At 43.9% G+C, this 136,939-nt stretch overlaps 4 protein-coding genes across 5 annotated transcripts; 2 read left to right on the forward strand and 2 right to left on the reverse strand.

Annotated features, from left to right (window-relative positions):
* The first annotated feature begins 5,860 nt into the window (after positions 1-5,860).
* Positions 5,861-31,471, forward strand: YBX3 (Y-box binding protein 3). 2 transcript variants are annotated; one of them, XM_082005324.1, is made up of 9 exons: positions 5,861-6,170; positions 9,951-10,014; positions 11,723-11,756; positions 16,717-16,806; positions 17,475-17,597; positions 24,140-24,234; positions 29,605-29,776; positions 30,410-30,510; positions 30,939-31,471. In XM_082005324.1, exons 1-8 carry the CDS (start codon positions 5,933-5,935, stop codon positions 30,473-30,475), a joined length of 882 nt encoding a protein of 293 aa, XP_081861450.1. In that variant the 5' UTR covers positions 5,861-5,932; the 3' UTR covers positions 30,476-30,510; positions 30,939-31,471. The 2 variants fall into 2 exon arrangements, with proteins under 2 accessions (XP_081861450.1, XP_081861449.1); XM_082005323.1 differs by having other exon boundaries at positions 30,410-31,471.
* An 8,485-nt stretch (positions 31,472-39,956) lies between these two features.
* Positions 39,957-41,292, reverse strand: SYCE3 (synaptonemal complex central element protein 3; the record flags this gene model as incomplete). The annotated part of the gene is made up of 2 exons (XM_082005614.1): positions 39,957-40,126; positions 41,184-41,292. The coding sequence occupies 2 exons, from the start codon at positions 41,290-41,292 to the stop codon at positions 39,957-39,959; spliced, it is 279 nt and encodes a 92-aa protein (XP_081861740.1).
* A 16,855-nt stretch (positions 41,293-58,147) lies between these two features.
* On the forward strand, positions 58,148-64,419 carry STYK1 (serine/threonine/tyrosine kinase 1; the record flags this gene model as incomplete). The annotated part of the gene is made up of 9 exons (XM_081999140.1): positions 58,148-58,214; positions 59,121-59,264; positions 60,263-60,511; positions 60,793-60,974; positions 62,302-62,385; positions 62,635-62,843; positions 63,083-63,123; positions 63,392-63,488; positions 64,215-64,419. 9 exons carry the CDS (start codon positions 58,148-58,150, stop codon positions 64,417-64,419), a joined length of 1,278 nt encoding a protein of 425 aa, XP_081855266.1.
* A 57,260-nt stretch (positions 64,420-121,679) lies between these two features.
* On the reverse strand, positions 121,680-128,900 carry LOC309404770 (gamma-aminobutyric acid receptor-associated protein-like 1; the record flags this gene model as incomplete). Its single annotated transcript, XM_081999348.1, has 4 exons — positions 128,066-128,900; positions 124,276-124,354; positions 123,184-123,302; positions 121,680-121,745 (listed from the first exon to the last, which is right to left on the reverse strand). Exons 1-4 carry the CDS (start codon positions 128,423-128,425, stop codon positions 121,680-121,682), a joined length of 624 nt encoding a protein of 207 aa, XP_081855474.1. The 5' UTR covers positions 128,426-128,900.
* Between the last annotated feature and the right edge of the window lie 8,039 nt (positions 128,901-136,939).

Raw genomic sequence — 136,939 nt, forward strand, 5'->3', positions numbered from 1 at the left:
TGAGTATCTTTTGCTGAACTTTTCAAATGAGAAGTACAAATTTCAGGCCAAGCCATCACGGTTTGGCCCAGTTATGAGCAACTTAAACAGTGTGTTAGATTGGTAATTCCACCACCTGCAATGTCAGAAGGATGTTGTTGATGTGCTACGGATCTATTAATTAGGAAAGAGACGCATGAAAATAATTTTCAGAAATGTCTAGAAATTTTTAGATACTTTTAAAAAAAATTAATCTTCTGCAAACAGTGTTCCTTCTGGGGGTGATAGTCAGGGCATGGGGGCCCAGAGGGTGTTCTCCTCAACCCTTCTGGTGAGGGGAAAGGATGCAAGAAGGAAGAGGAGACAACTGTGTGTCAACTGGTTGAGGAGCTGGTGTCACCGACAAGGTTTTGGTTTCTATGACCATGGGACCTTTTTTGAGGTCTGCTTGGGAGAGATGGGAGCCACCTCACTAAGCAGGACAAAGGCATCCTTGCCAGCAGGATGGCTGACCTGGTAGGAAGGGCTTTAAACTAGGAATGATGCGGGAGGGAGAATCACCAGCAGCCCTGTGAGGGAGTGACACACCAGGCTGATGAGCAGAGGCACAGGGGAGATGTGAACAAAAGGGAAGACAAAATCAACAAATCATGGCTGATGCCAAACTCAAGCATTTGCATGTAAGCAAGGAAGTGCTGACAAGGCAACAGTATGGAACAAAAACAAAGCATTTTTCTCTCATCTCGTCGTCAGGACTGAGTATCTTTTGCTGAACTTTTCAAATGAGAAGTACAAATTTCAGTCCAATTTATCACAGTTTGGCCAATTCATGAGTAACTTAAAGAGCATATTAGATTCATAATTCCACCACTTTTGCTGAACCTTTTTCGAGGAACTTAACATGCCAGGGTGCCTCTCTGAAGTGCCTGTGCACCGGTGCACACAGCGTGGGAAATAAACGTGGTGAGTTAGAGATGTGTGTGCAGTTGCAGGGCTACAGTCTCACAGAGATCACAGAGGTGTGCTGGGATGGCTCCCATGACTGGAGTGTTGCAATGGAGCCACACAGGCTCTTTAGGAAAGGCAGGCTGAGAAGACCTGGAGTTGCCTGTTACTGCGAGAGAGCAGCTGGAGTGCCTGCAGCTCCACCTGGGGATGGATGATGAGCCAACACAAGGATGCGAGGAACACAAGGATTAAAGAGCAGACCAGTATGGGTGACATTGTAATGGGTGTCTGCTATAGACTACCTGACCAGGAAGATCAAGCAGATGGGGCCCTGTACAGATAGAAGCAGCTTCATGTTCCCAGGCCCTGTCCTCATGGAGGACTTTAGTCCTGGAGAGCACTTCCTGACCCAAGTGACAGAGAAGCCACTGAGGACAGATGCTCTGCTGGACTGCATACTCACAGACAAGGAAGGGCTCACTGGGGACGTGAAGGTTGAAGGCAGCCTTTGCTGCACTGACCATGAGATGGTGGAGATGCTGAGAGGAGGGAGCAGGGCAAAATGCAAGCTCAACAAGCAGACTTTGGTCTCTTCAAAGATTTGCTCAGAAGAGTCCCATGGGATAAAGCTCTGGAGGTAAGATGGGCCCAAGAAACCTAGTCAATACTCAGCAATCACCTCCTCCAAGCTCAAAAGTTGTCCATCCTGATGAGTGTAGATGAACAGGGGCTCCTTGGCCCACAAAGAGGAAGCCCACTCAAACTTACAAAGGAAGCATACAGAAGGTGGAAGCAAGGATGTATAACTTGGGAGGAATAGAAAGACACTGTTCAAGCATGCAGGGATAAGGTTAGGAAAGCCAAAGCCCAACTGGAATTGGGAGAGGTGTCAAAGGAAACAAGGAGGGCTTCTACAAGTACTTGGGTGACAAAAAGAATACTAGGGAAAATGTGGGCCCACTGCTGAATGAGACCAGGGACTTGGTGACATGGGACATGGAAAAAGCTGAGGTACTGAATCCACCTTTGCCTCTTTACTAGCAAGAGCAGCCTTCAGGAACCCCAGGTCCCAGAGACCAGAGGGAAAGGCTGGAGCAAGGAAGATGTACCCTTGGTGTAAGAGGATTAGGTCAGGGAATACTTAGGCACACTGGACATGAATAGGTCCATGGGCCCTGATGGGATGCACCCACGAGTGCTGAGGGAGCTGGCAAATGTCACTGTGGGGCAATTCTCAATACTCTTTGATTGATCATGGCAACTGGGAGAAGTGCCTGACGGCTTGGAGGAAAGCAAAAGTCACTCCTAACTTCAATAAGGGCAGGAAGGAGGAACCAGGGAATTACAGGTTGGTCAGCCTCACCTTGATCCATGGGAAAGTGATGGAGCAACCAATCCTGGAAACCATTTCCCGGCACATGAAGGACAAGAAGGTGACTGGGAGTATCCAGCATGGATTCACCAAGGGGAAATCATGCTCGACCAACCTGGTAAACTTCTGTGATGAAATGACTAGCTGGGTAGACAAGGGCAAAACAGTGGATATTGTCTACCTGACCATCAGTAAGGTTTTCAACACTATCTCCTGTAAGATCCTCATAGACAAGCTGTTGAAGTGTGGGCTGGATGTGGACAGTGACGTGGATTGAAAACTGGCTGAATAGCTGGACCCAGAGGGTGGTGACCAGCGGCACAAAGTCTCATTGGAGAGCAGTAACTAGTGCTCTACCTCAGAGGTCAATACTGGGTCCAATCCTGTCCAACATCTTCATTAATGACCTGGATGATAGGGCAGAGTGTACCCTCAGCAAGTCTGCTGATGACACAAAACCGGGAGGAGTGGCTGGTATGCCAGAGGGTTGTGCTGCCATCCAGAGGGACCTTGACAAGCTGAAGAAATGGGATGACTGGAACCTCGTAAAGTTCAATACGGAGTGCGAAGTCCTGCACCTGGGGAGGAACAACCTCAGACACTAGTACACGCTGGGGGCCACCCTCTTGGAAGGCAGCTTTGCCGAAAAGGACCTGAGGGCCCTGGCAGACACCAAGTTGAACATGAGCTAGCAGTGTTCCCTTGTTGCAAAGACTACTAACGGTATCTTGGGCTGCATTAGGAGGAGTGTTGCCAGCAGGTTAACTGCTCCACACTGGTGAGGCCTTACCTGGAGTACCGTGTCCAGTGCTAGGCTCCCCAGTACAAGAGAGACATGGACATACTGGAGACGGTGAAACAAACGGTCAAGAAGATGATGGACTGGAGCATTTCTCCTAGGAGGAAAGGCTGAGAGCACTGGGACTGTTGAGAAGAGAAGGCTCAGGGGGATCTTATCAATGTGTAAGTACCTGATGGGAGGATGCAAAGAGGATGGAGACAGGCACCACCAAATGGTGCCCTATGACAGGACCAGAGGCAATGGGCACAAACCTGAAACATAGAAGGTTCCCTCTGAACATCTGGAACCACTTTTTTATGGTGAGGCTGACTCACAGTAAAGAGAGAGAGGCTGTGTGGTCTCCATCTTTGGAGATACTCAAAAGCCATCCGGATATTGTCCTGGGCAACCGGCTCTCAGTGGCCCTGCTTGAGCAGGGGGGGTTGGACCAGATGACCTCCAGAGGTCCCTGTCAATCTCAATCAATCTGTGATTCTGTACTGTTCTAAATTTTATGAAAGATATTCACAATTAGTTGATAGGAAGTATTGAGAAAAATGTAAAGATGCAGAAATTAGTCTCCACATGCAACAGTTATAGTTTTTTATTACCCAGGTTGGTGGAACATATTTGTTCCAACATAATTTTTGAAGAGATTTAATACTGAAGCAGAAGAAATGTATTACCAAATGTCAGGAAGAAAAGGAAAAATTAGACTACTCTATGATTTTTACATTTTCTCATTATTAAAATTGTTGAAAAAAACAGATGAAAACATTGCCAATTTTCTACAAAGGAATAGAATAAAGCACAGTACATTTCCACAGCTTGTATCTGCATTTTTTTGTTGAATGGTTTTTTCAATAAAACTCTGAAATTAACTTGAGGAAGAAAAATTAATTAACAATTTGATTGAAAATAAATTTGATGTCTCAAGTGCGTGTCAGTGTCTGAATTTTGATAACACATTTGACTGAGCATAAGCCTTCCCCTCAAAATTCATTCAAGTGAGCATCCTCTTGGAAATTTTCACGTACCCTGAAAATGTGAAAGGACACAAAGTGACACAAACTTAAAATAATGAAATTAACATAAAGTGGAGGATTAAAAACCGTGGGACAAAAATTATTTTTGTGTTTCCTATATGTACAGTGGAGTGCAATGGGGAGGACTTTAATAATAATTTCCATTCAGGATTTAGAAAATGATGTAAGTAATTGAATTGGGATCAGTGACGTCTGTGTTGGGTGGAAATACCTCTGAATGCTCCAAAAGCATTTTGAATTTCAAAACAGCTTTCTGGTTCATTATCAGTCTCTAGAGTAGTTAAGCCATGCCCGGTTTGCAGCTGTGTGAAGGTCCACATCGCAGCAGTGCAGCATCTTTTTCTTTCGGATCTGCCATTTGTCAAACCCTGCGTCAAGGTTCTTGAGGAGCTGCAGTAGGTGAGACCTCATGCAGTGTAAACCATACCCTAAGGCGTTGCCTTCCCAGTGAACACTTCATCTGAGACTGCTTTGGAGCTGGTCTTGGCGTTGCTACTCGAAGGATGTGCATCAAGGGATGCCCTCCGAAGACCTTCATTCTTGCTGTGAGAACTATCAAGGAACTGCCGAGAAGTGGAGATCAGGAGGGGGTACAAAGCGAAAAAGAATCAGGATCTGACACTCTTTGGCTGTTCAGGTATGCAGAAACGTTTTAAGACAGAGAAGGCCAGGTGGACAAAGCTTCAGTTCAGCCATCCGTCTCACAGGCGAAGGATGGGCACCAGGCAGGGGCAATTGAGAAAAGCGATGTGGTGGGAGCGCAGACGGGGTCTTAACGCTGCAAAAGAGAGCAGAAACATGACCGAAAGGACACGCTCGGGGCGGCTGTGCGAAATTTGGGGCAAGGACGGGGGAACAAAGTAGAGGTGGGAGGGCAGGCACGGAGATGTATGGGCAGCGGCAAGGAAATGAGGCAGTGGCGGGACAGCAGGGCTGAAAACCTGACGTCATGGGGGTGGGTGTGCAAACCAGAGGACACCACGGGAGAAAAAGTGCCAACGTGGAAAAGGTGAGAAGGAAAGAAACAGGAGTGCCAATACATCCACGGTCACCAACACGGCTGTGCCCCCCCACCCCAGCCCCACGTGTGTGTGGGGCACGCTGATGCCTCCCACAACATGCACGGTCCCCTCCAAAGAACACGCAACAGCCGCCCCCACACCTTCCACCGCCCCAGCCGCGCAGGCACCCGTGCAGGCTGCAGGCATACGAAGCACTGCGTGTGCAGCGCGGGCCCAGGCTCACACGCGCGGGTACTGATGAACAGCTCGGGCTCCCACGCACCGCTGCCTCCGTGTGTACGTATATATCTATACGTACCCGCAGCTGCGCGCCCCTGCGTAGGGGTACGCCAGCGTGTACCCACAGACACGAATGTGCGTGCACACGCGGCGCTCAGCTCCACGCCGCCCCCGTGGACACGCGCACGACCCACGCACGTACACACACTCCTGTACACACACGCGGCCACATATATCCGCACAGACGCGCACGCACAAAACGCCAGAGTGCATCCGCGCATCCACTCACTCGCATGCCATGCCATGCCATGCCATGCCATGCCATGCCGGGCGCCTCGACACGGGAGGGCGCCTGCCCACTCCGCGCCGGCCGCTCAATGTCGGCGCGGCCCCTTTAAATGCTAGTGAGGCGGTGCGAGTCCCGGCGCCGGCCCCCGCTGACTGTGTTAAAACTTCGGCGGGGCCATTTTGGGGGCAGTAAGACCCAGCGCGGGCCCGAGGGACACCCGCCGCCGAGCGCCGCGCACCCGCCTGCCACCCACCACCCTCCCTCCCGCCAGGCACCATGAGCGAGGCGGCGGAGACCAGCACCGCCAGCCCGGCGCCCGCCACGGCCGCCGCCGCCCCGGCCGGAGCCCCTGCGCCGCCGTCGCCCGCTGCACCGGACGCCAAGCCCAAGAGCCCCGTCAGCGCCGCCGCGCCGGGCGCGGCTGTTGGTGAGGCGGCTCCCGGTGCCGCCGCCGCCGCCGCCACCGCCACCACCACGACAACAGCCGCGGCCGAGACGGAGAAGAAAGTGCTGGGTGAGTACCGGTCCCCCTCCCAACTTCCCCGGGACCGGGGCACCTGCGGCGGGAGCGCAGCGGAGGCGGAGCAGGGGGGATGGGGGGGGCAGCACATGGCCGCCGCCCGGGGCCCAACCCTGTTCTTCCCCCCCCGCATCTGTGTGTCAGGCTGTGCTCGAGGGAGGCGGCCGTGCCTCCTCCTCCTCCTCCTTCCCCGGCCCGAGGGGAGCCGAGCGGCGCCTGGCCGGGACGCCAACTCGGAGTTGGGCGGGAGTACCTGTGTGTGGCGGCGGCGTCCCCTACCCCGCCCGGCCCCAGAGGAGCTCGGGGGCCGGGCGGGGATAGTGACTGGAAGCGCAGCCATGTTGATGGGCTTCCCGGCACCTGCCGCCGGCCCCGTGCCCTGCTGGAGCATCTCCTCTTGAAAGGGGTTACTGGTAAACCGTGTGTGCCCCCCTTTAATCCTAAGGTCTTTACACAACTTTTCTATCTATAGAGAATACTGCTTTAATAATGTTTGTAGAATCAGTGCCTTTTTTTTTAGTTTATACGTTTATCGATAAAAAGGCACGCGAAATGCCAAGTTGCCCTCTCTGTATTCAAGCCTAGTGCGTTTGTTTTTTTTTTTTTATGGTGATTAAACAGGATCAACCTGTTGAAAAGGACAAGTCTTCAATCTGCAGTGGAGCTAGGGATCTGCTGTTTGTAACTGCATAACTTTAAGAGGTTAGTAAGGCAAAGCTGAGGCTGACCACTACTGTAGAGTCCTGAACTTCAGTAAGGAAAGACAGCATCTTCCCTTCTGAAAGGAAAGACTGAGGTCTTACTGCAGCAGATAGAGGAACCAGGTGAAGGATTTCTCTGGAGCTGAGGTAGGAATGATTCTTAGCAAAACAGAAATTGGAGGAGCAGTTTGTGCTGCTTTTTTTTTTTCCTGTTCTGTTATCTGATTTGTCAGTAATTGATCAAGGCGCATCCATATCTGTTGGTATGTCTGGTTGCTTCTTGCCTTACCATGGTTTATTTCATTCTTGGTCATGTTTTTATCTTGTTCACCTATTGCTTGGGGGGGTGGTGGAGGGGAAAGTGAAAGCACAAGTGCCTTTCCTGCTCTAGTAGGAAAGAATAAAACCACCGTGGTGATGGTTTTGTGCACTGGCCTTACCGTTAGGCAAGCTTTTTAGCAGGAGTTGTAAGGAAAATGATCATTGCTATTGCTAATTGAAATGGACTTATGTCCAAGTCCACCTCAAGTGTCCCTACTAATGGTCTTGTAATTATGTTCACTTAAGTCTCCTCTTACAAAGATCTCATTAGAAGTAAGGTCTGATGCTTGCCCAGGGCATCCAAATGGTTGACTTCTAGGAATAAGGATAAAGGTTAGTCAACTTTCTCTTCTCTCTTGGTTGCAGGAAGCTTTGACTTTCCTTGTTAAAACTAATGAAAAGGCTATTTTGGCATGGGTAGGAGTGGCTGATGACTGTTTCCTCTGATAGCATCAACGTACAGCATCTTCTAGAAGTATGTGGACTTTCACTTGCTAGTGGGATGGGCATCATCACATCAACTGCCTTCTCTGACTCGTCAGTAAAACTGGTTATGGGTTCCTGTGGGCTTGTCCTTCTACTTGCCTGATTTCCCCGCTATGACAGCTCGGGCTTAACAATGGCTGTGCCACAGCCACGTGGATGTTCAGAGTCATGCTATTGTGTCTGATCTTCTCCACCGCAGTAATACTTACGGGAACTGTAACTAGTGCAGGTAGAGAATAGTATTTCCCCAGTATACTGTTTTAGGGAATATATTGGAGACTAACCCCTGATCTCTCACAGCTTGTGCAAAAGGAGCAATGTTGCTCTGAAGCAGTGTGTGTACTTCCATTTATCAACAGCTAGAGTAAGTTTTGAGGACCTCTCCTTCCACCAGCTTTCTGACTCCTCTGAAGGTGTTCATCAGGCTTCTTAGGTTTCTTGCCCTCTTCCTTATCTGACTGAAATAGGCCAACAGATTCAATAGCCATTTTGCAGGAGAGGGAAAGGATGATGGTGGGGGAATTGGTGGTATTAGCCTTGTTGCTTAAAGCAGGCTAAAACCTGCCTGTGCCATTGGCACCTGTTTCTGTGCCTTCCCCCTGCCTCTTCTTTCCTTGTTGACTTCTCTTAATGCAGCAGGCTCTTGCATGTAGCCAGTGCCTTTGTGGTAGCAGTAAGTGCATGTATCTAGTGATGTCCCCCATGAAACGAAACCTAAAAGCCTAACTATAAATGTTGATGTCAGACTGTTTCTGAATCAGTGCTAAGCAGTGAAATTTAGGGTTTTTATCTCTATAAATAAGTCTTGGGAATGGATGCTGTACAATGTGGTGCCGTTTTCTCTAATAACCGTTTTGGTCTTAACACGGTTTTGCTTCTAAGTATGAACATTTGCTGCTAAAAATTGTATTAAGGCCAAAATCTTCACTTCTATAAGTGCAATAAGAAGTGACCTGTTACTACTCTCAGTAATAGCAACAGTACTACAATGGACTGCTATCAGCAAGTGTTCTTACTTTAGCCCTGTTCAGGGGAGGGGGAACAGGTTGTTCTTTTTTTGTCTGTGGGAGTGGTATATAAGAATGGCAAGACTATGTGAGACCAAAGGTCTGTCTAGCCCTGTCATCTCCCAGTGGATGTTTAGGGAAGAATGCAGGTGTAGAGCAGATGAAGGTAATGATTTGCAGTGTGTTCTTGCCTCTAGCAGACTGGCTTGGACTTCTGAACTGGAGACCGACTCTAGACTATTTTTCTTTTAATTGCCTCTTGGGTCCCTCCCACCCCCCAAACATATGTAAGGTTTTTAACAAGCAGTCGTCTGTAGGTGACTAGACCCTTTTCAAATACGTACTACATAGATTGCTTAGATAGTTGTGGTCATGCTGTGTAATAAGTAACATGTATTAGAGTCTAGAGCCCAAAATTCTCCCTTTCCTACAGGTTTGAGAAGTACAAGCTTGTGGCCTCCACCCAGTTGCTGAGAGGGAAGGAGAGGTTGCACTACTTCCATTGCTGTTAAGTTCCTCCCACACGTACCTATATGTTGGAGGAACAGGTTTCGCCAGGTCCTATAAGACACTGCAGTATGGCTTCTAAGGAAGATGCTGTTTTGGTGTTGAGACAGGAGCTTGTCTTGATCCTAGAAGTCTCAGAACATAAAGTTGGTCAGTTTATATCTGGTAAATCACTACCAGTAGGAATATTAAAAAAAAAATAAATCTTGTGGGGCCTCGTTTGGTTAGAGGGATGTTAACAATGCAAGAAAGCACTTGATCAAAGTAAGGATGTGCTGCCTCTCAACTTGAGAGTTGCATCGTGCTTGATATGGTTTCTTTTGGCCAGTTCTGGCTTCCAAGAAAGAAAGGAAGGGTAACTGAGTGAAAGAGAGGACTTTCTAAACAGTTTCCTTCAGCCATGTTTCCTGTCTAGCTACTAAGCTAAAGAACTGATGAATGGCAATGGGACTTTTGGCTTCACTTCCCATTTCTGGGATAAGAAATAAAAAGAAGGGATAGATGGCCAATTCTGAAAATAAGAGCTGGAGTTCATTCTACATGCTGTGTGGTAGACCCTTGGCTGAAGAACAGTAAGTGAAAGCACTGCTTCCTGCTACTGCATTAGTGTAAACTGAAGTGGGAGATGAAGGTATGCTTTGAGTGGTAAAGGAGAAGAATAGGCCTGGTTGTGACTTCATGTGAAGGTATGAAAGTATTTTTATAACATTCTTGTACCATTATGTTTTAGAGCAACTTCTTTTTCTTTCCAGCCACCAAAGTTCTTGGCACAGTCAAGTGGTTCAATGTCAGAAATGGATATGGCTTTATCAACAGGTATGTTTAAATTACGAAAGTCACATTTATATTGTACTAAGACTCCTGGTACAGATAATATACCATGTGTTGGTGATTTCAGCAGAGACCCGAGGACCTGACTACAGGTTCATGCAGTTGATAGCCAAATTTGGCCAGGCATTCAGCAAATTCGGCTATCATCTCAGGGGACCATCAAAGGTTGTGTGTATGGGGAGAAAACAGAAAGGGTCAAACTCACTACAAGTTTGGTCTGTTACTACTTTCTCATGTTTACTTTACTACCCCTTTAATGAACTGTATGTTCTTTCCTGACTACCTGGGGTTTTTTTAAAGGTGCAAGTAAAGTTGGAGGATGAAGGGAAAGATTTTTGGATGGAAATTCAAGTGTTAACTGAGTGGTCGTATCCCTACTCTAAATACACATTAAGATTCTCTGATACCATCTAACTGAAGATATTCCAGGCCTGGGTTCACAGAAATTCTTTCTAGCTTTTTTTTCTTTTCCTCTGAACACTAACAAACTTCTGAGTTGCATTGATAATACAAATAGCTGTAAGTGATACTGATCACACTCCAAACCTAGCTGCCCAAGGCCCACAGTTCTAAGTTACTGGAGGAAACTCTGGCTTTTAAGACTGCAATATCTGTGGTGTTGAGTGGCTTAAATGTCCTGTGCCTTATGAAAAACAAAGCATGGTGAACACTTGTCATGCAAAAGGTGTACCTGGCAAGTTATTTCGTCCTGCAAGTCCTTGAACTGTTACACAGCAGTTAAGTTGGACACTTAGAAAGGGGTAGAAGAGCCCTGTTTCATGGATCTGAAGCCAGGTACAGTCTCTGGAGGCTACTATCCAGTGTTATGTAAGCTTAGAAGAAAAGCTTGAATTAGGCAGTGCTCTTAAAGTCTTTCATAGCAGTTGATGTTGGAGCCTTCAGCTGGATATCATGTAATAGCTTTTTAGCTTTCTTCCTAAAATGAAGTCTGCTATTACTTCAGTCCAGCACAAGTTTTCTATTATGCATTATCTTCACAAACTTTGACCCACCTGTTCCCTCTGAAGAGAAGGAATTGATCAGATGGCTGTGTCTAGGCTCTTTCTGATGTATGGGGACACAGAGTCAAGGTCTCAGACCTGTCTTCATATTTTGCATGCAGAAGCCTGAACTGGCTGGCCTAATCCAGACAACCTCATGTTCATGTCTGGGTCCCCCTCCAATGTACTCTCGTAACACCCCTTGTGCATGGTTGCTTTGAGTTTCACTGAAAGGAGAGCTCTGTTAACAGCTGTGGCCAGTCCTGTTGATAGTCTTGCTTGACCTCTGGAATAACAGCTCAGGTTGCATCCCATGTGGAAGTGTGGTTTTTTTTTTGGGGGGGGGGGGGGGGGGGGGGGCGGGAGGGAAGGGAGTGGAATAGTGAAAGGCAAGCAGTCCAGTCATAAACTCTGCCCTGTGTCAAAACAAAATATTGAACAATTGCCAGAAGATTACAGAGAACCTCCCCCTGTTCCCTCACTCTTCTGAAGGGTGGAGAGTCCTTTCTGCTGTCAAGCATATGACCCTGGAAATTCAGAGCAGGGCCTTGGTAGCATAAACTTACATGGAATGTATGGAATCCAGGGGATGTACTACATGCTGGAGGAAGGAGGGTTTCACTTGTGAAGTCAGGGGTTTCTATTTAAGTCTTAGTCTAAACTCTTAACAACTTCTCATTTTCTTTTTGCAGAAATGACACCAAAGAAGATGTATTTGTTCATCAGGTAAGACAGCAGTAATTGTACTTAAAGATGTGCAGTATGATAGGTTTCTAATGCAACTTCCTGAAACAGCCACACAACTTTGTCCTGGCTTCTTAGAAAATTTACCGCAAATACCTTGATTGGACACGTATGTTGAAATTTTCAGGGAGGAATATTAGGGTATGTTTTCCTTCTCTTTGGAGTTCTAACTGAAGGAGTAAGTATTATAACCCGTCATGCTTTCTTTTGTCTGCTCTGATTTGAACACTAAAGGTTTTTTGATCTGTTCTTGTTTTGTTTGGTTGTACCTTCCCTGAGGGGATGACTCCTCTGTTTAGTAAATACTTTGCTACTTGTTGTCTGTTCTTCTTCCCCATTTCCTCATGCTCCTTGTGTCTTCTGTTTCTTTCTACCCTCTTCATTTGCCATTCTGTTCTGTCTGCCCTCCCTGGTATTGGGGAGAAAGTGATCTAGTCTGGCTTTTGACCAGCCTGGGTTGCCATCAGCTGTTGCTGCATGAGGCAGCTGCTCTTAGGAAGAAGAGGAGGAAGGCTGTGTGCCAAGTGTGCCCAAGCAGAGACAGGTTGCCCAGCGGCTTGTCATTGGTTAACTTTTCTTGAACTGTCAGTAGACTGTTCTAAGTTTATACTGTGACTCTCAGGTCACAGGCAACTAATAGGAAGACAGAGGATTCTGTCTCCATGCTGATATAAACTGATTAGTTGGCTTAGATCTGGTTTTGCATTATCTGAGATTACTTCACCAGAAAATGAAATATTGCCCCTGGAACTTGTCCCATATGAAATGTCTGCAGGCCTATGTGATTCTTAAAAGCATGAGATTTCTCTCTAGTATAAGTGGCAGTATTTCCATCAAATATAACAAGGAAAATTGCACTTGGAGTTGGTCACAGAGGATGAGGATATGTACATATGTAGTTGTGTTAAATATGCTGGTCAATGTGGAGAGTTAGTTTTGGTTTTGTGGCTTCATGACTAAATAGCCTATGATAACAGTTTCTCTGGATCAAGGGGTTTACACCTGTTACCTCTAAAACAGATGAAGCTGGGAGAAGGTAAGCCTATGCCTCTGACAAGTGAAGATGTCAGGAGGTGTTCACAGTACACATTCCCAGTTCAGCTGGATGGGGAGCAAGAGCTCTCAATGCATGTACCAATTTCTAATGGTCACCCTCCTTCCTTAATGACCGTGTGCACACTGATACAAATGCTGCATCTGTGGCCTAATGCAACACACTCAGAGGAAGGTGGGAAGAGTTCTAGTAGCAGAAACAAGTTCTGGATAGGCAGCACTGTAAAACTACCTTGAAGACAATGAGGTCTCCCTGAGACCTGTGAGAAAATATCCTGGGAAACGGTTGTTGTGCAGATGACAGAGGATCAGTTGTCGTTCTTGGGAAGGCTGCCTGCACAGACCCCAAACAGTGAAGGCCCACAGCAAGCTAGTATTATCTGTGCTGTTTTTGTCTCCTTCACCTGTGGAGATTATTCACCTAAATGTAAACTGGGGTGTGTGTGTGTGTAATTTACTTCTCATCTCCTGTTGCTGAAATTTTTTCGTAGTGAGCTCTGAGCAAAACTGGCTTGATGTTTCAGAAATACCATGTCTGCAAGTTTGCATCTGATTAACCCTGTTGGTGGGCTGTGCATGGCAGAGCAGATGCTTCCAGCTCTGGTTTGGGTCGGCTGCAATCAGTGTTCCTCAGCTCTTCCATCTCAAGCTGTTCCTGTATGTGAATGTGCTCACTACCAGCACCTGGGACTTTCTGTGTGGAGTTCCTGCCCGAGTGCTTGGCTCTGTACAGCCAGCGGATGGGGCCTGCCCAGTGAAGGGAGGCAAATCCACTGTGTGAGCAAACATCCTGCTGTGAGCTCCCTCTTGATGGTTTGTGCCAGTTCTGCCCCTCCTCCCTGCGTGTGTCCCGGGAGGGGCTGGATTACATGCCTAATCCCATCAGAATAAGGCTGACCTAGTTGAATAGATACAGCCTCCTCCCTGCCCTCCCCAGCATGCATCCGCAGCAGGCAGGGAACAGGCCGATCTCATGATTGGAATGGGGGTTAATGCTTGGTGTCTGGTGATTGGATGCTATTTATAAACCTAGTACAGATTAAAATGCTTTTCTCTTTAGGGCATGCATGGTTTGCTTTGAATTAACCCTTTGTCATGCAGGGGACCCAAGCAGTGTTATGGGGAAGGGCAATTCTTCACCTGCTTTGTCTTGCTTACATCCTTGTCAGGTTGGTTCATGCAAGGTGCTGTCTAGGGCACTGTGTCAGTTAGAGCTGGTGTGAGCAATAGGGATCGGTCTGCCTTGTGAGGTGGAGTGTGTCTGGGGGGAAGAGGGTCTTGCAATTTAACACCATTAAAAGTGTCAGAAGTCCAATTTAATTAGGCATAGTTTAAATTGGCAAGCAGAGAGGAGGAGTTAAGCTCTTCTGCTGCCCAGATCTTTCTTTTTCTTCACTGAATTATATTTATTGTGCACAGCCTTGTGTACATGCACCAGTAACTGGTGTAACAAATTTTGGCTATTGCTGTGACAGTGCTGGATGTGCACATGATGTGATATCATGAGGATATGGAAAGAACTTTTCCAAACAATACTGAACTAGCTGTGAAGACTCTTGCAGCTGTCTGTTCATCAGTGTCCCCTTGGGAAAGGAAAGGCTCTGTTTTAATTGTTGAGTGCTGTCTGTGTTAACACAAAACATCTGTCTTCTGAATTGAAGCTGAAGCCTGCAGGATGCTGGTGAACAGTAACAGGGAGAATAGTGCTCTCTCCCCTCTGGATATACAGAGCAAAAGTATTTCATCAAGCTTAGAGCTTAAGCTTGTTTAGAGGCTTATTTCAGCAATGTTTACCTGCAGCTGAAGTAAGTAGTAAAGCCATATAATTTCTGCTCTGAATTACAGGACTTACCTGAAATTGTTCCTGGTTGCCTTTATAAACAAACCCCAGCCTGCTATGTGGCAGCGTCTGTCTCCTGTTGGCAAGTTATTCAATTGCAAATCTGCTTTGTGAAGTTTCTGCTCCTAAAGCTGGAACAGAACATGTGGAATCCTATCGAATTTATCTTCCATTACCATTCTTGGAGGATGTTTGAGGAGCTTGATTAATCAGTACACCTGCTGAAAAGAAATCTGGTAGTCCTTTCTTCCTCTGCACTTACAAGGAAGTGGAAGGAGTTTGAAATAGAGCTTGTTGATGTCTCCATCGTATGCAGAGCACAAGTTTTCAAAGTTTGAGTTACTTGTCTCAGTACAAGTGGTGGTGAAAGAATTACACCCTTAATCTGCAATGAAGATAATATTAGTATATAGCATTTATGGAAAAGCTAGCACTTCCATCTGATTTTAGAAATGGGGCAGTTACACTAATAGGTCAACAGAAAGCAAAGCTGTCTCAGCTGATGGTGGGAGTCTCTGCTTTGTAAAGTAATTCCCGAAAGAATTCGCTTGAGCAGCTCATTCTCTTCCTGTATTAAAAAAAAAAAAACAACAAAACAAGACTCTTGGGTTGTTTTTGGTTTTGGTAGCAATAATATGTACACTCTTGCATTCTTCCATGAGCTGTTCAGGGACACTGCAGGGTACAGGGAAAGGTGTGGCTGGATATAGGGCTAAAAGGACGTACTTGCCTGTTTGCCTAAAACACAAAGGGGACTGTATTCAGCAACAATGAAAATACTTTTCCTAAACTGGTCAAGCTCAACTTTAAACTGATTAGAACTTTCCTTCAGTGGGAAATATTTCTGGGCTATTGTTGACTGAATGACTATAGTTGCCATGCATGGGCAACAACTCAACTGATCTTCATTCTGTTTGTTTTTCTTGAACTGCAGACAGATATGACAACTGTCTTTTCTGTTCCTGCCCTGCATCCCATTTCTTAAGCCGGATTTGTGCTGTGTATTTCCATGCATACTTCTGTCCACTGGACTTGCACCTGCCTCCTTCATGCTAACAAAAGATGCCCTATCAGAAAACTTTAAGTGGATTGGTCCTTCTAAGGAGAAGAACTACCAAGTTCTACTTAGTAGAACTAAGAGAACTTCAGTAAAAAGCTGGCTCCTAGATTGGCTTGTACGATATGTGTGTTGTTTTTTGCTTGGTGTTGTGGTTGGTTTTTTTTCTCCCATGGCCTCTTCCAGTTTGTGAACTCTTACTTAATGACCAGATAGGCTTGTCTTGCTAACTGCCTTCTGTGGAATCCCAGAAATACTCCATGGATTGAAAGGCACCTGTAGCTGACAGGCTGGAAAATGGCTCCAGGAGTCTCGAGTGTTCCTGTGAGTCTGAGGAGGTTTTCAACCAGTTTTGATCCAAAGCCACATTAATAGTATTTTGAGGTTTCTGTCTAGAAAAGATGACTGAGATTGTCTGTTCTGGTGCTATTCCTGTGTTCCCTAGGGACTTGCCTAATTTTTGTGAGTCTCCCTTATGGTGTATAGGTAACATGTTTATTTATGTTACACCAGAGTTCTAGTAATTCTTGTCTAGTTACTATCAGTTGCCATGATACCTTATAGTTAATGTCATCTTCTACAAAATTGCTCCTGGTATTAAGTTCTCTGTAAATGGTCTATAGGTTTCCTAATGACTGAAGGCATGGGTCACTTGCTGCGGGAGCTGACTTGATATGGCTTACAGGAGATCAAACACTGTGTGAACTCTGTTCCTACAGAAATATGTAGTGATCTGGATATTTAGTAGGCTTGACAGAGGGGATCCTGGAGCAACAGCTGATTTGTGAACTCATGAGTATTGAGAAAGGAGTAAAACATGACTGAGTGTTGGAGGGCCTATGGAATAAGAATATTGAAAGATCTTTGTGTGGTGACTGATCTGGTATGCAGACTTGGGATCGTAGCAGAAGAATACTCTCCTTCCCTTATCTACAGGGCAATGAATGTGTAAGATAAACCAATATATCTTTCTGTATCTTCTTTCTTTAAAGACGGCGATAAAGAAAAACAACCCACGGAAATATCTGCGCAGTGTTGGTGATGGAGAGACTGTAGAATTTGATGTGGTCGAGGGAGAGAAGGTGAGACATTATGGAGATCTAGGGGTGTGGTCCAACAGAGTTAACATCACTGTAGTGGGGAGTAACACAGAGCCTTATCTGTGTATCTGGTGGTTTTGTCTAATGTGTTAATCCCTGGGGTGGGTGGCATTCATAAAGCTTTTCTGTGGAAGATGGGGTTTTTAAAGGCTTCATTAAGAAGTTTTTCTAGATGCATATCAAAACTCTACTGTAACTACATCCTAGTGCTTCTAGAATCTATAATCTACTTGATAGAGCATTTGAAGCTTGCAGTCTGCCCAATAAGCATTAACTGATAGATACATTGCCTTGAAGAATTTGTCTTGGAGTCTGGTAGCTTAACTGTAAGAACCGTCAAGTTCTCTACACTTTGACTTTCTCAAACATTTTGAGTTTTCTGAGGTTTTCTGATGTTTTTTGTTTTTTGATCAGTCACTTCTTCCTTTTTCCTCTGAACTCAGTCTGGCTGATAGGGTCTTAACTTGTGATCATAACTCCTGTGTAACAGGGTTAACAGACTTTTTGTACTACTTGGGAGGAAGTAATCTCTGTAGCTTGGAACTGATGCAAACAAGCGTCTTTCCTGTTTCATCTTATCCCTTCTGCTTCTCCCTGTACCTGGTTATTCTTCTTTTGCCATCCTGGCTTACTTTCTTTTGGCCTTTTAGGGTGCAGAAGCAGCTAATGTCACTGGTCCAGATGGAGTTCCTGTAGAAGGCAGCCGCTATGCTGCAGACCGGCGCCGCTATCGACGTGGCTATTTTGGCCGACGCCGTGGACCTCCTCGAAGTGTAAGTTTAATTTCTTCAGTGGTGGTCATCCTACCTCCTCAGCAGTCTTCTGATTCTCTCACGAGAGGGAACTACAGGTTCAGCGCTGGTGTATAGTAAACTGTCAGTGCTTAACTAAGCTGGGAGATGTTCTTGAGTAATATTCTAGGTTCCTCCAGCATGTTACTGATATTGATACTGATATTTCTTATTACTGGGTGTCCTATAGGCCCTTCCTTGGCATTTCTTTCTGGAATTGTGTTAAAAACCATCTCTTTAGGTGTTAAGGTATCTGTTTGAAGAGTACACAAAGGAGTGAGACTCGTAAGTGGTTCACCATGCCCTTTACCTGAAGCAAGGGGAAGTATTTATATTACCATAAGTAGTATACCATAATTTGTAAGGGTTACTTGGAAAACCAGATTTGTTTAAAAGTCCATCACTTTTGCATGACATGGTAGTATTATGACCAACTAATTGAAACCTCCATGTATCATCCCTTTATAGGCCTCTGCCTACAGCAGTACAGTGTAAAGATAATGCATTTTTTTCTTTAAGCTAGCTACACACCACTTTTCATAACACCTGCAAGCCTTCCTAAGCAGCTTCCCTGCAAGTTTTTGCAGAGGGACAAATAAGTATGAGGTATATGGCTGTGCTTCTATCGGTTACTACTCCTATCCACATCATGCTTGTGCTAAATTAGTGCCTGGAACAACCCAAGAAACTGGAACATACTCCAGGCTTGATCATCTTTTCTTTCCTAGCTGAGTCTGATGATCACTTGCAGGAATATGTGAACAATCCAGTATGAGACCCCTGGTGGAAGTCTGTACCCAGGCAACATTAACTCTCTTCTCATCTTGTTCTACACAGTCAACAGCATGGGGGCAAACTCAGTGTTGTCAAATCCTTCCTTAAAGTCTAGCTGTTTGTAGTAGCTATCATGAGGTCTTTTCTTTAATCCTGTTGAACACCACCATGTTTAAAAACATGAAGGATGTTCTGAGTCCCATGGAGGCTGCTACAAGTTGGTACTAGTGACTGATGAATACTTATTACTGAGTATGTCTTTGTTTTTGTGGCAATACAGTTTGTAGCTTCCACTTACATGTCAAGTGGCAAAGTAGTAGGATACTGGGTTTTGTTCAGGTTTTTGATATTTCCAGCCTTATCTGTTAGCTCATCAACTAGCTACATTGCAGTATTGATTCTTTGCTCTTCTGAGATTAGAATCTCCCTCAACTGTCTTTATTGGGAGTGAATGCTTTAGTTGGTTATATTCGTGTTGTCTTGGAGATGCTTCAGCTTTTAAATAAGCAGACATACTAAGGCTTGGACAACAGTGTGTACTGCTGAGTATGGAAAGTAGCTGTTTCTTTGTGCCTGAAGAATGATAACGTGAGACCCGTCTTGGATATGAGGACATTCAGTCTCAGGGTACTCATGCTGGGGTGTGTTCTCATGGATGTCTAATGCAAACTCATGCAGCTAAAAATCTGGTTTGCATGTGACACTGTAATGCATTTGGATGTGGTACTTGAAGATGTACACAAGGGGAACAAGTTGTGATATCGTACTGTTTTCCTTTGGCTTGCTTATATCTGAATTGCCAGACTGTTTTGGTGTGGATACCAGACTTTGGTTGTTGTGTGACTGGTGCCTGATGTCCTATGAAGTCATCTCTCACTTCATAACTGAAAACATACTGCTCTTTCTCTGGGATCATTGACTCTGGAAGAATTACAGCCTTCAAAACTTGCAAATGAAAATTAACAATAGGATGTTAACCTGGGTGTTCATTGTTTCCCATTGGTTTCTCATGAGGTTTGTCAGTCCTTCTCTTTAGCTTGTTGAGTATTCTCTGAATGGCAGGCCCGCCCATCAATGCATCGACTCATCTGGATTTAGTACCATCTGTTAAAATTAAGAGTAAATTCCTTTTTCGTTCAAGGATGATGAAGACATTATAGTACCATTCCTTTATCATGCCACTCTAACAGGTAATGAGGTAAACTCCATGACTGCTGTGACCTTTCAAAGATCATACTGGCCAGGTAATGACATTAGCCAGCTCTTGCAGCACTCCTGAATGTATGCTGTGTAGTCTTATAGATTTGTACATGTGAGCCTTAAGTGATATTTCCTTTTCAGGTTTGAGCTCAGTCAGGAGTTCATTGTGCAGCCAAAGCTGATGTTCTGCTATGCCTGCTCAACTTTCTGCATGTTGCAGTGGACCCTTTTTGTGTTTTGAGCTCGTTTGAGGTTGCAACCAGTTCTGCTGTGCCTTCTTACCCATTTACCTGTTAGCTGCCTGAACAAGTCAAAGCTCCACTTTAAGGAGGTCTTTGCAGGGACTGTCCCTGAAGGTGTCCTAGTGTAGGTCAGTGAAACTGTTCAAACTTGATCAGATATTTTTGTCATCCCCTGTGTGCTTGCTTTGATAGATCAATTCAGAGTAGTGAATCCTCATCTGAAGCTATCAGTATTTCCTTTTGGAGATTTTTTTCACTTGCATCAGTCAACACATTCTTCACACTGAAACTGCATGTCTACTGCTTCTAGAAAGATGCTTCTTTCTAATAACCTTTTCCTTCGACAAAGGCCTCTTCCTTCCCCTTCTGTTCCCATGTGTGTAAAGGGGGAGAAAGGTAGCAATGTCTGTGAGCCATAGCAATATGTGTACACTATTCTGTGTGGTCCCATTAACAGGTGCATTAAAGGTTGTGCCTCTCTGCTTGAGGAATTGTTTCTGGCTAACTGTCCTGCAGGATATTTCTGAAACCAGTTTGAGATGCTGATGGTATGGCACTCTTGGGCTGTGTTTGCTGAAAGGCTATTTACTCAGCTGCAGGAAACTCTTGTTGCACACCTGAAGGAAAAGGTTTCAGTGTACCCAGGCCTGCTATGCTTGAAGATGCTAGGCTGCAGAGGTAAAAGGTTTTTCCCATAGCTCAGCTGCCCACATCATGAATCCTGTATTTACAGAAGGAAAAAAAAAGTTTGAAATTACTTTTGACATGGTGGCCTTCTAGGTTTCAAGAACTTTTAATTCATATCTGTTAGCAACTCCAGTCCAACCTTGTAGTGCAACAAGAGTTGATTTCTCCTTTGTCACTGACATGGTTTTAGGCAAACTAGAGATGCTATCTGTTTGCCATGCTAGCTCAAATGTGTCTGTACTGTGTGTAGCTTACTGGGTCTGTTTTTGACCACGTTGTGTGAATTTCTCCAGAGCAAAGGGAACCTTGAGGAATCTGAGGAATTGCTCAGTGGAAAGTGGAAATGCTTCGGGATTGCATGGAGACTTCTTTGGAAAGTAGGAGTACTTGTTCATATCGGAAATTTCTTAATTGTATCCGCTACAGAAAAGAGGCTGTAGTCCTAACTAAACATGGTGTGGACCTGTAATCGGAAAGTTCTAACAGACAGTGAATCATGGAATAACCTTGAGAACTGATGATGTCCGTATCTAAATACTGTGTGCATTACTAATAGAGGCCTGTATATACCAATGAGTTGAAAATTAAGTGAAATAGCTCTCAAGCTGTTTTATAGGTTGACAATTTTTTGTAGAGAGGAGATCTGAAAATATCAATAGTATTATACAAAAACTAGAGAGTGATCTGAAGAGATGTAAGAACAAATGAAGACATTATGGGAAGCAGATGTGTAAAAAGCTCATTGCAGGTACCTTTAATGCTTCCAGAACTTTTCTTTGGGGCCAGCAGTAAAATTTTGTACCTTTTTAGGGTGAGAGAAATCTGTGCAAGACCCTCATGGGGAATCACAGCCTGCCTGCTTACTTTGGCCTTCTTCAGAGGAAAATGAGTGGAGTACAGCAGGCCAGCTTCATTAATTTGTCCTTTAGGATGACCTAATGTTTTGTTAGAAAGGTATTACATGGAGTTGGAAGGTTCCTGTGGAGGAGATTGAGTGAACAGGATTGTGTGTGCTAGACCATGTGTGGTGCTTTTAAGAGTACAAATGAAGCTTTCCTAATAAATGAATCCAATATACTTACTATCAGTGTAGTAAAACAAGACCTCAAAGCCCAGCTTCTGTTTTCTGGTCAAATTGCATCTGTTTTAGTGACTTCTGACAGCATAATTGTTTTATTCTGGAGCTATACTTAATTTCTGGCCAAAAGACCTAGATCAATTGACAGTGATACTAATGTAATGTGTTAATTGCGTTTTTGTGATACTGTAGAAGATGCAGGAAATTATCCGGACTTTTGGGCTAAGCAATTCAGTTGCTTTGCTATTCTGTTTTCAACTGATTGTTTAAGCCAAACCCATTTAAAATACTGACATAGCAACATTCAGTTCAAGATGAATAGGAAATTGTTTGTGTTTGGTTTTTTGAGTAATTCTTCATCAGGTTTAGTTGTTCTTTCCATCACTACAGGAGACTAAATCTTTTATCTGAGATTCCAGTGCAACCCTCTGTAGGGAGGAGTGGACTTCGGCTGTGCCATTAAAAACATGTAGAAATTCAGTACTGCCTTTTAAAGATCTGTGAATGTGATGCTGATTGTCAAATGCTATAGGAGAGCTTTGGCTGATGAAAAATATTGTTGTGTGTCCTCCCTACAATTCTGTTGGTTGATGCTTTGTTAGCTTCTGGCACATTGTCCCTCAGACAAGACCTACCAGACCTTTGTGGTTCTGTATTTCTGGCAATGCACCACTGAAACTGAGTGCTCATTCCATGTGTGCTTGCTCAGAAATCCTGGAAGAGAGAAATCGTGATTATGCTGGAACATGTTCAGGACTTTTAATTTTGTCTCCTCTTCCCTTCACATTTTGCTGCTCTCTTCTATTTCTGCTTTGCCAGTCCTCACACAAGGAAGAGAGTGAGAGCAGGAGCAGCATTATGTCCTTGCTTCACAAAAGGCAGATCCTAAGACCTCTGAATCACTGTTGTCCCACACAATACTGGCAGTGCTATTTCTCACCTTGCTGTCTAAGACACTTTTGCCTACCCTTCAGTTAAGCTGTAAAGTTACGTAGTACAAAGCATCTTTATACAAACGGGACAGGTTGGTATTGCAAAGTAGATGTAAGTAGTATAATGCTATCGTAAACCCAGAAGTGTAACTTTCCTTTTGGGTTCTGAGTCTCTAAAGTACTTCTCAACTGCTATCAGATGCTACCTATTATTACTATGTACTTAGTCAGTGGGAGTTCCTTTTGATATTTAGTTATTCTGATCACTTTTATACATAAGAGAACATCACAATCATAAATAGCATTATCTGTTGGTTTTTAAATTGAATCCTGATTTCTCTCTACTGACCTCAGCAGCTGACCCTGTCACATTGTTAAGAATAGCTGGTATAGCTATTTCTAGGTACAGTGCATGAAATATTCCAGTTGCCTTTAGGCCATGTCTCTCTGCTTTTTGGAAACTTAGAAAGCTGCAAAGAGTACTTGAAACGATTAATGCATCTAGAAGGTATTTTATTGTGGTGAGAGGAGAAGATTGTCCAGGTTGGTCACTGAGGTTCATTTAATTCCTCAAGATTACTTGTTACAACCTACAACACTCCAGCCTTTTTAAATGCTGTGTAATGTAGTGTTACCTTAGCTAAGGAAAAGTTCACTGCCCATGCAGTTGCCGGAGATCACCAGTTAAAAATAGAGCAAAATATGATGGTGGTGGTTAAAATAGCTGTGTGGAACTGGAAGGAGACCTGTCAAACTTCATGTAGACTACTGAAGGCTGTTAAGAAGCAATAGCTTTTCTTTCCTGCTCGATCAGATCCAGAAGATCTGTAAACAGATCTTCTTAAATTCCTTCTTTTAAAGGGAAGAATAGTGTAATGGAAATGGTAAATAATGTAACTTTTCATAAGACAAGATGTTACTGGTGGCTGGCATTCAGAAAACAAAACAAACAACAAACTAGAAGGAAAAAAAAGCCCAAACTGAAATACAGCTTTATCAGTTAACAGCTAAAGGGGAAAGATAACCACTGCATCTCTGAAAGGTTGAAAATGTTGAGTGTGTAGAAGAGTATTTGACATGATACAAATGCAGTTTTTCTATCTTTAAGTTTCTTGATGTTTTTGTGGAAGTTCTCTGTGGAATGGAGCTTTGTGTACAGTGAGGCCAGAAAGTGGTCTCTTGCAAGTTTCAGGATGATGTCTTTCAGCTTTCCAAATCGAGAAGTATCCTGATCAACAGCTGCCTTTTCCATAACACATTTACCCCTTATAATGCAGTGTCCTGTGAAATGGACTTTCATATGCATCAGAGAAACCTGTTCAGGTTCTCTGCCTTTCTTGACAAGACAGGAGGCATCAGGTAGCTTCTTGGTCTGTTACTGTGAGGAACAAGGGCAGCCCTGTTGGCTCTTGTTCTGTCCTGCTCTTATCTTTGCCCAAATTAAAGCCTTCTGAGTATCTACTTCTTTTTTACCTGGTATGCTGGTGTTTCTGTACTGATGTACTGATTTTGAACTTGTGTTTAGACTATTGCTTTATAATTAATACACTGCCCATGAAATAAGGTAACATGTTACCTTTGACCCAGTCTTCTGTTTTCTTTTGGTTGTAGGGTGGTGAGGGAGAAATCAAGGATGGGGTCACAGAAGGAGGACAACTTCATCAACAAGTCCATAGGAATCCTACCTATCGTCCCCGCTATCGCAGGTTTGTGCTGTTTCTTTTGCTCATCCTTACATGTGCATGCTTTTGTGATCTATACAGGCTTCATTAGAAGCAGGAAGCTGTATTCCCTGGCATTAATATGCATACACATGGCATGTGACAGTAAGAAGCATTAATATGCATACACATGACAGGGACAGTAAGAAGTATTTTAATTACTGGGAGAAAGGTGCACCACAGGAATAAGGAAACAACTGTAGAAGTTGTTTAATGTGCTTATATATTGCTCAGAGCTAGGAATAGGTTAAGAAAGGGCAAAGAATTCTTTGTATCCTGTTACTTCTTACAATTGAGCAACACATTGAAGTGAGTTGGAAAGTCTGTGTCTTCCCAGCTGAACTGCTACGCTTCCCTTGACAAGTAATGAATCCAAATCCTACTTGATCTGTGACAGCTAGGTCCACCATCTGCATGGACAGGGTGTGCTTTATAACTTTTCTTGTGGACTGCAGAGAGTAGTTCACAGTTTAGCTCTAGATTAGTAGGTTGTGTGCATCCAGCTCAGTTCTGTGCATCACTCAGGCTTGCTTTTATGTGCTGGTGCTACTTGTAGGTACAGAGGAAAGGCTGCTGTTCAGGAAAAATTGAAGGTGTGTCCTATCTCTTACAGGCCATTAGGTTATATGGCAGCATAAGTGTTACCTTCTAGTATCCTGCCCTAGTGGAGGGTATTGCTGTCAGCCAGGACTTAAATTTTAGGTTCCTTGAGGGCTCCTAAAGGAGAAGGTAACAAAATAGGAGTATTAGTTACTCTTGCTAGAGAAACTTTTGAGAAAGGGCGTGCTAAAGAGATTGGAGAATTTCCAGAATAATAAGATAAAAATCATCAAAATTATTGAAGGGGAAAAATGTGTGAGGAATGGAAGTGACTGAGGATTCTGAGGCTGGGAGGGAGAGAAGACAAATGAAGATAGGTTATAGAGGTCCTCAGAATCTTGAATGGCATGGAAAGGATGGATGAAATGATTTTTGTTTCTCTTCTGACAAAAATACACTGAGGATTCTTCAAATGCAGGAAGTGGGAGACATGCTGAAAAACAAAGGGAGGTTCATAGAACCATAGAACAGCAGAGGGTGGAAGGGACATCAAAAATCATCTGGCCAAACCTTTCGTGTGAAAGGGAGTCTAGCTGAGACTACGTAGCAATCTGTCCTATAACGTCTTGAAAACCTTCAGTGATGGGGACTCTACCACGTTGCTGGGGAGGTTGTTCCAGTAAATGATTATTCTCACTGCAAATATTTCTTATATCAAGATGAAACCTCTCCTGGTGCAACTTGTACCTGTTGTCCCGTGTGGCTCCTTGTGAAGAGAGCGCCTCTGTCCTCTTTGTAGTTGCCTTTTAAGTACTGGAATACTGAGAGTCCCCCCGCCCTAAGCCTTCTCTTGTCCAGTGAGAAAAGACCTAACTCCCTCAGTCCTTCCTCATAGGTTAATTTTTCCAGCCTTTTGATCATCATGGCCCTCCTTTGGCTGTATCCAGTCTGTCTGTCACCTTTTTGAATTGTGGGGACCAGAACTGGACACAGTACTCCAGGTGTGACCTGATAAGTGCCGAGTAGAGTGGGATGTTCACATTTCTCTCTCTGCGCTAGTGATTCCTCTGTGGATGCAGCCTGGGGTCTGATTTGCCTTTGCTGCGGCAGCGCACTGCTGACTTGTGTTCAGATTGCTGACTCGGGTTGTTATGCGTACAGCAGATTGCTGGAGCTTTTCGCCACGGGATGTTGGTGATGTTAGAAGCTTGCATGAGCTTTGGGGAGACTGGTCAAATAACTAGAAGAGAACACCATTGTGATAGCTCTAAAATAGACAAACTATCTGGCTTAGGAAATCCCCAGTGTGGAAACCAATTGGAGGCTGGGAGGCTATTTGGGAAGTAGGTTTCCTTGTCCTTATTTTTCCCTAGGAACCCATGTAACTGGGACAAATGGACACTTGAAGACCCAGTAGGCTATTCTTAGGTTCTTTGTAAAGATCCCTTGGAGTTCACATGAAGGCTGATGCTTTCTAGTGGGATATGTGGAGTAAGTTGCTGAGTCATCTGTGTTAGTCATACCTTAAACTGGCTAGTGTAGGATTGTTTTCTTCATTTTCCAGCCTTAGTTCTGATATGGCCACTCCAGCTTCCAGCTTCTACACTGAGGGAACAATTCCATAGCTAAGGAATTTGGTGCAGTTAAAAATATCAGTGTGAAATAGTCAGCCTCTGACTGTCATACCTTTTGAGATGTTGCCTCACTCTTTTAAAATTTAATTCCTTTCAGTGGAACAGCTCGTTCAAATTCTTGGCTTATTGTGACTTGTTTTATCTTGGAGAATGAGTGAAAGTTTAATGAAAGACTGGACTACTTTCACTGGTTCTTCATAAAGTATTGAGACACAGTCCCCCACAACATCCTTCTCTGTAAATTGGAGAGAGATGGATTTGATGGGTGGACTGTTTGGTGGATGAGGAATTGATTGGATGGTTACATCAAGGCTCAATATCCAGATGGAGATTGGTGAGGAGTGGTGTCCCTCGGGTCTGTACTGGAACCAGTACTCTTTAATATCTTCATCAATGACATGGAGGGATTAAGTGCACCCTCAGCAAGTTTGCAGGTGATGCCAAGCTGTGAGTGGTGTGGTTGACACACCTGAGGGACGGGGTGCCATCCAGAGGGACCTGGGCAAGCTCGAGGCATGGGCCTGTGTGAATCTCATGAGGTTCAATAAGGCCAAGTGCAGGGTCCTGCACCTGGGTCAAGGCAACCCCCAGTCTCAGTACAGGCTGGGGGATGAAGGGATTAAGAGCAGCCCTGCTGAGAAGGACTTGGGGGTACTGGTGGATGAAAAGCTGGACATGAGCTGGCAATGTGTACTTGCAGCCCAGAAGGCCAACCCTATCCTGGGCTGCATCTGAAGCAGCATGGCCAGCAGGTTGTGGGAGGTGATTCTGTCCCTCTACTCCACTCTGGTGAGACCCCACCTGGAGTCCTGTGTCCAGCTCTGGAGCCCTCAGTGCAGGAAAGACATGGACCTGTTGGAGAGGGTCCAGAGGAGGGACACAAAAATAGAGGGATGGAACACTCTTCCTATGAGGGCAGGCTGGGAGAGTTGGGGTTGTTCAGCCTGGAGAACAGTAGGCTGAACAAGGGGGAGACCTTATTGCAGCCTTCCTCTACTTCAAGGGGGCTTAGAAGAAAGATGGGGACAGACTTTTTAGCAGGGCCTGAAGCAATAGGACAAGGGCTAATGGCTTTAAACTAAAAGAGGGTAGACTGCGACTAGATCTAAGGAAGAAGTTTTTCACAATGAGAGTGGTGAACCACTGGCACAGGCTGCCCAGAGAGGTGCCCCATCCCTGGAAACATTCCAGGTCAGGTTGGATGGGGCTCTGAGCAACCTGATCTAGTTGAAGATGTCCCTGCTCATTGCAGGGGGGTTGGACTAGAGGGCCTTAAAGGTCCCTTCCAACCTAAACTATTATACGATTCTGTTCTCATATCTGTGATTTGATTTGATGAGCTGATTTGTATTAGTTTGCCACTCGCTCACTTGCTCCTCTTTATCTTGTCCTTGTCTTTGTATCAACTAGCTCAAGAGGTCAAGTTCCAACATTTAATTTAGAGATGAATTATGAAATGGATGTAATCCCCATTTGCTTCATATGCATGTTTGTTCAAAAACAAACAGCAAGAGGTAAATAACAGGCCAAGAGCAACAAGAAGCTGGATTTCATAGGAATAACAAGATTGTCCTTCATTGTAATGACTACCTGTTCCATGCAAAACAGATCCTTCTGGATGCTGGGTCTAGAACCACAAGCCTTTGACCTCTACTTTGAGCTTTTTCTATCTGTGAATGTTTGTGTTAAAGTTGTCCCACTTACCCCATTTCCCAGAAGCCTAGATAATACTGATGCAGCTTCTTGTAGGGATCTGAGCTGAATAAATTTTATTCCTGAAAGTTTTTGTTAGCATTGGGCAGTCAGAAATAGCACCACACGAAGTACAATGAGGCATCTGAGCTTTTGCACGTCATGTGGGTCAATCACAAGCTGGATAATTTGCCATGGCTAACAGGAATTTTTCCTGTAAGAGGTATGATAGCTTACTGTATCCAATATGAGTGCAGAATGTTCCTGTTTTAGTTGACAGGTAAGCATTGTTTGTGTTTACATGCACTAAATTCAGTGACACTAGTGCTTTTCTATTGGATTCCTTTGGAAAAACTAAATTGGCTTCTGGGACTGGGTAGCTGTGGATTAGCTAAGCTAGCTAACAGGAACTAGATAGTAGGCAGTGACTTTGTCATGACTTTCAGCTGTGTTTTGACAGTTTCTAAACATACATTGCTTATAGTGGAAATGAGATTAAATGTTCTTGCATACTTCAGGAACATGGAGTTGATAGCATATAGAATCATAGAGTATCTCGAGATGAGAGGCACCCGTAAGGAGCAGGGAGTTGGACTTTATCCTTGCAAGACTACCTAAAACTAAACCATATGACTGAGAGTGTTGTCTGGATGCGCCTTGAGCTCTGACAGGGTTGGTGCCGTGACTGCTTCCCTAGGGAGCCTGTTCCAGTGACAACCCTCTGTGAGGGACACTTTACTAATGTCCAGTCTGAACGCCCCCTGATGCAGCTTTGTTCATTTCCTCATGTCCTGTTGCTGGTTACCAGAGAGGAGATCAGCACCTCCCTCTCAGCTGTTCCCCTTGAAGCTGTAAACTGTAGCATGTATCCACACACTTTGAGATGTTAACATACATTGTAGTTCCAAACCAAAAGTCTCTGTCTCTTTTTGAATAACCAGTCCCAGACATCTCCCCATGTCATTACATATTACTGTTAATGAGTTCCAACTTGCCTGAGATACATGCTACACTTTCTTATATGGTCAAGAGGGGCAACATAAGGCAAAGAAGGAAGATCCAGGAGTGGTTTACAGGTGAACTTGCAATTCCCAGGGATCACATAGTTAATTATGAATAGGGCTGGACTGGTATATAGCTAGTCCAAGGCTAACTTGGCAGAGTCACCCTGCGTGGCCACTGCTGGCTTGTTTCTTCTGCTGTCTAGCAATTCAAATGGGCTAACTACCTCTTTATTGTAGGACAGACAGCAGAATATGCTGATGTAGCTTCAGCAGTGAAGAGACACCCAGGTTGGTTTTCTAACATAATGAAACAGGCCCTTCTCTTCCACCTAGATGCCAGCTGAACTCCACAAAGATGGTTTGCTAGCAAGCGAAGCTATGAAAGATAATCCTTGGTTAGAGAGGTTTTTGCTGGGCTAAAATTACGGTAGTTTAACCTTCTCAGGCTTCTCTCATACCTAATACCTATTTCTCCCCCTCTTCAGAGGGCCCTCACGTCCACGCCCTGCCCCAGTGGCTGGAGAGGCTGAAAACAAAGAGAACCATCATGAGGCCAATGCTATGAGTCAGCAGCCACTTCGCCGTGGGTATAGGCGCCCATACAACTACCGGCGTCGACCTCGTCCACCCAATGCTCCAGCTCAAGATGGGAAAGAGGTAGGCACACGCCTGGCAAAATACAGTGGAGACCAAGTTTTGATGGGGTGAATGTTCAAGACCTTCTGTCCTGTGGGGTTTTTATCAAGTGTCATCTTGGTGTGCTGGAGGAGTCTGGCCAAGTCCAAAGTGCTGATGGCTGAAGGTATTCATTGTTATTCCTTGTGAATCTGAGAACAAGTAGCTTATCTTAAATGTAACCAGCAGTGGGACAGCGATTGCTTCTGGATTAATTGGTGTCAGACTGTAAGAAATACTTTTGAAGTGGAGGAAACAGTTGTGTTTTCCAGCTTCCTCAAACCACCAGTCTGTATGTAGTGTAAGAGATGGACTTGAAAGCTCCAGATCCCTTTCCTGAACTGCTTGATCCAGATGATTTCAGGGAGCTGTTTGCAGATGCATATTTTACCTTAACAAGGAAAGACTTTCCCATTCTGTATCCACTTGAGGTGGTGCCCTGACAGAATCTGCTCTGTAATAACTAAACTTTAGTGTGTGTATTATACTTAATATTTTCTGAGGATTCATCTGCCTTGATTATATTCAAACATAGATTGTGCTGGCCCTAGCACTTAACAGAGGAAGGGTGTAGAGGTTAGTCTTTGCCTATAATAAAGGTTTATTGTGTCTCAGACAAAGGTGACTGAAACACCTGCTGAAAATCCTGCTCCAGTGACCGAGCAGAGTGGTGCTGAGTAATGTCTGGCTCCCCAGGCACCTTTACCATCCCTCAGGTAAGCAACAGAGATAGTTCCTGTTCTCCAACTGAAGCAGCATTGTGTATACTTCTAGGACTTGGACTCTGGCCACATCCCCATATATATGGCTAGATATTTGTGGTAACTTCCAAGTGCTGTATAGGCAAACCAAGGAACTGCTTGCTGTTTCGTCTTCTTTCTCTCCTCTGCCTTTCTATCTGTCACAAAGTAAATTTTGCTTTATCAATCTGATTTTTTTTTTTTCAGGAAGATTTAACTGGTCTATATATCAATAGCATCTGCTGATGAGTTAGTAATGTTTTGCTTTAGGAAGATACTCTCAGCTAGTCATGCTTATCCTGTCTGTTCTGATAAGTCCCTCTCCACCTGACATCCCACCTCTTCAACAGCAAAATGAAACTTAAAGTAAAATGGATTTTTTTTTAAATTTGGCTCTTCAACAGGTGTCCTAAAATACAACTCAAAAGTAACACCAAAGAAACACTCAAGCAATAAATTGTCAACAGTGGTGACAAAAGCAAAGATTTGAAACATCAGAACTTACAAGAAAAAAAAAAAATACCAGCAGCTGAGATCCAGGGAACGCCTGCAAGATAGATGCATGAAGAGAGAAAAAGAGAGCGAGATTCAGAAAGAGCAACCTCCCCAGTTTCAACAGCAACTGTGGGGTTTCTTGGTTTTTTTTTTTAATTTCACTGTTTCGCTAGTATTGAATTCTTCAATTTTTCTTTCGGTATCAAACTGAAAAGGGAAAAAACCCCAACCAAAGAACTGAAATTGAAATCAAATGCTTTTTTTTATTGGATGCTGGTGCTAAACCTCCCAGGTGTGATGAGTTTTTTTTTCTGTGCCAGTCCTGTTCACTGCAGGACACGGGGAGGAGAAACTTCCGCTTTCCTTGGTAAGATCTATTTGAAACTGTGCAGCATGGGTGACGTTCCTCACAAATAAAAGTGATTTCAACTACCAAAAAAAATTATCAGTTTTGTGTGTTTGTTTACCTTTAAAATAATTCACAATTTTAATCTTGCTGCTTCAGCATTTTTATGTGAAAATGAGAGCTGACTCTTTAATATGTGTTGATGTATCTTGTCAAAAGATATGCTGGATGATACATGTGCAAGGACGTGGCTAGGTTGGGTGGATCTACTTCAATCCAAAACAACTTCTGCAAAGAAATGATACAACAGAGCTATAACCTACACTGTCCTCTCTGCTTTTCTGGCTCAAATGGCATTAATGGTTGGGTTTTTCTGTTACCATCTTGTGGCAGGAGTTTGGGGGATTTGGAGTGGGTTGTTGGGATATTGTTTTCCCCATCTGTTTGCTAGGCTTTTGTGTTCTGTAAACAGTAGAATCCAAGCTTTGAGACTCCTCTGCTCAAAAAGACAAAGTGGGCTTAGTAACTGCCGCTTTATTCAAGCTTCTGTTCCAAATAATGGTAGTACATTTTATTAGCCTCTCCATTTTTATTTACATGAAACAGTAAAATCTTTGTCCCTGTGCCATCTTGTATTAATGAGCAAAGTACTTAACTGTCTTAATGTGTGTGTATTTCTTAATGTTCCTCCCAATAACTTGGATATCCTGCAAGAGTTATCAGTCTGCTTCCAGCTGTTGAACATGGGTGTGTTTCTTCAGTTATCTTGCTGTGTCCTTCATTCTCTAGACCAACATTTCTCGCATTCCTGTCCTGCAGTTGCTGTTACCCAAACCTTGGATAGAACATTTGTTTCCTTAAAACACCTCTTTCTATTCTTAGCTATACAATCTTTACCTGGCCTTTACTGAATAACGCTTCATGTAAACCCCCTTGGTCTGGAGCAACGCTGTAACTGTACACATGTAGGACTAAGAGTAGAGAGATTCTTGGCAGGTACTTTCTGTCCTTGTCTCGTCTAGTTTCCCTGTTCTTGCACACAGTTAATAAAAAAATCATATGAGGTTCTCTGGACACATACTTTCTCATGTTACTCCTAAGGAAATGAGAAGTAGGGGATAATTGTGCTCCAAAGCATTTTGCTTCTAGTGTTTGGGGAGGTGAGGAATAGCCCATGCACCCTGTTGCCTTTGCCATGGGGGTACAGGGGAAGGTTTAGTGATGCATGAGTTACACTGCCCACAGCTGACTGCACTGAGGCATTTCCTGCTGGCTTTTGCAGTGAATTAGGAACTTTTAAGGAGGTGTGGAGTGAAAGCTACAGGCTTGGTTCAGGAAGGGGAATGCTTCTGACTCCCCTGAGTACATGCACTGCTGCATTTGCTGCAAGCTCACATAGCATAACCTGCTACTGCAGCACTGGATCACTTACCCAGCAGTTCTGAAAGTACATTGATGCAAGGATCTCTGTGAGACAGAGTTTCTGCACTGAAGCTGGTATACCAGACTGGGAAAGATGTTGAGATGGATGCAGTGGTATTCTAATATCTTTCCTTGGAAGATGAATATGGCTGTTTTGAATTTTATTCTGTGTCAATAAGGTGAGGAAAACATTAAGTAACACGCCTTTTAAAAACTCTTAAGCAGCCTAATCTTTAGTAGGCTTCAGTTTTGTTCAGAACTAAATATGTTTCAGGCAGACTGGGGTGATGTTGGCAGTTTCACTGTAATATGAACAGATGCAAGATATTTATAAATACTCAAACATTACTGCAGAATTTGTTATAAAAACTACTTTAACTGCCTTCAGTTGTTCAAAAGTGCGTGCTTTTTCTTAAAGTGAGACTTGACAGGCCAAATAGAATTTTCTTAATTTCTACAAAAATGTAGGTCAGATTGATTCAGTTCAACAAAAGTACCTAGCTAGCCATCTTTATTTTATGAAAGAAGTTGAGGGAGAGATGCAAGTAGTGTCCTAGTGTCTAGTTCTATTTCTGTTATTTCATTCCTATCTTTGTGACAAAAAGAATTTTTGCATAAAAGAGAAGCTTGTGACTGACATAACCCCCTTCATCCCTGAATTCCTGGTTACAAAAATATAGGCTCAACTCTAGCAAGACTAAAGAGCTTACTGAAATTACGTTTTAGATGTCTCAGGCTGGGCATAAATTGTTCCCTTAGGAGGCCACTTGTTCTCTTGCTAGCTGAACTTTGGCTGAAATCTAAAACTGGTGCTCAATAATGTGGGTCACTTCTCTTGGCAATTGTGGTGCTTGTGTACCTGTAAATAAGGCTATGGGTTATTTGCCTCTAGCAGAACTTGACATGAGTGCTTAGGTTGTGTTGTGTTGGTTTGGGTTTTTTCAAAGACTTGTAGCTACAAGGATTTTGAATTTGCAGAGTAGTTAACATGCTTTTATACCTACTTGGAGCCATTGTTTTTGTGCTGTGTTCATTCTCTCATTCCAGTGTTCTTCCCTTTCATGGGCACTTGTAATGGCTTACACTTGGAGTGGATTACACTTTTATAGTGTAATCATCTTACAGTGTTTTCGTAATACTCTGCCTGACTGTAACCAGGCTTTTTGCTTGTGAAAGCTGCTGTTTACTGTTACTTAGCCACAAAAATATTCCCTGTGGCCTGTGATCTTTTGAGGAGGATAAAGAAGGGAAGAAGAAATTTCTGTAGGCCTTTGTGCACTGTTTCATTTTAAACATAATAGTCTTGCAATGACAAGATGTTTACAGATTCAGGGAAATACATATCCTATAAACTTTGTACTGAACAATATTATATCCACGTGCAGCCCATCCCAGCCACTTCCATGGGAGAACTGTACACAAGTGCAAGAAACGCCTTGGAAGTGAAACAGGATTTTCTGTTGCAGTTGGAAAAACTTTAGAAATAAAGTCTGGGCTACATAGAACTTGATTTCACAGCCCTTATGGCAAGCTATGTGCATACTCATGTCATGCTGGGGACACGTGCTTGAGATTCCCCCGTAGAATACTACAATGAACTAGCATGTGATCTGGATAGCAAGAGTTGTAATGACCCTACTAGCTCTAAAACAGTGGTTTTCAAACTCTTCAGTTTGTAGATCCATGGAAATTTCCGATGAAGATGGAAAACGATGCAAGTCTGACACTCAGTTATTGTGGCTTTTTAGAAAGTCTTACTTGTAGATCCTGAGTTCAAAGCCATGGCCTTAGACATTATTAGCCTTTCTGCTGGTTTGGCTTTTTGGAGAAAGAGCTAGCCTTCATGATGACTCTGATTCTGTAGGAAGGAAATGTATGCTCCGAGTTACTAAGACATACCTGAGAGGGAAAAACAGCCGCATGAGCCAGGTGGCTCTCCTTTACTCTTGATCCTTGCTCAAGAGTAAAGGAGACGAAGTTTTGGAGGTCATGTCAAACAAGTGGCAGCTTGAACTCTTCATTCTGTGCTGTCAACAATGCAGCTGTGATTTTGAGTTTTAGAGCTAGACTGCAGAATGCACTGAGCAGAAAATTGATCCTGATGAGTAAATACCACCAGCTGATGAGATGAATAATTACTTCTAATATCTTAAGGTTGTAAAATGTGATAGGAAAGACCTACAGAAAGTTGTCAGTGAGTCAGAGCTTCATCGTATTTCCTGATTATTGTCAAAATGCATGATTCTTCGATGCCTGGCTATCAGTTTGGAGTTTTGACTTGTAAATTGTGATTTTTGTAGGACCACACAGGTCCTCAGAATTAGTCAGGAATTCTAAGGATGATCAGCCATAAAGTATGTGTCTGTAGTACTGAAAGAGATCTGTTCTCAAAAAGTGTGGTTAAATGTGTAAAGATCCATGCAATCTTCGCGCAGGTAAGTGGCTTGTGTTAGTGTCAGCCTAGAACTCAATTTCAGCTGCACCTCAAGTTAAGATCAAACTTCTGCTGTTTTAACGTAGTTGGTAACAGTAGTTCAGTGGTAAGAGTCAAAATATGTTTTGTACCATTTATCTGTAATAGTCTTGTTTTCTTTCCAGAGGCTTAGAAGGTCTGTGTTCTGTAGTTAGTGCTCAGTGTGTTGGTCTAGCCAATTATTTTCACTTACATTACACAATACTCACATTTTTGTCCATGATACTGAGAGTGCTCTTAACAGCTTTTAATGGCCTCTAAATCTTGACCTTCTTCCTTTAACATATTCTGCATAATGTAGTGCTGGTATCTATAACAAGCTGCATGTAAAATCCCAAGTTCACAACCTCGGGATGATAGCCCAAATGTGGCACAAGAGCTTAAATGGTCGCTAACCTGCTCTATTATCTCCATATGCCTTTAGTCTAGCTTTCTGCAAATAAGATGCCATGTGTCCTCTTTATTCACTACTTGACTTTCTGAGGAGCCACAGAGAATTTTCTAGTTACCAGCAGAACTCAATGCATGTGTAAAACTCCATGTCACCTGAAAACCTTGTAATCTTACTGCTATGTGCGTATTCCAATGATCCAAACCCCGCACATGTACAGAAAAGCAGCAAGTAGAGAGTAGTTTATCAGAAACAGAAAAATAAGAAAATATGTTTTTGTTGAAAAATTGTAAATGCATTACACAGTGGTGCAGAAGCAGGGAGGAGGCGGTGCTATAAAAAGAAATCAGTATTAATAGAATGTAAACATAAAAGGCACTGCCACTTTCATGCCAGTAGTGCCTAGGTGATACAGTCCTTGCCCTGTGACTCCTTAGGACTGTTGTTCACCCCCTTCATTTTCAATAAGCTCTTTGCCTCTCTGCTAAGAATGCCAGCAAAAAGAATATTGTTTTAATACTAGCATGTATAAGTAGGGCTGTTACAGATTCAATGATCTCCCCATACACATTTCAGGAAAAACTGATGCAAGGATCTGGACTGAAATTTTGAAATAATTTATGCCAACAAGTAGAACAGCTAGCATGGATTCTCTTCTTGAACATTTCTGAGATAACCTGAATTGGAGCTATAATGATCAAGAACTGGAAAGCACTAGTACTAAATGAAATGAATATTGTAAACAGAGCTCTAGGCCATGTTCTGATAAGCATCAAGATGCCTAAGGACACGTGGAATGTCCACAGCCTCTTCTCTGTTTTACACTGGAGAGAACGGCACAGTTCCAACCATCAGAATTTCCAAAAGCCTGCATTTTAACCTGTTAGCTAAGTCCCATCTGTTTCCTGGTAAGAAACTGCTGCTGGAAACTCTTAACAGTGCTGAGAATCTGGGCAGCTCTGATGAGTGCAGTAGCATCTGAGCTGCTCGACAAAAAGAGACTGCAGGACACCTTGCACACCTCTGTTTCATAGACAGACAGATGTCTACATTCAGAATAGAAATGTGCTTTGAGATATGCCATTGCAGGCTTTTTGGACCAGGCAAGGTATGGCTCTGTTTGATGGCTCTTGGATAGTTCTCTCTTAGGCATCTTGCAGACAGGTTAAGTACGTAACGAAGATCAGTACATTTTGTTGTAACAGGGACGGTAAAAATGTTGTATTACTAAACACCAGAGCATCTTGCTACCATTAATAGGTTTTTAAGGGTCAAGTCCATAACCTCTTTGCTAAGCTTCACACACCTCTTTATGGAAGCTGATATCCAACTGTGGAAATAAGACTTGGCCTATCTATTCATGCCAAACCAACCAAGGTGAACACAGATTCCAGTGCCTGCCCAGATATCTGCATTAAAAAAAAAACCAAAACCAAACCAACTAACCAAACACTTTAACTGATTTGTGACTTGCTTTATTAAGTAACACTAAATGAGGCTAAGTAATGAATTACTAAGAAAACAGAACTCCTTACTGCTGTATTTGGGCATACAGATGGGCAGTGCACCAGTGCCAGCTTGTCTTGCTTCTGTAGCGGTTTTGCTTTCCCTTCAGTACAGTGCAGGCAGCACCTCCAATTAACTGCTGTACAGGCTCAGATCACAAGTGGAGTTCACCGACAGCTGACCATCAGCTGCTGGTGACGCTTTTCATTACAGAAATCTTTGGCGATGCGCGATTAAGAGATGTCAACCCAGCAATCCGGATTAGTTACAGTTTTAAGTTATGTGAGCACTAGGTGGGGCTGTTGCTCCACATAACTTTTTACTGACAATGTGTATGGCCCGCCCCTCTGACAGGGAATCAAGGTGTTTCAGTGTGAGCTATCTGGTTTCTGCTGCAAGCCTAAAGCATCTAGCTGGGCTGAAATGTGGTAGATGGTGAGATGCATGAAGCACAACTAACAACCCCCACAAGCTGATTCTCAGTGTAAAAAATAAAAGAAGAAAACCAACCTAAAATAAACACGTATTGTTTTAGTAGTAAAGGAAAAGTGTAAATCCCTTCCTGTATAGCATTTCAAGAATATGCACAGTTCCTACACTGGTGCATATCCCTGACTCTTCTCTGGTTATCATCACACAGCTGGGAAGAAAATCTTGGGGAGAAAGAGGCAGACCCAGCCTACTCAGCCAGCCAGATCCCCCAGGCAGAGTACAGGGGGTGCTCCCAGCCGCAGCCTTCGGTTCTCTCTTCCCAACTTCTGTCCCTACCGCCCATCACCGTTAGGTGTCCGTGGCCACGTGGGTGAGAGCTTCAGGAGCAAGAAAAAGGGTGGCAGAGATGACAAACGTTCGCAGGTATCCCCAACACCCCTCCTGTGACCTCCTGCTGTTCCCTCACAGCGGGCTGACCTGGTACCTCTGTGTAAGCACCTGTCCTTGAGGCTACACTGGTGCCTGATGGCAAACAGCCCATCATGTGTCTGCTTTTTGGAGAGGGGAAAATCAAAGTGCTCTTAAATGCCATCTGTTGATGGTGCTGTAATGCCTTCTGCTCCAGCGGTTATACAGGAAAAAGAAATACTCCATTTTCCAAAATTCGTAAAGGAGACATAAAATGATGAGACTTAAGGACTGAAAAAAATGTTGCCAGATGCCTCCTCTCCGTACAGCTACGCTCTCCGATTATGGCCCTTCGCGCTAGAGAAACACAATATTCTGACAGACTCACTTACTGTAGCCTTCCAGTCACAGGAAATAGGATTCAACTTTACATAAAAGATACAACTTCACTGAATGTCACATTTAATTAATTAAAAGACTTATTTTTTTAGAAGTGTTGGCTTTGAGTATTCTCTATCCTCAATGGTACTCTGGATTAAAAAAATCCCCCGCCCCCCCTTTTTTTTTTGGTAACACTGGCCACTTGTTTTAAATGTCTAAATGAAAATTGAGCTTTCTGGAAATCTACAGTCAATCTATACATAGCACTTTATGGCCAAAAGGTCACACAAAAATCACAAAATTCAGTACATTCCTACAAAAGCTATTAAAGACCTTGGCTGGAATGAAGATATACCTGCTGGGAAGTCAAGAGTAGAATTCAATGTTCTTAACAACTTGTGCCTCTAGAAACACTTAGTAGCAATGCAAAATGAAAAAAAAAAGGGGGGGGGGGAAGTGAAATTGCATATTTTTCATTTCAGCGGGATAAACATTCAATCTGAATTGAGATCAATCAGCCTCAAGGGAATACATAATTTAAAATTTAGCAAACTTTGGACAGATTATGGAGATGTGATTTAAATCATCAGATGCCTCTTCAAAGGCGATACTCTCACTTGCTACATGGTGCTTACTTTCTAGTTAAAGGAGACTTATTTTAATGAAAGGGAAGTTCCTTCTCAAAACTGACTTCCACCTTGGGTAAAATACTCATTTATGCATTAACTGCAAGCCACAAGGTAGTGCTCTTAATCCACATCTTGACTGCAAAAGAAAAGTAATTTTTTTTCCTTTTCTTCCTTTTTTTCATATTGCACAGTAGGAACATGCGGAGAAAAGCATGTTTTCTAACATGGTTAGTTTGGTTTCTGCAGCAATCCCACAGACTACACAACACACAGTGCAGTCTGTAATGGTAAACAATTTTTTCTTAAATGAGACATGCTACCTTCAGAGAGTTTGAGAAGAACAATCTTTCTGGGAAAACCAGACCAAAGAAACAGTTAAAAATACAAGGGAAAAAAAATGAAACTACAGATGAGCTATCTGAATAGTAAAATTCTGTAACTGAGTATCTAGTTGGCAATCCCACATCAAACTAACCCAATCTACCTGCAAATCTAGAATTTCACCTGTTTTTCATTTGGAAAAGAAGTAATTCTTCAGTTTGCTTGAAAGGCATGTGCTGGTGCAATACCACTGTAATGGTCCACTGTACCCCACCCACACCCCCCAAAGAATTCCATGTATATTGATGATGAAGTGAGTATGATATTCCAGGAAAAAAGACACAGAAAGCATGTAAATTGTGTATGCCCACACATTACAAGGATTACTGGTGAGCATAATAACAATAGACACATTGTTACCATTGACCTTCAACAATATAAATATATATGTGTGTAATCTCATTAAAATAGTTCCATAGATGTATATACATAAGTAGTTCTTAGTAAGATGAAAGCCAGTCCATTTTCCACAGTGTCTGTGAAACCTCCACAGCTGGAAACCAAAAAGACTGGAGTGATTTTCCAAAAGATGTAGTTCTGTCAGCATGACAATTAAATTTATTCCTTTTTTTGCTCTTCACCTTTAGAATCACTTAGCACCTCTTGCCATTTCTTCTCTACCTCTTCTTTGCAACTCAGGAAGGCATCTTCCAAACACTTCATGGAGTTGGCCAGGTCTGGGTTGGTACGCATGACTACCATGTCATATGCCATCCAGGTTGCCTGCACTACAAACCCAACAGATACTAAGCCAGGAATTTTGGCTGAATTAAATCAATGGCTGATTCAATAAATGAATAAAGGACATGAATTATTATCAGTCTAGATCTTATGTCAGAGGAGGCCTGCTGTAAAGTGGCAGCTGCCCACAGTAATACTCAAGATTAAATAAAAGACTGTTCAGTTATTACATCTTTGTAGATGTCTGAAGATACTTCAGAATGGAAGTATACAGATGTAAATTACAAAAGGGAGATAGATACTTTTACCTAAAAGTTACAACAAAATAAGTAATCAAAAAGAAAGGTTCAACAGACTGTTTTAAAATAAATGAACCAAAAATCCTCTCTCCGGAACAGTTACAGTCAGGAGGCTTGTGTTAGGTGAGAAAGATCAAGGAAGCTGCAGCATAGAGATGAAAGGTTTTAATTTAGCAACCTGAATAATGAAATTGGTTTTGAAATAACGAGTGTCTGATAAAGCAGAGCAAATAGTTTCAGCATTTATTTCATACTTTCCCTTTTGTTTTACCATAAATTGACTGTAGTTTTCTCAACAGCACTCATAAATTGTGCTTAATTACAAATATTTTAATTAACAGTTTCCATCTGTTCTGGTTAGTTGCACACAGTTTCGGATAGAATTGTTGCAGAACATGGAGAGGAATATGCAGTCTTCTCCATACATACAGGACTAAGATTAAATTTGCAGAGGAGTCTTTATTCTAGCTGAGGAATTAAACATGTCATGCACTGACCTGAGAGGTACTATGTATCCCACCACTTTTCAGAATTAAATCTCATTTTACATTAGTATTATTTCTGTTTTCAACCACCACTCTGAACTGAGCATTCATCACCTATTAATTTTTAATTCTGAGCTATCTGAAACTTCTAGATTGTTTTCATGCTTTCTCCCACTTAAGAACATTGGGCTGTGTTGATGGTGATTGTTTCCACTTACATTTCTATCACACGGAAGTTTACAGCAATAAATATAAGTAATAAAACTTCAACACTTCACTCTAGTAGACAAACCTGTATCATTCTTAATAAACACCTGTACCTGTTAGTTTTTCGATTTCCTCCAGAAGTTTTTCTAAGTCCCTGTTCAGGTCCTCCACCATCTTTACTGTGTTATCGTAGTTTCCTTCCTGAGGTTCTGATTCAGCCATCTGCAAAGAAAACAGGAATTTCATGCTTTATTTTATTTTGAAGTGAGTTGATTTTCACAGTTGAGAGAAAATAACATTGCAATAAATCAAAAAAGAACCAATATATTTTCAATCCATTTTGAAATTCAGTAGAGAAAATCACACTCAAATATGCTGTGTTTGTGCCAAATAAAGATTTTGGTATCAGTAATAAGATCACTGTGCCAAACACTTCATTAGAAAATTTTATGTATTATGCTGTTAGAGTTGTCTTCAAGCTTCTCTCCCAAATACTCTGATGTAGGGCAATTCCTAATTTCCAAAGTTAGTTGTAAAATCCCCATTTCTATCCAGTATTTCACACTTTCATGCTACAGCCAGGTAACTACATACACTAAGTTCTGTCACCATATAAGCAGTTTACTTACCTCGGATTAAGTTGTAAGTACGAAAATTTCAGGCAGTAAAAATGCTTGGGGCAAAAATACTGATTTAGAGGCCCAACTTCTGCAATTAAAAGTTTCAGAACCCCAATATTAACAAAAAATGTGACACACAGCCTTGCCTTTAATTTCCTTTCCTGAAAACTGCCAATGGATGGGATGAAACTATGAGGAAGGTAAACAGAAGAGCTTCCCTGTAGTGACTATACACATCATGCAGGAGGCACAGTTTTTTGTCAGCTTTCTTTTTTCACATGTGATTTCTCAAACTCATTCAGTAGGTCTCCATTTTCCGTTTTTTATTGCCGATAATCATGGAAGGAATGTGAGGGTTTACAACAGCTTTGCAGCATTTTAAAGCAGTGCCAAGCCTTATCAAGATGCTGGGTGTTCAAGGGTCTCTTCACACAACCAATTCCACAGGTAACTCTTGTGCCGGCAAACCCTTTACCCCAGAAAAGCCCAAACCCCTTCTTGTGCCACACGACGGGCCCGCTTCAACTTCCCACCAGACCGGCACTACGGCCACGGCGCTGGCGGACAGCTGGGCCGTGTGAGGAGCCGCCCGCCCGTACCCTCCCTCCCGAGGGGAAGACCCTGCTCCCTGACCCTCCGCCCGCCCGCGCCGCCGCCGAAGCGGGTGTCTGGCGGCCCCTCCCCGCGCCTCACCCTCCCCCTTTCCCGCCGACACCAACCACTCCGCCCCCGCCCTCAACCCCGAGCGCGAGGGGCCCACGCGCTCCCGCCTGCCGGGCCCGCGGCCGTCGCCAGCGGGGGCAGGAAGAGGAGCGGGCGGGAGCGGGACACAAACAACCCTGCCGTTCTGTCTTCCCCTGCCCGCTCTGCCCCGAGCTCACGGACTCGATTAATTTTGTGTTTCACGAAAACAAGTACTTGGGTGAGGAGTCAGGCGGCCCAGGGACAGGAAGGGGAGAGGCACGCGTTTTCCCCCCGCGCCGCGGCAGAGAGGCGCTCCGGGGCTCTGGGCCCGGGCTGTCGCACGGCTCAGTGTCGTGTCCCCCTCTCCTTCCAGCGCACCCGCAGCCGGTTCTGGGCCGTGGCACAGCAGGCCCCTCAGCCGGCCTGGCCACCCTCTCGGCGTCTGGGGCAAGCCGGGCCGCTGGGCAGCGCCCCCTCCCCTGCCAGCCGCGGTGCGTAGTTGCCCTTCCCCGGAGGCCGGACAACAAGAGGTAACCCCCTCCCCCTGCGTACGGCCCCTCTGGCTGTCCTTCAGCAACCCCCCCCGGCGTTGCCGGTGCGGGGCCGCCCCTCACCCTCCTCTGCCCGCCCTAAGCCACGGGCCGCTGCAGGCAACTTGGCAACTGGCGCCGTGGCAAGAATGCTCTCGCCAAGATGGCCTGTCGTTTGGGCAGTTGTCCTGAAAGTAACCCAAAAGTTAGGTCTTGTGCCAAAAAGATTGAAAGTTGGGGGGGGTCCCTCTGCTGCTTTTCTGTGGGGGTTCGTCTGCACTCCTGTGTGCTGGAGAGAGACTTGGGACCAGGGCTGGTAGTGGCAGAACAATGGGCAATGGTTTTGAACTGGAAGGCAATAGGTTGCGATTACATATAAGGAAGATCTACTTCACGGTGAGGGTGGTGAGGCAATGGAGCAAGTTGCCCAGAGAAGTTGTGGATGCCCCATCACTGGAAGGGGGCAAGTTCAAGGTCAGCTGGATGGGACTGTGCAAGCTGGTCTAGTGAAAGATGTCCCTTGCCCATGGCAGGGGAGTTGGACTAGATGATCTTTAAATGTCCCTTCCAAACCAAACCATTCTGTGATTCTATGATCTTCATTAAAAAAAAAGATCAGAGAACGTGTTTGGAGGACTAGGCAAAGAACGTTTAGAAATTTTCTAATGACTGAGAAACAAGACTCAAAGTTTATCAAGTTTGCTGATACTAGGAATTATCTGTTATATATAGCTGGGTGAGAATCAAGTCCCTTCTCTGAATTGCTCATGTCCCATTACAGATCAATGTGCAAACCTTGAACAGTTTGGGCTATCTCTCGTTCTCCTTTTTCATCCACACAAACAAAAACTTAGTCCTGTTTTTAAATGATTGAATATACTAGTATTCTCATCATGCACAAAACTTACTCATCTCTTGCTATCACCACTCATTTCACTGCCAGCTGAGTAGCTGGTTTGAAGATGACGATCCGTCTTCAAAACAAGCAAAATGAAGTATTTATTCACCCAAGTGATATGAATGCTGCAGAGTTTATCACAGAGCATTGTGTTGCTAAAATTCTGCAGGAGTTCAAAAGCAGTTGAGCAAAGGTTTATCAAAGAAAAGATTATATTTAGCTAAATAAATCCTTGAACCACTGGCTGCTGGAGGCTGAGGAAAGTATTAAGGGCACTGTCATTTTATGTTTGTTACAGTCTTTTGTTTCCCTAGGCACTCTCACTGCCAGCTGTCTGAGGCATAATACTAGACTGATGGACCCTTGGTTTAAGGTGGGAGTCATTTCCAGCTCCTAAATTCTGTGCCTTTAAGCTGTCTCCCAGATGCTGCCTCCTGCTGTACTTGTGTGGTTAGAAGGTTGATTTTTGGTCTAATGGTGTTGCTTTTTAATACTGCTTCATTACTCTGTGAAAACCTGTGCAGCAAATATCATGTGTTTATGCATGTAATTCCATTAGCTTAGAAGCCACCTTGCTACTGCACAATAATAAATGTGCTAGAATCGATTTCCAGTAACACTGGCAGACAGGAACATGTTTTGTTTCAACATGTCTTGGTTTATTTGTGATTCTTCTCTACTACTTTTTAGAACACAGTGATGTGGTAGAGAGTGAATTACAGGTGCAAAAAATAATATTACTAGATGGAATAATTCTTAAATGCATTTTTATGTAACAGTGTTACAGCTCTTAGAATCATAGAATCTTTGGGTTGGAAGGGACCTTTAAGATTATCTAGTCCACCCCCCCTGCAGTGAGCAGGGACACCTTGAACTTGATCAGGTTGCTCAGAGCCCCATCCAACCTGACCTGGAATGTTTCCAGGGATGGGGCATCTACCACCTCTCTGGGCAGCCTGTGCCAGTGGTTCACCACCCTCATTGTGAAAAAGTTCTTCCTTAGATCTAGTTGAAATCTACCATCTTGTAGTTTAAAACCATCACCCCTTGTCCTGTTGCAACAGGCCCTGCTAAAAAGTCTGTCCTCATCTTTCTTCTAAGGCCCCTTGAAGTAGAAGGCGGCTGCAGTAAGGTCTCTCCCTTGTTCAGCCTACTCTTCTCCAGGCTGAACAACCCCAACTCTCTCATCCTATCCTTACAGGAGAGGAGTTCCATCCCTCTGATCATTTTTGTGTCCCTCCTCTGGACTCTCTCCAACAGGTCCATGTCTTTCCTGTGCTGAGGGCTCCAGAGCTGGATGCAGTACTGCAGGTGGGGTCTCACCAGAGCAGAGTAGAGGGGCAGAATCATCTCCCTCGACCTGTTGGCCACGCTTCTTTTGATGCAGCCCAGGGTACGGTTGGTTTTCTGGGCTGCAAGTGCACATTGCTGGCTCATGTCCAGGTTTTCATCCACTTTTTCATCATCTCTCGGTGTTACATACTTTCTAGTTCTTTTAAGGTCTCTATAGGCATCCTTTCCAGGGGATAGCTGGCTCCTCTGCCGCTTCCTGTATGAAGCCCTACAATTTATTCTGAGACTGGGTGTTTAGATTGTTACAGCTCTCTTCACCAGCTTCTAGGTTTTGCCAAGAGAAGCTGGTGTTTTCTTACTGGAAAATGGAAACAAACAGTGTAAAAATGCAGTGGCAAAGAGCAGGAACTTAAAAGGTAAATTTATATATTTAACAAAAAGAACATAAGAAACTGAAAGAGAAAAGGTAAAAGTAACAGAGGAATATGCATATGTATTGTGCTTAGGATGTTGGTTGCTCAGGACAAAAGCACTTGTGAACTAGATAGAGTGGAACTGAATGCATGTGATATGTGCTGCACCTAACTTACAGTCTAACAGTTCATCTATCAGCCCTAGAGTTCTGGGAGAGGCTGTGGCCAAGCTACTGAGTAATGCTGTGGATAAGTACTGATTTGGGGAGCCCAAAGAGATCCTGCTCAGGGAAGTTATTTCTTTGAAGAAGAGGAAGACAATGGAATTTAGCCCAAATGTATGGTATCTAACTTCTGACATTTAACCAAGACACGTAGATCAGGAGCTAGGTTACCCTTTATATACTGTGATGACAGTGTAGGTAGAGAGGATTTTAGTACTTGAATTGCTTCACAGAAGTTTTTATGAGCTTGGGTTAACCATACAGAGAACCTAGGGCAGCTGTGACCCTAACTTAGTTTTTCAGCTGTGTTGAATGAATCCCAGCTTCTGGGCCTGGAAAATCTACCAAAGAAACCAAAGGGGAAAACTGTACTGTAACCTACTTAGAGCATCTAACCAATCTTCAGGATCTTTCCTGAGCATCTGGTTTGAGAAAGTAGGGCTGACCAGACCAGTAACTGCATGAAACTGTGCAAATTAAATTTCCATTTAGACTTAAGAAAATAGTTGGGAATCATAAGGTCTAATTTTGCAGGAAATTGGAGGGAAAAAGAACATTATTAGGTGTGCCTAACCCTGAATAGAGGAAGTGCTGGCAAATTACTGGACCTTCAGCTAGCTGAAGATGACCGATGCATAATCCTTCAGTCATCTCATTTTTATAAGGAGAAGCTCTTTTATTTCTTTCTTATTTCTTTTCATATTATGCTATCCTCTCCTAGCCTTGGTTCTTTTGGAAAGTTCAAAAAAAACTTCAGGAATGAACTGAAAATCCCACTAGAACTACCATTTTCAAGAAAAATCTAAATATTAAATAGACAAATTGTTCTCAAGTCAGAAGATCCGCCATCATGAGAAGCAGAGCTCATGAGGCAGAACAGAGACTTTGGAATTTTTCTTTCACTTCTAAATCATCCGTTCTGATTCCAACCCCATTCTGCCTTGCAGAAACAAAAGAACAACCTCTGTGGGCTAAGGATGGCCAAAAGATCAGTCACAGTCTACCATCTATAAGCCATATTTTAAATCTTGCATTAGGATGTGAAAGTAAGTGAAACACCTTACCGCCTCTAAATTACTGCAGAAAAAGTGAATACCACAACGACATTTAAGAAGGACATCCTTTCATCTGAAGCTTGCTTTCTCTGGTCCAGCAGCAGTTACTTGGAGTCTGCTTACCTACTGAAAGTTGAACTACAAAGTTAGCAGTCCCAGCACACAGGACAAAGACTGAATGGTTTGTGGTTGAGTTGCTGCTTAGTCCTGAAAACACATCTTGAGGCTACTGAGCAGCTGTGTGTGATTTGGATGGTTGCTAGGTGTGCTATAGTTGTCTTGGAGATAAAGAGGACGTTTTTGTTAATAAGACTGCCAGTCTACTGCCTTTCAGTGTGCCTAATCATACTTGCTTAAGGCAAAAACAGAGAGAAGGACAGAGGCATTTGAACAGGCAGCGTTTTCATTGTGGATGTGCACACAATGCAAGACGTAGCACAAGAAGTTAGTTTTTCACAGGACAAAACATGACAATAGATGACTCCTGTCCCTTAACTAAGCATGGGGAGGGACTTGTGGATCAGTGAGGAAGATTATATAGTCGGAGGCCTGAACCACTAAAATATCTTCTCCAACCAGTCCGACTGGGAGCGCAGCAGAAAGGTTGACGGAGAAACTAAAAGCAGCAGCAGTTGCTGCTTTTGCATATGCATACCTTGAATATTAACCTTTGCCTTTCCCGCTGTTTCTTCTGGGGCTCTAGAAAGAAGGAGTAAGAGGAGGAAGATTGTAAATTGTAATATTTTTAAACAGGAATCTGAATGAGTTCCCCCAGGTGCCCTGGGGGAAGGTGTGTGTGAAAAATAAGATGTTTCAGTAAAGAATTCGTTTAAATGAGGAGCTGTCCTTTGCATTTTAGCTGCTTTTTAATGGGTAATGGGGTACGGGACAGATACTCTGCTCCTTCATGGAGAAGGTACTGCGGAGAGTCGAGGCAAGTTAGTACCGGAGTGAGAGGAAAGCTGAAACCAGAGTCTGAAGCTACACTCTGCAGCTGTAGTTATCTTTATAACCCAAGAAAATTTTCAGTCTAGAAGATGTCTCTCCTGGTTTCTCAGAGGGTGAAAGTCCACATAAAAGAGCAATCTCACTAATACTATTTTGCCCACTTCTGCCAGTCTCTGTAGAGAGATCAAGCAATGAAGAAAGCCTCTTCTGGTTTTCACCATTTTGCAGACATGTACAGTAAATGCCAGGTGGAAGAATAATCCCAGAGAGAGGCTTGCAATGTACTGGTGTACAGATATATTAATATGCAGTCTCTCTTATGGATAAATTAACTATTGTGTTTCAGTATGTAAAGCTATTGCCTCTATTGCAACTAAAATTTTCCCACAACAAAATAATATATGCAGCACCAAAGTGTTAATAGGAGTAGGTAAGTTTTGCTCAGACGGTTGGCAGAGATTGTATAATCTACATCTTCCCAAAGGTTCCTGCATTGTGTTGTTGACTGTGAAATGAACTTTGTCTCTCAACGATAAATCTCAAGTTGTTTCCTCTTGTAATACAACTGCCTTCCACTTGTATAAAGTAGGTAAGCAAAGAATCTTGTACATAACTCATAACCAGGAGTCAGGAATCTGAAACTCTTAACACAAGATTTTTCAGTGATAGGGCAATCTCTGAGCTAATGAGGGGAGCCTGCAGGCCAGCAGCTGGGACTCGCATACAGCGGCTGAGTGGGAAGAAAGTCCCCAGAACTGAAATTCTGAGGAACTGAGGTGCAATGAAGGTTATGCCGCACAGCTGCTGAGGACTGAGGACACCAGCAGAGTGCAACGGTGACCCCAAGGGCATCATAGCAAGAAATAGTCACAGGGCAAGTTCAACAATATCATCCGGTCTGGTTCGGGAGCTCAGAATGCATGGACAGCCTGAGCAGGAGGGATATGAACAAGCAAGGTGGAACATGAAAAAAGGCTGCGTTGCTGCTGTCTGTTGTAGCATGTTTTGGTGTTATTAATCTTTTATCTCTTTATTTGAAGATTGTGTTCCTGATAGAAAATGCTTTCAGCATCTGGAGTCTTAGGGGTTTTGTACAGATTTTCTATTCCAAGAACACATTTTTTCTAAATCTGAAGTGTGTGATTTCTTTGTGATGTTAGCCTATCCCTCTTGATCTGTATTTGCCTGCCTTTCAAATTATGCTGCAGGTCCCTGCCTGAGGACTCTTTGCTTTGCCTGTCTCTGTCATCTGTGGGTGAGCAGCTGGTGCATGGAAGCCAGGCAGACTCGTTTTACAGGTGTGTGCCTACCTGTCAGCTCACGTGTTGGACGTACACTCACGAGATCTCCCTGGGGAGACAGCTGAGAAGACCTTGAGGAGTAAAGAATTGAAGCTGGGCAGGTCTGAGGTAGGAAAATCAATGAGGAGGAACTTAGTCATAAGAATTACAACCACACAAGGTAACCATCAGCGTTATCAGGAGCGGCCTCAGACAAACTGGGAACTGGCAGCAGGCGAGCTTCAGGAAAAGACTACCGCAGGGCAAGTGTAATTCAGGTAAGTGGGAGAAAACACTGCTGGAAGATTAGCTAATGATGTTTAATTTTTTAAAAATGCTTTTATTAAACATAAATGTGACCTGAAGTAGGATATAGCTGCACCATGAAGTCTATACGCCTGTGTATATATATGCATCTGTGCATGTACTTGCTGCTTGTATCGAGGTTACTTATAGTAATAAATTTCTGTGATCATAAAAGTATTGGGGTTTGAGAAAAAAAAGAGATATGTCCTCTACATGCAGGTTTATTTAAGCAAAATAACTTCTAGGCACATTTTAAACAGGAAGAAAATAACAAAGGAAATAAGTTTTGTATAAAATTAGTCTCAGTTCACTGAAACAATGCAGGGCCATGCTATGCATGTGTGTATAAACAGGTACAGCATTTGGTTATGTAATACATGCCTAGGGCTGGATTCAGAACTAATGATAATTAGAACTGATTTCCATCACTGTTGCTTGATTGTAAGGAAACTAACACTAATCCGATGTGGTGCAGATACCTAGATTTTTCTATATGTTTACCTGTTTGCATGAATCTCTGTGTGTGCGTGCATGAGCTACTGATTATAAACAAAATCTGTGTTAAATGCACCAAGAAACATCCAAAGTTTGGGAAATTATGAAGTTAAAATTGTGTACACAGCTTCACCTCAGTTACTTTGTGGCATATTGCATTTATGAAGCAATGTGGTATCTTGCAGTATTCTTATCACACGGTGTTTTTTACAAGAGCTACATGTATGCATGGTCCTTTTAAAAACTCCTTCATCTTCTCATGTCCTGTCACAGCTTGTGGTAGGTTGACCCTGGCTGGATGCCAGGTGCCCACCAAAGCTGCTCTATCACTCCCCTTCATAAGCTGGACAGAGGAGAGAAAATATAACAAAAGGATCCGGCGTCAAGATAAGGACAGGGAGAGATCACTCACCAATTACCATCACAAGCAAAACAGACTTGACTTGGGGAAATTAGTTTAATTTATTACCAATCAAATCAGAGTAGGATAATGAGAAATAAGAAATAAGGACTAAATCTTAAAACACCTTCCCCCCACCCCTCCCTTCTTCCCAGGCTCAACTTCACTCCCAATTTTCTCTACCTCCTCCTCCCAAATGGCACAGGGGGACAGGGAATGGGAGTTGTGGTCAGTTCATCACACGCTGTCTCTGCCGCTCCTGCCTCCTCAGGGGAAGGACTCCTCACACTCTTCCCCTGCCCTAGCATGGGGTCCCTCCCATGGGAGACAGGCCTCCATGAACTTCTTCAACATGAGTCCTTCCCGTGGGCAGCAGTTCTTCACAAACTGCTCCAGCCTGGGTCCCTTCCATGGGGTAGAGTCCTTCTGGAACAGACTGCTCCATCATGGGTTCCCCTGCAAGGGTCACAAGTCCTGCCAGCAAACCTGCTCCAGCCTGGGCTCCTCTCTTCCCAAGGGGCCACAGGTCCTGCCAGGAGCCTGCTCCAGCGTGGGCTTCTCACAGGGTCACAGCCTCCTTCAGGCATCCACCTGCTCCAGCGTGGGGCCCTCCCTGGGCTGCCAGTGGAGATCAGCTCCAGCATGGAGCTCCATGGGCTGCAGGGGAACAGCCTGCCTCACCATGGTCTTCACCACTGCTCTGGCACCTGGAGCACCTCCTCTCCCTCCTTCCTCATTGACCTTGGTGTCTGCAGGGCTGTTTCTCTCACATAGTCTCACTCCTCTCTCCGGCTGCAGTTCCACATGGGCTTTTTTACGCTTTTAAAATATGTTATCCCAGAGGTGCTACCACCGTTGCTGATGGCCTCGGCCTTGGCCAGTGGTGGATCTGTCTTGAAGCTGTCTGGCATTGGCTTTATTGGACATAGAGGAAGCTCCTAGCAGCTTCTCACAGAAGACTCCCGCTGCCAAAACCTCACCATGTAAACCCAATACACAGCTTTTGCTGTCAGTTTTTCAGAATATCTGTATTAGGTTTGTGCTGCGGTTTGATACAGGCTTAGTACTAGCAGCTACCACCAAAATCAGAGTTCAGTCAGTAAGAAAGACAGAATGGCCAGCATTTTCAAAAGTAGTGTGTGATTTTGACTACAGAAAATGAAGTCATAGGTAAGTGTGTGCTGTTGCGAGTTTGGCCTCTAGACTTTTCATATTCCGAATACCTGTTCACTAAGGGCTTCAGGCCAATGTATTCCTCACCATTTTTAAAATTATTTTAACTTTTATGTTGCAGATTCGCTGTGAGGAATAACTTTTCATGATGTTAATTCAGGGAGAATGTGATCAAGATATGGTAATTTTTCAGAAACTATAGTAGGCCATTAGAAAAAAATATTTTTTATCTTAATCACCATTCAGTTTCTGGTACAATTTCACACTTCTGTACACAGACTTCCTCATGCTGCACAAATATATCAGTTTTTGTGAGGTGGTCTAAGTTTAGGCAAAACTTAGCACCATTAGAACTTGCATATCTTCACTGATACGGTGCCACTTTGGACTAACCTTGTAAGCATAAAAGCACAGCAGTGCAGAGTCCTTCTGACTCATATTTCTCAATGCAGAAGCAACTGCTGACTTTGCCTGTTTTTTCTGCTTCTTTGAAAAGGAGCCAAGTTTGCCCTAATTAGTTCACCTGCTCAAATAGCAGCATGGACCTGATTATTTGCTGTTTTCTCCATGGTCTAGCTCTTCAGAAGTGATCAGCCTAATTTTCTTTCACTCCTTTGATATGCTTCAGTAGCAGGTAGCCTTGGTTTGATGTTCAGATACTAATTGCAGACCAAGAGAAAATCACTGTACGAGATTTTTTGAAACACTTTGTTTTCTTATAGGGTGTTACGGTTACCAGCTGTTGAAAAGTGACTTAGAGTACCGAATCTTTATAGCCGAGACATTATTACAGCCAGTACAGCAAGCCGCAGGATATTATCAGTAACACTTGTTCAGGACAGAAGTGAGGTGGCTTTGGTATGTTATAAGCTGGGTTGACTGGTCAGAATTTCCCATTCTACACAATTGGAGATGCTGCTTGGTAACCCATGGGCGCCTTATGGTGGGAGGCGAGATGACTGGATTGGGCCAGGGAAACCTTGCAAAGATGTCCTGATTTGCCAGGGTGTTGCAAATAGTCACTAAGGTCTTCCGAAGGCAGAGGAGACATGATATGTAGTCTAACAAATACATAGCTTTTTGCAGAAATGTGTCCTTAGACCTCAAGTTGTTAGACTTGAAACCTGTGGGACTTGTTTTTTATTTGTTTTGGACGCTGGTTTTAGTAAAATGGTAGACATTACAGGGGAAGAAGTCTCTGTTTCACTGTTTGCTTTTCCATGGTGCTTTTCTTCTTCCTCTTCTCTCACATTCAATGTTGACAACTGCTTGGCTATCCTGAGCCCACACATCGTGGTTTCACTGCCATTTTCATTCCAGCAAGTCCCTGATTGCTTCTCTCTCTTTCAGCTGCATGGCCAGGGCACTGCGCTTGTGCATAATGGTTGCCTAAGCCTTGACTGCCGGCCATGTTCAAAGGTCATGTAAAAGAGGAGGAAAATAATAAAAGCAGTACAGAAATGGTGACTAGAAAAGCTTGAGAGTATGGTTCTGCAACCATAAGAAATTAAATAGAAGGCATCATGGTTAAAGGACTTGTTTTGTCTTTTATCAGTCAGGCAGTATGCTGGACTGAAGTGAGTTACTCAACTGTTCTTTATGTGCCTGTAGTCACGTTACAGTTGGTCCTCACAATTAGTGCATGAAAAACACCTGTAAGAATATTTTTCTAATAAAGTGGTGTGCAGTTAATGCAGGCCAGGAAGTCTGGAGAAATAAATACATTAACTTCCATATCAGCTCATAGCACAGCTTAAAAGAAATGAAGATCCAAATGAATCTTAACCTTTATTTGCATCATATTTAATTGATTTAATCAGCTGTTTCTTTAGACAGAATAACGAGTCAGTACTCAAGGATATACACATTTGCAGTGATGATGGGAGCTGATGTTAGTTCCGAAGTCAGACATAATCACTGGAAAACTGTGTATTTACCATGAATATGTACATCTTATTTTCCTGAACATGGCAAGAGCAAATAGCAGGCAGGTTCTGTGCATGCAGTCTCAAGCCATTTGTTCCCATATATTCCATGGACATGTAAGACTTTATATTTCTCTTTCTTTTCAGTCTTCACCACAGTGTCTCAGGCTTTTTGACTCTTATGTCCTTGCACTTTAAATAGCATAAATTGAGCCTGATGAGAAATTTAAGTCCATAAAATGCGAGAGAGGATTATTTCAGGGCAGATCACCTTCTTGGTCTAATTTACCACATTGTCATATGCATGCTTGTGCTAGCACTAAGGGGACAGTATACAAATGGGAATGAATGATGGGCGGCTGGAAAAATCATAGTAGGGCTTATGCTGGCACACAGTGCCTGTTGATCTGTGCTGACACAGGGAGTGGTTTCACGATACAGCTTTATACTAAATAGCCGTTCACTACCCCAGATAGCAGGAGATCAGTTTTCCCTGTTCCTACTTCTAGATGTGTGCTCCTGCCACTTCCTTGAGCCTGTGCTGGCACTTGTTAAATTGCTTGGTGAACTAATACTAGTCACTTAAAATGTCAGGAGATTAACATGGCAAAAGAAAAGTTAATTTTTCATGCTGGCTTAGTGGTTTGAATCAGTTTACCATGTGATCAATTGCACATCTGGGAGTGAAACAAGGAGTGAAAGAGAGCAGAGAGAAAAGAGATACTCCCTTCTTTCTGCATTGGTAAGTACTTAATTCAGCTCAGCTGCATTCACAAAACCATATTCACATTCAGTATTGCAGCTTCCTGAACTAGTTTAAGCTGCCCCCACATCTGCCATCTTTTACCTACTTACTCCTGTCCCTGTGTTGCCCTCTGTGCTTTGTCTAAATTGCCAGAGCAGCAGATCAGCTTGGCAGACAAACATGGCTGGAAACAAAACACCACCTTTTTCCCCAGTGTTCATCCTGTTGGCAAACGTGCACAGAAGAGCAATGTCAGTGTAGGGCAGATATGGGGGCTAATTAACCTGGCACTGTTGCCAGGCTGTGAAATTGCTGTGCCACGTGCAGTTCACCAAGTAGTCTGCTGGTAGCAGTTTGCAAATGGTGTTGACTGTAGGTTACCTTCTGCTAAGGTTTTGTCTTGTATCTGTCATTGTCGAAGAGCAGCCACTTCTGCTATTTCTAGGTACCGTGGTCTTCGTTGTATACTTAGCTTTGACATGGGGCTTTGGATTCAGATATTAGTCAGAGAAAGGTTTGACTGCTATCGTTGTTGCAGTCTGCTTGGAGCTGTGTAGTAGCTGAACATTGTTAATAATACATTGAGCATTGCCCTCTAGGCCACCGTATCTGCGTTGATACATATTCATTTCCCTCTGCCCCAGCAAAAGCTCCCACATTTCTCCATATCTGTTTAGTGGAAACCCTGCTCCTTCCTGAGCTCTAGCCAGGGGAAAAAATACCTTTTCAAACCTCATTCACAAAGACCTTCACAGCCCCATGTTGCTCCCACTCAGTCCATTGTATTGAGCTTTGTTCTAGAAAAGCTCATTTGCTTTCTGGTCCCTGTTATCAAAGGGAAGGTGTCTTTCAGGAAGGCTCTGGACTCTGAAACTGAGCTGGAACATACCACCCTTACCTTGAGCCTTGGCGTTCTGAAGAAAGAGTGGCCTAGTACTGTGCTCATTACCTATCATGTCTGATTTTTTATTGTACTGCCAACTAGATTTCTTAAATAACGTGCTAAGTCACACTGAAGTGCTGCACAATAGAGGACCTGATGAAAAAATATGCATGTCCGAGAGAAAAAAGAAAGTTCCAGGTTTTGTGTAAACAGTAAAAATAATGAGTTTCAACTGAAGGAGGAGGAAATCAGAATAATCTGAAAGATTAGATAGGTCCAGGGAAGGAGAGCAGACTGTTGAAGCAAATACGTTTTTGAAAGTAAACAATAAAGAGAAATGAATTCAAGTGAGTGGATTTCAATGCATGTAAAAGACTAATAAAAAAATAGTCGAATAGTAACTAGGCTGACATTTACTTGTGACTGCACAAATTGTCTAATGCAAATTCTGAATTGAAGTAATACAGGATACGTTCTCCTGTGCTCGTGATCCAGGCAGCACTGTTCTTGGTGCAACATAACACACAGACAAGGAGAGTCAGAGTATCAGTGAGGTACAAGTTTTGAACCTCTTAAGGTATTTTTGTCCCCCTTATCCTGGCTTGGTACTGGAAAACTGTCTCTAATAAAATAAGTAGTTGAGCACTGCCAGTATGCTTTCTGCTATGTGGTGAGCATGCACCTGTACATTGAAAATGTCAGTTCCACATAATATCCATGTGTCCCCTACTGGTATGCTACAAAAAATATTTATTAAATATATAATGTGAGATCTGTGGATTTCCGAGTTGCCACTTGTCTTGTGAGGATGGAAATGTAGGAACTGCAATAATGTTACTGTTAGCCAGCTAAGGTGCAGAAAAAGCTTAGTATGAGAATTGATTTGGTCTCGGCCTGGAAAGTAGCACAGAATTATCTTACTAAGTGCAAATTCTTTTCCTGCTTCCAGAGTTTTGCAAGAGGATAGACACATACAGTGTAAATGGACTTGTCTAATCAAACTTTTCCGGTGGCAACACCTGCGCAGCTCCATAAGCAACAGCAACAAATGGGAGTGCCAGTGCAAATAAAGCACCAATGGCTGCCAATGGGCTTATTTCTGGATCCCATAGTTCTGCCCTGAGTATGGCTAGAAAACATGGGTGCCACCCACTGCCATTGCTGATAGGAGGTGCATAAAGGGAGTAGGTAGCAATCTTCTTTAGCGAAAGGGGACCCGTGTAGACATGGTTGCTGAGTCAAAGGGTTTTTCCATGGATCTTTGCGACTGTATGAGCGTGTTTCTGTGGTAAGTGCAAGTTGGTATGTATGTGCTTATATGTGCCTGTGCATGCATATTGTTTAAATGTGCGTGTGCATTTCTAGTGAGCATCTGTACAAAACAAAGCCATTAGCTAGTGTTAAGATGGAGCTTGGACTGTTTATGATTCAGATTATACAACATGATTGCTAGCTAATGGTCCTAAAGTCTATTTTCCTGTGATGCCATCGTGTCTTTCATATCTGTGTGCACCTGAGTGTGAAAGAAGCTAGGACTCTTATGGCGATACCTGTGTATTTGTGTGTAAGTGTGTGTGTGTGTCATAGTCAAGGTAGGTTGACTTAAGTGTGCTTGCCTTCAGAGTGTACCTGAAAAACTTGGTGTTACTGCTGTATTATTGCTCCTTTGACTGAATTCATGTTGTAACCACACCCCGAAACCAGGTGAATTTGCTAGCATATTAAGAATCAAAGGAAATAAAAAATGAAACAGACTTTCTGTGATATCTTAAAGTGCAGACATATTCTATTTTCCTTTTTCTGCTGCCTCTGTTGTGCAACTGATAAAGCATAATTGCACCCGTTAATTTTAAGCATGAGAACAAACTCTGTTTAATGTTTCATCCATCACCAACTTCCATAAAACCATATTAATGTCAGTAAGAATGCCATATACTATTATTAACACTTGCCATTGGGGTTAATTGCCTTGAACTCATAGCTGAAAATAAAGTAAGTACTTACAGGGTAAAAGTCCCAATGCCTATAAAATGTTCTAGATGATAGTGTTTGTGAAGGTGTTAAGTCTTAAATTTTTGGCAATGATTTTAAGAAACGGTGGCTAAATGTGCATGCCTTGCCTCTCTGTCAGTCATGACTATTCAACACACTGATTTTTAGAATTTAGAAATAGTAGTCCAGGTTGTCTGCTGATGTAAATCGTTGCAGCACCACAGAGCCTATTCCTATCTTATGACTTCAGTCCTTAGTAAAGACAGTAGACTTAGTGTAGCAGTGGGGCCTCTTCTAAAGTGCTTATTCCAGAGGATAAACAAAAAGACATACACCAATTTGAATTGAAATACAAATTTCTGCAGGGGTAATCTCCCCCTGTGGTGCAGAACAGCTGAAGTTCTACATCAGGGATGTGTAGAACATAAAGACACTGGCAAACGCTGGTGAATCTAGCCCTGTCTGAGCGGGGTTGTACATGACAAATGCACTTACACAATCAGAAGGTTTTGTAGGTGTATGATTGCAGATGCTAAGGGATTAGTGATAGCTGAAATTACAGCTGGAAAGGTGCACTCTTGCACAGGCTCTGGATTTTCAACTGCAAATGCAGAATAGTTACAGATATTGTGCTTCAGATTAATAACAAACCTGGCAATGTTAAGGAGTCAGTACCAGAGAACCCTAATGACAAGACTTTTTTTCTCCTTGTCTTTGTGGCGCAATAGTACTAGTTGTGGCAGGGGCTGTAGTCAGGAATGACATTTTGTATGCATGCTGCTGATCTGTTAATGGACCAGAAGATAATAGGTTGAGCCGTTCTGGCATTTAGGTAGTGTGTTAGCTAGAAGTGTATTAGCTGTTATTAGCTACTCTTTAAATATAATTAAGTTCATGGCTGTACATTTTTGTACGTATGCCAGCCTTTAGGCCTAGGAGTACCCAAGTGCTTGTGGAACACTGTAGAACAAGCTTAATCTTGAATTCTGTCTGGTCATGCAGTGTACGATTCATAGGATTTGATAGTAGATATCTGTAAGCCTCAAAGTCCCAGTGCTGCTTCTTCACGCAACCACTGATCATAAGGGGTAGAAAGCTCCATATTCAGCTCACTTGTTGCTTCATAAATCATCCTTCCTCCTGATAAATTTAATTAATGTTCTTTGTGTCTGTGCAGAGGACAGGTTGGAGACCCACTTGCTTGTCATTGAACATGGCAGGGGATGTAAAAAGATTCACACGCATGCTACTGGAATGCAACAGCAATGACAAACTATGTGGTAAGATTCACGGATTCATATATCTGTGATACTTAAGTAATAAGCTTTCACATGCTGAGCAGGAAGGCCAGCTTTGCTAAAAAGTGGGCCAAGCCCTTCCCCTTCCTCCATCTTCATCCTGGTCCACACAGAAGGATTTGACTGAGCTCTCCCTGCATTGTGTCTCAGGGTAGAAACTTTCAAGATGATGCAGCCTTTGTAGTGAGATTCATCTCATATAATTTTAAGCCATTTGAGAGTATATCTACTTTGAATGAGACATAATATAGTCATTAAAGATTCCCTAAGGACCAGTCTTGGGAGATTTTGATTTCATGACTTTCTGTCATCTTTGGGAACTGAAGTGTGGTCTTGCCCTATGCAAAAATAGCACCGCCTCCAAATCTGGGAACCTAAGAGAGTTAGTTACCTGCAGCATCCTTGTTAATTGCAGTGTCCTCTGGTCACATCCAAACCAGGAGACAACACCCTGTTATCTTTAAATGCTCCCTATAATTTTAATAGAAGGAGCTGAACATATACTTGCATGTGTATTTGTGATGGCACAGCAATATCCAGCCCTTCCCATTTCCCTCCTATCCCTCTGCCAGGGTCGGCTCTGTTTCACTGGTGGATGATACTTACACGGAACTACAATTCCTATCCTCTGTATTAAAGCATCTAAATAAGTGACCTTAGGTGCAGAAGTCCCAGTGGTTTCATGCAGTTTAGATACTCAGCAGGGTAAAACAGAGTGGCAGCACTAACAGTGTTCAGTTGCTATTCCAAGGAGCAGAGGTTAGATACACGTGCCTTTGGGGTTGAAAGTTACTGAAATAGGTTATTACTACTTTGTTATACAGAACCAATGTGCATCAGGCAGTGCTGCTTATTCCTTGGCTTCCCATTTTCTTTTTCTGCTGATAGTTGTGCGTGAATATCAAACTGAAGTGATTGTTGTCCCAGTTCTCCTTGTGGGTTTTTTTGTCATCTTGCTAACTGTGATCCTTTGGCTCCACTGTCGAGGCTTGCGAGCAAAGCAGGAGCAATCATCGTCATCGGGACACCAAGGTAAAAATGTGTGTTTCAACCAGAGGAGAGAGTGTTGGTTTCAGTGGCCAGAAGTCAATCCCATTTCCCCATCGCTTGAGCTGTTAGGCAATAGCATTTATGAAGAGCCTGAGTGGTATTGAGCAATCCAGTGAACATCAGGAAAACTGGGAACCCTGATTTACCCTACTTCCAGTAGTAATAAAATCTGTAGTGTAGATAGAGCTGAGAAGACCTAAAGCAGCATACCATATAGGCTCATTAACGTACCGTGGTAACATCACTTGAGAGCTGCAAAGTGTGTTTATGTAACAGCTTTCTAGATGATACTGCAAAGGAGACTTTCACTGGGGTAAATATGAATTACAGTAGTTTTGATGTAGATCTGTAGACCACACCTAGCTAATCCATTTCCTATATTGTCTTTTAAGAAATTTAGTTTCAAGCTACTGTCTCCCACTTCCTGTGGGGACAACAGGAAATAGAACAGGTACTGGTGAGGGGGTAGGGAAAGGCTCGTTGGTACTGCAAACACATGTTGCTGTGTGGAAATGAAAATCCAGTTCTGAACTGATTTTGTGATTGTAAGAAGAAAAAGCCTCTTCAGCCTATGTAAAGGGAAATAATTAAGAACAAAGATTAATTTTGTTAATTTTGTGGGAACACCTACATATGTTATGAAAGTGCATGTCACTTTCATAACAACTAGTAGCTGGTGATAAAAGAAAATGGTCAGCACATGGGAATCAAGTACAAATGTGTCTTATCTAGAACGTTTACATAGTTAAATATAGTAGACATCTCCAGACTCATTCTGCCTTTTCATCAAATAGAGTGGGAGATAAATTCCTTTACCTCTTCAAGGACCAGGGTAAGATACAATGACAGTTCCTTACTTTTTCCTGATTTCCAAAACAGTATGGAGTAAAAATGAAAGAGGATAGAAGGACAGGTATTGCCACCTGCTACAAGAGTTCATCTGTCTGCTTTTATGGATCATGTGTACTTGTTTTTGTCAGTGAATGACAAGAATCAGCAGGAATCCAGCTCAACAGAGAACCACTATATCCAGCTGAGTGAGACATCTGTAGAGAGCATGCTAAATTCTGCATCCTTGACTCTGAAAGAACTGGAGATATCACGAGAGAAACTCTCACCAGGCACCTTGCAGCTGATAAAACATGGCCACTATGGGAGCATCTACAGAGCACAATTGGGAACTGGGAAGCTCGGGAAGACTAAGACTGTAGTATTGAAAGCCTTACAAGGTAAGGCACATGGCCAGGATCCACTTTGGTACAGGTCTCTGTATCAAAGACATGATGCTGCAGTCATTACTGGGCAAGAACAAGCTGTGTTCAGTATCATGTTAGCTAGTCAGTGCTGTTTTGGTTGGAGTGTCTTGGTAGGACTAACGAAGATTGCTGTTCACGTTGATTTTAAAGCTACTCACTCTGCTCTTTGCTGTTTCCATTTGTGTTTTTTTGTCGTGTGGGTTTTTTTTTTTGTGTGGGGGGTTTTTTGGTCTTTTTTTTTTAAATTTTTTCAGACCCGGCTAGTCCCCAGGAAGTAATGGATTTCCTGGGGAGGATTAAATTCCATCAAAATCTTGGCCATCATGAGAACCTGGTTGAACTGGTTGGATGCTGTGTAGACCAGCTCCCACTTTATATGATCATGGAAGACGTGTCTCTTGGTGACCTTTTGACATTTCTATGGACATGTCGGAAGGTGAGTCAAAAGAAGCGATGATAGAATATCTTCTTAAGTTCCTTAGGTACAACCCATAAATCATAGATGATTGTTTTAATCTCTCCATGCATCCATCTGTATCAGTCTAAACTATTTCCATCCCCCAAAAAAGTTCTACAGAAGTCTAAACTGGAATAGAAATAGTGGGTATCTCGATTGATGTAATATAGTTTGGAGAAGTTGACATACTTCTGTAAAGCGTAGTCCTACTTTGCAGGCAATTGGAGTGAGAGTTGATACAGCTACCTGAATTTCTAAAAAGTTTTAAATAATGTCCCACTCCAAATGCTTTTAAGAAAACAGAGCAGTTACGACACCAGGGAGAAGGTCATTAAATGACAACTAATTGATTAAAAGATGAAACAGAGCATAAAAGTGAAAGGTTGGTGCTTGCATGGGGAGGTCACCCATGAAGTTCTGCCGGTGTATATGTTAGGACCTGGTGCTGTTTGTTGCATGTATCAATAACCTGGAAAATAGGATGACAGTGAGGTGATGCAAGTTGCCAAAGATACCAGCGAGTAAAGGCAAGGGCTGACCTTGAGGAATTGCAGAAGGATCTTCCAAGGCTGAAAGACTGGCCAATACAAATAACAGATGAAATTCAGTATACTTAAAAATGAAATTATGCCTGTGTAGAAAAGCAATGCTAGCTTCATATATGTAATGATGGCCTCATATCTGCCCATTGCTGATGAGGACTGAAATCATGGGACTGATGGTATGAAAATATACAGTCTGATGAGAATGTTAATTTAAGCCAAAAAAGAAACCAAATATTAGGCGTTATTAAGAAAGGCATAGCAACAAAACTCTGCCATGTCACTATATAAATCCATTATTCTCCTACATCTGGAACAATAGATACAGACAGATTGCTCACGGTCTTGTTCAGCAGCAGGATAAGGTTGTACCAAATAACGGCAGTAAGTGCCGTGTCCAAAGCAAACAAATGGAGGTGGTTCTTCATTGAAGTGGGGAGTTGACTAAAGGAATTTTTTGCCACTGACTTCTGTGGATTTCAAAACTTTACATGTGTTCAAGACAAGAGTGAATACATTCATGGAACATAACCTTTCAGAGGTTACTGAACATGTTGAAACCATAACCATCTCAGGAAGTCCTTAAGTTGAAAATAGTTGGGGGCTGGAAAACACGGGAAAAACATTGTGTGCTTACCTTACTCTCTTTCTTTTATCTAGGTATCCACCAGATAAATTAGATTTATTAGATTAGAAGGAAACATTCCCTAGTATCCTACAGCTAGGGCATTTGTTTGATCCAAGGTCTGCTCTTTTGTTTCTAGGATGTAATGACAATGGATGGCATTCCGTATGACCTCACTGAGAGGCAAGTATATGAAGTTGGACAACAAGTTGCAGCAGCTCTGGTAAGTCTGCTCACATTTGCTGCATTTTTCCTTTCCTGCTTGGTTGCAACACAAGTCTGCATAGTGGCCTATGTCGTCTTGGCCTAAACACTGAGGATGTGCTTTGTTAAAACTGAGCCAAATATGCTTGCATTATTTTGGCACGCATACACCTCTATTCCACAGCATGGAAGACAGGCATAAACTTAGTGAAAATGTATATAAATTATTTTAAAATTATCATGGTCTCTTTCTTTTCCATCTTTCCAGGCTTACCTTGAACAGAAGAAGTTGTTCCATGGTGACATTGCTGCCAGGAATGTCCTCCTTCATCACAACTTCACTGCTAAGCTCTGTGGTTTCGGTCTGGCCTATGAAACTCACACATATGGTGCCAACTCAGTCACACAGATTGTGCCAGTCAAGTGGCAAGCTCCAGAGCAGCTCCTGAAGAAACCCCCCAGCATCAAGGCAGACATGTATGATTTAATTTTTGACTAGAAGTCCATCTGTGTGTAAGGCCTGTCTCTTTCACTCCTTTATGTGTCATGTAGTGTCCTGAAGTTCACAGTAAGGCACATCTATTCTCAGCATAATGCTTTACTTTATAGCTCATACCTTCTCTTCTCATTTCTGCAGGTCATACGTAGTCATGTATGTATTTAAGCTAGCTAGCTAGAATGGAAATTTAACATTGCTTTGCTTTCTTTTCTTGCAGATGGTCTTTTGGAATTCTACTGTATGAAATGATTACATTAGGTAAGAAGATTTAATGATAATAGACAATATGTAAGGAAGCAGCAAGTTAACAAGACCCAAACCCTCAAATTTCAGAATTTGGATCTTGTAAAGTAAAGTTGGACCATGTAAATAAGCATCCCATTTTTTCCAACTTGCAAAGTTTTGACAATTCCTTTTAGACTTTGTCAGTGTGAATCATGGTAGGAAAAAAATGGATTCTGGTATGGAAGGAAGGCATTCTTATACAGAAGCTGCTGTCTGCAACCGTTACCTCTTGCCCTTCCAGGTGCTCCACCATATCCTGATGTGCCACCTTCTGACATCTTATCATACCTGCAGAGACAGAACATTATGAAGCAGCCCTCAAGCTGCCAGCAAGCCATGTAAGCCACTTGCTTTATGGATAATTAAAATTGAGATCTGCAGAGCTAAATGGAAGTGAGACATACAAAACTAGGTCTTAAAGAAGAACTCTTAAGTCTAGACTATACAAAACGGTAACCTGTTAGCTGAGGAGACTCATTCTCACATGTTTGCCACATGTCCTTACTGGATTCTGCTGCATAAAATTTTGATTGCCAAAACTGCTCCTTCTTTTGAAAATGGCTTGTTTCTGTTTCCATGTCTGCCCTTGCATTTTGTTGCTCCACTGCTTCCCTGCAACATGGAGGACTATCCTGGAGTAATCTTTTTCCTCTTAAGTTGTGGGATTCTCCCTGAAATGAACAAAGCATCCACAGGGAAGGTCTAAGGCATTGTATTTCGTTTTGTGAAGACATAATTTCTTTTAATATTCAGAGGCTTTTTCTTCCATAAGGAAACCCAGTTGCTGTTTCAAAAGGGAATACCGAACAATCTTTTTCCCTTTTCCTGTACTCACAGTTGACATCCTCACAAACAACTGCATGCATTATTATGTGGTTGCAAATTTCAAAGGGTCACTGAAAGAACAAGAAGTTCTTTCAATGACCCTTTGAAATTTGCAACCACATATGAAGCAGAAAAAGAGGAGGTCTCTAGACACTTTAAATACGAGATTACTTGACGGTAGTAAAACTTTGACTTGGTGCTTTTCATTCCCAGTGCCTCCTTACTTCTCCATCTTACAGGTATAGCATCATGAAGTCCTGCTGGCAGTGGAATGCAACTAACCGGCCTTCTCCAGTAGACCTGATGCAATCCCTACAGACAGCTATGAAAACCAGCAATGACCATGCAGTACTGCAGGTGCCTGAGGTAGTGGTGCCTGAACTCTATGCTAATGTTGCTGGTGTTGATGTGCACAGTCTAGTGAGTGAATACACTATACTCTGAAGGACCTTTTCACACGCTGGTAATGGGGAAGTCTCTGAGTTTGCCCTTTCCAGACACTTTACAAGCTCAGAATGAGGTGTGTATGTTGGGAGGGATCCCTTTATTTTTCAAACACATTTTATATATCAGATCTCTCCTCCACATCTGAAACATCAAACTTTTAACATTATTATTTTTATTACTGTTATTATTATTATTATTATTAAATCAACCTGTTGATACCACTCTGCCAGTGGTAATTTGGGAGCAAAGTGGGTTTAGGAAGCTGTAGAAAATGTAATGAGAAACTTGAGTTACAGGAGTGTGTTAGGTTTGTGTGGCAAGTTTTTTTTGTGGGGGAGGGCTGCAGGGGTGGCTTCTGTGAGAAGATGCCAGAAGCTTTCCCCATGGCTGATAGGGACAGTTCCAGCCGGCTCCAAGATGGCCAAAACTGAGCCCATCAGCAATGTTTGTAGCACCTCTGTGATAACATATTTTTAAAAGGGTAAAAAATACTGTGCAACAGCAGCCGAAGAGAGGAGTGAGAATATGTGAGAGAAACAGCTCTGCAGGCAGCAAGGTCAGTGAAGAAGGAGGGAGAGGAGGTGCTCCAGGTGCTGGAGCAGAGATTCCCCGGCAGCCTGTGGTGAAGACCATGGTGAGGCCAGCTGTTGCCTCTGCAGCCCACGCTGGGGCAGATCTCCACCTGCAGCCTGTGGAGGACCCCACGCCAGAGCAGGTGGATGCCCAAAGGAGGCTGTGACCCCATGGGAAGCCCGCACTGGAGGAGGCTTCTAGCAGGACCTGTGGACCCATGGAGAGAGGTGCCCACGCTGGAGCACGTTTGCTGGCAGGACTTGTGATCCCGCAGGGGACCCACATTGGAGCAGTCAGTTCCTGATGGTCTGCACCCTGTGGGAGGGACCCAGGTTGGAGAAGTTTGTGGAGGACTGTCTCCTGTGGGAGGCATCCCATGCTGGAGCAGGGGAAGAGTGTGAGGAGTCCTCCCCTTGAGGAGGAAGGAGCGGCAGAGGCAACGTGTGAGGAACTGACCACAACCCCCTTTCCCTGTCCCCCTGCGCCACTTGTGGGGAAGAGGTAGAGAAAATCGGGAGTGAAGCTGAGCCTAGGAAGAAGGGGGAGGTGGGGGGAAGGTGTTTTAAGATTTGGTTTTATTTCTCATTATCCTACTCTGACTTTTGTTTGACAATAAATTATTAGTTTCTGCAAGCTGAGTTTGTTTTGCCCATGTCAATAATTGGTGAGTGATCTCTCCCTGTCCCTATCTTGACCCACGAGCCTTTTGTCATATTTTCTCTTCCCTGCCCACTTGAGGAGGGGGAGTGATAGAGCGGCATTGGTGGGCACGTGGCATCCAGACGAGGTCAACCTACCACGAGGAGGTTTCTGGAAATCTCTCTCCATCCTTTCTGTCCCAGGAAACTGCATCAGTTGAGTATTCAAAAGAGGAGATGTCCTGGGGAATACGCTATGGGGCACAGCCCTATAGAAAAAAAGTGTACAGAGTAGGCAATACAAATGGATAGTTTCCTGTCCATTTTCTAAGGACCTATTCAAGACCGTTGTGTTCTTGCCTTTTAAGTGCTTAATAAATGCCTGAGATTTCTCCAGTGCTTTATATTCTAGCTTCCCACGGGACAGTGGGTACTGTATTTAAAAAAAAAAACAAACCACCACAACAAAAAAACCCCTGCATATCTGTGGATGTAGAATTTGTTACATTAATGTAATACATCTTCATTTGTATATCTAGTAGCTATGGGGCCAAGTGAGTAGTCCAAGACAGAAGGCGTATTATCTCATCCTCGTTTCAGGAGAAAGTCCTTACAGACGTGAAGTTCTCAGGGATGTTCCTTAATCAATTATTCCTTTGAGCAGAGCAGGTCATTTGTTCATGTGCTTCTCATTTGAGTTGCTGATTGCTGTGTTAATTATTTTGGGTTTTGGGGGGGCATCTGTCCATGGTTATAACAGCTACTGTGAAAACAGTGTGGAAATGTTAAGAGCACACCAAATAAGAAAGGATGATCTACAGTAGAAACAAGGTATGATGAGAATAAGCATGCGTAGTGACAGCATTGTGTGATTATGGTGAGAATATACTGTAGACTCTGTTTATCTCTGTGGTGACACGTTTGCTGCAAGATTTCTACAGTGAGGATCTGGATATTGGACATAACCTTCTTAGCTACCCTATGACAAGTGTGACAGTATGTAGCATTTTGTGAATACTGTGACGATAACGGAGCTACTTCAAGGTCCCAAATATAAACAACACAGATAACTTTGGTAATCACATGGAGGATATGAATTTGTGCCCAGTAGCTGCTGAATATGAACTCAAGATTTAGCTTAAAATAATAGTGTGAGAAATTTTATGTATGTAGTGTTCTTGTAAGCCATTTATATGCCATGCAGTGATCAGTGGATACATTTTAATGTGAGTTCCGGACTTGTTTCCACTAAAGATTTCAGTGATTAGGGTTGTTGCACTGGTGATTTATGTGAGTTCACATGATTTGACTATTCAGGTTATGAGCAGGCTCTGGCTGTGCCAGTGCTATTGCAGAAAAGTTAGTAGTACCTGTGCTCAGACTTGTCCTAGGACAGCTGAGGGTCATGGTGGAAATACACCTGTATGTCTTCAGTGTCTGCCTGGAACAGGGGCATGTCTCCTTAAAAAAAAGTGGTTTTATTTTTCTTGTTCAATACGATATTTTATAATATAAGCTGCACAAAGCTTAACTGAAAATATTTGGTCATTGATTTTAATGAACATGCAAACTTTTTAAAAAATCACAGGCACTTGAGGTGGTGAACATTTTTCCTTCATTTCAAAATAAGCAGAATCAGTCTGTGGAAAAAATTTTCTCATCTGACTTTTACTGTTTCTGGTTTCTGAATTGACAGTGCCTTAATTTTTTCTTCCTTTAATTATTTTGGCTCTTTGAGCAATAAAAGTTCTTGTGAAAAAAAAAGTATAAATGCACATTAAAGGAATATTTTTACTGTTCTGTGTGAATAATGGATTAAAAGTTCACCCAGTATCCCTCCAATTAGCATGACCTTTGTATGTGTTTGAAGTTGAAGGGCATACCAACTCAGAAAAGGCTAATTGCAGTCAGTTATCTTCATTAGGTTTCACTCTTTCATGTAGTTGAATCCCTGATAATTTTGGAACAAGTTGCAGGCCTGCACATCTTACAAGGCCAAAATGAGGTGTGTTAGCCATGTGGGATGGAAGGCTGAAAATCAGTGTTGTGAAAAAAGCTAAATGATGCTATTCTAGCTAAAATTCTAAAAAGCTATTCTAAAGGGGAATATTTACTCTGAAGGAAGTCTTCAATCATCAATTTAGATATTAAACATATACAGCTGTAAAAAGGAGCTTAGTTTCTGGTTTCCATCAAAATTTATTGGTCTTCTTCCAAAGACAATGTTAAGAAGTTTTCTCTTTTAAATGCGAACTAACATGAATGGAATGGTTGTTTTTTCTCTATCACTTATGCTTTGTAAGGAACTGTTTCCATCCAGAAATAAATGTAATGTTAGTTCATACAGGATATATATAACCACTATATACCAGCACGTTGGAAACTCCATTAAAGAGTGCTTAGTTAGCTTTCTGACTTTTCTTATGGTGTTGGCTAATCACCACCTTAATGTCCATAACCACTGTTGGTGTAAATCTAGCTTGAAGAATTGAAACATCTTTTTTTTCAAAATGCTAAAGCAGGTGTGCATAACAACATCCTCTTCTCTCTCCCTCATTTGAAAGCAGGTTCAAAGCTACCTAGTAAATTTAGGTCAAATTTACAATTACCAGTCAGCTGATGTTATTTTTTTTGGTAAATAAACTATTCATGAAGAGAAACGTTTGCTTGGTTCAAACCTCCCACCCAAGAATGGAGTATTCTCAAAGGTCTTGCCAGTGAAAGGTGGGTGTGTTTCAGATACGTAACACAATCTCAGAAGTGTGAACAGCATCCATAGTGCTGCTGCAGACCTGATGAATAATGTACAGTGGTTCATAGGGAGCTTTGTTAAACGGAGAGATAAATGTGACAAATGCATCACTGTTCTCAAAGCTCCCTATCTTGTTACACCGCAGAAAGCAATGTTCTGGTTTACACGAATCCTCATATTCTGTTCCTGTTACCAAAGCTCTGATCAAAGGAATCCGTGGGAACTCAGGATGCTGAGCACCTCACAGCCTCTAATAAAAGATGTGCTTTAAGCTTCCACTGAGAACAAATCTGTGCCAAGACCTTGCTTATGAATTTGTCCACAGAAAGACATTTTTCTGATATATGATATGGTCTAATTCCCTTTCAATAAAGTGGTTTGATACTCAAGGTGAGTATTCTTATTCTGGTTTGACTGCCTTTTCCCCAGGTTAGTTTGGAAGTGACTGAATCTAAATCAGATTAAGTTTTATAGTGGCACAAAAGGAATTATACATGTGGAGTTACCCTAGTTTAACTACACTTCATGCTAATTAAAGTAGCCTATATAGAAGTCTTTTCCACATGGCAGTCTCTGTTCATGCACGGGTCTAAATTTTTAGTGTAGACTCATGCATTAATTCCTGCTTAGTGAAACCGCTGAGGGCTTGGTGAAAATTTTTCACAGTTGTATTGTGGAGAAGCCTGGGGTTTCAATGAAAGACTTCTTTATTTGTTTAATTCTAATATCTCGTTCCCATGAAAAATGTTGACTTTTTGTTACTACGTTGAAATTTTCTCCAAGATGGCAGGGCCATCTGCATAATTCAGTCAGTCCCTGCTGACTTAGTGTGAAGCAGGGGAGCCACAAGTCCTGCAGAACTGGCAGAATGAACTTTACACCTGGGCTTTACCTCTCCGATTTGCAATACTTTTGCCGTCACCAAAACCACGATTTTACTGTTTCTTTGAAACAAGCTTTTTACTTTCCGCGTGGTGATGCCCTAGGCTTGGGGTGTAAGTCTGGAAGCTTTTTTTAGAACACAAAAGAATTCGTCCATCTGGAACAAATGCAGAGAACCAACACAGCTGTTGCATTGTTGTCTCCTGTATATTTTGAAGCCATGAGAGTGAGACCCTACGCCTGCTGCTGAGAGGCAGCGAGCGTTAGGGTCAGCGGCGGCTGTCTCGCCTCACCGCTGCTCATCTGAGCGTGAGTGTGCCCGGCCTCGCTCCTGACAGGGCAAGGAAGGAGCAGTTTGGCACCACGGCATGTAAATCGTAGCCAGCTGAGTCTTTATTTGACTAGCACTCAACGCACCTGCTTATATAGGATTGGAGACTGGAAAAGAGTCGATTGTTTCACTGTCCTTCTCAAATGTAGATGTAGCATGTCCTTCATTACAAAGGTTTCTCTCTGATACCTGCCATCTTCAGCCATTTGATCATCTTTTCAGTGAGCGACTGAATTAGCACCAGCAGCTCTCCTAAGGATGAGGAAGTTCTGCCCAGTGCAGACAGAGAGGAAAAAAGGGTTATGGTCCAAAAAGTGACAACAGGCAGGATGGATGGATACCAAATATTCATGGTGTGGTTTGGCTTCACCGTGCTTGGAATTTCCTGAAACCACAGCTGAGCCATTAGCTTTTTAAGAGTCTTTTTGAACTCTCTAGGCCTCCATAAATCTTTTTTCCTGCTACAGTGGGCATGTAGCAAGAGTTTTCCATTTAAACACGCAGCAGAGAGAGACTGCAATGCTCTTACTTGCTCCTCTGTGCTCACAGAATTGCTTTTTGGTGAGGGTTGTGGTTTAGTCATGAGGATATGAGAGTGCACGCGTTTATGCTACCTCCTACAGCTCGTGGTTTGTATAGCATGTACTGCACCATCAAGAAATAGTGAAAATTCAAAAAAACACCAACCTACCCTCCCCCAAACTATCCAAGACACATAAAAGTGCTAATTTTTTCTCATTAATTAGCCTCGTATTTATAGAATGCTTTATCATGTCTTTCTACCTATGACAAAAGGAGGATGTGGCCTGGGGTTTTCCTCTTGCCTTGTTTTTAAACAGCCCCCACTTGCCCACTTCCACATGGGGCATTTTACTCCTGTAGCTTTGGTTTTTTACATGAGAGGTGTTGCTCTTCTGTTCCCATGTCAGCATAGCTTCACACAGAGCATGTTACAGCCCGAGCTCAGAAGTTACAAGCTCGTTCACCTTGCAAACTTATTTCAAATTTTTCACCAGTACTTTAGATCTGTTTTACTTTGCATATTTTTTATTTTCACCCTGCATATTTGGCTCTTTCTTTGCCTGTGCTGGAGCAGCCCTTGCTGTCAGGGCAATGGATGTCAAAAAAATCCTTGTTACAGGGTTACGTGCCTTTACTTCACGCAGGTTCATAAAGGATGCCAGCATGTTTTCTGACATAAGAAACAGGCAGCAATGTGGCAAAACCCAAACCTATCCCACAGGCTGCAGTGTTTACTCTCATTTCCCCACAGCTGCTGCAGTTGGTTTTATGGCATGACTGACTGGTCTTGCCACATCTGCCCTCCGGTTGACTGCCTTAAGATTAAGAATTAATGCTGTGATGCAAGAAGAGGACCTGACTGTACATCTGGTTTTGTTTAGGTGCAACTGTGAATCCGAATACCTTTAAAAACAACTCCATATGTAGTTGATTCATACATTTCAGGTAACAGTAGTATCTGTATGAAGCCTGACACTTTTGAACTGCTGGAAGAATTGAGATATTTCTGTTCCTCTTTCTGTGTTATCTCACATTCATGCTGATTCAGTAGGGCCCTTTTCTAACCAATCCTTTGGGCCATTGGTAGGTTTCTACTCAGTGTATGAAACTGATAATTCATATGCAAAATATTAAATGGATAACTTGGTGATGTTCATGAAAATGTTTGAGTCTTTTGTGGCTTAGAGCTTGCTATCCCGTAATTTTTTCCCAAATGTTAATGAATTCTGTCTTGGTTTTCTTATTGTATATTGTTTAGGATTATAAAAAATTATCTCAAATTCCAACTCTTGTGGAAATTATTTATGTGCAGGATGCTGTATTTCCCTTTGGGCATTTTTTTGCCCCTAATTTTGCCCTTGGATTTTTATTTTCATTCCTCTTTTTCTTGCTGTTGTCTTCTGCAAAACTCATTCCCAAGAATCTCATATGCGTATGTGGCAAGCTAGCCTGAGCTGCCTTCACTGACTTTTAGCAACAGTGTCTTGAGTACTATATCACAGAAAATACAGTAACTCTCTCTTATTTTCCATGGTATGAGCAAGCCTGTGGAATGTAATGTAGTTATTCAATACCCAGCAAAATAGCCAGATTTCATATATCTTGTTGGTAATCCCAGGACTTTTGAATATGAGTCATGTACAAAACATACTGGGAAAGCAAAAATGGCCAGGAAACATCCCTAGTATAGTCCATGACTGGACTTAGGCAAAGTGACATTAAATCATTTGGGACTGACAACAAATGCCTGTTTTTTTAGGCCAAGTGACACACTGGAGTCAGAGAATGCTGTCACGTCTTATCTGCTATGACTTTGCTGCTCCTGTTAGAAGTATAGTTGGTACGATCCCTTATTGCAACATTACTGTCCATTCTTCATGGTTGTCCTGGTTTCAGCCAGGGTAGAGTTAATTTGCTTCACAGAAGCTAGCGTGAGGCTATGTTTTGGATTTGGGATGAGAAAATGTTGATAAGGTGCTGATGTTTTGAGTTGTTGCTAAGTAGTCAAGGACAGTCCAGCTTCTCATGCTGGCCTGCAGCGAGCAGGCTGGGGGTGCACGGGAAGCTGGGAGGGGACACAGCTGGGACAGCTGACCCAGGCTGGCCAAAGAGATATTCCATACCATATGATGTCATGCTCAGTATATAAAGCTGGGACAAAGAAGAAGGAAGGGGTGGAGGGACGTTCGGAGTTATGGCGTCTGTCTTCCCAAGAAACCATTACGCGTGACGGAGCCCTGCTTCCCTGGAGATGGCTGAACACCTGCCTGCCCATGGGGAGTAGTGAATGAATTCTTTGTCTTGCTTTGCTTGCGTGCGCAGCTTTTGCTTTACTTATTAAACTGTCTTTATCTCAAACCATGAGTTTCCTCACAAAAGTAAAAAGAGTAAAAACTCTTCCGATTCTCTCCCCCGTCCCACCGTGGGGGAGTGAGCGAGCGGCTGTGTGGTGCGTAGTTGCCGGCTGGGGCTAAACCACGACAATGGTCCAATGTTGGGATGGAATCTGACCTAGCCTTTGTTGCTGTAAGTGATCGAGTACATCTCAGTTGTGAATAATTGTTCAGAAAATCATTACCGAAATCTTGCTGTGCTGTGCAGCTGGTTTTACAGCCTCTTTAAAATTGAGTGGTGGTTGTTGGTTTGTGAGTTGTAACCTCTGCCTTGTGGTTGAGCTGTAGGTGAGCAACCAACAAGCAGCAGTTGAGGAAATGCAGTGTGGAAGGCACAACCACGGTGTTTTCTTCTGCATGCTTCTGTGCTTCTAGAGTCAATCTGACACGGGTGCAACTGGCGTGTGAAATACCGTATCATACCAGATAAGGCAATAAGGTCTTGAAGTGTTGGATCTTAGTAAGAAAGACATGTACCTGTAGATCCTGCATCCCATATAGTCTCCTTCAAAGCTGAAGCAAAAATTTCTGGACTCCAGCTGTCCCAGGAGGGAAATCTTATGTTCAGGTAAAATTTTGGAAGAAAGTTTTAACATTTGGTGAGTTTCCAAGTAGGAAATACAGACTGTGTTTCATCTTGTCCTAAGAGGAGAGTCTCACAGGGCGGTTAGAATTAGTCCCTGCTCATTGCAGGGGGGCTGGACTAGATGACCTTTAAAGGTCCCTTCCAACCCAAACTTGATGATTCTGTGATTCTATGAACTCACAGATCTTCCTTCTTATTTCCCTCTTGTGTTTGATAAACATCTCTTACCCACCGCTGCTTTCTTTTCTATTCCTGTTGGAGGCAAAATTTAAAGTTCATCCTGGACTTGTTCCTGAGCTTTTAAGAAAGTGTGAGCTTGCAGATTGTGAAGTGTGAGTGGGGAGGCTTAGCTTTCACTGGCAAGTCAGTGGCTGGGTGTTACTAAAGCTGAAAACTCTTATCTCCTGCTGCTGTTTGACGTAGCGGTGCTGGATGCTTTTGAGGTGTCCTGTGTTAAAGATTTCTTTCTGTGTACTGAAAATGCCTCTACCACGGTATTTACAGCTGCCATCTCATCAGACACGGCAGCGTGCATGGGGAGTGCCCCAACCTGTGCACAGCCCCTTGTCTCTCCGCGTTCCCAGCAGCTGACCAGCTTCCTGAAGGCTGCCCCTAAGCGTGGCCTGCTTTATCACCCTGTACACTGCATTCACAGAAACCACTCCTTTCCAAGTATCTCTGTTCAACCTTGAGTGTGAATTTCCATCTAAAAGTATAAATTAAAAAAAAAAATAGTAAATGGGAAAATTGTCTTTCTGTCATGTATGGATTAACTTGGTCTATACGAAAATCTCTTACAACCAAACCAACTCACTTCACCCTGTCCTTCCTTTCTTCACCCTCTGCTTCACTTACTTACTTACAGTAACTACTTCTGGCTTTAGGAGGTTTACAGCAGACCTATGGTGTGAGGAAGCAGTGTTTAACAGTGCTAGGCTCGAGCAGCAACACTACCAACAAGGCATGTTATGAAATATTTATAATCCTGGTTAGATTAAAATTTAAATTGGTGCAGATTTGCCAAGGAATGATTTCTGTCCAGACTCTAAATTCCAAGTTTTTCTTCTGGGAGCAGTTTTGGTAGAAGTAAAGAGGTCAGCATCCAGCATTTAAGAGCAAAAGAACTGTTAAAGAGGAAGTGAAGAGCACAAGTAGGATTAAAGAAATTGAAATGTTCATGGCAGAGGAAGAAGCTACTGTGTCTTCTTGCTGCTATAGGATGACCCTTGCCTACATCCATTACCTTCAAAAGGTGCTGGATGTGCTCATCAGGAATCTTGTTCATATGCTGGGTGGTATTAAGATGACAGCAGAAGACCAAGCCCTGCCATGAGACCCATGCTGTGCCTTCTTTCCGGCTTTCTGCCAGTCACTACAGACTTATTCTTTCCCTATTTCTTCATTAATAACACAATGCATGTTTGCTCTGTGAGATACATTCCCTCCTGGAATGACATCTAGAGCCTTTCAGTGCCGTGCCCAGGGAGAATTTGATATGTCAGAATAGGACCTGGAAGAGACCACCAGTGTAGTAGAGTAACATCAAGACAGTCAAGATAAGACTGCGTTGAATTTGTTAAAAAGTCAGTGATTCTGAGCATGGTTGCCTGGTTTGAGATTGTGGAGCAGTACCTGCATTGGAGTTGTTCTTCATGTTAACCTTAAACCTGGATGTTATATGGAAAATGCTCTGTCTTGGTTCTTAGTTGTTAACATCTGACTGCTTCCATCTGTTTGCGCTTAGTGTGTGTTAGAATATTTTGTCTTCAGGGCAACATTTGCTATGATGTGACTAACTCTTCCAGAAGTATTCAGACTAGGAAGAGGCGCTAGTGTGATTCCTGTTAATTAAACCAACCTTTTTTTGCAGGAGCTGCTGAATGCAAACTTGGTAACTACCTCTTCAGTGAGAGGAGCTGTATGTTTCTTCTGACTCAGGGCACATCCGGAGTTATGCGGCTACAGTGCAGCCATATGATTACTCAGTGAGCTCTTTACATGAGAGAGGTAAAGACAAAAGCGTGTGAAAGAGCTCTGTTCTGTGAAAGTCAGAAGAAATTAAATTACAAGAAAAATCCCCTAGCTGATAGTTTATTTTTTGCCAGGCACCACGCTGTAATTCCAATCCAGTGTAGGCTATCTTGCTGCCTGTAAGAGCCTGCTTTCACTCCAGAGGTGAAGTTACTTCACATTGGCCAAAGCACTTGCCTGCAGTGGCATCCTGCCCTGTAACTGGGGTTCCTGGTGATGATGCCAGGGAGGATTGCTGGAGGACAGGCACACTGGAAGCAGGTCTGGGTGTGGATTATGTAACCAGCACCAAATTTATCTTTTCAGCCATGGTTGGCATCACTTTGGCAGAAGCTGGGACCTGAAATGAAGCACCGTTTGCGAAAACAGGAGGGTCCTGATGCCTAGTTGCGTCCAGGCTTGTCGTTCAGACCGGCACAGCGTGAGCACGCATGCTGAGATACTCCAGGTGGTCTGTTTGTGGCCTGTAGGCATCCGTTGTCCTGGTTTTGTTTGAAGTGGGATTGCTCAGTGTTTGCCTTCTACCTGACAGCAGCAAGACATGTGGCTGATAGCCCTGCCATTATATCCTACCTGCAACGTAACTGTCATGCGTGTCCCCAGGTATGCTGACCAGGGCTGTAGTCTTCTTGCGGCACCAGTGGCCCATCTCTGACCTTCAATAATATCTTCTTTCTTCTCCGGAGAGCCAGTCTAGGAAAATGTACGGGATGAAATAGTGAGAGGGTTGCTTTGCTTCACTTAAGACTTGGAGTTTTGAGGCATGCTATCAAAGGTATGTTTTACAACCAGGCAAGAATATATGATATTCTCATTTGTGTCTATCTGTGGACATACATACTAAAAATCCTAATGATCGTGTTAATGATAGGCAAAGAGTGCCTGTGGTTATTGCAGTTAATCAGCAAAAACAAAATGACAGAAAGGAAAATCCTAAAATGAGAAACAGAAAATCATGGGAAGACAGACATAGAACTTCACATCAAGGTCGATATTTACATGGCTTCTGCTAGCAGCTGTGCTGTGAGCAGATTATGAAAATTCAGGACTACCAGCTGGTTTTCCATCACATACATGTGCATGCAGTCTTGAAAACGCTTGCAAATTACTTGCAGATCATGATGATTTTTGCAACATGCAATATGCAGATGTTAAAAACCTGAGTACTTATGCAGAAGCTTCTCCGCAAGATTTTGGAATTGGTAACGATATCCCAAATAAAGCTGAAGCTTGAAGGCAGTAGGCATCATAACTCGGAGAACGGTCGTGGTCAGGACAATGTTTATTCACTGTGTTACACTTCAGTGTTTTTTTAAGTTGCTGAGTGCCAAGGGAGGTTCCTGCGTGATGCTTGTTATTTTCTGTCCAGCCTGAAGTACACACTGTATACAAGACATGAAATGCAAACCAAGAACTCAGCAGGGTTTTTTCACTCATACATATATAAAAACATATTACTATGGTGAGGGAAGCCACATCTGGGTTCAGATTTTTAAACATAAAACAATGTTTAAGAAACAATTAAGAAAATCTAGGTGTTGGATGTCCTAGCATGGGAGCCAGGCTACTAGAGTACAACTCTGGAAATCGGTGTCTCTCCCCCTCGTGCTGTCCCAGCTCTGGTCTGAAGCTGGGAAACTGTTTTTCGAGAGACAATTTTTCAGAGACAATCCTGCAAAAATTTCTTGGGGAGGCTTCACAACCAGCTTCAAGGTTTAGAGCTGGTCATACCAAATGACACTGCAGGTCTCAGACTTCTCTCAGAAATGCAAGTTTTGATAGGAACAACCCTAAAGGCAACCTGCTTATAAAAGGAAAATTACTGTTATGGTTTAACCCCAGCTGGCATCCAAGCCCCCCCAGCTGGCATGTAAGCCCCACACAGCCACTCGCTCACTCCCCCGCAATGGGACGGGGGAGAGAATTGGAAGGGTAAAAGTGAGAAGACTCATGGGTTGAGATAAAGACAGTTTAACAGGGAAAGCAAAAGCCACGCACAGAAGCAAAGCAAAACTAGGAATTCATTCACCACTTCCCATGGGGGGGATAAACCTTTAGGTTATGACATGGCCTCAAGTTGTGCCAGGGGAGGTTTAGACTGGATATTAGGAAAAAATTCTTTACTGAGAGAGTGGTCAAACATTAGAACAGGCTTCCTGGGGAGGTGGTGGAGTCACCATCACTGGAAGTATTCAAAAAACATGTGGATGTGGCACTTCAGGACACAGTTTAGTGGGCATGGTAGTGTTGGGTTGATTGTTGGACTTGATGATCTTGAAGGTCTTCTCCAACCTTAATGATTCTGTGATTCTGTGATTCCTGGACCCTGATTTTGCTGTGGCCCACCGGAGTTAAGTCTTTCCGCATGCAGAAATAGCATGAAAATACATTGCTGCTGTCAGAAAAAAAGGCTTTTACTTTTTAAGCAAGAAAACGGGAAAAAAGATGGGGCAGTTCCATTTTTTAATGAAAACAATGTTGTCTTACAACCTTTATTTTATCAAGTGTTATTTTAACAAGAAGAAGGAAAATTACCTTGATGCTACAAAAATAATCATACCTTACTTGATACAGGAAATGCTAGCAACTTACATATTGACATACATAGTTCAAAGTTATTATGCTCCTTAACTATCTTCGAGAGCAGGGTTTTCAACAAAAGTGGGGAGTGTTTGCAGGGGATGTGTCCATGGGGAGGTAATACTGTAAGGAAAAGCCTCAGCTGGCTGATCTTTTATTACATTTAATCTTTTGAAATATCCACACAATACCATCCAACATGAGAAGAGACCTGCGTTCCTGCCTCCTGGATGCAGGCACGGTACCGCCGACTTGGAGATCCAAATTCAGTGGTTGAAATATAAATAAAGGAGGGATGGAAAGACAAATTGCCTGTCTTGATGTTTTCATTCCTTCTTGCTTATCTTTTCATGTATGACAGTTTCAGAAAAAAATACAAAATACAGCCTTTCACAATCATAAAAGTCTCTGTTCCTGTCTATAGCAGTTTAGATGAAAACTTTGCTACCAGACAGAGGTGTCTTCATTTATTTTTTATTTTTTATTTATTAAAATCCTCACAATGATATTTCTCACTGTTTGTCCATGTCTCTTTCTGTCCCTTGCCCCAACACACACTCGCACATGGGCGCACAACCTCCTGAAACGTTCTGAAACGGGGAGGGGACACCAAAACAAGAAACCAACCAGCCAATGCCCTATGTCTTTAAAAGAAGTGAATCACATAATATGGTTATAGACGACACCAATTTATTTAAAATCATGTTGAAAGAACGTCAGTTTAAGTGTGACATTTTAAAAAGTGTAGGTCTTAAGCAGGCAAGTAAAGGAAGGGACAGGAGGTAAAAAGAGCCTTAGAAAGTAGAAGTCACTGTGAAATAGCACCAGGCCCAGAAAAAAAAGAAAAAGGCAAAACAAAATAAAGCCCACAGCCCTCTGTCAGAAATGCATACAGAAAAAGAATATGCCACCTTTTCAAACTGAGCTCTTAAGCGTAGGAAGCTGCGACGTGACTGTGCGCAGGGCAAGGCGGGCAAGCCCGGCTCCAGCTGCCCCACTGATGGAAGCTGGTGCCTGCAGCTGCCCTTGCCCCCTAGGCCGGTGCCCCTTCTCCACGCCTTGTGGATGCGTTGGGTACAGTATGTAACTGTGCTGGGTGTCCGTGGCAGGGTCTGGGCAGTGGGGGGCTGCAGGGGTAGTGTCGGTGGGAAGAGAACAGGGGCTGACAGCTCTGCAACGGACCCACCGCGGGGCACGGCTGAGCCCCTCAGCCAGGCTGGTGGTACCTCTGGGGAAATGTATTAAAGAAAGGACAGGGAGAAAAAGAGCGAGAAACAAAAGAGGGAACAGCAAGGTCAAGGCGAAGAGGAGGGAGGAACCTTCGTGGCTATGGTGTTTGTGTTCCCAAGCAACCATTACGTGAGCTGAGCCCGTCTTCCCTGGTATTGGGTGGGCATCTGCCGGCTGGTGGGAAGTAAGGAAAAAACTTTTTGCTTTTCTTGGGTGTGCAGCTTTTGGTTTCTCGATTTAGCTGTCACTATCTCAGTCCACCAGTCCTGTCACCTTACTTGTATTTCTCTCTCTGTCCCATCAGAGGGGGGAAGGAGTAAGTGGCTGGATGGGTGTTTGGCTGTTGGCTCGGGTCAACCCACCTCAGTAACTTACTTATGATTGTTATCCCAACACAAAAGAAACAAAAGGCAAATGTGGCACTAGTTTTTAAGGGTCTTAAAACTACAGACAAGAAGCTTGACTTTCACATTACACGGGCTGGTAGAAACCATTACAAACATAGAATAGACAAGGCATTAAGTAAAATGGACTGGGGAAGAAGACGACTTTGCTTCTGTGCAAGGAACTCAGCCAATAAACTGGAGCTCTCTGAAGGGGTAAATGAGCAGCTATATATATCAGGAAATTAATACACATAATTCTGATAGTCTTGCTGATGAGGGATGTTTTAAGTGGATACCGTCACCAGCATCTTTGAAGCCCAGGGATTCCTCCTGCCTGGCCACTGGAGCCCAGGGCAGTGCATCTGCGGTCCTTCAAGTTCCCAGGCTGATGGACATAGCTGTTGCTTTCCTGTTTGCAGGTTCAACCAGTAGTGAAGCTGAACATGTCCCAGACACACACACACACAAATGCACAACACTAACACTGCTAGATACACAGATGGCCATAGGCAAGGCAATGCCTTCAACAGCACCTATGGATAGCTCTACCAGGACTCACACAAACATCAGGTACAGACAGCCCAGCTCTCAGATCTTCACCACAATCTGTCTTCAAGATGAGGTGAAGAGATAGGAGCAGTACTGCACACTGTGGAAATGTACACTGTAGAAAGTGTATGCTGCCCTGTTTAGATGACTTTATTTGTTATTAATTGTATTTCTGTATTTTCATGAGAAGTCTGAAGTCTGAGATAAACAAAAACCAGACCAGAAAAAAAACAAAGCCAAACAAAACTGAAATAGAGGTGTTTTGCTTAAGTTCTTAAACTATGAACATGTTGCAAAACAGGCCTATCTGCTGAGACACACAAAGAAGTGGTGTTATGACATCTATATGGCATTGTAGAAGAGAAGCGCTCAGAGCTTCCTCTTTGCCTTTCTTATTAATCATTCCTTCTTATGAGCAATAAATCAGGCAACAAAGTTTTTTTGTGAAGCTAATGCTTCCTGTCTGGTTAAAGCTAAAGTCTTCAGAAGTGAGCCGGTGTTATCTCTTCAAAGTGTGGGTTTGCTGTGGTTTATTGTTTGTGACAAGAAAGAGGAGCCAGATGCAAGCTGTAACCTAAGTTTTTTTGAATGTATACTTCCTGCACAGGTATAAGACAGTCCAAGTTAGAGGACTGAATTTAGTTTCATTAGTTATGTTTTAATAAGTTTACTTAATTTATTACATTGAATTGTAAAAAGGAAGCCTTTTATTGAATTTAATCCTGCATTCTGTATTTAAATTTGTTTGATACATACGTGTTTTAAATGAAGAGCCTCCTGCCCTAGAATATGCAGTAAGCTCCAGCAGCAGAGCGAAGAACTCTGGGACATGGGGACAGAATGTAGATTCATCTCGCTGGGGAGTGTGATAGGTTTGTGTCAAAAATCTGCCCACAAGGAGCCACAGATTTGTAAAACAGTGCTAAAGTTCTTCATCCAGTCAACGTTCATCCTTTGTGTGATTTCTGCTGTGTGCACAATTGATTCTGATTTTGTGAGTTAAAGTGCATGGTATAATTACTAGGAAGAGCTGTACTAGTTTGTTTTGCCCCTGGAGAGATGTTTTGCATTACAGAGTTTGAAATATCAAAAGCCACAGATTCAAATTTTTCTATGGAAAAAGGTCAGCAGCATCCTGCAGGTCACTCCTGCAGAACTGTCCCTGAAGTTAGCATGGATCCACCAGCCCCTTGAACCACACACGGCACAAAATGGAATGAGGGAGGAGGAGGAGATCTTTGGGATGTGGCGGCTGGGAAAAATCTCTTTTAGACCTTATCAACAGCACAAGACAGAGCAACCTAAAGTCTGTTTTAACTTACTAAGTCCAAGGAGTCCCTTCCCATAGCCCAAGGTTTATTGTATGGGAAGGCCGGGCAGAACCTACTTGCCTCTCCAGAGCTGCTGTAGGGGAATCAAGTGTCTGTTCCATTCAGCCTTCATCTTCTCTTTCATACTGAAATTTCTCTACTTGTCACAGAATTACAGAATAGTTGAGATTGGAAGGCAGCTCTGGTGATCGTCAACACCCTGTTCAAAGCGGAGTCAGGTAGAGCAAGTTGCTAAGGACATTGTCCAGTTGGCTTTTGAATATCTTCATAAATGGAGGCTCTTCCACCACTCTGTGAAACCTGTTCCAGTTTTTGACCACATTCACTGTAAATAAAAAAAAAAAAAAAAGAAAATGCTTTGATTGATAAGACACACCAAGCCTTGTCTTCTCCAGGCTGAACAGTCCCAGCTCCCACAGTCTCTCCTTATATGAAAGATGCTTCAATCCCTTAATCATCTTAGTGGCCCTTTGCTACTTGCTCCAGTAAGTCCGTAGCCTTGTTGTACAGGGTAGCCCAGAACTGGACACAATACTCGATACGTGGCCTGAGCAGTGCTGAGCAGAGGGGGAGGATCACTTCCCTCGACATGCTGTCAGCATTCAGCCTAACACAACCTAGGAGACTGTTGGCTGCCTTTGCCATGAGGGCACATTGCTAGCTCATGTTCAACGTGGTGTCTGCCAGGAATGGCCGGGCCCTTTTCTGCAAAGCTTTTTTCCAGGCGGTTGGACGCCTCTATGTACTGGTTCCTCACCATGTGCAGGACTTTGAACTTACCTTTGTTGAACTTCATGAGGTTCCTCTCTGGCCATTTCTCCAGCCTGTCTAGGTTTCTCTGAATGTTGGGACAACCACCTCGTGTATCAGTTACTCCTTTCAGTTTTGTATCTGAGAACTTACTGAGGGTGCACTGTGCCTCATTGTCAAGGTCATTAATGAAGATGTTACACACTGCTGCTTCCACTATTGATCCCTGGAGCATACTTCTGATCACTGACCTGGACATCATGCCACTGGTCACAACCCTCTGGCCTCAGTCCTATAGCCAGTTTTCAATCCACTTCACTCTCTACTTATCCAGCTCCATACTTCATCAACTTGTCTGTGAGGATGTTGCAGGAGACAGTGTCAAAAGCCTTACTGAAGTCAAGTAAAAAAATATCCACAGCTCTGCCCTCATCCATGGAGGAAGTCACCTCATCGTAGAAGGCTATCAGGTAGGTCAGGCATGTTTTCCCCTTTGTAAATCCATGCTGACTACTCCCCAGTCACGTCCTTCATGTGTCTGGAAGTGGTTTCTAGGATTAGTTTCTCTATCAGCTTCCCAGGGACTGATGTCAGGCTGACTGGCCTGTAGTTGCCTGGATCCTTGTCGTGGTTTAACCCCAGCCAGCAAATAAGCACCACACAGCCACTCGCTCACACCCCCACAACGGTGGGATGCGGGGAGAGAATCAGAAGGGTAAAAGTAAGAAAACTCATGGGTTGAGAAAAAGACAGTTTAACAGGGAAAGCAAAAGCCGTGCACACAAACAAAGCAAAACAAGGAATTAATTCAGCACTTCCCATCAGCAGGCAGGTGTTCAGCCATCTCCAGGAAAGCGGGGCTCCATCACACCTAACTGTTACTTGGGAAGAAAAACACCAATGTCGCCCTCCTTCTGTCTTCTCCCAGATTTATATGCTGAGCATGATGTCATATGGTATGGAATATCTCTTTGGCCAGTTGGGGTCAGCTGTCCTGGCTGTATCCCCTCCCAACTTCTTGGCCACCCCGAGCCTTCATGCTGGCAGGGTGGTGTGAGGAGCAGCAAAGGCCTTGACTCTGTATAAGCACTACTCAGCAATAATGAAAACATCCCGGTGTTATCACAGAATCACAGAATCACTAGGTTGGAAAGGACCTTCAAGATCATCAAGTCCAACCATTAATCCAGCGCCACCCTGTCCCCTAAACCATGTCCTGAAGTGCCACATCCACAGGTTTTTTAAACACTTCCAGAGATGGCGACTCCACCACCTCCCTGGGTAGCCTGTTCCAATTCCTGACCACTCTCTCAGTGAAGAAATTTTTCCTAATATCCAATCTAAACCTCCCCTGGCGCAACTTGAGGCCATTTCCTCTCGTCCTATCGCTAGTTACTTGGGAGAAGAGGCCAACACCCTCATCACCACAACCCCATTTCAGGCAATTGTAGAGAGCGATAAGGTCTCCCCTCAGCCTCCTCTTCTCCAGACTAAACAACCCCAGTTCCCTCAGCCACTCCTCGTAACACTTGTGCTCCAGACTCCTCACCAGCTTCGTTGCCCTTCTCTGGACACGCTCCAGCACCTCAACATCCTTCTTGTAGTGAGGGGCCCAAGACTGAACACAGGATTCAAGGTGCGGCCTCACCAGTGCCAAGTACAGGGGCACGATCACTTCCCTACTCCTGCTGGCCACACCATTTCTGATACAGGCAAGGACGCTGTTGGCCTTCTTGGCCACCTGGGCACACTGTCGGCTCATGTTCAGCCGGCTGTCAACCAGCACCCCCAGGTCCCTTTCCAGCTCTCCAGCCACTCCTCCCCAAGCCTGTAGCGTTGCATGGGGTTGTTGTGGCCTAAGTGCAGGACCCTGCACTTGGCCTTATTAAACCTCATACAGTTGACCTCGGCCCATTGATCCAGCCTGTCCAGATCCCTCTGTAGAGCCCTCCTACCCTCCAGCAGATCAACACTCCCACCCAACTTGGTGTCATCTGCAAACTTACTGTGGGAGCACTCGATTCCCTCATCTAGATCATCTATAAAGATATTGAACAAGACCGGCCCCAGAACCGAGCCCTGGGGAACACCGCTTGTGACCGGCTGCCAGCTGGATTTAACGCCATTCACCACAACTCTCTGGGCTCGGCCATCCAGCCAGTTCCTCACCCAGCGAAGAGTAAACCTGTCTAAGCCACGAGCCACCAGTTTCTCCAGGAGAATGCTGTGGGAGACGCTGTCAAAGGCTTTACTAAAGTCCAGATAGACAACATCCACAGCCTTTCCCTCATCCACTAGGTGGGTCACCTGGTAATAGAAGGAGATCAGGTTGGTCAAGCAGGACCTGCCTTTCATGAACCCATGCTGGCTGGGCCGGATCCTTGGCTGTCCTGCATATGCCCTGTGAGCACTGTCAAGATGAACCTCTCCATGATCTTCCCAGGCATGGAGGTCAGGCTGACAGGCCTGTAGTTCCCGGGATCCTCTGTCGGGCCTTTCCTGTAGATGGGCATCACATTGGCAAGCCTTCAGTTGTCTGGGACCTCCCCTGTTAACCAGGACTGCTGATAAATGATGGAGAGTGGCTTGGCAAGCTCCTTTACCAGCTCTCTCAGTACTCTCGGGTGGATCCCTTCAGGCCCCATAGACTTGTGGGTGTCCAGGTGGTTTAACATGTCCTTAACTGCTTCCTCCTGGATTATGAGGAGTATATTGTGCTCTCCATCCCCATCTTCCAGCTCAGGGGGCTGAATACCCTGTGGATACCTGGACTGGCTATTAAAGACTAAGGCAAAGAAGGCATTAAGTACCTCAGCCTTGTCCTCGTCCTTGGAGACAATGTTCCGCACCATATCCAGTAGGGGATGGAGATTCTCCTTGCCTCTCTTCTTGTTGTTAATATATTTGTAAAAACATTTTTTATTATCCTTTACGGCTGTAGCCAGACTGAGCTCTAGCTGGGCTTTTGACTTTCTAATTTTGTCCCTGCTTGACCTAACGAGATCCTTGTACTCTTCATGAGTTGCCTGCCCCTTCTTCCAGACATGATAAACTCTCCTCTTTTCTCTGAGTCCCAGCAAAATGTCCCTATTCAGCCAGGCCGGTCGCCTTCCCCGCCAGCTCTTCTTACGGCACATGGGGACCGCCTGCTCTTGCGCCTTTAAGATTTCCTTCTTGAAGGCTGTCCAGCCTTCCTGGACCCCTTTGTCCTTCAGGACTGTCTCCCAAGGGACTCTCTCAACCAGTGACCTGAACAGGCCAAAGTCTGCCCTCCGAAGTCCATGATAGCAGTTTTGCTGACCCCTCTCCTTACTTCGCTCACAACTGAGAATTCTGTCATGTCGTGGTTGCTAAGCCCAAGACAGCCTCCGACCACCACATCTCTCACCAGTCCTTCTCTGTTTGTAAACAGCAGGTCCAGCAAGGCACCTCCCCTGGTGGGCTCACTCACCAGCTGCATCAGGAAGTTATCCTCCACACACTCCAGGAACCTCCTAGACTGTTTCCTCTCTGCTGTGTTATACTTCCAGCAGATGTCCGGTAGGTTGAAGTCCCCCACAAGAACAAGGGCCAGCGAATGCGAGACTTCTGCCAGTCACTTATAGAATGTCTTATCTGCCTCTTCATCCTGGTTGGGTGGTCTGTAACAGACTCCCAGCAAGATATCTGCCTCATTGGCCTTCCCCCTCATCCTTACCCATAAGCACTCGACTTGGTCTTCACAATCATTGATTTCTATACAATCAAAACACTCTCTAACATACAGAGCCACCCCACCACCTCTCCTTCCCTGCTTATCCCTTTGGAAGAGCTTATAGCCATCCATTGCAGCACTCCAGTCTTGAGAAGCATCCCACCACGTTTCTGTGATGGCGATTACATCATAGCTGTTGCGCTGCACAATGGCTTCCAGCTCCTCCTGTTTCGTGCCCATGCTGCGTGCATTGGTGTAGATGCACCTGAGCTGGGCTGTCAATTTCAACTCTGGCACGCTACCCCTATGTTCAACTCTAGTGAGCCTGGTTTTATCCCCTCTCCCCTCCAAATCTAGTTTAAAGCCCTCTCAATGAGGCCTGCCAGCTCATGAGCAAGAATCCTTTTGCCCCTTGGAGTCAGTTGTACTCCATCTGCTGCAAGGAGGCCCGGTGCCGTGTAAACTGCCCCGTGGTCAAAAACCCCAAAATTCTGACGACGGCACCAGCCCCTGAGCCATGTGTTGATCAGGTGTGCTTTCCTGTTCCTTTCAGCGTTCTTCCCTGTCACTGAAGGGATTGATGAAAACACTGTTTTCAGCACAAATCCAAAACATAGCCTCATACTAGCTACTATGAAGAAAATTAACTCTATCCCAGTCAAAACCAGCACAATCCTCCTTCTTGAAGACAGGAGTCACATTTTCTGACTTGCAGTCTTCACGGACCGCTCCTGATCACCATGACCTTTCAAAGGTTATTGAGCGTGGCCTCGCAATGACATCAGCCAGATTCTGCAGCACTTGTGGTGTGTCCCATCAGGGCCCGTGGAGCTGTGTATGTACATTTCATTTAAATGCTCCCTAACGTGACCCTCCTCCCTCAAGGTTAAGTCTACCTTGCACTGGACTTTCTCATAGTTTTCATACACCTGAGATGATTGCTGAAGGCAAGTCATATCAGCAAGGACTGAGACAAAGAAGGCACTGAATTACTGAGTGTATCACCCTTTTCTATGTCTTTGTGACCAGCTCCACAGCATCTTCAGAAGCAGGCCCACATTTTTTGTCTAATTTTTGTGTTGCTGATGTACCCATAGAAACTTTCTTGTTGTCCTTCACATCCCTTATCAGATTCAAATCCAGATGGGCTTTGGATTTCCTAACCCCATCCCTGCAAGTTAGGGGATTCCTCCTGGGTCACCTGACCCTGCTTCAACCTCTTGTACACTTTCTTTTTATGTTTGAGTTTAGTCAGGAGCTCCTTGCTTATCCATGCAGGCCTGCTGCCACCTTTGCTTTGTAGCCTACTCATTGAGATGGACCATTCTTGAGTTCAGAGGAGCTGAAAACCAACCAGCTATTCTGAACCCGTCTTCTCTCCAGGACTGTCTGCCACAGAATTCCTGAAAGCAGATTCCTGAGCAGGCCAAAGTCTGCTTTCCTCAAGTCCAGGGTTGTGAGTCTGCTTTTCATTTTTTTCCCCTTCTTTTCAGAATCCTGAACTCCACCATCTCATGGTTACTGCAGCTAAGCCTAACCCCAGCCTTTACATCCTTGACCGGTTCTTGTCTGTGTTGTTAAAAATAAATGGCATAAGAACAAAAAGAAGGGAAAGGAAATTAAGAAAAGGGATGGGAAATATTTTTATCTTTTGAAATTAAACATGTATGTTCCTGGTAACCTATAAAGTGAAAATAATTATGCAAATGTTCACAGAATTATGTTTCTGGATTTTGATTAATTCTCAGAATTAACAAAATGTGTGATTTGGGAAGCCCTCTTCTGTTCTGAAGGTACTATAATTTCTTTTTTCCATCTGACGCCAAGTTCCAACCTATCTATAAAGCAAGTTTGAGCAACTTTTTTCTACACAGACCAAAGAATTGGGTGGAAAGACTGATATTGCTGGACAGATCAGAGAAATTGTTCTTGTAGGAAAAGAACTGGCAGTGCAAGCCTATGATTTTAGTAATGAATTCTACAGATTAAACTTCTCCAATGTATTCTGTTGCTCAGTGAATGTGACATTGCAATTAGCTCAGAGTTTGGTGTGACCATGGCGGGCTCAGGTTGTGTCACTATAACTCTGAAAGGGTAAAGTTTTGTGCTGGGGTAAAAGAACCCAGGTTTCCTGTGTGAGTCACCACAATACTTTTTTATCATCTCTCAGTTGCCCTGTTTCAGCCTGATGGTAAGGGTCACTTTGTCATCCTGCAGAGTCACATGTGGAGACTAGGACAGATGCACCACCTGTTCTGATATTACATTTCAGCTTCCTCCTGTGGAATTAAGGTAAGCCCCCTCCCCATTTTCTTGTCCAAATGCTCAAAGGACTTTTCTTTTTAAATCAGTATGTCATTGATATAGATCAAATGCAATGCTTTTATTGACAGTGCTTGCAGTGAAAGAGTATTGCATTCTGCAAATTGTCCCACTAGAATTACCCATGTCTATCCATTTGCTACATGAAGAAATTTAATTCCTCACCTTTGTCATCTTGGTCAAGCCTAAATTGCTTACTTATATTAGTTGATGTGGAGAATGCTAGATATCTTCACTTCCCTGTGAAAGCAAGATCCCCTGTCTAACATTGACCTACTTAGCATCTGTCATAGTAGCAGTTTAATCACAAAAGATAGAGCTCTTCATGAGCTATTGTCATTGCCTAAATGATTTTGTATTCCAGAAAGCTTTATTTAGGACATCAGTCCTTCTATATATTACTCTTCTGCTAATAATACGTTCTGTTGTAGAAATGATTCCAAACTGCTGGGAGGAAAGCTCTATTGACCTTCAGGGAAATTCAGATCCAGACCTGGACTTTGTAGCTAATTGGACTTCTAAATTCCAAATAAAGCAGAGTGAAAAAAAGCAACGCTTAAAAGCATGTGACGGGAATAGAAAGGAGCATGTCTATCTGAATATGAAACACAGCACTTCTTCCAAGAAACAGATGATGAAAAGAAAAAGAACAGAGGAGAACAAGAATATCAAGAACAAAGGTAAAATCTTTTAATAATGGGAAAGATGTATGCATTACTCAATAAACAGTCTAACGGATTTAATGTCTGAATTAGAGATCTGCATTTGTATGCTAAAATTTTTTCTTTTCTATCCTGCTGTTTGAAGTTGGGAAGGATGGGCAGTTCAAGGCAGGTTAAAATTGGAGACTTGCAGCTGCAACAAAGTAATGTGTGATCTAATAACTTCTGTTGATGCTGCATCAAAACAGTCATTGTATTTGGACTTTCAATGTAATGCTGAGTTGTGACTGATCAATAAGCCCTTACAATAGGAGAAATCTCAAAGGAGATGGGCAAGTGCGACATGCTCATGAAGTATCCAGTGACTGAATATGGCTGTCAGAAAGAAAGTTGAACTTAACATTAAGGGGACCAGAGAGGTACATTTTTTGGCATTAACAGTTGTATCAGGTGGATCAACTGGCTGTACCAGTTGAGTGGATCAGCTGGTTGTGTAAATTTTCATCCATGAGTTAAACCAAAGAGTGCGAATGTCTTCCCTGAGTCAGCCAGACCGGCATGGGGGAAGTGTGTATGGTGTGGCTCAGCCTAACACAGAGTACAACCACTGAACAACTGACAAAAACCTTTGAAGAGCGCAACAGGCTTGAGCTGCTTAAACCCACATATTCCTTCCTGGTGCCACCCAGCGTTGCGATGGTAAGGATATCATAGAGCTTGGCAATGAGAATCACATGTGTATTGTGATTCAGATGTGTGTTGAAATTGCTTTATTCTGCTAAGTGTCATTTGCACTTGTGTTGTGCTTTCAACACATAGCTGTATCATTCTGCTAAATCAGAATCCTGTATAACTTCACATGTCTTCAAATAAGTAAATTTGGTATTAAACATTAAATTGTGCATGTGTGATATATAAAAAAAAAACCTGGTCAGACAGTACTGGACTCCGACATGAGTGCAGACTGAGGTAAACAAAAACTGCAGTTCAGTGTAAATTATGTTTTTAGAGCTGATCCCATTGAGAAAGCCTCACTTTTCACACATTTATGTTCTTTTTCTTCTTGTTAGATTCTCCTGTTTCAGGTACTACCTGCTGGATTATAGCAGTGATTCTAGGGATCCTCGCCTTGGCATTGCTGGGAACTACAGGTTTTATTATCAAGGGTAAATAAACCTCCTCCATTGAAGATATTTGTTTTGAATTTAGAACTGTGGCAGGGAGCAAAACAGAGCTCTTGAGGTCCAAGAAGAGCATGGAAGTACCTTTTCCCTCTTAAAAAAGACTTGCTTCTTTTTTCTGAGATTTTTAAATGTTAAGCTCGGTCTAGTTAGACCTCCTCAGGAACACGAAAGTAAGGCGCAGAGGATGTCAAAGATGGGTTTGAAAGGGGCAGCTGGGTAAACTTCAGTGTAGAGCAAGCACACTATGTTGGGTGCTCAGCCATTCAAGAACATCCTGAAGAATACAGCTCTAGGCTGAAGGACATAACCTGATGGCCCATTTCTTTGCTGTGGATTTGGAGGTCAGTGCTACAGCAGAGAGAATGAACCCCGGGGTGTTCAGTGGCCATCCACGGGCTAGTAGCACCAGCAGCTCTCCTGCTAGGAAGGAAAAGGAGGGTGCTTACAAACTGCAAGACCTCCATGACTAGCAGCTGTTAAGATTCCTGTCCCTAGGAAGTTTAAGCCTTTTGACCAGCTTGCCATGAAATGCTATCAAGCTAAGGTTCAGGCAACTATAGTAATTGGAAATGCTGCTCGTACAAAGCAGCAGTACTTCAGAAATGTGCTGGAGGATGTACCCTAGCAGCAGCCAGCGCTAGTGGTGGAGGCTGTATAAAAATGGGTGACCTGCCACAAACCTGTCAGGTGCTTTGCCTTTGACAGAAGGAGATATGTGCCAAAGACAAAGTTTACATGGGGAAGACAGAACAAAAAGGGGAGGGAAAAACAAAAAAAGGCAAAAACACGGGGAAGGAAAAGGAAGGTCTGAAGGGTCCTCTACATGCTCTCCTACCAATTCCCAATCTGGAAAACGGATGCCCGTTACAGAGCCCTTCAGGGACGCTGATGTAGGTGATTACATTGTCTTTGCAAGTTCAGAAGAGCTCCAAGGATGGCATTACTGTAACTGTGGAGAATAATTTTCTGGAGAGAGGCTGTATTTGTGAAATTGTTTTGTAATGAACTAGGCTATGACTATCAGTGGGAAGAGACATGTATGACTGTTTTGCAGGCTGTCCGTGTCCACACTGCCCTGAACAGTGGGTGGCCTACAGAGGGAGCTGCTACTCCTTCTCCAAGGAGAAGAAGGACTGGCATTCCAGCCAGGAATCCTGCCGGGCACAGGGAGCTCATCTCCTGGTGATCAGCGATACCAGCGAACTGGTGGGTGCCTTTGCAATGGCAAGGGCAGAGGGCCTTTGCCATGCAGGTTGGTAGGATTACGGGGGAAGGAGCTGCACTGCCCGACTCTTCCTCTCTGTGAGGAAGGGCAAGCGTAAAGGGCCTCTGCAATGCTCTGGGACTCAGCCGCCACCTTCCTGCCTCTGGCAGAGGCAAGACTTTCCCTTGGTCCCTTGGCAAGAGGGACTTGCTTCTCTCTGCCTGCCTCTGCTGAGCTTGTCATGGGCTCAGCCCGCAGACCCCGCAGTCAGAGGGCTGCCTGGCACTCTGAGATGCTGTCTCACAGAGCAGGTCCCTGTAGGAAGGAAGGGTGTGGGTATTCAAAGGACGTTGGGAAATGGTCCCAAATTTCCCTCTCTCACAGAGTGCCCCTTTCTTTCTCCCTCAGAACCCAGGCCTTGACTGGGTTTCTCCAAGTCTACTGATCTCTCTCTGCCTCTCTGTCCCTCCTAGGACTTCTTCCAGATAATGCACACCAAATCCCACTGGATTGGTTTGCAGAATAGCACTGGTGGTGACTGGGCCTGGGAAGATGGTTCAAAACTGAGGGGCAAAAAGTGAGTATGGTGTTTCCTCTGTATTTTCAGATAAAGTAAAGGGCTTGAGATCTTTCCAATGCCCTTAATCCTTTTACATTAAATGTCCCATCTGTCAATGGAAGTCAATCAACAATGAACACAGCTGCTAGGGGATGTTCAGAGTGGCTGCAGGCTCTAGCAGCTCCAGAACTAAGGACTTCCTCCTGCCCAGCTGCTGGAGCCCAGGCTGATGCACACAGAGACCTGGGAGTCTCTATCCCAGGCTGATGGACACAGCGGCTACTTTCCCATTGGCAGGTTCAATCAGTAGAGAAGCTGAACATGTATCCCAGAGACACAAACATGGACACAGACACACATGCAGGCAAAGGACTCTGACTCAGCTGGCTACACAGACTGCCACAGACAAGGCACTGCCTTCAGCAGCACCCACATGTAATGCTACCAGGGCTCACATAAAGAAGAACTATAGGCAGATAAATCCCCACCCTCCTCCCTGGCTGCTCAGGACTAAAGTTCACTGGTGAAGGCACACACAAAATGCTCTCTCGGTTCACAAGGACACACACATTCATGGATCCCCTGAGTACCAGCATGGCACCTCTCCGTTTGACACCTCTGCCCACATCCCAGCCCCTCTTACCTGACCCACACGTGCCCTACTCACCAGTTGCTCCAGCTCGGTTCTTGCTACCAAACAGTCCCATGCACTCACACACTTGCCTCACAGGCACCCCACACTCGCAGGAACCCTCAAATACCAGCATGGCCCCTCTGCCCACCTAATGCCTTAAGTGTAAGGTCTCCAACTGCCTTAAGTGTAACAGCAAAAAATCCTTTGCGGGAGAGGACTTTTCTCTCTTGTGTGATTGGAAATGGAGAGCCCAGAATGAGACTGACTTACTGAAAATCTCATGGTGGCTCGGGTCATAGCGAGCCCCACTGTCAGACCTCCTAATGTCCCAGGATGGGTCTTCCCTGACATGGGGTCATGAAGTCCAGCTGCATCGAGTCTCCTACCTTCAAAGTTGTGAAGTGTTCTTCCCCCTGCCAAAATGGGGATCCCACTCTAATGTCTCCCCTGCTTGCATGCTCTGCCTGTGTCTCCCACAGGGTCCTGTTCAACAGCCCTGTGCAGAACTGTGCCGTTCTGCTGGAAGGTGCCATCCGTGCTTCCAGCTGCGAAGTCCTTGCCCCATGGATCTGCGAGAAATCTCTTCATTGAATTCCATGCACCTTGTGTAAGGAAGTGTCCTTTGGAGAGCTCTGCTAAGGCTTGATCCCTGTGAAGGTGACTCAGGAAGCTTCTCTGGGAGTGCCTGGCTATGGTCCTTGCTGCTATGACACCTGCTGCAGTGCAAGGAATGAATGCAGCTGCAGCCAAAGCCCTGGCATGAGCAGCTGCAAGATGAGGTCCGAGTGCTGCTCCTGTCTCCATTCAGGGTCACACTGGTGATGGTCATATTCATAGCCATTGGCTAGTGACAGGTGGTCTTCAAAGTGGTAGAGAAGGGGAAGGAGAGATTTCTCTAAGTCTCTCTCAGTCATTTTCAGAGATACTTGAGCCCTGTCACTGGAATGCTGTCCTGGCATTGGAAATCCTAGGGAGAGATGGGATTGTAATCTGTGAGCTCATGCAAGCTCTGGATTAATTTCTCTCTCTTGTGAACATTGATGACACGCACCAAGGCTGAAAGCTAGCCTGAAGTTTAAGTTGTCCTGCTTTTGCAATTGGATCAGATGATATCCAGAGGTTCCTTCTAACCTAAATTCTTCTGTGGTTTAAGTTTTTACCTGGACAATACACTGGCTCCCAGTGTTACATTGCTGTGTAACTAGCTGTGAAGAAGTAAACCTGTTACCCTGCTGAGATGAAAATAAACATGGGTCACTTCTAACAATTTCTTCAGTAATGACTTTTTCTGTTTTCCTTCCCAATGTCATTGTTTAGTGCATTGGGTGATTGATAAATGGGCAGAAAGGAACCTGGTGCCAAGAACAGAGTCAAGAGGGCAGGAGATGAAACACTTTATTTGCAGTAAGAGCATCTCCTGTTGCAGAGGACAGGATACAGCTACAGCTATTAAGCAGGCTCCTACCCGAGCTCTGCTTGAAGGATTACAGACTGACAAATTTACAGTAGCCAGATAAGTGCAGGCCCTCATCTTCTAGCCCTTTTGCCGTAAGGCCCACCCGTGAAGGTGCCCTCAGTCATGGTTCAAATGCACCACGCCACCCCCTTGACTGAGTGGTCTGTTTGCCCCATGCTCTGAGTTTCCTCCGGAGCACCTCTCCCCCTAAAGAAGTCCTGCCATACCCCACACAGAAGCACAAAATCACAGAATCATTAAGGTTGGAAAAGACCTTCAAGATCATCAAGTCCAACCACCAACCCAACACCCCCATGCCCACAGAACCATGTCCTGAAGTGCCACATCCACGCGTTTTTTTGAATACTTCCAGTCATGGTGACTCCACCACCTCCCTGGGCAGCCCGTGTCAATGTTTGACCACTGTCACAGGAAAGACATTTTTCCTAATATCCAATCTAAACCTCCCCTGGTGCAACTTAAGGCCATTTCCTCTTGTCCTATCGCTAGTTACTTGGGAGAAGAGACCAACCCCACATCTCCACAACCCCCTTTCAGGTAGTTGTAGAGAGCGATAAGGTCTCCCCTCAGCCTCCTCTTCTCCAGACTGAACAACCCCAGTTCCCTCAGCCACTCTGCATAAGACTTGTTCTCCAGACTCCTCACCAGCTTCTTTGCCCTTCTCTGGACACGCTCCAGCACCTCAACATCCTTCTTGTAGTGAGGGGCCCAAAACTGAACACAGTATTCAAGGTGCGGCCTCAGCAGTGCCGAGTACAGGGGTACAATCGCTTCCTTACTCCTGCTGGCCACACTATTTCTGATACAGTCCAGGACACAGTTGGCCTTCTTGGCCACCTGGGCACACTGCTGGCTCATGTTCAGCTGGCTGTCAGCCAGCACTTCATCCCATGGAATGCAGTGGACAGTTAGATACAACTCCCATTTTTGTGAGAATAAGGCTACAGTCACACAAAGTCCTACGCTGTGCAACACCACCTTGCCTAACTGACAGGACGACTGTGATGACTTTCTAGTGACACTCTGGTGGTAGCTCATGATGGTATTTCTTAAAATACTGATGATTATGTTGTTAGGTTCGTGCCCCTAAGCAGTCAAAAAATAAGTTATTATAATTATCTGAGAGAAGTGTGTTTCTTACAGTCAGACAACTGTTCTTTACTGACAAAATTGAAGTTCTAACATATGACCAGGGATGCTTAAGATGACAAAACAGTCTCTGTTGCCATGTTTATCTGAAGAATGTTTCAAAAAATCTCATCTTTAGCACCCCTTTGATGTTCAAAAAATTCTTTTCCTCTATTGTTCACAAATATTTTAAAGAATGTTAAAATCTCATCGTACCTTAGCTTTTATAAATACTGATTTTCTCTCTTATTCCTATTTATGCAAAAACCACTCCATTCCTGATTAGCTGGCTCACCATAGGCAATCCACTCCTAAGATCTCTATACCCCACATACCCTACTGCTTTTTTCCCAGGTGGCATGTCCAAATACTATCCATATCAAAGGCAATCTGCTTTTCCATGCATCTTTACCATCATAGCTTTAATTTACTGCTCTCTGCCCTGCATGCTTTTCTTTCTCATTTTTGAATGACATACTTGTACAGCAGCTTGCAAGGTTGTGGATTGTCAGTTGCCGATGCCAGTCTGCTGTTCTTGAAGTCTTCTGCTGATCTGCTCTTGAAACTCACTTGTTACTCTCCTTTACCTGACTATGGGATTGCACTGTGTTGGCAAACACAGAGGAAGATACTGATGGGTCCTATGGAGGATTAACTGCTGAAATTGGGGTTGTATTGATGCTGATGTTTTTGTTGTCCTGTTGAGACACAAGCTGTCAGTTTTGCTAGTGGTAGTGGTGGAGTTTCTTGACTGGAATGTTGTTATATAAACACCAAAGACAGAAATTATAACCAAAAGAATCCTCACATAGAATCATAGAATGGTTCGGGTTGGAAGGGACCTTTAAGGGTCATTTATCCCACCCCCCCCTTGCAATAAGCAGGGACATCTTCAACTAGATCAGGTTGCTCAGAGCCCTGTCCAACCTGACCTGGAATGTTTCCAGGGATGGGGCATCTACCACCTCTCTGGGCAATTTGTGCCAGTGTTTCACCACCCTCATTGTGAAAAAGTTCTTCCTTAGATGTCATCAAAACCGACCCTATTTTAGTTTGAAACCACTACCCCTTGTTCTATGTCAACAGGGCCTGCTAAAATCTGTCCCCATCTTTCTTATAAGCCCCTTTTAAGTACTGGAAGGCTGCAATAAGGTCTCCCCAGAGCCTTCTCTTTTCCAGGCTGAACAACTCCGACACTCTCAGCCTTTTTTCATAGGAGAGGGGTTCCATCCCTCTGATCATTTTTGTGACCCTCCTCTGGTCCTGCTCCAACAGTTCCATGTCTTTCCTGCACTGAGGGCTCCAGAGCTGGACACAGTAGTGAAGGGGGTCTCACCAGAGTGGAGTAGAGGGACAGAATCACCTCCCTCGACCTGCTGGGCACGCTTCTTTTGATGCAGCCCAGGATATGATTGGTCTTCTGGGCTGTAAGCGCACATTGCCGGCTCATGTCCAGCTTTTCATCCACCGGTACCCCCAAGTCCTTCTCGGCAGGGCTGTTCTCAATCCCTTCATCCTCCAGCCTGTATTGAGACTGGGGGTTGCCCAGACCCAGGTGCAGGGCCTTGCACTTGGCTTTGTTGAACCTCATGAGGTTCACACAGGCCCATTCCCTGAGCCTGTCCAGGTCCTTCTGGATGGCATCCCGTCCCTCAGGTGTGTCAACTGCACCACTCAGCTTGGTGTCATCTGCAAACTTGCTAAGGGTGCATTTGATCCCTCTATGTCATTGATGAAGATATTAAAGAGTATTGGTCCCAGTACGGACCCCTGAGGGACACCACTTGTCACTGTTGACCACTACCCTCTGGATGCAACCATCCAACCAACAGTCCACCCATGAAATCCATCTCTCTCCAATTTAAAGAGAAGAATGTTGTGGGCATGTGGCCATGTCAAAGGCCTTACAGAACTCCAGATATATGATAACGGTAGCTCTTCCCTTGTCCATTGATGTGGTCACTCCATCAGTGCTCAAGTCTGTTCCCTTGGGATCAGCATCATGCTGTAGCTACTGTGCTGTACACATTTCCCAGTACTGTATGTGGTTGTGGTTTTAGATTCCGTATTTCTGGACCTTTAGGTTTTTCAGATACTGGATTCAGGATTTATGTAGACCTATATAGCCCATATGCCAGTTAGCAGCGGGAATTGTTGCTATGCTGCACTTCTGTGATGTTTTGACCAGGTGTCCCCTGAAATGTGCTAAATCAGGAGACTTTAAGGATGCTATTCTAAGGCCTCATCTATTCTAGGAGAATTGAACATGCCAAGACGTGTTCTCTGCTGTCAAAGTTGGCTGGGGCTCCATAACCATATGCTAATAAACTCACTGTCCCTCAAAACAGGACTTGGCCTAAATTGCAAACTGGATGGTTTGACACCAGGTGTGAGAGCGCAGCAAGGGCCAGCTGCTCTGTAGTCAGTGGATGGCTTGCTGGGAGCTGAGAGCAGTAACATTGACAGAGGTGATGGTCCATGGTCCCTGCCACCTCTCGTCTTTTGTGAGTTAAGCGTAGGACAAGTTTCTGACTTACTGGAGGGAAGCTCCAGTTTTTCTCATTAAACCTGGAGGATGCTGTGGCTTAGGTGATACCTTGTCAGCTGCAAAAATAGACCACCTTTTGCTTCCTATTCAGAAAGCCAAATTAGTGTGGGGAATAGACACCCCAGCACTGTGGCACACAATGTAGGTACAAGGTAAGAACATAAATCCTGTTTTTTAGTCAATTAAACAGTTCTGTTTAATTGACTAATATGGATGCAGCCTAAGAAAACCTGTCTCATTTTCCACACAGGGTTACCAGCTGTTTGGACTGCTGTTCTGTGTTTCACAGACAGGGTTGCCAGTTCCCTTCAGCAGTGAAGCATTTGTAGTCAACACGCAAAGCTGACACATGCACAGGCTTAACCTGGGGCTCTATCCTAATCCACACAGGTTTATTCTGAGATTATATCTCCGATGTGCTGAGCAGTCTGGATCTTGGTAGATTTCCTAGTTTTAGTAGTGGTGATATCTACTGAAAGCATCATCAAGCAAATATATCTTCCTCTTTGCTTGCACAGATTTTCTTTCATCATGGCATTTTTCCTGGAGGTTGATATACATGACAAAATCATGTATGGTGCAGAAAGGTTTATTCTAATACTCCAGCTTCTTCCTGGAGGTACCTAGAATATGGCTGTGCCTAAATCCTCTGGCTGAAAGTATTCCTCTTGTTGTTTTTGTTATTCAGGTAGACCCTTGTTGGAGGGAACTTCCCTGACAGCTTTCAAATTTGAGAATTCAATGAAAGAACTTTATAGAAGCACAGTGTTGATTTCGTTGTTCATCAGTAAAAATGGCAGTGATGGGGCACTTAGAGTTTTGATATTGTGTCAGTCCATCCAATGTATCTGACATATTCTAGAAGCATTATGTTGTGATAGCATTTCCTTTTGGAGAAGTCACTGGTCATTTTTACTGTTCAGGAAAGCATCTAGAGGTTCAGCATCACACAAGGAGTGCAGAATAGATACACAGAGAAGCAAAGCATCGAGATTATAAAATTTTGCAGAACATTATTTACCTACAATTGCCTTTGTCTTGCCATAGCTCTGAAACAAGTTTATAGCTGTGAAGTAAAAGAAATGGTAACCGGTGTGGTACACTTGTGTGAGGAAGGACAGGGCATTGATTCTAGTAATTATTCTGTCTCCTCAGATTACTTTTGAGATATATACCTGTATGTTAATAATTTCTATGAAAAGAATAAATAACACATTAATATTAAATGGGAAAACCAGATATTGCTAAAGACCAGGAAAAGGTGCAAAGAATCCTACAGAACATGAACTTGCAAAAATAGTTAATTGAGACAGGAAACATAAGTCTGTTGTTATGCCTTTCAGTGGCAATAATTTAAAAAACTAAAGGCACTGAATGTATACCAAAACATCTAGAAATCAATATTGTACCATTAAATGGAGCTGTAAATAAAGCAAGTGCTAATAGACACTTATTCAAGAAAAATTAGCCCCTCGAAGCAATATACTATGTCTAGAACATCATATTTGGGTTGATATTTCTTAATAGCAGTTCCAAATGACATTTTACACTAGTTAGAAAAATGGAATATCCTTGATTAGTGAATAGGAAGAAAGCAGTAACTTAAATATAATCAACAGAATTTGCAAATTTCTGCTATTTTCACATTTTTCTACCACTCATTACCTCATCCTCCTACCACTTAAGCTGATGTGAAATTTCAGGTCACATATTAAAAGCCAATGACTGGAAAATGACTGGAAACCAAGAAATCAGCCCTGACGATTCTTCAGTGTATCAAGAAAAGAAATGATATATCTGAACCTCAGCAAATCACATGATATGTCTTCCTAAGAAAGCCTGTTTTAGTTTACATAATCACAGAATCATTTAGATTGAGTGGGACTCCTGAGATCATCCAGTCCCACTGCCCCCTAATGAAGCAAATTGTCCAGGACTGTATCCAATCCAGTTTTGAATATCCCTAACTCCACCACGCCTCTGGGCAACCTGTTCCAGTGTTTCACCACCTTCACAGTAAAATTTTTTTCTTCCACTCAGATTGTAAGTCAAGTTTTTTAATTTATGCCCATTGCTTTTTGTTCTGTCAGTAGTCACTAATAGGATGGGACTGGCTCCCTCTTCTTCATTCCCTCCCATCATGTATTTATATACATTGATGAGATCCTCTGTTGGCCTTCTCTTTTCCAGGCTGAACAGTCCCAGCTCTCTCAGTCTTCCATCATATAAGAGAAGTTCCAGTCCCTTCGTCATCTCTGTGGTCCTTTGCTGGACTCGTAAGTCCATATCCTTGTTGTACAGGGGAACACAGAACTGGACATAGTACTTAATATGTGGCCTGACCAGTGCTGAGCAGGGAGGGAATGATCACCTCCCTCAATATACTTCTTAATGCTAAGTATTCCCTGGGGTCTACCACTAATCACTGGCCTCCAAGTGGACTTTGTGCCACTGATCACCACCCTCTGGGCCTGTCTGTTCAGTGAGTTTTCAATCCACCTCACTGTCCACTTATCTAACCCCATAGTTCATCAGCTTTTCTATGCTGATTTCATGGGAGACAGCATCAAAGATCTTAGTAAAATCAAGACAGATAAAATCCCCAGATCTCCCTTCATCCATCAAACCAGTCACCTCATTGTAGAAGGCTATCAGGTTGGTTAAACATGATTTCCCCTTCATAAATCCGTCCTCACCACTCCTGATCATCATCTTGTCCTTCCATGTGCCTGGAAATTGCTCCATCATCTTCCCAGGGACTGATGTGAGTCTGAATGGCCTGTAGTTGCCTGCATCCTCCTTCTTGTCCTTGAAGACAGGAGTGACATTTGCTTTCTTCCAGTCCTCAGGAACATGTCTCAATTGCCATTACCTTTCAATAACAACCGAGAGTGCCCTTGCAATGACATCAGTAAAAATGGTTATAATATGAGCATTACAATATGAGCACTTTAACCAAATATGGAGTCCAGGGCGGCAAGATATGCTTTGAACAAGCTGTAAGAAGGTAACAGATCCAATACTAATCTATAGGAGTATGAAATGCAGTGATCTAGTAGAGGTTCATGAGGTGTCTCCTGTAACAAGAGATTTTGACCAATTATTTCAAGGATGAAAAAATTATAATGTTATTTATATGTAAGAACTAATTAGCATTTGCTATAGTGTAAATGTTTAGTACAGAAATAATGTGTAGAGTATACATTAAATTCAGTTTCAGTAAATAGTTATCACCAGGGAGATCTTAGCTATTGAATAGCATGGAATGAAACCTAATGCTAAACAAGACAAAACAAATATGAGCTTGCAGTAGGATTTTTGCCCAAGTATCCTCTTCTAAGTCAGAGAAATACGCTTGTTTTTCCAGCTTTTCAGACACAAACTTGTCAAACAGTCTATGCCAATTAAAGGTAAGATATCTTTAAAGCTTTCTAGGACAGAGCTCTATCCTCTGAACACCTATGACTGGACAAATAGACAGTCACTCTAGAATAAGTCAATTTTCTATTATACTCTTTCATCTATGTTCATATGATAGAACATACCAGGAAAAAGAAAACCCAAACCTGCAATTTCCTTAGAATCAGCTACTGGATTGGCAATAATAGATGTTCTGATCAAACCATTTTTTAATGACTAGTTATTCACTCTGCTGTAATTTCTTTGTATTAGGAACAAACCCAGAATTAGAAATCAGAGCAGGCTCTCAAACATTGTTCTGTGAAGCTTTCAAAGAAATGTTCACACCTTTGAAAGTATTTATAAATTATATCAAAGCATTTAGTGCTTTGCCTGCAGGAATTTGTGTAATCAGCCTTCTCCTGCGATGTCCACTGGCTGCGCAGTGGAATGGTGAGTGCCAGTTTGGGGAAGTTTATTCCATAACCACAAAAATCCAGTGTAGCTCAAGTATAGCAGCAAGCCAAGGGAAATCCTGTGAAAATTTGCAACACATAACCCTTACATATGAGTCTTTTCTCTACTCATTTGAAAGTCTGAAGGGTGCCCTCTGCTATTCACAATTAACACAGCAACATCAGATGTCCCCATGTCAAGAGAATGCAATCCCTATATTTACATTATGGTGGTAATGAAATAATGATTTTGTTAACGTTGTACTCAGAAATTAATGACTTAAAAAAGACAGTTTTGTAACACCGCAGCTGTGTTTTAGGTTGCTCATTTTGCTGCAATGCCAATTTGAAAGATGATTTTTCGCTCCGGTGAGACTAATGCGGGGAGACACCACCTCGCAGCCCAAACTGTGGGAGGTTTCGGGCACTCTGACAAACCCTGCCAGAGGTTTGCGAGAAAACGGGCGGGGTTGTGTTGTTCCCTTGCAGAGAAGTCCCTCAAACGCTGTGGGCGCTGGATAGCTGTCTTCTCCCTGGGCACGCTGAGGGGGTGGTGCTCCCTCAGCTCTCCGCATTTTAATCCAGCGGGAAGGCAAGGCTGTCCCCCACCCCCGGGGGACGGCAGCGTTCCCGGCCGAAAGCCCGTACTCAGCTGCCTCCCGCTGGAGCTGAGCTACCATTGCAGCTGAGGTGCCCCCCTCCCCGTGACCAAAACACCGGGTTTTCTCTCCTGAACTCCGTTCTACTTTATTTTAACGCTACTTCCTCTTCCAGCAATCTTAATTCACTGTTACCGTAGGACTGCGTCGTTTATCCCAAGATACTTTTCCACAGTCAGCTGCCATCCACAGCCTAATAAGAAAGCAAATAATTTTCCAAGAAATTCTGACAAAATCCATTTAGGTATATATTCAAGTAATTTTCTCCAGGACTTAGACATTTCTAGGCACTTTCAGAGATCATAAGGCCCTTACAGTGGTACAGTGCAGCATTGGTATCATTGCCATATAAATTATTTCATAAATATAATTTGTATTACTTTTTCTACATCTTCTGTAGCACTTTTGTAAAGACTTTTGTAAAAGTGGCTTTATAAGTATGTATTTTTTTATAAGGAGTTTTCCCATTGATTTTGATGAGGCCGTGTTTCTCTCAGAATCTCTTTCCTAAATATTTTACTGTCTAGGAGATCTTGACAGCTGCAGGTGATGTTGCTGGTAAAAGTGGCAGTAGACCTGGTTTCAGGTTAAGTATGGTGCTCTGTGTGGTTCTGCCAGGGAGCTGGGTCCAGGTCAGCGTTCAGTAGATATGTAAGGAGAATGAGTCCTTCTCTCTCTTCAGAGTTCTTCCTCAACTACAGAATGAGAATATTGCAGAGCTGATACCTTTATAGGACTTCCTTGTTTGCCTGAGACGAGATTTTTCTGAAAAGTTCTAAGGCAGGACTGCTTTTAGTTGAGAAACATTAGTTAACTCAGAGGATCTAGTTTCTGGTCTGGACTCACTACTCATGGTCCATTCCCTGGGATCTAGTCACTAAAAGCTAGCCCTGAGATGCAGTTTGTTTCCCCACAGGACTTCAGAAAGCTGCTTTTTTCATTTCCCTGTAAAGGAGTCAGTGTCTCCAAGGATTAGAAAAGTTTCAGGGATGGCAACACATTCTTGTTCTGAGCACAGTCTATGAGGTGTAAGCAGAGAGAAATAGTGAAATCTCTGCAGAGAGTGCCATAGCAGAAATGTAGGGATCATCACATCATAGGTGATGATATGTAGGACACTGTTACCAAGTAGCTATCCCACCATATCCCAGCTGCATGCAAAGCAGCAACCCGAGGAGGTGAGAAGGGCATGCAACACCAGTGATCCTGGTGTTCACTGGCTTTACACGGAAGGTGAGGACACACAGGCTATCGGAAGGTGCAACACATCAAGTAGGGCTGGGAACTTAGGCACTGCTAGAGACTTAAGTGAACACATGAGAGGAACCACAACTAGATTTCTGTATATGAAGAGGGTATTTGTTTGAAGAAGAAATCCTTGTTTCAGGATGCCTGGAGGACTCCTTAGACTTTTTATTACCTTTAAGTGACAGGGAGTCCAGAAATCTCTCCAATATCTTTCTCAGTCCCAGACCTACATACACCGATGCTGTACGATGTGTGGTCTCTGCTGGTGGGCCATTGATTACAAGAGCAGAAGGTAAGACATATAGCCATAAGGCAAAGATGGAAGGACAAGAAAGACTGCCCTGTCACCCATCCCTGCTGCAGCACGCTCAGTCAAGGGGACCCCACTGAGAAGAGGGGAGGTGGCACTTTCCCTGCAGCTGGCTGGACATGGCCAGCTTCCAGAAGGTGGGATGGGGCAGGCAGGGGGTCACACAGCAAGGCAGAGCCCTGAAACCAGAGCTGAGCAAGGTGATCTGCTCTGGGTGCAGACAGCCTCATGCTTTCTGGGGCTGAGGGTGCTTATTGCTTATTTAATGTAGGGAATCACTGAAAAAACTGCAGAACTGGATCAGGGAAGGACCAGCCTGACAGGGTAGAGCAGTCAGAGGAGATCTGAGCCCTCCCAGCAAGTGAAATCTGAGTTTCTTTTGTTTTCAGGCTTATCTTATCCTTGTTTGCTATTTTGCGTTTTTACAAAGCCTGCTTTGGGAGGTGGACGTTGGAGGAGTGTTGTGTCTCAAGGCTTGGGCAGACAAAGGCTTTTATATGAGTAGTTACGACAGTGTTACTCATATGGTCCTTGTCCTTACCTGTGTCCCTTGTATCTCCTCTGCCTTCCTGAGTTCCCAGTACAGCAGCCATGAGTTCTTCCTTTTACCTTACCCTCTTTGTTTATTAGCCCCCGTTTCCAAGGCTGTGAAGCAATACTGGGTTGTATTAATGTCTGACAGTGCAAACTACAGTGACAGCTACAGCTCTTGGGCTCTCTCTTAGGAAAATATTAAGTTTACCTGCCTTGCTTCTTGTCTGTTGTATAGAGACTTCTGTGATGGAGCAGAGCCTGGTATGGCTCACCCATCTGCCCCTTCCATGCTGAATCCCTATAAACTCCAAGACAACTAAGGGTGTACAGAGAAGCAAATGAGGGCCCATTTCTTTATGTATCTTTTATAGTAAGATTAGAAAAGTTAACAATAACAGATGTCTTCCAATTTCAGACTTCAAATAAAACAGGATGGCATGTGACATCAGGCTGCTTTTGGAACAGAAGACCTTTACTCCTTTGGCTATACATAAGCACTAGCTCATATTTGTGAACAAAGGGCTTTCTAAGGCAAACTCCTCATTAATGAGGTAGAGAAAATCATGCTACTAAGAATAATACTGGGAGATATGACATACCTGAGGACAAATCCTACAGTAGTTGTAGCCCTTCTGCTTTGCAAAATACTCATCTTGATTGCCTTGGGAGGATTAAAAAAAATTCAGCAGCCAACACAGCAATTTTCCAGGATTTTTTGGACCTTACAGTAAAGAATAAACAGCAGCTTCAGCCCTACACTGCACACTGCAAGTCACTCTCCAATCAGAGAACTCTTCCATGACCGTGCTTATTGTATGCATACAAAAGAAGTTTATTTTAAAAGCCCAATCACTTTCAGAAACAATTAATAAAAAAATTGCAACTATTAATTGCTCCTTTATGCTCATTAGTTTTCTTTAGCAGCTATTCACTTTGAGTTACAAAACCTAACACAGCACGTGAGATAAACAGCAGAGCTGCTTCAAATACCTTTTGCTAAATACTGTTCTTTTCTGCATTTCTTCCTAGCAGAATGTAAAAAAAATCAGGCAGGGTTCTTGGCATGTAAATTCTTCTCATCTGTGTGTTTTTTCAGTCTCTGAAGAGCACTATCCTGTTTAATATGTACGATAGCACCTCATGGATATATGAGTCTTTTCTCAGCACATGTGCCCTGTTCTCCCTGTAGAGTCTGAGGAATGAAAGCAGTAGTTCTTGGTTACTTTTGCAGATTGTGTCACTTGTGACTTTTCCAATTTTTAGATCCACAGACTATACTGACAGCACTGGAGGGGTGGGAAATTATTTAGGCTCAGTGTTTACACATTCTGAGACATCTTGATGATCTTAAAGGTCCTTTCCAACCTTAATGATTCTGTGATTCTGTGAAAAATAAATATTTTAGCACAGCCTTCTCTTAAAGGCACTGTGCATTGCTGAGCTACTCCACTGGTTGTCAGAGGGATTGATCAGAGAAAGAGCACATCTGTGTTGAGAAGCCGCCCCAGTCCTTCAGGGAGCACAGAGATCAAAATGCATTTTAAGAAGGTAGCAGTGTGAGAAAGATGGTGCTATACTGAGAAAAGGTGGTCCCACCCCAGGGGAGGGTGGGCCTCAAAAGAGGATTTACACAAATGTAAATTCATCTAGGAGATGGGAAATTGGTCTATCACCCACTTGCTTGTTGTTTGTAATTTTGCAAGACTGACATCTAAACCCTGATATTTTTTGACAATACCCATTCAAGCATTATGCCATCTGACCGTACCTCCTAATGACTGACTTGGTGGAAACTTTGTAAGCTTTCTGTTCTATGCTGCCTGCAGTGTGTTAAACGCCTAAAAGGGGCTGCATTTTTCTTATGGTATTTGGTATAATTTGAGGCAGTCCTGCTGTGTTCACAGTGTCAGGAAAAAAAAAAACCTGGAGACAAAAAAAAAAAAGACGTTTGGATAATCCAGTTCTTTTTAAAGATTTTTTATCTGTAGTCTATTTTTCTTAATAATTTTAATCACAAATGCAGAAGAGAATTTTTCACTGTGATCTGACTTCTTTGGACCACCTGTGATAGTTATCATGTGCACTGGAGGGTAGCTGCTTGGAAATATAGGGGAGGATGCCCACGGGAACTGTTAACAGCCATCTGTAATAATCTGATATATTTTTCAGAGGTTTTCAATGGATGAGGTTTTGAGGGCTGTGAACACTCTGACATGGTGACATATGTCAGACGCAGCCAAGTGTCTCATATCTGCTGCTTTGCTGGCCAGTAAGACCTGTCATGAGCTATCAATTCAACCAGACGTGTTTTTTCCATCTAATTCCCACCTTCCTTTCTAAATCTTGCATCATTTCCCAGATGGGTCCACTGCCAGCACAAAAGCAAAGCAGCAGCAACCTTGCTTTGTATTCTTTAAAGCTGGCTGCCCCCAGGTGGGATCTATCCAGTCTAAGATACAGTATTAATCACATCTGAACAGCATTTTCCAGCCTGACATATATGGTGATGACTGAAATGGGAAGTGAAGGAGGATGGCATCATCCATAGGCTGAAGCATTCGTAAAGGAGACCTGCAGACAACCACCACAAAGCTTTCACAGAATCACAGAATCATTAAGGTTGGAAAAGACATTTAAGGTCATCAAGTCCAAGCATCAACCCAACACCACCATGCCCACCAAACCATGTCCAGAAGTGCCACGTCCACGCGTTTTTTGAACACTTCCAGTCATGGTGACTCCACCACTTCTCTGGGCAGCCTATGCCAATGCTTGACCACTCTCTCCGTAAAGACATTTTTCCTAGTTTAAACCTCCATTGCACAACTTGAGGCTGTTTCCTTTCATCCTATCATCACTAGTTACTTGGGAGAAGAGACCAACATCCACCTCACCACAACCCCCTTTCAGGTAGTTGTAGAGAGCGATAAGGTCTCCCCTCAGCCTCCTCTTCTCCAGACTGAACAACCCCAGTTCCCTCAGCTGCTCCTTGTAAGACTTGTGCTCCAGATCTTTCATCAGCTTTGTTGCCCTTCTTTGGACACGCTCCAGCAACTCCATGTCCTTCTTGTAGTGAGGGGCCCAAAACTGAACACAGTATTCAAGGTGCGGCCTCACCAGTGCCAAGTACAGGGGTACAACTGCTTCCTCCTGCTGGCCACACCATTTGTGATACAGACCAGGACGCTGTTGGCCTTCTTGGCCACCTGGGCACACTGCTGGCTCACGTTCAGCCGGCTGTCAACCAGCAACCCTCAGGTCCTTTTCTGCCTGGCAGCTCTCCAGACACTCCTCCCCAAGCCTGTAGCGCTGCATGGGGTTGTTTTGACCGAAGTGCAGGACCCGGCACTTGGCCTTGTTAAACCTCATAGAGTTGACCTCAGCCCATCGATCCAGCCTGTCCAGATCCCTCTGCAGAGCCCTCCTACCCTCCAGCAGATCAACACTCCTGCCCAGCTTGGTGTCATCTGCAAAGATGTGTTCATTTCAAGACTGCTTTCTTGGGTTCATTTCAACTCCATCAAGAAAGAATGGAATTTTTTCACTGTACTTTGGAGAGAAACAGATTTTCTGCTTGGAAACAAAGAACTTCAGTTTTGCCAGCATTTTGGGTATTGGACAGGCAAAATATCCCTTTATTGCACTATTCATGGTTGTTGTTTAGGGTGGAACTTTGAACTTGATTTTCAGCTGAGAACTTCTGAGAGTAGGTGTTATTTTAACCAGCTATTTTGGAGAGAAGAAGAAAATACAATTTGCGTAAAATAATCCTGGCTTACCAGCCTCCTACAGGAGCAGATGTGAATGCCAGACCTGGCAGTTCTTAGCACTTTGAACCTTTAAAAAATACTTGGCAACAGTAATTAACTAACAGTGAGTAATTTATTTGAAATAAACTTCCAATTAAAAATAATATTTCTGCAGACTTGTATTTTGGTATTTTAATGAATTTATTTTCAGTTTTCTTCATCTTGTTCACCAGAAAGCTAAAATAATTCCTTTTAAACTTTTTTTATTACTCCTTGACCAGAGTCTTGCCAGTTGACTTCAAACAATGTACACAGGTGAGTCAGACCTGCTAACTAATTCTGTTGTTCTGGTTTTGTTTGCAAATTATGGTGAAATGAGTTCATTGTGAAATCTGTTAATGTCGCCTCGCACAAAAAGTAATTTGAATTATATTTACTAATAATGCACAGGTTTGGCAGAAAAGATTCCTATGTATTTTGACACATATGTATTTGATTATATTAAAAAGTGATGCAGTCTCTAGGAAAAAAAAGAGTAGCTTAGAACAGTCTTTCACATAAAGGAAACCTGATTTTTATCAAATTACTTGTTCTTATGCTGGAGAGAAAGAGATATTTTAAGCTGGTCCTTACAGACAGGGCAAGATGTTATTGTCAGTTGCCTCTGTGCAACTCTACCAATCTCAGTACCATGAATGTAGCTTAGGGCAGAATTTTGTCTCTGCACTCGGATTAGAGTCTGCTCTCATAGAAACCAAACCAAAGCTCTGCAGTAGTGCCAGTGAAAGCAGGATCAAGCACCTAATATTTTTCTGCCAGTGTAAATCCTTTATATCTCCTTTGATGCTCTTTCCTGCCCTTTAAAGACTCACTGCTTAGAGGAGTTCATTCGTTACTGTCATTGTTACCTAGCTGGAAGATTAAGACTATTCTCCTTTCCACTGTAATCCTAGGAGAGTCAAGTTCTGGTTACAGCCTCCAAACTTCATAGCAATGAGTCCTACTTGATGTTGGGGTCGTGGGTCCTGCACTAACATTACTGAATCTGTCCCATCAGATGACTTTATAATCTCTGATCTACACTTTGGAGATTCACAACTCCTACACCCCATCAAGGCAGACAAATAAATATCTTACATAAACAGTGGGTATTTGAGTTCTTTGACTGAAACATGAGTTTTTAATAGAAAATTCTTATGATAAGAATTGTCTGAAAGTGGAAAATGGGAATAGCTGGGGAATTTCTGTCTCACACTGGGTTAGTTTACCCTTTCTCTTGTTCTGTACTTTTTAAGAGGCAGTACAAAACTCCCCAGAACACACATTATCCCCAAATTTTAGCCAGCATATATAATTTTTCTCTGTTATTTTATTATAAAATTTAGCTTCCATTTTTCTGCTTTTAAAACTCCCACATTATGTAAGCATGGCTTACATATTTCATATTTCCAATCAAAAAACATGCTATTTGGAGACAGCAAATAATTTTCAAGTTAAGCTTATGAATATTGGTAAATTATATTCAGAATTTCTGAAAGTGGATGGGTCTATGACAGTGCTGACACAGTTCTAGCAGACAGAATTCCCCCCACCTCCTGCTTCAGTGACGTAATGTTGAGTTCCCTGATTGATTAGTATCAATCTCTGTAGATTGAGACTCTTTGGAAATGGAGACTAGGCTTGTCATGTAGTGAAACTTGCCCAAAACCACCACCCAGACAAAATGAGGTCTGGACTGCTTTGCCAGTTTTAACACTTCAGATGATTCTGGTATGTACTGGGAAAAACAAGGAAAACACAAATAGCTGTTATGGGGAGAACTCGACCAAGGCTCTGAGCTATCTCCTCCCCTTTGTGGGTGCTGCTCTTTCTTAAATGTTTGAACAGGGGTGCCATGTGCTCTGCCATGGATCTTCTGAGTGGCTCTGGCTGAGGTTTCTGGAGCACCATGGGCTGTTCACATCCATTTCAGAGTGAGCTGGAAGTAACTGTGGCTGGAACGGGGCAGCTCACTGCCTCCTCCCACACAGGGCATCCCTGCAGCACCCTGGTACAGAAACCCTGCCAGTTATGCTCCGTACAGTGTTGTTGCCCTGAGACCATGGTGCCACTCACAGTCATACTGGAATTTTTGGTTGCAGGGTGTGTGTTCTGCAAAGAGAGCGTGCGTGTGTACGTGCGCACGCATGCATTTCATAGCCAGAAATTGCCAGCCACCTGCTAACACCATCTCCCCTAGTAAATAAATCTCAGATCTTAAGTCACTGAGTGGTGTTCTGTTCTTGTGGCTACCTTGCCCTAAATTGCCCAGCACAGCTTACTTTCCTTTTAAAATTGTCCCTTTATCATCTTCTTCAAGAATATGCTGCTAGACCAGGTGGCATGCTTGGGTCCTCTCTGGGAGACAGGCTCTGACCAAGAATCCTTTTCAGGGAGGTACCTTCAAGGAGATTGTTGTATTCTGGACAACCTTACACCAACTGCAGAAAGAGGAGAAAATGTCCATGCTGTGGGAGCAACTGACCTGCAACGCCTGAATCAAGAGGAGAAGTGTCAATGTGCTACAGCAAATTGCAGCCCATGCTGCCTGGGATGTATTACCTGGATGTGTTTTCTGCTTTCTGGAAAAATATGAGAATATTACAGTAAAAGAATATGCTAAAACAGACTATAAGGATATGCTAATATGAATCTGCCTTAGCAGCTTTGTAAGATTTTTCTGGAGCTCAGCAGTTGGTCCAAATATGCACTTGCTTCTGCCTTCTGGAATAGTTGAAGTTTTAATAAAAGGTATTTTCCCCTTTGGTTCAGTTGGGGAAATGCAGTTTTCTTACAGGACATCCTCAAGGCAAAATCAGCTGAAACCTTTCATAACAAGCAAAAATATCTCAGTCACTGCAGTCATCTTAACTGAATGCCACTTCTCCATTTTATTAAGTAGCTGTAGGGCCTTCAGTCTCTACCACTGGATAAGTGCCTTATCTTCTGAGGCCAAGACAGTGGATGACATTTTTCTCTAATAGTGAAACACTCTAACGCTCATCTCCATGACATCCACAGCAAATGTATAGATTTTAAAATGCTCTTTTTAATTTAATTTTATTTTTCATCCAAGAAATGCTATCCCAAAAGGATAACATTTCCAAAAATGTCTTATGTCTGATTTTTATTTGGAAAACCACAGATACATATAGCTATATAGTTTCAAAACCATCATGATTTCTTTCTGCTTTGTCATGTGACTATATGTTTACAAATACTACAGAACAAAATATTACTGAAAGCGTGTCACTACAGTGTTGCATTTATTTCAGCATTTTGAAGAGTGAGTGAGACTTCAGCCCTGAAGATGTAGAGCTAAACGTCTAAATTCTTTCAAAGTGACATTTAGACTTCTAAATCATCCGAATCCTTTTGCAAATCTTACGAAACATGCTCATAATAAAATAGAAGAGCAGATACTAAATACTTGAAAGTTGCCAGAAAATCCAACAAAATGCAAATGACAAAAAGAAAATGCACATTTTTCTTTCCAGGCTTGCACTGCGATCTGTGATTTCTTTTTTGTTCTGGAGAAAGAAGGCACTGATAAATGTGTCAATGAGCTTTGAAGAGAGCTGTTGCTCAAAGACAATTCAGCAGTGTTTTCTTGGCAGTATGTCAAGAGTTGGAGCTACCTTTTTGTTGCTGGTTCTGGCAAAGAAATCAGAGCTTTTCTAGTCCACAAATGGCACAACATCAAAATGTTACAAAGCTTGTTCCCAAAGATGAGGGGTTTCTTTCATTAATGAAATATAATACGAATATACAGAATCCACATTTCAAATTTTACTGTGTAATGAGTATAATCGTGTTAGTAGAGGTGCTAGAGGTCAGAGGATAAGGCTTTTTTTCTAACTCTGCTTCTCATTTTTTGTGTGGCCTTGAGGCAACATCTCTGCACCTCAGTTTCCCCAGCAGCAGGCTGGAGACAGTAAGAGTCACCCCACTGGACTGCTGTGAGGCTGAATAGATCAGTATTTTTAAAAGGACTGAGACTGTCATATAGAACTTGTTATATAAGTGTGAAGTAATAAAATGCAAACTAATGAAATATGATCAGACCTGTCACTGTTCATTTTCTATTGTATGGCCCATGGAAGAAATGAACTGTGAGATCTAAAATACTCCAATGTTACATCTGAACAACCACAGTAAAATGGCAAAACACTTATTTCAGATTCAAATATGTGTTAGCATTTTCACCATTTTTACATACATTCTTACATAGTGCATTGCAGCTTAACTCCTGCCTTTCTTCGCTCTCCTTCTAAAAGGCTTGTTTTGCTCATTGTCTTCTAGTTGTTCTCTAATATTTGACTCTCTTGCTCTTCCTATCTCCATGGTGATACCACTGCTTTAACTATATTTGTATTTTGCTTGTGGGCTCAAAATACCTCTTAAGAAAAAGAACGACCATCCCTGTGATAACTTCACTCCCTCGCCCTGACACAGATTTCCTGTGTGATGTCAGGCAAAATCATTTAGTCCATCCTGTACCCCTGTCCACCCACAGTCAAAGAGGTTAATTGATATCACTGAGGTAGCACAATGGTCACAGGGAGCTCGGACAGCTACTGTAATGGCTATGCACAAAAGGACTAGATAGAGAGGTAGGTAGGTAAATAACCACAGCTTCACCAGATACTCAGCTTTGCAAATGAGTCCTACATGCAGCTGAGGTTCTTCTGGTAGTGACAGCAGTCTGAATGCACAGGTACCTGTTGGAGCCACCACCCACCTGATCTAGGAGGAGCTTTTTCTGCAATACCTTTGGCATTAGTTTAAGCTGCCTGTATCTTTTCACTCCTGCCTTGGAGCCACTGTATTATTCCAGTGCTGGGCTTCCCACACAGTTCTGCCAGGTTCACTCATATCCTGCAGCCCTTTCACTAGTCTGTTCTTGCTCTCCTCCCACAACTTGCTCCACCAAGCTACTACGTTCATCTGTACTCCCCAAACTGCCATACTCCAGTTTTGCCTCTTTCCTGTTCTCCCAATCCAATCCAGTCCTAGTCAAAAGGGCCCTGCTCTTCCAGACTCTTATTTTCATCTTCAATTGCAAAGGAGAGAGGAAAAGGGACCGTTGTTTCTTCACTTCTGAAATATGGCCGTAGGTTGTGGGCTGGTTTCCTCTAAGGTTTCCTGTGTCCCGATGCTCTCTTGGCATCCTTTGTACCCTATAGAAAAGAGGCAGTTTAGTGGCTGTAGACTGCAGTACCTTTTCTGAGCACTCCAGGTTCCTTTTCAACTCTTTTACCCTTGCAAACTTTTCTGTAAACACCTGAAGCCCATGACTGCTTATTACCCTGTGCATTTTTCCCATCCTGCGTTTCCCTATTGATTTCAACTTCTCAGTGGCCATTTTTGCCACATGGCTGTTGGCTCCTTGTGCTGAATACATGTTAGCTCACAATGTATGTTAGTCCATCATCCTAAGGGCTGGGTGAAAGCCGGTATGCACAGGCATCTATATGCATCTATATACACTACATGTGCCAGAGTGGCAGTCCTTCAGGCCTGTAAAGTGTCATGTTTGGTATGTGCATGGATCTTCCTTTTTCTTTCCTTTCTGCACTGTTTTCCATGCTTGCTGTCTGTGTGGGGAGTTGAATTATACTCTAAGTGTGCAGTGTGTATCACTCTCTCCATTATATCCTTTCTGCTTACTTGTGCTTCAGGTGAACACTGTCAGATTGGTATGCATTGCATATTTCCATATAGAAAGTGCCCGGGTTTGGACAGTGTATCATGGGAAGGCATGCAAATTCACTGTGGTGTGGGGTACAACTGAAGACACAGAGTGGGTTTTGACATGGTAATATTTATGATGTGGCCAGTGCAGCATGTGAAGATGTATGTGTGTTTAATGGAGTGTGAAGCGTGGCGGAAAAGGTCCATGTGTGTGTACAGTTGTGTTCGGGGTAAATATGGTGTGGTATTTCCAGCATAAAGTGCAGGACATAGCCTACACTTATGTGTGCGGTCAAGGTGGTGTGTTCACAGGTATGTATGTGTTGTGGGAACGATATGCAATGACTTTGCCTATTTGATATGATACATTTCCAGCCTAGCTGACTGTTTGGCAGCAACATGTCTTCCAACCCCAGGTAGTGGAGGTAGGTGATACTGCTGGACGAGAGCACATCTCAGCCTTCTGTCATCTCCTGTGAGAGAGAAGGTAGCTGGGCAGGCAATGACATCAGGGGGTAAGGAAAGCTTTCTGTCCTGCTAATCTTGCTGCACCCTGAGGGGTAAAAGGGCAGGTGCTACTGGAGGAATAATAAGATATTGGAAGAGAGAAGAGGCAGAGCCAGTCTCAGCTACAAGCTGAAGAGAAGGTAAAGGGTTTACTTCAAGGAGGAGAGTGCTATGTTTGGACAAGAATATGACGATGGTATATAATATCATCAATTCCTGATCTACCTGACACTTTAGGAGACACTCTCAAATTCCCCAGGCAGTTGCCCCCCTCTTGCAGACCCCTTGTGCTTCTAGACAGCTCCATCAGTCCTTTGGGAACAGCATGCATAGTGCTGAGTGCTGACAGAAGTATTGAGACAGCTGGCAGAGGAGCTTGCCAAGCCACTCTCCATCATTTATCAGCAGTCCTGGTTAACAGGGGAGGTCCCAGAAGACTGGAGGCTTGCCAATGTGATGCCCGTCTACAAGAAAGGCCGGAAGGAGGATCCTGGGAACTACAGGCCTGTCAGCTTGACCTCTGTACCGGGGAAGATCATGGAGCGGTTGGTCTTGAGAGTGCTCACAGGGCATCTGCAGGACAACCAAGGGATCAGCTAGCATGGGTTCATGAAAGGCAGGTCCTGCTTGACCAACCTGATCTCCTTCTATGACCAGGTGACCTGCCTAGTGGATGAGGGAAAGGCTGTGGATTTTGTCTACCTGGACTTTAGTAAAGCCTTTGACAGCGTCTCCCACAGCATTCTCCTGGAGAAATTGGTGGCTCGTGGCTTAGACAGGTTTACTCTTCGCTGGGTGAGGAACTGGCTGGATGGCCGAGCACAGAGAGTTGTGGTGAACAGTGTTAAATCCGGCTGGTGGCTGGTCACAAGCGGTGTTCCCCAGGGCTCGGTTCTGGGGCTGGTCTTGTTCAATATCTTTATCGATGATCTGGATGAGGGAATCGAGTGCTCAGTAAGTTTGCAGATGACACCAAGTTGGGTGGGAGTGTTGATCTGCTGGAGGGTAGGAGGGCTCTGCAGAGGGATCTGGACAGGCTGGATCAATGGGCCGAGGTCAACTGTATGAGGTTTAATAAGGCCAAGTGCAGGGTCCTGCACTTAGGCCACAACAACCCCATGCAACGCTACAGGCTTGGGGAAGAGTGGCTGGAGAGCTGCCTAGCAGAAAGGGACCTGGGGGTGCTGGTTGACAGCCGGCTGAACATGAGCCAGCAGTGTGCCCAGGTAGCCAAGAAGGCCAAGAGCGTCCTGGCCTGTATCAGAAATAGTGTGGCCAGCAGGAGTAGGGAAGTGATTGTGCCCCTGTACTCGGCACTGCTGAGGCTGCACCTTGAATCCTGTGTTCCGTTTTGGGCCCCTCACTACAAGAAGGACTCACTACAAGAAGGATGCTGAGGTGCTGGAGCGTGTCCAGAGACGGGCAACGAAGCTGGTGAGGAGTCTGGAGCACAAGTCTTACGAGGAGTGGCTGAGGGAACTGGGGTTGTTTAGTCTGGAGAAGAGGAGGCTGAGGGGAGACCTTATCGCTCTCTACAACTACCTGAAAGGGGGTTGTGGCGACGAGGGCGCTGGTCTCTTCTCCCGAGTAACCAGCGATAGGACGAGAAGAAATGGTCTCAAATTGTGCCAGGGGAGGTTTAGATTGGATATTAGGAAAAATTTCTTCAGTGAGAGGGTGGTCAGGCATTGGAACAGGCTGCCCAGGGAGGTGGTGGAGTTGCCATCTCTGGAAGTGTTCAAAAAATGAGTGGATGTGGCGCTTCAGGACATGGTTTAGGGATCATGGTCGCGCTGGATTAATGGTAGGACTTGATGATCTTGAAGGTCCTTTCCAACCTTAGTGATTCTGTGATATCTGGGAGAGCAAAGCCAGAGACCGAGCAGGAAGGAAACAGGCTGCAGATATGGTGGCAATTGTGAGACTTGCCATGTATGTGTTGCATGTGCTGGGAACACTGAACGGGGATGCTTTTGCCCCAATATACAGCAGAAAGTTAGTATCCTCTGCAAACACTAGGGATTTACATTCACTCACCTAAAGGCATGCTGCTACATGGAAGACTACTCCAAAGGGGCCAAGTAGCAAGATAGCAGATGAGGAGGAATGCTGACTGAAAAGGTTATACGAATTGGCTCAAGCATGGTAAGGTGCACCCCTTCATGCTAGGAGAATATTTTGATAAAGGTAATAAGGACTGCTACCTCCTGAAAGCTTTCTAGGCTCCTGAGCAGTGTGTGGACACTGCAGGAGACTGCTCAAGTGATCAGAGAGGATTCTGGCAAAACAACAAGATGGAATCCTGAACTCTGACAAAGACTCCTCTAAGCTATGGGGAAAAAAAGGTGGACAGGAGATGAATCAGATCAGTTTTTCCTTCGGCTAATAATCCAGTACATTCAACCTTAATACAGTTCTAGCAAGGCCCTCACTTGAAAATTAGGATCTTCATGTTCTCCTGCTGCTTCCACATATCACTATTTATAGCATTTATTAACAATCTCTTAATTCCCATAGAACAATAGAACATCCAGGTGACATCAGCCAGAGTGCAAAATCAGGAAGAATCAGGCCTTTAGTCTACAGAAAGGTGCTGCAAGATCCAGCTTTTTCAGGAGAATGTTAACTAATTCCTGTAGCACAGGTATAATCAGGTATGAGCTGTGCTTTGGGACTCATGTAAGCTTCCAGGAACACAAGTACCATGGGACTTGCAACCTCCTCCTAAAGACTGGCAGCACAAGCTGGGGCAGCTGCTGTTCATGGTCAGCTGTGCTCTGCCTCGGTCAGTCCTGTGAGTTCCCTGCCAGCAATGAGCTCGCTAGTCACACTCTGTGGCTCATCCTGGGGGAGCGCTTATCCGAGATGGAGTGACAGGAATGAGCTGGAGTTTCTCCCTCCAGTAGTCTTATTTCTGTTTTAATCAGTGTTTCTTTCATCTCAGACACAACTGTTTTATGGAAGTGAAAACATCTGTTTTTAGCATAATTTGGGACCTTTTATGTTAGCCCAGATATCCTTCATGGTGATGTTGTGAAGCCCTAATGCCCTAAGCCATCTTTTCCTTAGGTACTTTCTGCTCCAGGAGAATGTTTTCTCCCAAAGCAAGCACCAAGATGACTGGAGAGAGGACCCCAGGTGCAGTGATAGTGACCAAGGCAGAGTATTAATTACTTAACCTCTCTTAACCAGCTGAGCCCCTAGTTTTCCCGCAGGCCTTGCTCCAATCCCACCTCCATAACCCACAGAATAAAGGCGAGAGCCTTCCAGCACAGGCTAACATTTCACATACGGACCAGGCAAATCACATTTAGCAAATGCTCCTGCCCGCTGTTTCTCTCCGCAATGGCACCGACATCCATGTGCAAAGCAGCGTGGCAGGTACAAGGCATGCCAACTTCACTGCTGCACCATGGTCCTGGGAAAGGGTGAGAGCGGGGCCTGCTTATTCAGATACAGCTCCATAGCGGTTTTCTACGTGGGACAGCAGACAATGCCATAATCCAGACAGACAGCAAAGCATGCACTATATTTGATGCTGAAAATCAAATTATTTCAGCTGATAGTGTAAGCTCTTAGCTGATCTCCGCCCACCTGTCTGGAGTCACAGCACCCTTTTGCCATACAGGGGGAGCTTGTTTTAGCCACGATGGTGGATATGAGCACAGAAGCTGCTGCTATGGGCAGGCTCCGAGTCTACACGGTGCAGGATGAATTATGGCCTCTCCTTCAGTACTAGCAGCAAAAGTCCACCCTGTATGCAGCCGGGAGGAGAAGATCCATTAGGCCTAGCTGGTTTTATTCCAGTGAGTTTCAGTGTCATTGACTCGACCTCAGCACTCTTCTCACTCAGTGCGTGGCAGGGCGAGCGCCGACAGCCGCTCCTCCGCGCAGCATTGGCACGGCCCGTTTCTGCCGCTCCGGCCAGCGGCACCCGCACAAACCGCAGGTGACGAGGAGGAGGGAGGAGGAAGAAGCGGCGCATCTCTCACCGCTTCCCCAGATGACAGCACGCGTCCCGTTCCTTCTCATGTGCTGCCGGTGCCTGACGCAGTTATGGCGCTGAGCAAATGGCACTCGCTGGTCTCGCCAGCTCCCAGCAGGACTCCTTCCCTCTCAGCACACAAATATCTGCAAGGAAAAGCACCCTACATATGCAGCTACTGCAGGCTTACTTTTCAAGGAGTGCCCCATTTCCTTATCTCTGCTTTTCTTATCTTTAAAGGGCCCTGAGGCATGGAGGGGCCTCCCCAGGGCCTCCCCCACACCCTCCGCCCATGGCTGGGAGTCCCACTCAAGCCTGAGCTGGCACAAGACAGTGAGGGCTAGTGGCTCCCTGAGGGACATGGCCAGCAGGGCACCACAGGGCCCATCCTACTGCACCCAACTGGGGGAGCGGGGCAGGCCCGGGGATGGTGGCCAGGCCCAGGCAGAAGCCCCAACCATAAGGCTCATCATAGTGATGAGGCAGGTCAAGATGGGAATCTACAGGCCAGGGTCAGGATCAGGCCCGGCGATGGCAGGGCTGTGGGGACCGGGATGGGATGAGGCTGGGCCCTGTGAGCCTGGCTTGGCGTGGCTCATGGCTGGGCAGGGCAGCGGGGAGCTGGAGATCAGCCCTGCTGCAGCGTTGCTGGGACGGGGGCGGTGAGCCCTGGTGGGACCGGGATGAGGTCCTGGGCCATGGGCAGAGTGAGGGGTGGCTCTGGGGGCCTGGCTGGGGTGGTCAGGACTGGCAGTGCCCTTGAGGCCCCATCATCTGACTAGGACTGCTCAGGGCCTTAAAATGGCAGAGAACGCCTCAGTGCATCCATTACACTTCTTAAGACCTTCTCGTGTCATCCAGGTCTAATTAAAGTTTATGTTGGTGGCATGGCAAGACACAGCCAGGTGTGTGTGTGACAACATAACTAAAAAAAAAAGGAGAAAAGTGACTTGTCCTGGTAGACAGGACAGAGTAAATCTGGGGTTTTGGGAAAAACTAGCAGCAAGAAGTTTTGGCAAAACTGTCCCTTTATTTACAAGCCCACATTGGGAAGAAATGCTAGTCACCCATTTTGGACCAAGCCTGTGATTTTCAAATGCATCTTTATTGATTGGTTGATTTAGCTCAAGTAGTATGAACTTTATTTTACAAGAGCCTGCAGCTAACCAACACAAAAAAGAATTACCATCATTACCTCATACAATACCGGACTAGCGCAAAAACAGAAGTAAACGCCACAATCCAGTTAAAAGAACCATAAAATAACTAAAACTGTAAACTCTACATGTAACAAACGGCTGAGATTAGTCCCACACATGTCACTTATAAACCCAGCAGCGGGAGGGGAGATCTGAACACAAAACCAAGCACCCCAGATGCCAAATTTTTCTCCCCTGAGCGTGCCTAAGCATGGGCTCATTTGAGACAACACGCAACCATGTACTTGGCAGCACGCGCATGAACAAGTAGGACAGCGGCAGAGGTGCACACCATCTGCCTGCATCTTGTCTTTTAGCCTAGAAAACCTCCTGGGTCTGTTCTCTGCTTCAGAACATTCAGAGCTTCCTAAAACAAGAGATTGATGCAGATTTGCACCCAAAGGATGTGAAAAGAGCCTCATAATTGGAGGAGAGTGGGCCAAAAAGAGAGGACTGAGCACTGCAGGCAGAAGCTGAAGTTATCTAAGTTGTCAGTAGGTACAACTCATCCAAACACATTTATTCCAGATGAGCACATGATGGAACAGCAAACCTGAAGTTCTGAATGAAAAACTGGGCAATACTAACCCACTCATTTCATCCTTTGTTCCTCCATTTTCTGTCTGCCCATTAGGACTCCTCTGTCTAGATCCTTTGCATACCTTCTCTTCCCTCCCATTCATGTCTACTTCCCATACCACACGGGCAGTGACCCTCCTGCCCCACTACACTGCATCCTTGACCTTCACACAGTTCTGCCAGTGACTCCCACTTCACATTCCCTGACTGCTCTTCTGCCTCATGTACTTCTGTAGAACAACAGTCGAGAAACCTGATTTCCTGTCTCCCACAATCAGAGGAGCGCTCATCTCAATTTCTCATTCCTGAGGAATGCAGACAACTGGGATCTAACTTCATGTAAATAGAGCAAACACCTTCAACTTATTTTGGGATCTGCCTGTCTTCTTCATCCTTCTTGTCTTTTCCTCCCTCTTGGTCCCTCTCTCAAATGTAGGAATGTTTACAGTAATTCAGGTCCAGTTCTCTGATTTTTAGATAAAACCGCAGAATTTTCCTGAAAGTCAGCTCACTCCCCAAACCCCATCCCTTCATCAGTTACAGCAGTTATGGGAAAAATCTCTGTTTGTGCCACTGGGAAGAAACTGCTTTGGCATGACAGCATAAGGCCTGCACGGGACAGCATCTATCTGGCACGTTTCTAAGAACAACACTGGCTTAAAATAAAATAACTTAAAAAAAACCCTACAGAGAATCTATTCCCCTTCCCCTTCAAATCTAAAAGCACCTCTCTTGTGGCAAAGAGTGGCACTGTTGTCCAATCACAAAAAGCCAGCAAAAGACATGTGGGAGAGACTGATTTCTTCCGCTTGTGCATGTGGTGCAAGAGCTGTACAGGGATGAGACATGGAAGGGAAGGCTGAACCCACAGGACTTCTGCCACGTTCAAATCTGCAGAAGACTGGTACAAGGACAACACTGATAGATAATTTTCTGTATTCACCAATAAGACGACCATTAGTAGTTAGTTGCCTTAATGCACAGCAAGGGATACTAAAGTTAGGTAGCAAGAAAAGCTCTCTCACTTGCAGGCTAGTTAAGAACTGGAACCGACTATCTCAGCAGCCTCCAAGATCCACCTCAGTGAAGTTCACTAAGAATAAATTAGATGAGCAGCCATGGTGGACATGTTTGGTATACTCAGTCCTGTCTCAGAGTTGGAGTGTAGGCTAGTCATTCTCTTGAGGTCTTTTCTATCCCTATGCTAATGAGTTTATCAGATGGCTTCACTGAAAAGAACAAAAGGGTTGTCTCAAATTTTTCTGTCCAGCACTTGCAATTAAAGCAACAAAGGAAAAAAAAAAAGTTCCTTTTTTCTTGTCCCCAATCTTACGTCTCACAACTGAGGAGATCCCAGCCCTCAGAGTTAGCCCTTCTAATACTGACGGAAGTGACCGGAAACGCAATACTCTTAGAACACTTCACAGGTAGCAGCTGGAGTGAGGACTGTCAGCGCAGGACAGCCTTGCGTGGGCAGAGTGAAGTATTGTGTCGCCATGTATTGCCATGGGCAAGGCGTGACAAGGTCAGTGTACAGTACATGGCATGCCTTCTTCATCCAATGAAAGGGTTACACACAAATGGCCATCCTGCCCAGTCATTCTCCTGGAGCTACCACACTGGCTTGTCTAGCAGCCTCCAGTACTGGCTAACTACTTCCAGCTGTGGCAAGAGAAGAACTATGAACAGTGAAGTCTCCCCATCCCTCAGCACAGAACCCCTCATTTAGCCTTTCAGTTCACCCTTTCATACACTGTCCCCTTACCCTCCCTCCCCTCAATTTAAAAAATAATGGTTATAATTAATGCATGGAAGGTGATGGCATTGTGCATGTGGTTCACTTCCAGTTCTCTTCCCCTCTTCTCAGGCATCTTTCTTCCTCCTCTCCAACACCCCCCCCCCCCAAAATCGATTCCATCAGTCCATCTCGCCTGCATGCCTGGGGGGCTGGTGCTCACTTGCCATAGACGCTCTCATCGCTGTAGGCCACATAGAGAAAATAGTCCTCCTCGTGGTTATCCTGCAAGGGGAGAAAGGGAAAAAGTAAAAAAGCAAAACTCTGTAACTCACTCCATGTGAAAAAGCTCAATCAAGAGATCATTGTAACAACCAGAGGGCATAACCTCTCTTTCACCATCTCTCCCCCTCTACATCGAAGTTTTCCACTTCCTCATACCAAAGAGTGTGTATATAGCAACTCCCTCTCTCTGGCCCCAGCTCTGTCTCTAAATTCACGCATGCCACATTTCTGGACACAGTGAATTTACTTGAAAAGCCACAAACACAGTGTGCTGCAAACATGCAACAGAAACAGCTCGGACTGTCACAAGCTGCGCAGCAGAATCTCAGTGCTGGTATGGCCTTTAAAATTGAGAAGAAAGACTTGGAAGGCTTTAACAAGTCAAAAATCACCTCTAGATACTTCAGTATTTGATAAAAGTTGTTATATTTCTTGTTTTTCAGGACACTTTGACAAGTGGCTATATTTCTAGTCCTATTTTACATATGGGCAGTAAAGCTGAGATGTTAAGTGATTACACTGACACAAAAAGTCCGCAGAGCACCAGGAACAGAGTCCTGATCTCAGCTCTGGACAGCTAGACATACCTTCCTCCTACATGTCCAGATTTGGAAAACTCCCCGTGTGTGTTAAACTTGTATTATCTTCATCAGTCCACATACACATTGTCTAGTTATTGTCAAAAAGTGATAGGTCAAATAAGGCTCACAGGACCATACTGGAGCTCTCCTATTAAAACACACTAACACAGCAGGAGAAATCAATCCAGGCTGCAAACCAGCCATGATATAATGGCTGTATAATTGAAGAACAATCCTCTGAAGGGCACAGAATATGCCTTTAAGGTCAATCAAGTAACACTGCTCGGTAGAAATGCAGGCCTGCAATGTTCACAGGGTCCTACAAGGTCTTCACATATACAGCACAAGCTATGAAAAAGTAATTCTGAACAAAGAATAATTGTTCCTTGACAATGTATTTATAGAGAGTTGGTTGCCCAATGATACTGTGTTCTTTTACTGGCTAAAAGGAAACCTCTTTTGTGTAAACAGGAAAGCTAGTGTGTATGTTCCGCCCCCTGCCCCAGAAACAATCTTTCTTCTGAAATATAAATAATAAAGTGGTTTATTTCAATACTTTGTTAGAGCAGTAGGACAAACATATCACTGCTGGGGCAACTGTTCACCACCTGATAGGACAACCGTTTCAACTAGCACACAGTCAATTAAAATGATGAGGCTCTCCAGGCTCCTCTTTATAACTGCAGGATGGAACTTCCCTAAACAGACAGCCCAGGCCAAGGGAGTCCGTGTTCAGGCATCTGTGACCAAGCTGCATCCACTGCCAGTTGAGTTTGTCAACTTCAGTTACCCTTCAGTGAGGATATCCATTCTCCTAGACACTCCAACAAAAGGAGAAAGAGATGGGCCAGGCTTACCTCATACAGCTGGCCCATGGTAGCACTGGTGGGAGGGATGGTATTATTGACAAAGAAGAACAGGGCATCCTCTGGCCTCAGGTGGATCCGCTTTCGGATTAAGAAGTAGAATTGGCCAACTGAAGAGGAACAGAGAAGAACACCTTAGATGCAGAAAGAAACTTTTTTCTTTTTACCCTAACCATGGTTGTGTTCTTTTGGTGGTTCAAGTCATATGCTGTATGTAAAAAGTAGTGAAAAATGAACAATGGGGGGAAAAAAAGTAGTAACTTCATGACTGTAACCACAGTACTAGCCAATCTACTTGGAGCTGGCAGTTTCTCAGGTACATGTGTCAGGCTATGTGCCCTCTAAATCCACACTCCACCTACTATGGTATGTAATGCTCTTACTGTGGGGATTTAAAATTCTATAGATTAAAGACACCTTAGAGAGTTTAGCCTCAGTGTAAATGGTCATACCATTCCTGAAAACAAATTCCTGAAAACAAATCCCTTACTATTTGCTTGAGCAATGTTGCACAAGAAAGTATTCTGCAATCCATTATATAATGCAAGAAAAAAAAAGTGCTGCTTCTTTAACTCATTCAGGTTCTCAAATGAAAACAAACATAATCATACACAAAATGGCCATGACCATTCAGAAAAGGAACTTTGTAGCCATGACTCGAACCACAGGGGTGGAAAACAATGGGACTATTTCAGGCACTTGTCTCTTCCTGCAACAAGGATACAGCCTCTGGCAACTCTGCAGCTAGGTCATCATTGACTGATGATTATGCTACTGCCTATGATACACAATTCAGTCATTTTCATCATGGCTGGAAGTCAGCAGTGACACATGCATGTTAGCTAAGTCAGCGGGAGGCCTCAGAGAATGTCACGTTTCAGATCTCAGATGATCTTAGAGAATTCTGCGTGTTGTAATCCGGGCTGTAAGGTACATAAATATAACAAGAACAGCCAGGTAAACTGGGGTAATGATAAGATGTTGAGCCTGCATGGATATCTTCTTGGTGCTGATCATAGAGTAAAAAGTACTTCTGAGACCTTCTCACTGAAAATCAGGAAGAAAGGAGGTAGACACTGTTACCTGTGAGGTCAGAAGGCACAAGGTACTTCCTTTTGTCTAGGTCGGGTACTCTGGCTTTTGGTGCTTTTTCCACAATTACCTGGAGAGAGAAAGTGAGAGAAAGCAAGAAACAACTGATGAGTATCATAAAACAAAATGGACCAAAAAGCATCAGTGGAAAAAGATATTACTCTTTGAGTGAGATGGTGCTACAGGCCTTTAGAAATGTATTTAATCTATAAGAAATACATAACAATAAAGAACAGATAGGTGAGAAGACAACTCAAAATCACTGGCAATAGCTGTGCTGGGAGCCCAAGACTGCAGCAGTAAGCACAGTGAGTGAAAAATGGAGACTGGAACAGACATAAAAAGAAACCATAATAGCAGGGGGGGGGAAATCAGGTCACCTTGATGGTCCCAATGCAGGTTAATTTTGTATGAGGAAGCTGCCAGGAGGCTAATGCATGAACATAAGAAGTATCACAAGTAAGTTGAACTGTTTCCAGGTTACAGTTCCAAACTGCCTGGCACAAAATAAGCACTAGTCCCAGTAGTACCACATCCCAATTTCTACATTCACCAATACCAAGTGCTCTAGAATGAAGCAAAGAATTAAAGAGAAACTACAACTCACTGGGGGAGGTATTCTTTTTTTTAATCCTCAATTCTTCAGTAGTTGTCTTCTACTCTGAAATTAATGTCCTTTAAGGTTATTTTCCCTACTTCATATAGTTACAGACAGTTCCTTATTCATATAAATATCTAATAGTTAAAAAACAGGCTACCACCTGGACAACTGGACCCACAGAGACTTCTGACACAAAATACTAATCCTCATCATATTCTAATGTCATTACAACAGAAAAATATGAAGTGCAGCAGCCTTAAGGTCAAACAGACAGAGAGATCTTCTGCTACAGGAAATTTTTTGTTACCAGAGCTAGGCAAAATGTTTACCACAGAAGCAGGAAGTATTCCAAAGTGTCCTGAGCTCCTTCCATGAAAAGCCTTGGAAATCTTTCCAAAGGTTAGAGGTACGCTTCCATGGAACTATTGGGTTTGTGCAGAAAAAACCATGCATGCAGGTTTTTCGTTCTGTTTTGGTTTTTTTTTTGTTTTTTGTTTTTTTAACATGTATTTTTGAACAGGTAAGAGATATATTACATGATTCAATCTATGTGGTTTGCTGTTCTGCAGGCACCATTTTGACCATCTAAACAAGAAGCTGGATCTTCTGAACCTCCTCAACTTTAATTCCATTAGACCCTATACTTGTAAATACTCCATCTGAGACACTGTGGGACTAATTTCTAAGGGCTCCATGCTCCCATAGCTCTTTGGCAACCCAAATCAGCAACTGTTGTGTAACAGAAAAGGCTGAACTGCTGTAGACTTCTTCGGAAGCAGAACGGTATTGTCACATCAGTGAGACACTATGCCAGAGAAAAAAAGTTACGATGATGAGCTTGGTGTATTTAGCCTGGACAAAGTGCCATGCTAACTCAACTTGACTCCTTCTAGACTAAGTGACTGTCTGCAAAGCATGTCACACAGCAGATATACTAGTTTGGACATCTTTTCATTGTGTTCCATTTGGATGCTGCCAACACAGTCCTGAAAATTCTAAGTTTGTTTTTAAAATAGAAACGTGGTCATCTCCGCTATTTCAAGAACTTCAAGCACTTCAATTACTATAAGGCATTCAAGCTCTTTAAGACAGTTTGTGGTAGGACATGCATTTCCATACAAGATGCAGTTGGTACATGCTGTGAAGGAAGGACAGTTCCACAACCTCACTGAACGGGTGCAGGCTGAACAGCAACAGCACTTCGCACATTTTTTTACCCACACATCCAACAAGTCAACATCTAACACAATAAACTGCAAAACCTTTAGTTCTTGCCTCCAATTAAAAAAACTACTGACAAGCAGAACTATTAGCTAGCAGCACTGATGTGACCACCCTGACTCAAATGGGCAGCTTGTAGTTTGGTCGTTAGATAATAAAGAAAAAGAAGTCATGCCTATGAGGAAGAGGTGCAAGCATTGGGGTTTCTAAACCCCGAGGAAGGATTTAAATCAGATCATCACTGAGCTTAAGAGAGACCTGACTGCAAAGAGGCAGGGAAGGAATGGAGGTGCTCTGCTAACCTATCGGCTATAGTCAGTTTGCCCGGTAACCCAGGTACCTCTTCTGAAGCACTAAACCCTTCGCATACACAAACAAACCTACAGAGAAAAACCAAAGGGCAGACACAAATTATCTATATGTCTGTTGTTGCTAGGTGGAGACTGTGGCAATGTGGGACTGTGCCAACAGTATAATCTCAGCAAAACGCTGAGATGTACCAGGGCACTGCAGAGTAGGCAGCCAAATGGACGTCATCTTCAAGGATCCTGCTGTCGGGAAGGGCAGAGACAGAAGTGATGTAAAGAACAGCTGTCTGCTGCATTCATTTGCTCCATATGCAGCTCTGACAACAGGCTACCCCTGACCATTCACTTCTGGGCCTTGCCATGCATCATTCTCATTTATCCTTAACTACAGCACACCTTGTTATTTTGGTCCTGTCTTTCTCCATAAAGATCTCCTGATGCACCTCTACCTTGACCTCTTTTACCTCTTGCCAGACCAGATCTGGTCCCTGGCTCCCCACACGGCTCTTCTAGACACATCTATCATGATCTGCTGTACAATCTGCTGTGCTAATCCTCAGTTTACAGCTTGTCTCACTCCTGACCTGCGGAGCTCTCGGCGGTCCTCATCTTAAAACACAGAACCACACATGCTTTACCACTGACCCCCTGTGTGCTCAACCTGCTGTGCTATGCCAGGGGTCCCAAAAACGGGTAGGACAAACGCACCCAAATATGAACTTCCAAAAACTTTTGTACGTCCAGCTGAGGGCCACCCCCAAGATAAAAAATGGTGTTAGCCTGCAGGGAGAACACGTGGTGTAACTGTGCCCCCCTGCCCTTAGGTTTATGGGGGAGTCCAAGTTATCTTGCATGCAGTACCCCTGGGCAGTAAATCTAGGACGGACCTCTCCAGTGGGGATAGAAAGAAAGAACATTTGCAAAACGTTTCTTAAATTGGAACTAAAAAAACACCACAATTAATTTGATTTGTCATTTCCCGAATTATTATTAGTAATTATAAAGCTAGAAGTTTTCTACAGGCACTCCAAAGGGACCTAAGGATGAGGAAGCAAAGTTTAGCTAGATGACCTTGTTTTCCAAGCGACGTTTTTTCCACAGGATGATTAAACGGGAAGGCAGGAAGACCGAGAAGTATAATTTTTCTCTCATGCAAAGGAAAAGAAGAGAGCAAGACTACATCGAAAAGACAGGCCAAAAAAAGAGTAAAATAAAAATAGAGGGAAAGTATTCAGGTGACACGGCTACAGATCTTGTTTTCTATGAAGAGCACCCGGTTAACTCGCTCATTGTTCTCCTCCATTTTTGCAGAGCTAATGGTAAGCTCCTTCCCCACCCCCCAACCCCACGCACGCACGCTGCCAGAAAAAGATGACCAGCTGCCGAGTTACTGCGGATCCCAGAAAAAAAGGGTGTATTACACCCCGCACCCACCCACGGATGCAGACCTCCGTACACAATAAATAGCCATAGCTTCGCGCGAAAACCAGCCTGGAATTAGAATCAGGTCACCAAGGTCACAATCATCTTGAGTAATTTCATTTCTTTTTCCTTAAAAAAATAAAGAGGCAGACGACAGCCGGCAAGGAAAAACAAAGGCGGCAGAGCGCGGAGCCCCGCCAGGCAAGCCGGGCCCTAACCCCCCACTCACAGGGACTCTGTCGGGATACTTCTTCCTGATTTTCTCCCCTTCTTTTTTCCGGTACTCGAACGGGTGGTCTTCCTTGTACTGGAACTTCATGCTGCCGGGCTGGCTCCCTCCCTCCCGAGGGCTGCTGCGGCTCCCTCCCCTACGGCCGGGTACCTCAGCGAGCCCCCGCACACCCCCGCAAACGCAGCGCGGCTCGCGGGAGCGCACCCGCCGCTGACTGCAAATTGGGCGCTGTGACGTCACGGTGCCGCCAGGGCGGGGGCTTACGCTGGCAGCGGGCGGGGCTCGAGTCCGCCCTCCCGTGCCGGCGGAGGGGGGGGGGTGGGGGAGGGGGGAGGAGGGCGCTGACCCTTCGCGCATCGGGGAGGGGGGTAAGAAGGGCTGTAGCACCTTTCAGCCCACGCGTGACGTGGGGCCGCGCGGCGTGGCGCGGCGGAGGGTGGCGTATTTTTGTTTGTACTTTGGTTTATTGCGCGGCAATAAGTAACAAAATAAGTAATTTTTTTTTTTTTAAATAAAGCAGCAAAATAAACATACGCTTGAGCAACGCCGCAAAGCCCCAGCATCGCGCGGGGGTTATAAATACAGCATGAGCAGGCAGATAATCCACCCGGGACTGCGGGGATAGCCGCGTTGCTCCTCCCTCTCTCCCGAGTGTCGCAGCGGCGTGGGGCGCTGCTCCGCGCGTGGGAGCGGGGCTCCGCGGGACTCCAGGGCTTGGCGTCCCCGTGTGAGGCTTGACTGCCTCTGCCTCCGCGTGTCTAGATTGGGGTAATGAGCCTGACCTATTCTTTAAGTGGCTGTGAGACAGGCACACGACCAAAAAACCAGCTACTTTTCGTGACCGCCCCGTCGCTGCTGGATCTGGATTATTGCCCTGTTTATAACATCTCAGTTAAACAACAAGGGGCAGAAAGTGTGTCACGTAATGTGCCAGACCAGATGCACATTACAAACAGCAGTTCAAGGGAAGCGTCTGCAAACAAGCCAAAATAGCCGGCCAATTTTAGCAGAGTTACTCAGCTGACACATACTTGGAATACCTTTGTTTTTTTCTAGGAGTAGTCGGGCTCTCAATTATTTACTGACCAGTAAAAGAGAAGGTATTAATGCATGGATCAGCATGCTCAAATCAGCACAAAAATTAATTGCTGCTACCCTGGGGACAATGAATGGGAGTGTATCAAATAATTCTTTCATTGCGTGCTTCGTCCAGAGAAGCAGAATTCCAAGGAGGTACTAGTTGTAGTGGTAGGGGCTGAGTGGGACAGCAAACTGCCTTGGGTGCATACGGTGACTCTCCAAGGCCACACCAGTGGCAGAGGTGAGAGGACCCAGGTTTCCTATATCTGATTCAAACTATGCCAGTGTGTTGACTCAGAATCAACAAGGGTCGGAAAAGACATCATTGCTGTTTTGCTGGCACTCTGCTTCTACAGTGTGGTTAGAATGGAAAAAATCCAGACTATAACAAAGAGTCAGCTTGAATCCTGAAGAAATTGAAGAGCAAGATGGATGCTCCTTGATGATAACAACAAGATCAGGGGCACATAAAACCCTGGTCTTTTTCTAGAACTGCTCAAATAATCCTTTAGGGTGCCCCAAGAAACTCATAGGACTGGTGGCTTTATCCCTACACACTGCTATGCACACTTGAGTTGCCTGCAGGGTGGGACTCATGCCGACACCAGGGGTAGGAAGGACCTGTTACAGACCCTCACAGCAGGTCTGGGTTGTTCGCTTGTGCCCTCTGCCTTGAAGAGAGCTGTTTCATGTACTGGCCACCACCCACCTTTGCATCTGTAGCACACCCGGAGGGCTTTTGGTAATGCTCCCTCTCTGAGCCCTGGTGCACTGTGATCTCTCATCTTGAACATAAGTAGGAGAGATATGGAGGAAATACATTTACTTAGTTGCAGATATGCTCAGATGGTGGCAGCTCCCAGATAATCTTGCCTGGCACAGGAGTGTAAATAGGCATGGGATAGAAATCTCACCTACACTTATAATGTAGGCATGTACAGCTGAGTCTGTCGCTTTAAACTGCCTTTATGGTCAACAGTGATAAACAGGCATGTCGGGGTGGGATTTTTCTCACCTGCATCATGACATCCACTTTTGGATGGCTGAAGCATGCCCCCAAGAGCTCTGGCAGGTGCTTTAGTGTCTAAGCTTTTACTACGAAGTATGGTATAGTATGAGCTCCTGCACAGCTCAATAGTCAGTTCAAACAGGTGCATGCCCAAATCTCTTCAGGATAGGGCAGCCCACAGTGGGAATGGCATAGACCAGTGTGTCCCCACCTTCACTAGTTCATGTGCATAAGGTTTGTGCGGGAAGCATCATCAACTTGTTTCTGTCTGTCCTGGGACATGTCAACATTTCCCCATGGTTGCAGGGAGTGTCAGAGGATCTCAGAAGAGTAAGTCAGAGGAAGGTGTTATTTTTGTGCAGTACCATAGTGACTGGCCTAGACTGAAGGAACCCCAGGGTTTAGACCTGGGGAAAATTCTGGCTGCATGGCATTGCACCATACCTGTGTTTGGCCTCCTTGCTTCCTAACTGCCTGCAGCACAGCAGCTGCTGAAGAGTATTGAAGGTCTGTAGCGATGCAGATGCCACTTCCTCAAGGACAAAACAGGAAATTTTCTAGCCTGTTTTACCGAGGCCACCAACGTTTTCTGGCATTTTTAACAGACTGATCTCAAACTCCCGTTGTTCTGTAAATTACTGTTTCTGTCTCCAGGACTATACACAAGGCAGCTGAGCTAGCATCTAGTTTGAATTACTGTTGACAAATCAGAGAGGAGTTTCAGGGTTCTTCCCTGGCCTTATGCAAAGACATGTCCTGTGAGAGCATTGCTAGGCCACTTCTCGTCCCCCAACAAATGCCACGTGAGGATCACAAATCTCCTTACTGAACTCTTCCTGCTCTGATGATGCAGCCCTGGATGTGCAGCCGCGAGCCTCATTCCTCCCATTTCCCTGCTTCCTCCCCATCAGGCAGTGAATTCCCAGCCCTCTCCTCCAGCTCAACAATAACAATAACGTCACTGGCACAACAGCAGGCAGGAAGATGATACATGCAGAAGCAGTGACAAACAGCTAATCATCTGACTTAGAGTTCTTATTAAAATGTCAAGCCATGGGCATGTGACAAACCCCACATTCTGTGTCCGTGTGCTAGAGGGAGGAACTGGAAATGGGGTTGGCCAGTTTTCCCACCCTGGACTGCCAGCACAAAGTGGTCTTCCACAGAGTGTCAAAATAGTATACTCTTTCTTAACCTAGAGTGTCAGAACAGCTCTGAGGATGTAGTCGATTGCTGTGTCTGCAGCTCACATAGGCAGAGGTTCACTCTAAATGGGATTCCCCAAGCGCTGCCAATGCTGTAGCCATAGAATCAGGAGATAAAAATATTTGCACAGAATCTGGAGGTGGGGTTTGCAGCCCACGCTGTACCACACAGTGCTCCAGGGGCACTGCTAGGAGCTCTGCAGTGCACTACTGTGAAGTGAAGCTAGCTTAGGTAGCTTACTGGCTAAAATTCTGTGAATTAAGGATAAAAATATCCATTATTTGCCCCGTGTTTTCTTGGAGATGTCATCTAGTGGATGTCTCTTGGCAACACCCTGGAGCTACTATTCAGCTACATATAACTCTGGACTCACTTGTGCCTCCATAGGCTGACTTTATTATTTTTTTAATCTTTAGCGTGGATTCGCCATATTAAAGCCTTTCTTGTCAGAAAACTTCTACTTTGTAGTCTGAATGGTGATCAAACCACAGAGAGTGTACCTGAAGTCACCTGTGATTCTGCTCTGTTTGATGTTCATCCATGGCACAGTCCTTGCCTGGTGTCTCTCCTGCACCACTCGTGACTGGTCACCAGTTTGACTTGACACTGGATCCATAGCAGCCTCAGAGCCACACAGGCACATTGGCCCTGGGTGAGGGCACAGGGTTGTTCACTCCCAGCAAACAATGGCTAATTGTGTAGATGTTTTCCTTTCCTCTAGGAAATGGCTCTGTATTGTCTATGCTGAACTGCTGTTGCACTTCTCTATTTTCCACAGCGTCTTATTTTTTACAAAAGAGCTGCTCATTCCTCCCAAACAGATTGCATGGCCCAGCCTCATTTCAAGTTGCTTAAATGCATACAAATGATGTTAGGAAAAGATTAAGGAAAACAGCTTGTTGCACAGTGAAAAGCAGCAGCAAAGGACGAAAACCCAGATCTGAATAAGACAAGCCTGAGATCCCTTTGTTCCAGCCGTTGGTTTGGAGTGTCCGGCTGGGGACAGGTATCATTGTTACTTACAGTCCTGAGAAAGCAAAGGAGCAACGTGACAGGGGCCAGTAGGTTGTTTCTGAAGACCAGTCGTTCTCAAATACCACATGTTCTAAGGGAACCTAAGGGTGGCATGGAAAAGTCCTATGCAGCACCTGATGCTGGTGTACTGTTGTTCCTCTCCTGTGGTTCCAGCCCAAATTACTTCATGTGCAGGCTAAAGGTAGCCCGTGAAGACTGGTTACTCTTTCTCCTTTGGAATCACTATGCTTGTTTGGGTCCCACCCTTTCCCCAGTGTTTGGTCAACAGTTGAGCAAACAAGCAAGCCGAAGCCGAGCCAAGGGTCAGTGACTTGGCTATGATATAGTTATCTTCAGTACTTTGTGCATCATTTTCCCCATCTACAAATGGAATACTAAGGCTTGTCTGACACACAGGCAGCTTGACAACATGGTCAAAGTCTGTAAAGTGCATGGCGTTCTTTGGATGCAGATACTTAATTATTCATAACTAAAGAGAATTGCTTTTGATGGTATTCTTTCCCTTGTTGTGCAGGATATTGGAGTGATCTGCAGAAAATAGGTACTGCAGTACAGCCAGCTTGACACCAGTGGCTGTACACAGCATCTGAACAGACCCTAACATTATTTAATGATTAACAGAAACCTTTTATTTATTTTCCAATGTATGTTATTCTGTATTTTTGAGCAGTTCATGTCCCTATTGTTCTTAAGCATGGAGAAAACAGTTATTACTTGAATATTTATTTAAATATTGCATGAAAGTATTAGTTCTTTATGTTTAGTAGTATTTAATATTTGTACTTAATTTTCAATCTGAAAGCATAAGAGGTTTCAAAGTGCTTATTGGCTGCTATAATACAACACACAAAGTATATTCAAAGTCCAGACTCAACAGTGAGATGGAACTGTCACTAACAGAGTGAAAAAAACAGATGAATAACAGCAAACCGCGGTACCAAGTAGCAATTTATCTCTGTGAATAAGTAAACTAGCTATATTTTTATGGGTTGTAGTCCTGCTTCTTTGCAAAGTACATGTGGTCTTTATTGACTCTGTCCTCATTTTTGGATTGTTTGTGAGGAGAGAACATATCTGTATCATAACAGATCTGAGGGCGAGAGTGAAGTGTTTCCAGTCACTGACACCTGGCCTTTGCTTTCATACACAACCTAGTATGGTTAGCTAGAGTGTCTATAGTCTGCTTCTGCTTTTTGTTTGTTTTAATCAGGTGTTTTATCATATCTTACCGGCTCTGAGTGGCTGATCCCTTGCAAGAGTTATAAATATTTCCTCTGAAACTGCTCATCTGAAGTCGGTTTAGTAGGAAACAATCCCTGAGCAAGCGAAGTTATATCTATTGTCACTTTAAATATTTTGCATGTCTTGCCAGTAAAAAAAAACTTGAGGGTACTGCTCCAGCACCTAACATCTAAGAGTGAGACAAGCAAAGAAGGATGTGAGCAGACGGGAAGGGAGAGGAGAGTTGTTAGACAACACTGGCTGTGGTCAAGGGAAATAACGCTGAAATCAGCAGGTAATACCCAGCTGTGGGTACGAGTGACCTGTAACTTTTCCCCTGGAAACTGAGAAAGGAGATAGCAGAGGTCATTTGATGCAGAGGAGGGGAAAACTAAGAGTTTAAAATCTTCCCTTTTTATTGCACATCTTATACAAAAATGACCGTGTAATTATTACTGCAAATTATTAAAAATGGCACACGCCTGCTTTTGCGAGGCAGGATTGCTGCCCTGTGGAGCGGGGCCGCCACCTCGTGTTAAATGCCCGCACGGCTCGGGGCTCGTAGGCAGGCGGGGAGGGGTGGAGGCGGCGGGGGAATGGTATGTTCCCCCTGGAAACGGTTGCGAAGGCTTCCAGGAAGTTTCAGCGCTTCGTAGTGCTTGACTCACGTTCAGCAGATCCAAAGGGCTGTGCTTGCTTCAGGCTTTTACCGTGGAGTAAACAAGAGCCTTCCAGGGAATGTTCTGCAGCGTGGTGGTGAAGTCAGGCTTGAACTAGGCTCCAGAGAGCAGCTGATGAAATAGATCACTCTAGTAGATGTTCCACAAACAGTTGTCATTATTTCAAGCTTGCAGTTTAGCAGAAGAGACATAGCCTTATATGTCACTTATTTATTTATTCCATTCCAGTTTATCACTCATTAGTAGTACAATTAGGTAATGACTGAGCAATTCAGGCAGAAGTTTGTGACCTCGGAAATCAAGACCCTCATTAAATTCCCTTGGATACAAAATTATTGTGACTGAGCAAGGTCTGAGACATCATCAGAAGTGTTTTGGTCATTCAGTTCTGCTTTATGCTATTCCTAAAGCTATCTTCATAGAATTGTAGAATAGTTTGGGTTGGAAGGGACCTTTAAATGTCAATTAGTCCAACCCCTCCTTGCAATGAGCAGGGACATCTTCAACTAGACCAGGGTGCTAAGAGCCCTGTCCAACCTGACCTCAAACGTTTCCAGGGATGGGGCATCTACCACCTCTCTGAGCAACCTGTGCCAATGTTTCACCACTCTCATTGTGAAAAATGTCACCTTTGTACCTAGTCTAAATCTACCCTCTTTTAGTTTAAAACCATTACCCCTTGTCCTATCACAACAATCTTATCAAACTTCTCTAAAATTCTCCATGGCTGTAATCTCAACAGCAGTTAGGTTCCTAAACGTATTTGGGGACCTGGTGCTTGTTCTCCTAATCTACAAAATAACCATATTCTTCTGTATTTTACAGGAGCATTGTGAAGATCAGCCTATTAGGGACTGTGAGAATACTGTGGTAGGAAGGGCATGCAGGCACTTCAGAACGATGTGATATCTGTGACCTGTGAATTCATACGAACATTAGCATACACATGTAATTCATTCATGGCGGCTTATCACTTGATATCTCATGCTTTTCTGCTTTAAGGTTTTCAGTTGCTGAACCTGGGGTAGACACCATACTGATGTACTTCAACAGTCACCTTCTCATGACTACCTAGTCCAAGAAAACATTATACAGATGGTCCATAGATACATAGAATCACAGAATCATTAAGGTTGGAAAAGACCTTCAAGATCATCAAGTCCAAGCATCAACCCGACACCACCATGTCCACTAAACCATGTCCAGAAGTGCCACATCCACGCATTTTTTGAACACTTCCAGTCATGGTGACTCCAACATCTCCCTGGGCAGCCTGTGCCAATGCTTGACCACTCTCTCAGTAAAGACATTTTTCCTAATACCTAGTTTAAAACTCCACTGCGCAACTTGAGGCTGTTTCCTCTCATCCTATCACTAGTTACTTGGGAGAAGAGACCAACATCCACCTCACCACAACCCCCTTTCAGGTAGTTGTAGAGAGCGATAAGGTCTCCCCTCAGCCTCCTCTTCTCCAGACTGAACAACCCCAGTTCCCTCAGCTGCTCCTCATAAGACTTGTGCTCCAGATCCTTCACCAGCTTCGTTGCCCTTCTCTGGACACGCTCCAGCACCTCAGCATCCTTCTTGTAGTGAGGGACCAAAAACTGAACACAGGATTTGAGGTGCGGCCTCACCAGTGCCGAGTACAGGGGCACGATCACTTCCCTACTCCTGCTGGCCACACTATTTCTCATACAGGCCAGGATGCTGTTGGCCTTCTTGGCCACCTGGGCACACTGCTGGCTCATGTTCAGCCGGCTGTCAACCAGCACCACCAGGTCCTTTTCTGCCTGGCAGCTCTCCAGCCACTCCTCCCCAAGCCTGTAACGTTGCAATACCTATGTTCATCCAAACCACACCTACATTCCTCAAAACAGTCTAATTAGTATCTCTGGATGATTCAACATACTTGTATCAATCAAGAAAGACTCACAAATTATTTCCATCTGAGAAATGTCTTGAATGTTTTAAATGGTCTTATTGCGTTTGTCCTGCTTTTGACAGCAACATTAATAGTAATTAATAAATGATACAATGTGAATGTGTCTAAAATATTATTGAGCTTTATTTCAAGGGTAGTATTGCTGCTTCCTTGTTTGATCTGTTTTCGCACACATATTTTTTTAATTCAAGTATAAGAGCCTGTGACTACTATTTCAGAATTGTTATATATCATATTCAGAACTAGACTGTATTAATTTGTATTAATTCTATATATCTTGTAGGGCATTTAGGGGACTGTACTGCACATACTACCAATGTATGCTATGTTTTGTTTACATGCAGATTTTGTTTCTATACAGCTCCTTTTTTTTTTTTAATTTACTATAAATGTTTGTCACTTTCCAGAAGTTTGGTGTTATTATTTGGTATTAAGACCTTCTCACATGTCTTCGGTTTTCCTGCTGTGAAAACGTTTCTGCCATACCCAGGAAACTTAGGCTGGAGGGAAGCCGAATGAGACAACATCTGCAATCTCCCTGCAGGTCACTAGCCTGCAAAGCGGCTCGGCACCTTGATCTTGCTGCCTGCTTATTTGTGTGTATCGGGTTTGCATGGCAAGGTTTTGGTAGGTGGGGGGCTATAGGGGTGGATTCTCTGAGAAGATCCTAAAAGCTTCCCCTATGTCTGATAGAGCCA

The sequence above is a fragment of the Phaethon aethereus genome (genome assembly GCF_964289735.1).
Source record: "Phaethon aethereus genome assembly, chromosome: 1".
In the NCBI taxonomy this organism is placed as follows: domain Eukaryota; kingdom Metazoa; phylum Chordata; class Aves; order Phaethontiformes; family Phaethontidae; genus Phaethon; species Phaethon aethereus.

Bases quoted from the DNA above. Each gene is read 5' to 3' on its own strand.
- YBX3 (XM_082005323.1), top strand. From the start codon at position 5,933: ATGAGCGAGGCGGCGGAGACCAGCACCGCCAGCCCGGCGCCCGCCACG. The intron at 10,015-11,722 runs GTATGTTTAAAT...TTCTTTTTGCAG, and splicing joins GGATATGGCTTTATCAACAG to AAATGACACCAAAGAAGATG. The intron at 16,807-17,474 runs GTGAGACATTAT...TTGGCCTTTTAG, and splicing joins ATGTGGTCGAGGGAGAGAAG to GGTGCAGAAGCAGCTAATGT.